Source organism: Lygodium microphyllum, chromosome 19 (genome assembly GCF_053477565.2).
Source record: "Lygodium microphyllum isolate KBCC chromosome 19, Lygodium_microphyllum_v1.1.10, whole genome shotgun sequence".
NCBI classification, from domain to species: Eukaryota; Viridiplantae; Streptophyta; class Polypodiopsida; order Schizaeales; family Lygodiaceae; genus Lygodium; species Lygodium microphyllum.
Window position 1 is genome coordinate 78835610 of NC_141153.1, and position 144179 is coordinate 78979788.

Consider the following 144179-nt stretch of genomic DNA (forward strand, 5'->3'; position numbering starts at 1 on the left):
TCTTTAATATTCTTATTACTTTTAGCCATCTCTATTGCCAAATGTCTCTCTAGCTCTACTACACATGATCTTTTTTTTTTTGTAAGTGTCTTTCAAAATCATATTCTCTACTTCCAAATTGTAAACTCACTAGCTTGGGCATTCCTCTCATAAGCTTGGCTCTTAATTTGACTTAAGGGGTGATGCCAAGACCAATGAGAAAGTCTTTGGGTACATCTTGCTATTAGGGCAAGAGCTCAAGTCTAACTCTCACCCTTAGGTGATAGTCTTGCACCCTATGGAGAGATAACAAGAAATCTTAGACTAATGTCATAGCTCATACATGCAAATAGACCCTCATAGAGAAAGAAGGGGGTTTGTGCACTAAAATCGATCCTTACAGAAAAAGGAGGGTCGAAAGAATAGGATGTGATGGAAGTGAAATATACAAAGATTGTGATAGATTTTTGTATGAAAGAAGGTGATGGATTTTTGTATGCAAGTCACTTGTTAAAGACAAACTATGACTAGTAACTAGCTGTGACAAGCTATGACTAGCTAGAGATAGTGGTTGACTATGACATGCAACTATTAGAGATAGGTTGTGACTTGTTCAACGTGAAACATGAGGTGAACCTAGCATCTCAAAACTCAAATACATATAACCTCATAAACTATTAAAAATTGTATAAATCAATATATTAAAATATAAAAGAGAAACAACGCATAATAGGGTCCAACCTCTCCCATGAAAAAAGCATGGTTTGCCATCCTCCATTATAGAACATTGAGTTATATCATTATTTACATCCATATCTCATGTATGTATGAAAAGGGAATATAAATATGAATCAAAATATTAAGTTTTGTTTGTTAGGAGCTATCTTGAAGGTTGATCTAGTAGCTCATTTCTACATCCAAATCATGACATTTGACATCACCATTCCATCCGAAACATGCCAAACCCCCCAAAACAACATTGAAATTTGTGACTTTTGATTCCAGATTAGTAGAAATAACCAAGTTATCTTTTTGCCCTATTTTACAATTTTGCATGTAATCTTGTTGCTTTAAGAAAGAAAGCTAAGAAAGCTTTTTTGAAAATATATTACATAAAGAACATAGCAATGCATTCTATAGAGATAGCTTATTTTGATTTCAAAGTAAATCTTACCTTAAATCTTATTCTCTAATATCATTTCTATTAAAGAGATCACATGAAAGATAAAAGGGTTGTGAATCATGAAAATACATATTTTTAAGAATTTATGGTTTAACATGGCTAGAAAATGCATGTTTAACACAATCTAGTCACTTAAGAAGGCCTAAAGTTGGCAAAAACAAATACTAGAGTCCATAGATACTAAGACAAAGTAATCTAAAGCATAGAGCTTTGTTAGTTTTACTTTTCTTTGGTTTATTGAATTAATCTAAACTCCTAGAAAAAATTTAGGAAAATAGACAAGTGGTATATAAAATCAAAATAGAGATATCTTTATTGAATTAAGTTAAATACAAGGAATATCTCAATTGAGCTTGCTGAAATATAGAAATTTTTGTAATAAAGAGATAATAACTAAGTATAGTTTTCAAAATGTATAAATAAACTAAGCTTAGTCTAAAAGTAATAAATGAAAACTTACTATTATTATTTTGCATTGAAAACTTAACTCACAAATGAATGAAGACAATGTATAAATAAAAATCAAAATGAAAAAATGTTAATATAAATTAAATGATACTCTTATTGAACTAAAGATAATAACATGCAAATAAAATTGTATACATTGCTAAGAAACTTGGTAGAATCTTGAAGTTTTCTTTAATAGTCCTAAATCAAATTTTAAAATAGATTATAAGTGAAATAGATTTGCAAGTAGATAAAATTCAAGGCTATATTAGTAAATAATTCCTACTAATTATATTTTTTACATTATGTGTGTTAAGGCTACAAGTTATTTGCTTCATAAATACTTAGTATCTTTGAATTTATTAGAAATGATTCAATTTCTAGTACGAGATTCATAAGCTAGAAACTAACTAGTCATATAGCATGCATAAAGTCAAAAGCTAGATTAAGAGCATAAAAAGTTTCTTGAGTCTAAATCAAGGTGAAAGGCCTAGTTTTAATACTTATTAAGGATGGCCAAACCAATTAGAAGTCTAAAGATGACTAGAACCTAATACTTTGGTTATTGAGATAAAGATCATGTCTACGGGTATCTTATGATTAAAATGTCCTGAGAGTCATTAATGATTGAGAAAATTTATATCAAATATAACTTCTAGATTTTACAATGCTCTACAAAAGTTAAATCTTTTAATATGCTCTAAAAGAAAATAAAAATTGATCAAATCAATGTTTAAAAAGGATTAACAAGCACATTTATACACAAAAATATAGAATTCAACCAAGAGACTATCTTTAGCTAAAATAAACTTTTTAAAAATGTATTTATTTAAAACCATATCTAATATAAGTTGTAGTTCTTTTATAAGCTATAACTTTGCTTTGTATAGTGAAAAGTGGAGCAGGAGTGAGAGGACAAGCAAAAGTAAGAGCCATGGAGATTCAAGCAAGAAAGAGTAAGACGATAGAACCCTAATAGTCACAATGTGTGGTTTGCCTTTCCCTTATTCTATTGTCATAGAAAGAATAAAGAATAAAAAATAAAGTTACAATGATGGGCAATCGCCACCTACAATGTATAGGTGTGTGGACACTATGTACAAAGTAAATGTAGGCAACTAGGCACACACCGCCTTTAATCCCTAACAATCTCCCACTTAAAGGCTAATGTGCTTGAGTGAGGAGACAACAAGAAAAAAGTGTAGATGGCATCTCATTCTACACCCATCAACTTATTAAGGAAGGCATAACATTCCACTAGGAAACTTTTACTAAGCACATCTATAGGATTCTCATCTGTATCTGCTTGTCCTCAATCACCTCTCTGATGAAGTGATAACAAAGCCCAATGTGCTTGATCTTCGCACAAAAGGCCAAATTATGTGCTAGTCAGATGGTACTCATACTAAATCTTAGTCTTTCACTACTTGAAGTTATTGCCATCAAACTTCTCTATGTCAAAGATAGCACTATCATTGGAAGCAATTGAAACACCTGCAATTATGTCTACCAAAGAGAGTATGTGCTATTATAATAACATTAAATCAGCCCCAAAACCAAGCCAAAAGGTATATAACAAGAGAAAGATTGAGCTGATATACTATTATCCACAAGCAACAAGCAATAGAGTGCAGAATACAAGTGTTTGCTTTCAAAGAAACTGTTCAAAATAAAATTCAACATGATTGCCTATAAAATTGCATTAAATGAGTGTATAATCAAAGACAAAATATCAAAATGCAAAGGTCTCAATGCTAGAGATATTCATGTAGCAACTAGAATATAGAATGTAACTAGGAGTGCAAGATAGAGCATAAATCACCAAGGTACCAAATGTTATCATAGACCCAAAGATGTCAAATACATACATGTAACCTCAAGAAAAATAGTAGCATGTACATAAGAAAACTTTGTATAAGAGATCCCCAAAAGTAGCAAAGATCCACCAAATTGCAATTAACGTAGTACATATGAATAATAAAGCTCAAGTACATAATCAAGCATGCATCCAAAACTAATAAATTCATATGACAGGAGGAGGTATGGAGTAGATAAACCAAAGCTAAATCAGAGCGCCCACAATCATCAATGTCTATGAGAACAGTGTATATCAAAACCAACTACACATATATACATAGACAAGAAACTCCTAATGTCTCCATATAAACGAAGCTCTACAATGAGAAATATCAAGGTACTCCCACAAAAGCAAATCTAGAATGTCCAAGAGCAAAGAAAACCTCAATACATTTCATTCATAACATTGGGGTATCCAAAGACATGAAGCAATACATCCAAGAGCACATACCAATAATAAGCCTTCAAGCCCATAAAAACAAGCATATTTATGCATAATAACCAATGCCAAGCATCAATATATCGATATAGCATCTCAAAGCATATGTAGGCATTCATACATGAGCATTTGTTGTATACGATTGCTCTGCCACAAGGTAGTATAACAAATAGCCCTTCAATAAAAGAGTTATTCAAGCTCTAATAGATCCAAAATCCTTTCTAGAGCATCAATACATCATCTAATCATAACAAACTTGCTCCATATGCATCAGTAGAGCATTAACTAAGCAAATGCTTGCTATCCAAATAGTATACAATAGGTTTATCCTAAACACTAGAGCAATGGCTCCCATCAATCTCTCCAAAAGATGCTTAAGAATAAGCCACAAGTGCTTGGGAGAAAATATCAAGGTGTACCAAGCTCGAGCAATACTTAGAGCTAGAGTGGGACTGAAGATGGCTGAGGAGGGATAGCTAGGACATGCGCAATTGATACTAGCTGTCCTTAGGGTACTGCATGCTTTCTTGAAGCTTAGTGATCACTTGTTGGAGCTTAATTGATCTAAGAGAACACACTAATCACTATTGGAAGGTGTGGAGTTGATCTAAGAAGCAACCGGATTGATGTATACCTCATTGAGTAGCTGCCATGAAAACTGAAAATGAAGCTCTCTTCCCAAACTAAAGTAAATGTTGGTGAAACTCCTCAAATGGCTACTCTAATACCAGTTGAAAGGTGGAGCAAAAATGAGAGCACAAGCAAAAGCAAGAGCTATGGAGGTTCAAGTAAGAGAGAGCAAGACAATATTTATGTGAAAACTCCAATAGCCACAATGTTGACCCACCTTCACCTTATGTTATTATCATAAAAAGAATAAAGAATAAAGTGATAGTGATGGGCAACCACCACCTGCAATTTATATAGGTGTGTGGGCAATGTATACAAAATGTAGATGGCTAGGTAGAGGCAATGTTTAACCCCCAACATATAGTGCATCTAAATTTCAAATAAATTGAAAATTACTTTGTAGAGAGGTTAGGTTTGTATCTAAGTGTGAACTAGAGAGTTTGACCCAAGTCTAGGTTGATTTGAAGGCATACTTTGGCGAAAACTACTTTCTTAAGTCTTTATAATTAGTTTTAACATGATAAAAGTTCTATAAATCATATCTTAATGATGGGTTGTTAATTTGAAGTGTATGATTATCTAAATAGAGCCCAAATTTTACTAAAATACAATTTATAAAACTCATTCTAACAAGAATTATAGATATTCTAAAGGATCAAATCTATGGGTTTCATATGATCCTCAAATTCTAAACTAGTAGAAAGTCAAGGAATGAAAAGATTGCAGGAGTCTTATAATTTTCACTTTTGTAATGTGGACAGTGTGTATGAGCAAACGAGGAGGTTCGGCTCAAGATGGAGTTTAAGCTTGGCTATGTGGATCAGATGGCTCCATTGGTGGAGAAGAGGCTTGTCCTTGCAACGCCATCCTCAATGGAGGAGCTTGAATGTGTGATTAGAGGGATCAAAAAAAGCAAGTCACCAAGTCCTAATGGCCTTCCAACCAAGTTCTACTAGTGCTTGTAACTCCACCATATGTGTGCATACACCTTAAGATAAAGTGCATCATAACAAAATTTAGCCTCCTCCATATAGGGATACAAGGTGAAGTACATTTCAAGCTTATTGATCCACTCCTCTAACTCCATAGGAGATGGGTTATCTCCCTTGAAGTTTGGGATATTGATTCTCTCTTAATACTTCATATCAAAGTGATATGACTGTCCACTATTAGTTTGCTATCCATAAGAGGGTTGCCAAGGTGATTCTTGATTCCATGTGTTTTGCCTATGCATTTGCTATCCAAAATGATTATGACCATTCCCATTGGCTGATGGCTATCCATAAGAGCAGTACTCCATATTTGCTTGACCATGAGATTATATTTTCTCATCATGGCTGTTGTTATGAATGGGTTGATTGTTGCCTTCAACTCTCCCAAGCATGCTTAAGGGCTATAGGTACAAATATGTGAAAAATGGATTGCATCGCATCCATGGTAATTATCATCTTATCTCAAGTTGAAATAAATCCCTTCATGCTAGTCATTATTTCTTGGAGTGAATTAAGCTCTTGCTTTGTACTTGTCTTACATTTGATCTAGCTTATAAGAATCTCTCAACGTTGATGACTCACCTATCTTAAAATTTTGTCCATGATGTTGATTTGGTTGTCTAGGCAAAGTAGGCTCGATTGGGACTAAATGAGAATGAGTAGTGACAGTTGTAGGAGTAAATTTGTCACTAAGAAAAGTGAATGCAACAATTACCTTCTCAAGCTTTGAGTGTATATTGATATTTTGTTGAGCACCTTCATTCGTGTGCTTTATTTCATTTCATAATTATTGTTGATAGTCATTGGAACCATGAGTTACATTATTGCCCTCATCCAAACAAGGAGTATTTTGTACATTAATAACTCCCATATCTTCTTGCTCATGGTTGATGGTATCATTAAAAGGATTTTTCTCATTTTGATAGATATGTACATCATCATTGATAGCATCCATCATCTACAAAATAGTGTAAGCACCTATAGGGACTAGAGGGGCACCTGCTTACATTGATAGGTCCAACAAAGAGACACAAAGTAGAAAATAAAGAGAGATATCCCAATCTCACCTCAACTCCACCTCTCATACTCCAATCCATAGTAGATGAAAAAGAAAAAAAGAACTCCAGGAAAAAGAGAATCCATAAGTTGGTCGCTCTACCCACCTTTTTGGCCTTTAAACGGTCCTCTTTTGTCCAATCTATACATCTTAGGTTAATTGAACCAATCCTATGAAAAGTGAACATGAGTTTAGTGCCTAAAACATCTAGTTTTGTGTATCCCTATCCAACTCTGAGATATTTTATAGATTTCATGGGAGCAAGCCTGAATCTCAAATAGTATTAAACTATAAGAAATAATTGGGATACTTTGTAGTTGCGCATTGCATATGAACATGCCTAAACTAATATAATGTAACCCAAAAACATATTTCTTTTCAAAATGAGTCTAGCATTTTGATTCGTATATCCCTTCGCTATGATCTAACTTGACTTTTGTGTGCTTCTTCCTTTAAGATTACATTACATTCCTCCAAAATGAGTGCTAGTCCCATAGTACTCATTGTCGTAGACAACATACTTGAACTTGCACCAAAGACATGGAATGCATGAAATCCTCAAAAGATAAAACTCTTTAAGAGAAGATATGTAGGGTTAACATCCAAATGGACCTTGATAAGCCCAATGTACTTCTCAAGAACCTCTCAGATGAAGCAATACTTTATCTCAATGTGCTTTATCTTTGTATTGAATAAGATTATATGCTTCATTGTAATACACAATGTATTCGCTTCCTTGCATATTGTAGTTTTTATAAGATTTCTGGCTTGCTAGAATGTCTTACAATTTCAACTAGATTGTCAATAATAAAAGGCTTGACAAGAATAACTACTATCTAAGAAGTTTTAGGATGATGAATTTCTTGAATGAAAAATATATTTGAAACTATGTATTAGGAAAAAATACAATGGTACCTAAAGTTTCTCTAGAAAATGCTACTACATAGCATATAAAGACTAAGATTAAGAGAAAACACGTCAATTGTAGAGTGGGAATTGCAATTTTGATTAACATTTGATGGTGATTATGTAGAGGACCTTGAAAAAGGTTGACACCTTGACTACAAAAGATAAGCATGCTGGCATATTGTCTACCCTTGCTATAATTGTGCCTAAAACAAATGCTACTATGTTTGTACAAGGTTTAGGTATTGTAGGTAATATTGAAATTTAGCATAAGTAGACTCCTCATGTAAATGTATAACATTCGAAAAAAGTGAAAATAAAGTACAGATGTTTTGTTAAAGTCTAGAGTCAATGAGGTACACAAAGTATATGCAACATGTTAATTTGGCAAGTAAGCAAGGTATGCATTTCCATATGAAAAGAATGTATACAAGAAACCACTTGAGTCGATACAATCTGATGGGTGGTGTCCTAAGAAGGATATAACTATGAGTAGATGCAAGTATTATACTCCTTCAAAAGTATGGATTCATCTTATGCATTAAAAAAGTAAGATGTTTACTCACTTTAAAAGCTTTAAAGCTTTGGTTAAGAAAGAGACATGTTTGAAAATGAAGTATCTAAGATTAGATGGAGGGGCAAAATATGTCCTCAATGAGTTTTTTTTATTCGTTATTAAAAAATGATATAAAAATGTAATTTACATGTAGATACACTCCACAACAAAATGTAGTTGTTGAGTGAAAGAAACATGTATATTGCAAACGTGTCTCATGCGTGTGATGCTTAAAATAACCTTTCTTCATTATAATTGGGTCAAAGAGCAATTGCTATATTGTCATTTACATTATGAATAAATTAAAAGCAAAAAATCAAAATGTCATGATTTGGTTCATAGTGATTTATATGGGCCAATTCCTACTATTTCACTGTTTCATAGTGATATCTAGTACTCTTATCACTTTTAAAAAGGATGCCACAAGAAAGATTTGGGGTTATCCCCTTTGCAAGACAGTGATATATTGGATGTATTTCAAAAGTTCTTAGTATTTGCTAAGAATTAGTCATGAGAAAAGAAACTTCAACACTTGAGGACTAATAATAATGGAGAGTACATTTATATGCTTTTACAAACTTTTGTATAATCCATGGTATGAAGAGAGAATTCACAACTCCTGAGAATCTTTCTCAAAATGGTGTGGTTGAGAAGACGAACAAGACTACTTAGGAAAGGATTCATAAAATGCTCTCTATCGTTGGTCCCATTAATGAATTTTGGGTGAAAGTTATAAAGATAGCAGTGCATTTGATCAATAGGTCCCCTAACAAGCCATTGGAAGGAAAGATACTAAATAAGTTATGGTTTGGCAAGAGACCATAACTCCTTTAGGGACAAACGAGTTTTATGTTTTCTCTTGTAAGGCATTCATGCATATACCTAGGCACAAGTAAGCTTGATCCAAGAAATGTATTTTTTCTTGGCTATGGAGAGTCAAGTGTAAAATGGACTATCACTTATGGCATCTTAAATCAAAGAAGATATTATGCAGCCACCACCATGTCATTTTAATGATGATAAAATGCATGAGTAACCCATTAAAATAGTTGAGCTAGGTCATGTGAAGAGGCCAGGACTCGCAGCCTTACCCAGCTATCAGGTTCTGTAGCTGGCACACATTCAATGCAAAAATTTCAGAGTTTATTGGGAACCATAAGGCGGCATCCTTTTAACGACTACCATCAGCTGGTTTTGTAGAGGATAGCACTATGGTACCTTGATAGTGCGCTGGACTTCTATCAACTATTTGCTCAGAGGGTCCCCCATGCTCGTATCATAGCCTGTTCTTCGGATGGCAGGATGATATGTCCAATTGGATCTATGATTTGCTCCTATCCCCACTCCCCTTAGACTGCCCTGAGAAACTTTCGGTGCATTTGATGCAGATCCAGCTATGTCTCTCATTTTTCTGCTGTTAAACCCATCTAAATTCATGTCTTGCTTTGAGTTATTTGGGAACTGTAATTGGCAACACTCTTTTGTGCCACATAAAAAGAAAAACAAAAGATAGGAATAATGTTGCTGAAGCCTGAAGCACCACACTCGTTCACTGCTTTGGCACAAGTGACTATTGACTGGCATTCCCACTAGGTGTACTGATGCTTCTACTGCTCACCAGCACGTTTGAAATGCAAACCAAACTTGCAAAATTCCCGTTTGAAGGACTTATTTGTGTTATGTGTTAAAGACAACAGCACGAGACTCGTCTCACTCTCTTAAAGTATTATATTACAAACATAATACAACCTAAAGAAGGCATACAACAAGTTGACATATTTATGGCAGAATGTCAATGCTCTTTACACGTTACAGGTAAACAGGGAAGCAGAATAAATATGAAACATGGTAGAAACCTTCCAGATCTCCATGCAGAAATTGTGCATCGAGTAACCACGAAATACTTCAGCCAGTCCTTAAGGACCAAAACCTGCAATAAACCCAATTGATAAAATTTCATGGTTTCAAGAGCTATGTAGATGAAACTTTAAATTATGTACCTGACACTGCAGGACTCTCTAGCTTTCATCAAGCTGTAAAAGCTATTATCCGATCAGTGATTGCACTCCGACAAAGTGGACATTCTTTACATGCTGCAGCACAGGGTTTGCACACTGGAACAAGACGATGATTGTGATCCAAAATTTAGAATTCATCTGTGAAATAGGCCCCCCTCCAACAAAGGAAAAAAACAAAACAAAAAAGATAGGTTTAGTTTTAATTCTCACAACAGAAATGTCTACAAGGTAGCAAAACAGCAGCCGTTGGCTCTTCGTAACAGACTTTGCAAATATGCTCATTCATTTCATCATCAAGGACACCCATACTAGTAAGTGCTTCATGTTCCTTCTCTCTTTCTAGCCTGTGTTGCACTTTTGCCTGTAAATGTAATCAGTTCTCAATCAATCTTATGCACAATCCTGCTAATGATATACATAAATCAGGATAGAAATTCTGCAAAAGAAATAGACTCTACATAAGATATGAATTTATGATCTATGTGATGGATGCTGAGAGATGAAGGGGACAAGTTGTTAGCATAGTTTTATTTCAACATGACCAGAACTTCACATAGCGTTTCTCCCCTTAAATTTCTTACAACTCAAGCACCCTCCAAAATCATCATAAATTTAAAATGCAGCTCCTGTGGTGGGCAAATAATGGCTTCAATCTGTCTGTAATGGAGGCAGCAGGGTTGTCCTGGGATCAAGGATGCCTCACCTGGTGTAGGGCTATGGCTCTCTCCAAGGTGACCACTGACTCCTCAGGAAGATGACTTGCCTGGATGTGGAGAGTCCGCAGTGGAGGGACAGGGTGAAGCTCTAGTGCTTACTGACCACATGTGGCAAGGAAGTCCATGAACACCCTCTGTCTCAGTGAGTCTCGAGGTGCTACTCTCCTCTTTCTCAGGAGTGTGTCTCTGTTCCATCTCTGCTCAAGCAAGACCAATCATACTTGCAACTTCTTGACCCTATGTAATGGTCCAAACCCCTCTCAGAAGAGGCAAAGCTTTCTCCCTCTGATCTCATAGTGTATAGTGCAAGTTCTCTCCAAGCTACTGTTAGATTGGATATCATCTTGTATTGTTGATAAATGTAGATACCAAAAATCACACGCATGCCCATTTCATGTGTGTCTTCTAAAAATTATATGGCACAGTGTATAGAATTTGAGCAAGGAATAGAGAGTACACAGCAAATAAAAGAATAGAAACTTCTATAATCCCAAACAAGACAATACAAAGGTGGCTCTATTCACCTCTGTGTGCTTCCATTGTGACGCTTAGAGGGCAATTTAGATAGACGGTAAATGAAGACTAGCGCAAAAAACTCCAACTGGGTGAAATATAGATGAATGATGGCTTAGAGGGATCTCCCTTTATAGCCTACGAAGGTGGTTTGGTCAGCCTATTTGAAATGATGGCTTAGAGGGATCTCCCTTTATAGCCTACGAAGGTGGCTTGGTCAGCCTATTCGACCTACCATATTATGAACCTTCATTAGTCAACCAAGAAATATTCCCTTTACCTTCAGCAAGGGCCACTTCCACAAGCCTAGAACCCCAAAGCATTTAAATGCAGCCAACTGGACAAAAGCTGTCCGACCTGCCACGTAGACTTGCCATGTGGATTGCCTAGTACAGCTGCTGGAAACTGCTTAGATCTGCACTTGCCTGTCCAGGGAATGACAAACTCTAACACCCACTCTCACAGCAAAAGGCTAAGGGATTTGGAGTGCTATCGAAGTAAAGCCTAGGAAGCGCCTTCGTAAACAAGTCTGCAACATTACACTCCGTCTTGTAGTAGACCAAGGAAGTAGTCTCAGCTAGAATCTTCTTCCGAATGAAATGGTACTGGATCTCAATATTCTTCATCTGAGCATGAAACACAAGATTCTTGGCCAAGGCAATGCAACTCTCATTGTTGCATTGAAGAACAGTAGGACCTCTCTGAGGGCAGCCAAGCTCCTCTAAGAGCCTGCCAAGCCACACTATCTCACATGTGGTAGAAGATGCCGCCCAATACTCCATCTCAGCCAAAGATAGGGCAATCGTGGATTGCTTCTTGCTACTCTATGAAACAGCACCGACACCCAAGGTAAAGCAATAACCTATCGTGCACTACCGATGATCCACATTGCCAGCCCAATCTGAATCACTCCATACTATAAGTACTAAGTCTACATCACCTGTACCTGCTAGATAATAGATCCCAAGATTAGGGATCCTCCGAAGAAACCTCAAAATCCGTTGAGCAACCTACCAATTCACCATCTTGGGTTCACCCATGAACCAAGCCAGCACACCTACAACATAACATAAGTCAACACGAGTATTGAGAAGCCAGAGCAAGGAGCCAACCAACTTCCTATAACGGATAACATCCACCAAAGGAGAATCAAAATGAGTTGTAGCCTTCTAATTCATGTCCATAGGAGTCGTAAGAGACTTGCATCGCTCCACCTCACACATAGTCAAAAGTTCCTTTATATACCACTGTTGGGAAATAAAGATCTCCCTTGGATTTGATAGATCTCATGACCTAGGAAAAAGTGAAGTCCCATATCTCTTGTCTCAAACTTCTCATGAAGTGCTACCTTCATCTCCTCAACCATCTGAGTATGGTCACCTGTCACAATCAAATTGTCCACATAAACGACAAACAACACACGATCTCCACCTGAGGTGTAAACATAAAGCTAAAGTCGGCTTTGGAACTCTGATACGCCAATTTCTCTTAGAGAAACGAGTCAAACTTCTCATTCCAAGCACCATGAGCTTGCTTGAGGCCATAGAGAGCCTTTCTCAACCTGCACACCTGACAATCAGAAGATCCGAAGCCTAGAGACTGCTCAACATAGATCTCCTCCTTCAACTCCCCATTCAAAAAGGCAAACTTCACATCCAACTGATAGACCGGCCATCTCCTATGGCTAGCCAAGGCAAGAACGGCACGAATAGTAGCCATACGAGTTGTGGGAGCAAAAGTGTCATGGAAATCAATGCATGGGCATTATGCAAAACCTTTAGCAACAAGGCAGGCCTTGTGCTTGTCCAATGTGCCATCATGTGGTACTTGGTCTTGAAGACCCATTTGACTCCAATGATCTTCTTATGAGGAAGCTTCGCCACAAGATACCAAAAGCCATTCCTCTCAATTGACTCCGGCTCCTGCTCCATCGCTCTCCGCCAATGATCATGCTGTAAAGCCTCCTTCACAAAGGTGAAGTTCCAATCATGCATGATACGAGTCATCAAACATTCATTAGTATACACAAGCTCGGTGTGGTGTGCCTGGTTTCCCTGAGAACGTCGAGGGCCATCCTACGGTTACCCTCCTCAAGGGCCCCCTCAATCCCTGCATCACGAACAGTGTCACGAGCCCAATGACAAGGAGGACAAATCTTGCCTCGTCGCTCACCATCTGCTAAAGTTTTTGGAAGGTCCACCTACGGTTGGGATGCAATCGGTGAGTCCACTGGTGGCAAAGAACGAAACTCCTCATTCGAACAAGAGTCCTCAAGAGGCACAGGCTTCAAAGGAACAGTCGAGGGTGCCCAGCTATCACCGAGATCTCCAAGAACAGGGTGTTGGAAGTCATCAGCTAGAGGAGTGAGCAAGTGAGTGAGAGTGACTTTCGGAAGAGAGCGTGTACGATTCGATTTTTGGGTGTACCAACAATGTGTTGGTACACAAAGAATAAAATGTATTTACACTTAGGAGACGCATTCACATGTACAACTAAATAATACACATGTACTGTATAGGGAGGTGAATAAAGGACCTTTACCCCAACAACCTCCCACTTAAAGATCCGAAGTGAACCTCTAACCAACTCTCACTAGTCGTATGCAATGCTCATACTGAGCCTTGCTTAGACTTTTAGTAAGAACATCTGCAAGGTTGTCCTGTGTTTTGATCTTGGTCAATGTAATTAGACCATCTTCCAAAATCTGTCTTATAAAGTGATATCACACATCTATATGCTTTGTACGTGAATGATACATGGTATTCTTAGCCAAATACACAGTACTCTAACTATCACATCCCAACACTGCAGTACCCATCGACATGTCGAGATCCTCTGCAAGTCTACTTGACCATATAGCTTCCTTAGACATCCCAACACTGCACTACCCATAGACATGCCGAGATCCTCTGCAAGTCTGCTCAACCATATAGCTTCCTTAGAAGCTTTAGTAGCTGCTATGAATTCAGCTTCAGTAGTACTCAGCACTACGGTGTTCTACAACCTGGAACACTAATAAACGGCCTCACCAGCAACTATAGAGACATACCCGCTAGTGGACCTACGAGTGTCCAAGTCACCTACCATGTATGCATCACAATAACCCTGCAAACTAAGTGCACCCTGCCCATAGCAAATACACTTTCTTTGTGTACCCTTTAGATATCGAAGAATACACTTGACAGCTTTCCAATGTGGTTTGCCAGGATTTGACATAAACCTGCTGACAACTCCCACTGCATGATCAATGTCTGGATGAGTAGCAACCATAGCATACATAAGAGAGCCACAAGCTGATACATAAGGGACTCCCTTCATAGCATTGGCTTCCATGTCATCTTTTAGGCTATTGGCTTTACTAAGCTTAAGCCCCAAAAGGCTTAGCTTCAGCCATGTTAAATCTGTCTAGTACATTTTCAATGTACTTTTCTTGAGATAAGAATAACAATTTCTATGTTCTATCCCTACGAATCCTCATGCCCAAAATATGCTCTGCATTCCCCAAATCTTTCATGGAAAAAGCTGATTTCAGCTGATCTTTGAGAGCATCCAAGCTAGTCTTTCTTTTTCCAGCTAGCAACATATCATCCACATACAAAACAAGTATCATGGGGCTGCCATCTGTATCCTTTTCATGTACAAACAATGATCTGCATGGATGCGTGTAAACCCATGAGAGAGCATAAAAGTGTCAAACCTTTTGTACCACTGACGTGGTGCTTGCTTCAGCCCATACAAGCTGCATTTTAGTTTACACACCATCTGCTCTTTTCCAAGAACTACAAAGCCCTCGGGCTGTTTCATGTAGATTTCCTCATCAATGTCACCATGAAGAAAAGCTGTTTTCATATCCATTTGGTACAGCTCTAAGTTCAATACAGCACTGAGAGCAAAAAGCACACGTAGAATGCTCATCTTCACAACAGGTGAAAAGACCTCTTGAAAGTCAATCCCTTCCTTCTGTGCATAATCAGCAAGTCTATCTTGCTGTCCATGACCTCCTTGTGCTTCTATTTGCTGTCCATCATCATCTGGCTCAAAAACAACCAACTGGTCATCAGTTTCAGCCTGTGGTACAGCATCATGAGACTCATCATTTGATATAATAGCTGGCTGCAAATTCTGAAATTTGACCTTTTTCATGTCTTCATTGGAGGCTAAAGTACCTTTCAGCAATTTTGCCTCATTAAACACAACATTACTGCAGCGAATAATTTTCTTAGATTGAGGTAGCCACACTCTGTAGCCAAATTCACCCTCATCACCATAGCCCATTAAAATGCCTTTGGTGGATTTTGGGTCAAGTTTTCTCCTCAGCTCATCTCTAACATGCACAAAAGCATCACAACCGAACATCCGTAAATGGTCATATGAGACCGATTTGCCAGACCAAACCTCCTCAGGGATGCCATTATTTAAGGACCAGTTTGGAGAGCGGTTGCAATTGTGAACCACGGTTTTAAGTGCCTCTCCCCAAAATTCATGAGGGAGATTAGCAATGGACAGCATGCACTGCACTCTTTCACATAAAGTCCTATTATATCTTTCAACCACCCCATTTAAAGAAGGGTTGTAAGGAGCTGTAAGCTCCCTCTTAATTCCATGCAAGTCACAAAAAGACTTAAACTCAATAGATGTGAACTCACCCCCATTATCAATTCTCAAACATTTCAACTTTCTACCTGTTTGAGTGGTCACAAATGCATGAAAAGTTTTAAAAAAAGCAACACTTCACTTTTCTTTTTCAACAAATAAACCCAAATCTTCCTGGAACAATCTTCAATAAACGAGACAAAATATGCAACACTACCTAACGATTTCACGGGCATACTACATATATCAGAATGCACTAAGTCCAAGATATTCGACTCACGAGAGACACTAGAGTAAAATGAATTTTTCATTTGCTTTCCAAACGAACAATCGTTACAAAAGTCAAGTGTAGAGCCTTCTCCATAAACCCTCTTCAAAGAGGTAAGGACATCAAGTCCTTTCTAGCTCATATGGCCTAATCTCTTATGTCAACTCCAAATGACAACCAATTTTAGCAACTGCAAGAAACTTGCCATTCAAAGCTTTACAGTGAAAATAATACAAAGTGTCCTTCTTGGTTCCTTTTGTAATCAGCATGGAACCCTTTTATAATTTCCACAAACTACCACCAAACAATGTAGTGTAACCATGTAAGTCAAGCTGACCAACAGATAGTGAACTCTTCTTGATGCTAGGTACATATCTGACATCTTTTAATACAAGCTCTTGCCCATTATCTAAAGACAAGTGTACAATGCCAATCCCATCAATGCTACAAGTAAAGTTATTTCCAAGGTATACTTTTCCATAACTACCTGCATTGAACATAGCGAAACACTCCAAGCAAGGAGTTATATGGAAAAAGGCACCAAAGTCTACAATCCCAGTCTGAGTGACACTATCATCAACTTACAAAATTGCATCAATCACATCAGCCTTGGTAATTTGCATATCCTCCATGTGACATACAAGGGCATCATAATCAACTGTACATAATACGTCAGCCTCTGTATCCGAGAGCTTCTCTATGACTACACTGGAAGCCACATTGGCCTTTTTTTTGCCTTTGGCTGAGTCAGATACATCTGTCTTATCCTCTTTCTTCTTTTTCTCCTGCATTCTTCTTTCCCTCTTGTGGCCCTTCCAACCACACTGATAATAAGTAATATTACTATTTTCCTTTCCTTTGCTCTTGCTTCTGCTTCTCTGTCCAGCATTTGCATTTTTCTTTTCAGCCTTGCCTCTAACATTATGAGCTGATTTGCTGCCTTCTCCACTAGACTTACGTCTAATTTCTTCATTCAAGATTGAACCCCTCACACCACCATATGAGAGATTGGGGTTATTGCTAAGAGAAACCACCAAGGTCTCCCAAGAATCAAGCATTGTCATGATCAGAAAGATCGCCCTGAACTTATCATCAAAATCCAAATGGGCATGCTTGAGCTGATTTAAAATGCCAGTAAATGCACTCAAGTGCTCAGCTGCAGGCTTGGACTCATCCAGTCGCATATTCACCAACTTGCACATTAAATGCACCTAATTAACAGGTGTGGTGATCTCATAGATAGTTTTCAACTTCTCCCATATTGCATGACCAGTATCCAAGCCCTTCATGTTTGTCAACATGTCATCAGTGACACCCATCTTTATGTAAGCCACAGCCTTTTTGTTGACTCTGGCCCCTGCATCAGACATTTGTGCAGGTTTATCTTCCTGCAAAGCATCCTCACAATTCTTTATGAACAATATCCCTGCATACGATCTTTCCGAAGGTCAAAGCCTTGACCATCAAACCGCTTGATTTCCATCAAACTCTTAATGTTAGAACTAGAAGAAGTTACAACCATTTTATCACGAACACGAGTAAATGAACGGAGCTGCAAGAGAGTAATAAATCTTTGTTGTTTTTACATAAACCAGCCACGACACGGACAAATACTGTAGAAATTTTCCAAATTCTGCACAATATGCCAAAATTCCAAGTCAACAGTGCATAAATGTCTGTCAGTCTCACCCAGCTCAGCAAAACATGAAAAGCCCCAATTTTTTCGGGTCCAATGTCAGGAAATTTTACTTGAATGAACGAAATTCTAACAAATTTGGCAAAATCCCCAATTTAATTGAGGTCAACACACACAATGTCTGCAATTTCTGACCCGAATGTCACTTCCAAGCACAAATGGGATCAAATCTGGGAAAACCCCCAAATTTCCAAGCGAGATTTGCACAGATCTGTAATCTATGCTACCATGCGTAAACCCTCATTAAGGCAAGGGGTTAATTGGAAATTGAAGAAATTTTGGTTTCTTTAATTGGGAAATTAAAGAACTTTTGATTTCTTTTTGAAAGGAACTAACCGCGTGGGGGGAGCGTGCTCCATTAACCTGCCCGTCACATCGCTCACCTGCTCGCATCACGGGCAGGCATCGCTCGCCTGCCCGTGACGTCAGATGGTTGCCGTAGCCATTTCCTGGTCCCCGTTTCACGCCCGCTGGTCGTCACGTCTGGTGCACTTTCTGCCCGCCCACTGGACGTCGTCGCCTAGTTCACGCTAGTCACGATGGTCAGCAGCATGGTCGCCTGACTCCCTTCTGGTCCCAGTGACTAGTTCACGCTGGTCAACAACATGGTCGCCTAACTCCCTGCTGGACACGAACTCCAGCCGCCTGCACACTTGTCACGAGCACCTGCACAACCTTACGGTCTTGAACCGTAATCTCTGATGCCATTTGTTGAGGATGTTATCAGTTGGAGGAGTGAGCAGGTAAGTGAGAGTGACTTTCAAGATAGAGCGAGTGCGATTCGATTTTTGGGTGTACCGACAATGTGTTGGCACACAAAGAATAAAATGTATTTATACTTAGGGCACGTAAGGGTGCATTCACATGTACAAAAATAATACACGTGTACTATACACGGAGGTGAATAAAGGGCCTTTGTCCCAACATTCCTCACCCCCCGTTGAGGTTGGAACTTCCACAAACCGAACATCATGGCTCATATAGACATCTCTCTTAATGGGATCATACAATTGGTAGCCTTGAGACTGCAAGCTATAGCCCACAAACACCTGTCTTTTGAAAGCCACTTCAAATTTGTCATGATGTGTTTTCAGGACATGGGTATCACACCCAAAAACCCAAAAATAAGAAGCATCTAGCTTAGACCCAAAGTAAGCCTCATAAGGGATCAAAGAGGCGCTCCATTGACCCTGCCCGTCGCGTCGCTCGCCTGCTCGTTGCTACAACATCAAACTAATCGCCATAGCCGTCGCGTAGTCCCCATTTCACGCCCGCTGGTCGTCACATCTAGTGCACCTGCTACCCACCCACTGGATGCCATTGCCTAGTTCACGCTGGTCATGATGGTCAGCAACACGGTCACTTGACTCCCTTCTGGTCCCAACGACTAGTTCACGCTGGTCAACAGCGTGGTCGCCTAACTCCCTGCTGGGCACGAACTCCACCGTCTGCACACTTGTCGCGAGCAACTGCACAGCCTGATGGTCTTAAACCGTAATCTCTGATGCCAGTTGTTGTGGATGTTATCAGCTCGAGGAGTGAGTAGGTGAGTAAGAGTGACTTTCAAGATAGAGCGAGTACGATTCGATTTTTGGGTGTACCAACAATGTGTTGGCACACAAATAATAAAATGTATTTATACTTAGGGCACGTAAGGGTATATTCACATGTACAACTAAATAATACAAATGTACTATACACGAAGGTGAATAAAGGGCCTTTATCCCAACATTCCTCACCCCCCTTTGAGGCTGGAACTTCCACAAACCAAACATCATGGCTCATGTAGACATCTCTTTTAATGGGATCATACAATTGGTAGCCTTGAAACTGCAAGCTATAGCCCACAAATACCTGTCTTTTGAAAGCCACTTCAAATTTGTCACGATGTGTTTTCAGGACATAGGTATCACACCCAAAAACCCAAAAATAAGAAACATCTGGCTTAGACCCAAAGTAAGCCTCATAAGGGGTCATACCAACAAAAACAGAAGTAGGGGATCGATTAAGAATGTAAACTACAGTAGCCACAACCTCAGCCCATAGACATTGAGGTGTCTAACGATGCTCCATCATGATACGTGCCATCTCGATCACACTGCAATTCTTCCGCTCCAATATGCCATTCTCCATAGAGGTTTTTTTATAATCAAACTCCTAGTGAATACCATGATGTGCACAAAAATGAGCAAGCTCATTAGAAACAAATTCTCCGCTCTTATCTAATTGTAAAGTCTTTAGTTTCTGGCCCGGTCGGTTCTCCTCAAAGAGCAACCAACCCGTAAAGTGGGAGAAAGCCTCTGACTTCAACTTCAAGAAATAAGCCCATATCATCCTGCTACTGTCTAAGGGACTCCATCCTCATCGGTCCACAAAGATTGGTAGAAAGAACTCCAAGGGTGCTGAAGACCGCCTCAAAGCCTTGCTAGGAATAGCATCATGAGTTTGCTTTTCAGGGATGCAAGATACACAAGGTTGCTAGCTCACCACAATATCCAACAAACCTCAAACAAGTTGTCCCTTAGATGCCTTCTGAAGGTAATCATAGTTGAGGTGGCCAAATTCAGCATGCCAAAGCTTGGATTGACTTTGAGAGGTAAGAAGAAAAGAAGTCAAGACAGAAGAAGACCGCAACTTATAGACTTCATTCTCCTCATAACCTAAAGAAAGAACCTATCTCGATCCACGATCAAGAATCTGAAAAGAATCCACATCAAATTCGACCAAGAGGCCGAGGGCACAAATCTTGTGCACTGAAAGTAGATGGTATCCCAAGGCCGACACATAAAGCACCTCGAATGTATGGGCACCACCTCGCCCATCTAGAATAAGATACATGTCACCACGTCCCTAAATAGGAATAGAAGAACTATCACCAACAAGAATTCGGCAATGCAAAGGCCGCAAATGTGCAACACTTGCAAGAGGAGTCGTCTTCCGTGAGGCACCATTGTCAACAATCCACTCCGGAGTGTATGGGGCTGTCAACATTGCATTAGAGGCCTTTAGATTCAATTCCTCAACCACCTCCAAGTGGAGAAAAGCAACTGATGAGTGAGCAGCCACCGCTCTAGAATCCTTTGAAGATTTCTCCTTCTTCCCCTTGTAGTGGCAATCCTTCTTCCAGTGACCGATCTTGCCACATATGTGACAAGTGGACTCCTTTTCCTTATCCTTCTTTGATTTGTCCTCCTTCTTTGGGTCCTTCCCCCTTCTTTTGAGAGGATTGTCCAACCAAGGCCTCAAATTTAGAAGCATTGATCCCTTTCAGCTGCTCCTCTTAGTCCAAGACCATAGGAACCAACTCCTCCACTGAAGAGTCTCAAACCGCCCTGAAGCAATCAAGGTGGAATAAAAACCACTAAAACAAGGCAATAACTGCAAAATAAGAGTTATCACCATGTCTTCAAAAGTGATTTTTGTACCTGCATTTCAAGCTACCGCGGCTTGTTAATATACTTTTGAATAGTAGATGACTTGTTGACACTCATGGTCCTTATTTGCACTTCCAAAGAAACTCGTTTCATGACAGCCATGCAATTATACAAAGCTCCGGCCTATCTCTCGAGCCACCGTTAAATGCTCAATATAAGAGATAACAACTATAGTGCATGAGAGAAATAGAAACAAGTGAATGCAAGCATTGAGTTTGTCCCAATATGCCTGAGTCTTTGCCAACTCCAACTTATCACTAGAAGAGAGTCGGGACTCGTCATGTGAAGAAGGATCATGAATAGTCTCTGTAACAAGCTCTGCCAAATCATAGGACTCCACAATGGCAAGCATCATAACCCGCCAGATGTGGTAGTTCTCACTATCGAGCTTTTGATCTAATGGAAGAGCCGGTAACACAGGCACCTTTCAGGCCATGATCGCCTAGACACTATCTTGGCCCCAAAAGATATCTTCACCTACAATGCTTGTGCAAAACACAAAAAGCAGCCCCCTTTTACTATATGAAAGCAACCTACTAGGGCTCCTCGCTACTCATCCCGCGCCTTCTTCACCCGCCGAAGACGATGAAAAGGTAAAATCTGCACTTGCAGGCCCAAAACACAACCTTCTTCCTTCTCTAACAACAAAAATCAGCAACACCTTCAACAAATCTTCTCCTTTCTCACACGCCCACCCTCGCCTCAACCTTGTTCTGATGCACAGCCTCTTGCTCGCCCTTGAACGCTGAAAACACAACCCTTGAATGCCAAACTCTAACAACTAGGAGGCATAGTTAATATCAGTTGGGGACGAGGATGACTTGGGACATCAATAGATGATAGCTTTATTGTTTATACTAGATATATGGATATCCATGTCTCTCATGGGATCAAATGTGCTAAACTTCACAATCAAGCCAATCTACACAAGTGGAGAAATTGATAGAAACTCTTTTTTATCTCCGATACATACAAAGCATCTACAAGGGTGACGCTAGTAAACAACTTAGAATAACGACTTTTAGTAGAAATACCAAGGTAGCATAGAAAGCTAACAAAGCAATAGTTTTGATGTTTTTAAGTATAGTAGGACTTGAACCAATGAACACAAATATCAATAAAATATATCTCCAAGGAAAACCTCACGTCAAAGTACTTCTATTAACAATAGCCAACACAATTTTTCCAACTCCTTTGATAGGAAAAGAGAAGTTATTGACACATCACAGTACTACCTTTAGGGGCACTCTAGAGAAATGAGCAAATTGTGTAGAGAAGTAATATGCTTTGTGGCAACATTGTCAAAGTACTGAACATTTGAACCACAATAGACATGCAAGAATCACATAAAAAAGAGTCATAATTGCATTGAGCACTAAATGCCTATTTTGTATCTTACACAACACTTGTAGATTCTGACTTGGAAGGAGAGACGTGTGCAACAAACATACTAGCCTCTTTCTTCTAAGTCTCTTTCATAACCAATTTAGGACAATGCTTAATGACATGATCTTTTGCCTTACAATACCTCAAACATCTAACTCTCTTTTTTATTCTCATCCTTTTCAGGCTTCTTTGTCTGAGCAACATTTGCAAATTTCTACTTACTAGCAGAAGAGAAAGCTTTACCTTACCTTTCCAATTAGCTACAAAAGCTTCGTTTGCAATACACATGATGGATCTATTTTGCCTAGATTATTCTTCTTGAAGCAAAATAGAAACCAACTTATCAAATGACAAAGCATTTGGATTGCCTTTCATAATCAAATGAAGAGTAGATGCAAAATTCTAATAAGAATCAAGAAGACCATTGAGACAATGCATAAGTGAACTGTTAGGCAAAATCGGATCTACAGCAAACAACTGTTTCTTAAGATCTTTGGTCTTTCTCAAAAAAGTGTCAATGGAGTCACCTTCATCCATATGTTCACTCTCTAACTACTTAAGCAAGCAAGAAACATGGGTCTCATTTCTTCCTTAATACAAACATGCGAGAGTATCCCAAGCATCCTTATATGTCTTATATAAGTGAATATGTGGAATCGTGATACATTTAATAGATAATAAAATCAAAGCATGAGCCTTTGCATCTTTGTCATCCCAATGAATCTGCTTAGGAGTAGGTGGTGGTGGTGCTCTAGCATTCATTCAAACAAAACTGAAACCTACAACATCCTTAACAGTATATGCTTCTGTTGCCTTCACTTGCACTTGCAACTAGTGAAATACCACTAGGTCGTCTTTTAATTCCATGTACAATGTCCAAAGCCCCTTTGTAAGTAATACATGATACATTACATAAGCCCACAAGGGATAGTTGATTCCATCCAACTTGCCCTGAACAACTAACATAAGAAATATATCGTGGTTTCCAACCATGGCCATTGACTGTACTTGATGCAAAAGTTGCCTATGTAAAGGAAAATATACAAAAACCAACTTGTGCTATGTAGCTCATTATGAAGGAGACTGTAAGGGCTCTTACCTACAAAAGTGTTTGATGTTGGAAATTCTGCACAATAAGAAAAAAATAGCCTACCAGCACTAGTAGTAGTGCAAATGGAGGCCAAAATGTACCTAAATAAAAGATCTAATGATGCCAAGCCCTCAAGGCTCCCCTATAATATTTATCCATATGTGAATGCTCCTCTAATCTCATCCCCATATGAGAAAATCAAATAGATTTAGGGTTGTAGAAACACAGGTACACAACTTGGACAAGAATAAGCTTGAGAGTGTTAAGTTATGGTTCAGCAACACACAATGACATACTTTACTTTTTGACCCTTTATGAACAAAGCCAAGAGGTTGAGTGACATAAATCTCCTCACAAAGATCACCATTTAGAAAATCAGTCTTCACATCCAACTCATGTATATGCCAATCATAATGAGCAACCAAAGTAATAACACTGCGAATGGTGGTCATACGTGAAGCACATACAAACGTCTCATCATGACACTGCAAATGGTGGCCATACGTGAAGTGCGTGCAAACATCTCATCATAATGAACAGCCAAAGCAATAACACTGCGCATGGTGGACATACGTGAAGTGTGTCCAAACATCTCATCATGGTCATACGTGAAGTGTGTGCAAACATCTCATCACACTGAGAATGGTGGTCATACGTAAAGTGCATACAAACGTCTCATCATGGTGGTCATATGTGAAGTACATGCAAAAGTCTCATCATAATGAGCAACCAAAGCAATAGCACTATGAATGGTAGTCATACATGAAGTGCTGTCGAGCGTACCCTTTGGCAACAAGATATGCCTTGTAGTGATCAATGTTACCTTTAGATCTACGTTTTAATTTGTAGAGTTAGTGCCTATAGCACACTTGCTACCAGGTAAGTCACATAGCTCCCATGTGCCATTTTTATCAATATAGTCCATTTCTGATTGCATAGCCACCATCCAATGTTCACTTTCTAAAGCATCATGTAAAGAAACAAGTTTTTCATTGCATGCAGTAGCTACAAGTGCCTGCGCAATCAAGTTACCCTATGCATGGTGAGTGACTACTCTAGTTCTGCTAGCAAGAGGAACGGGCTGTTTGTTGTCCTGTAATGTACCTAACAACCATCTAGGGACTGTTTTAGCTTCTTGAATAGCAGCCCTCTCATTGGCCACTTCATAATTAGCAATGCCTTGATCAATGGGCTAAAAATCAAGCTGTTGTTTAGCATGTGTCTACTGCTGATTTTGCTGTTCTAAACCCTCAATAGGTTGCTGAAATTGACCAAAATCAGGTGCACTTTGCTGAAATAAAGGCAATGAATTGTCAAACGTGTCCATAGGCAAACCAACATGTTCAACAAATACTATATCTCTACTAACAAAAATCTTGTTGGTGGAGGGTTGGTACAAGCGGTACCCTTTACTTTCTACTGAAATTGACCAAAATCAGGTGCACTTTGCTGAAATAAAGGTAACGAATTGTCAAACATGTCCATAGGCAGAGCAACATGTTCAGCAAATACCACATCTCTACTAACAAAAATCTTGCCACTGTGAGGTTATGGTTCAGCAACACACACACACACACACACACACACACACACACACACACTCACAGTGAACAAGTAAATAGCAAGAGAGAAGAGTGTGCTGGAAGATCACATCTGCTATGTGAGGATGAATGGAAGCACAATCCCTAAGGTACTAAGTACCACATCCACTGACAAGCATTCACACCGAGAAAAAAACCCTTCTGAGAGCACAACACAAAGTGTATTGAGAGCTATCAATAGAGAAGATTTACACAACTAAGTATGCCCTAAAAGTAAATAGACATATATACAAGGTTGGGAAAAAAGAATCTCCTAAAGAGAGAAAAAAGTGCCCCGATGGTCCTAAGTGTGCTTATACACATCACTACCAAAATATGGCAACTAATCATACTAATCCTTAACTACTCTAGTATAAATAGTTGATTCCTGATGCCAATCACAAACTAGCTCTATGGAAATCACATCATGACCTCCCTACCTTTGGCCGAACCACCAAAGATGCCCTCTCATGTTAGAACACACTCGGAGCAAAATATTGATAGATGAGGCTTGCATACCCAACCTCCTGTTAGCATGTTAGCAGAGTATTTGTCAGCTCATGTGTGAGTCTGAGCTTGATCTGGGCTGGGCATTTTTTTATTAGGTATTTTAGGTATTTTTCTGGTGTGGCATTTTATGCCAGTGGAGCATTTTATGCACCAGTCGGCCAGCTTTAATGCTGTCCGACCAGCATTATTGCTCCCCACTTTTTCAGCCTATTTACACTCAGTGGCTCCTCCTCAGTCAGTCACATCATCTTCACCATCTGCAGACTCTGTGGAGAGAGGAGCCAGTGCCAGTGCCCACGCAGCCAGTGACTTACTGTTGTATGCGACTGTCTCGTGTTCAGATATATGGATTCCATTTCCCGTGCATACATCTGAGTTCTCATCTGTATCGTGTTCTTTTCTTTTCTCTTTTTGTCTTGTGTTTCAGCAGTTTATTTCAGCACATGTTTATGCTTCCACCGCTGCTCCACTTCTGACATGGTATCAGTTTTCAGGATTTGTGTTTCTGCTGTGTTTTCTTGCTGATTTCAGGACTGTTTTGTACCCCTGCTGATCAGACGACTGCTGTCGCAGCCAGGCGACCTGTTTTGGGGCTGTTTTCAGCCTGCGTTTTTTGCAGTTTTGCCATCGCCTGCTGCCTCCGCACCCTCTGCTGCCTACGCACCCTCTGCTGCCTGCGTTTTTCATCTGCAGCTGCTGGCGACAGTTTTCTACCTGTTTTTCTCCAGTTTACAGCCTACGTTTTGCTGATTCAGCATCTCTCGTAGCTGGGTGACTGTTACTTCAGGCCGTTTTCTCTGTTTTTGGCAGTTTTTGACTGATTTTTTGACTTTCTGCAGCAGATTTTGTCTTCTATTGATCAGATTTTGGGTTCTATTGCATGTGAACTCTCATTTTCTGCAGTCTGTGCTTGTGTTTTGGCTGTGTTTCCTCTCTAAATTCCATCTCTAAATTCTACTTCTCTTCTTATCCTCTCCATATGGCTCCTCCGTGCACTTCCACTGATGATAAGTTACATGGACCTGATTATCTCACATGGAGTGCTGTCATGAAAGCTTGGTTTGTGCAGAAGCGGCTATGGTACATCGTCTGTCGAGCTATTGCTCGACCTCTCCGTCGTTTTCCTCTTCCTAACGACTTTGATGAGGACAACCATGAGGAAGCGGTGCTCACATGGGAGTCGGACGATGCCCGTGCTTCCTCGGCGTTGCTTCGCTGTATTTCTAAAGCGGTCTTACCGGCGGTTACCTCCTGTAGGACGTCTCCTGAAGTATGGCAGAAGTTGCAGCAGATGTACGAGGCACCTTCCACCATGCGGGCCGTCACACTTTATGGCCAGCTCCAGCAGATGAAGTTTGAGCCGACAGATACTATTCAATCTTTTCTTCTTCGTGTTACGCAGGTACAGGACCAGCTTCAACACATGCAATCTGCTCTTCCCGAGGTGCATCTTGTCGGGACGGTTCTCTACAAGCTCCCCCCGGAGTTTGATGGAGTGGCCAATGCTTTGCGGGCGCAGACATCATCGACTCCTGTCAGTTTTACACATATGACCTCGATGCTTCTTGAGCATGAGATATCCTTGAGATTACAGGGGCGGCTTCCGGCACATTATGGAGGCGAGGCTTATGTAGCTTCAGAGAGGGGTGACGGGAAGAAGAAGTCGAAGGCCCAGTGTTACCACTGTGGCAAGAAGGGACATTTGCGGAAGGACTGCAAGAAGTTAGCGGCTTCCAGGAAGAAGGAGCAGAAGACGAAGCGGGATGCTGACTCTACCGATGAGTCCTCTCCTTCATCAGACTCCGACTCCGATCCTCCGTCCAAGGTGAAGTCCAAGGCGCGGAAGGGATCCTCTTCTTCGGATCGCGGAAAGGGCTTGGTAGCCCCTTCCTCGGCTGCTTTCTAGTGGTGGTGATGAGGTCATCCCTCACGACTCTCTTGTGCCAAAGAGGGAGTGTGAGCAGGTGTTCAGATGGGGCAGCCGCGCCTCATCTATATTTTTATACAGGTGCACAGGTTCCAGAGAGGGACATCCCTGACGCATCGACTTCAGTCTGGCGGAATCAAATCCTGGAGCTGGGATTGACATCCAGGTTCATGATGAGCTGGTTATCTGACAGAGAGCGGGAGGCTTTCGTCTGGAGCTCACATGAGGGGACACTTTGGCGGTCTGGCCAAAGGCGGAAATCCATGGTCACATATGTTCAGAGGCATTTTTGACAGGATGGTCTTGTATGCTCCTGCGAGACATTGATGATGGACACAGAGACATGCTATGATCTTCTCTATTTTCGGGTATTTGGTACGATCGACATCGACATCAGGTTCTCTCCGAGGCACCTTGGTGGTGGCTTGATCACCCACTGCTTGGGTATCCATGGTTCTACTTGGTGGTTCTATGTTGTATAGTTTCTGATCTCTTTTCATTGTATTGTATCAGATCACTCATGATCTGAGAGAGGGTGTTAGCAGAGTATTTGTCAGCTCATGTGTGAGTCTGAGCTTGATCTGGGCTGGGCATTTTTTTATTAGGTATTTTAGGTATTTTTCTGGTGTGGCATTTTATGCCAGTGGAGCATTTTATGCACCAGTCGGCCAGCTTTAATGCTGTCCGACCAGCATTATTGCTCCCCACTTTTTCAGCCTATTTATACTCAGTGGCTCCTCCTCAGTCAATCACATCATCTTCACCATCTGCAGACTCTGTGGAGAGAGGAGCCAGTGCCAGTGCCCACGCAGCCAGTGACTTACTGTTGTATGCGACTGTCTCGTGTTCAGATATATGGATTCCATTTCCCGTGCATACATCTGAGTTCTCATCTGTATCGTGTTCTTTTCTTTTCTCTTTTTGTCTTGTGTTTCAGCAGTTTATTTCAGCACATGTTTATGCTTCCACCGTTGCTCCACTTCTGACACCTCCACCACTGTCTCACACTTCCTCTCTAGCCTAGTGAAAGTCATTGCCCTTCTCCTTTTTCCACAAAGTTGCTATCTTCTTGTAGTGCTTGTAGAGATGCCCCTTCTTGCCACACAAGTAGATCATTGCCCCTCCTTTTTCTTTGTGTCACATTATCCGAAGTAGCCAGTGCATGATCATGGATGCTGCTAGAATGAGATGGCAGCATCCCCTATAACCAAAGTGCAGACTTATGCTCCAATAACATAGATGTCATAAGCTGAAAAATTAGTAGTGTTGGCGACATTTGAGCTCATGAGGTAGTTCGCCACACCATCGGACTCGAGAGGGAGCTGGTGGAGGATGGTCCCAATCTAAAGAGCTTTGGGTAGTGTTGACAACATGTTGTGAAGCTAGCCTTGGAATCCGGTCACTCCAAGGGTGAATGGCTGAATGTTGTTGGTAGACTTGAAACAATGGTCTAAAGCTAACCATGGAGGGTGACATCCCACATGGCCAATGGAGCCTTGTACATTGGTTGGAGTTTCACCTGCACAATGGAAGGACTTCCTTCAAGATACGTAGAAGAAGCACCAAATATGATTTGTCATCATTTGTATCTAAGTCAAGGATTGCTTCCTCAAAAATGTCCTCCCAATTATTGTAGAGGAGATGGTCACTAAGGACGAGGAGTTAATCCCAAAACCAAGGTTTGCAATCGCTTTTGCATGAAAAGCAAACTTTCATACCTCGAGTCCAAGTTAGATAGTTAGGGTCTTAGAGCTTATCATCAATCTTGAAACATGGAGGAGCCATTGAATGGTGAAATGAAGATAGAAGTTCAACCGTTCAAACACGAAGTTGAAAACACATAGAAGTGATAGGATTGAAGTGAAGAGCATGTAGTGATTAAACACAACGGACACATGAACCCTATCTTAAGTGAGAATATGATCAGATTTACCACCAGCTAGAAAACACAAGTCAATCAAAGTTAATGGCAATGAGGTGACAACTGTAGGAATCGAAATGCGAAGGTCGATGGGGCTGGGAAAAAGGTAGATGATTGTAGTAGAAGTCAAAGTGAAGGCAGTGTTTGCAAAGACAAATGGTGTGGTACTGGAAACACAGAGATGATAGCATTCACAGGATGAGAAAACAAGTCGACAGGCTGAGAAACAGATTGTCCAGCAAAGATATTATTGCCCAGCACACAGGATGATCTGCAGCAGTAAACACAACATTCACAGCAGCCCCTGGACCAGTAAATGCAGCCCGATAGATCTGAAACAATAGTGACAACAACAGAAAGATTTGCACCCAGACCAGGGACTTGCTCGTTTGATACCATGTGAGTATGAGATATGCAAGCAGAAGTGATAGAAACAACTGCTGAACACTAAATAAGATGAAGAATAAAGCAAGAAAAGTCAAAATCAATGAATGGAAAAACGGGCCATGGAATCCCTAAACCAAGGTATGAGAAGATGAGTACAAACCACATGGAACATGGCTTATCACTAGAGTGCCTCCAGTCTCCCTCTCCAGAAGATGTAGGCATGCAATGAAATGACACTCGAGAGTGGAGAGGAGGCACCTATATATAGGCCAAGTAATGAGGCCGAGACAACGAAGCTGGCCAAATAGGCTGCTCAGCTGCCCACTTAGGTGCCCTCCCAAATGCCCAATTCAAGCTCCTAAAGCCTATGAAATTTACAAAACTGATAGCCAACAGTGTAGAAGCATAGAAAGTGGAAGACAATTGCACATGTGGTTGCACAAAACTTGCTAGTTTGGGTTTGCCAAAAACCCAATCTTGCAGGTGCATGCTTCTCCCAACAATGACATTCTAGACACATGACAGCAAAGACCATATACGTACTGCCAAGACAAAAACTTGTAGCTATGGGTCTCTTCTGTTTAGTGTAGAAAAAGCATGAGCCATTGGAAATGTGGCTATGCAAGCCCAATTGAGGGAAGGGGTACCAAGCATTCAATCATGCAATTTGTGATTCATGTCGCCATGTGGAAAATATACTATTTCTTCCAGTGTCCGCTGCTTTCAGTTTTCAACAGGAGCGTGGTAATCTCTAACATTGAGGGCAGTGTTTATAGCTGTCTTGTGATCCTGCAGTTCTTTCTTAATCTGTATTTCTATTGCATTGATGCATCCTTCAAAATCATTGACCTTGAGCTTCAGACATAGATGTAACTTTAGGCCTTTTCATGGGTGGGTGAAAGCTGGATAGGAGGCTGCAGAATTGGGGATGGTAAGATGAGACAAGGGAACCATCACAGTAGAGAAGAGAAAGCATGCATGGTTCTGGAGGGAAGGACTGAATGGTCGATGCATAGAGATGAGCAAAACATGTAGAGTGCAGCTAGATGTGCCTTTTGGAGTACAGTCTCATGCAGTTCCTTGTGGACAGACACACAGGGAAAGCATGGGTACTAGGTGCACCCTGCACCTTTTAGCTGCATGTATCAACTAGGTACACCCATTGGGAGCTTGTATCAACAACTAATTCTCATCAAAGGCAGCATACTCAAAATGATACAATGCTGAAACAGTGGCTACCCTTGAGCAAGTGGAGGAAAGGTGGCCAAATTGTATGCAGAAAAAGAACTTAGTTCTTCTTCTTTTAGGAGCACCCTTTCAGACCTTGTATCAACTAATTCTTACTGACTTCTCAAAGAGAGTATAATCAAAATGCAAGGGTGCTGATACAGTGACTAACCTTAACCAAGTGGAGGAAGGATGCCCAAAGTGTATGCAGAACAGAGAACGTTGATTGTTTAATTTTGGTTTTATGAGACTCATACAGCTGTCCCTTATGTGTAATAACATGGTACGGAACAGTCACGTCTTTAAGTCTACAGGCACTCCAAATTGCCAATCTTCTGGACCCCTAAAAGCTTCAGTTTGATGCTAGCTGTGGGTAGCAAACACATCATCTGTGCGAATATTAGAGCCGGTGACCACCAGTAGCCTATTAAGAGAGTGTAGCTATGTAGGCAAAAGTGGAATGGAAGGTTATGAAAACATGAGATCACAATCGTCTGGTTCTACCATGTAAGAAGCCCCATACTACATAAAAATATGTATATCTCTCTTTTCATGAGAGTCATTAAGTATGTTCTGCCATGATCCATCTTGGCAATATATCAATACCAATACTAGAGAATACATACCTTTGCTTGACAAAGTTTAGTTAATGCTTCCACATGAAGGTTCTGAAGACCATCCAGCACAGCAACATTCAAACCCTCTAGTTCTTCACTCTGAGAAAGAAAACATGGTGATCAGAGACATTTTCTGAGGTGTTGACTAATATAGAATATTCTCTTTTTCGAAGGAAAAATAAAGTGATCAGAAAGTTGCCTGGAGCATAAACATCCATTTAATGAAAGAATAAAGTGATCAAACACCACTCAAAATTTCCCGGAGAAACAATAAAGTTTTACAGACATTTTTTATATAAAGCAGGAATTCCTTAAAGAAAAGAGAGGCAACATGTAAAGATGGAATGTAAGTAATGCCTTGAAGGTAATTCGGTGAGGTTTCTGAATGCTCTTTTAGCTTGTAGAAAACCAAGTGAAACATAGAGGATAACTCAGAGCATTGGTTCCACTGAAAATATAACAAAAGCAACAATAAATCATATCACCTCACATTGATTATTCCGCAACTCTTTTCATGAGTATGACATGTTGCAACTCACCAAGAATGGTTTTCAAAGTTTGAAACTTTAGAAGAGAAGCTGTATAACCGGTAGGGAATATCTAGAACCAGTACTGAGTAGAAATACCATGGTGCAAAACTGTCTCCACCAGATTACAAATGAAGTATACCTCATGAGCTGAATAGTTATCAGAAGGATATTTCTTTATCTAAGAAATATAAAGATGGACATTCTAAGAGGACATCGCATGTGGATTTGTGTTGATTTAGAAAGGAGTCTTTCAAAGTAATGCACTAAGGATGTAGTGAAAATTGGTAAATTCAGTTGATTCGAACGAGAGAAAAAACTAGTTTAAAAAAAGGTTGGAGTTCCGGTTCCTTGATTCCCTTATACAGGAGCAGATGTTAAGATTGTGTCAGCTGACTGACTGCTCTCCAAGTGTTAAACACGCAACCCTCCATGAGATAATCTAGAAACTGGACCTAAAACTAATTCGCTTCAAGTGGCTTTGATATGGCATTAGAGCATTTGCTCCTCATCCCTTTTCTACAAATTACATCTCGGATAAACAACCACAGATTAAGAAAAAAAAAAAGGAAAAGTCATGTGAAGGACTGCTAAGTACATCATTAATACAATGGTTGAGTGAACAACCAATTTTGTGGGCTGTAATGCCAAACCATGATAAAGAGCTGGCAATATAGATACCACGACATGTCTAAAACCACCACTGATCTAATCTGATTAAAGGCCTGAGGCAGCTACAGGAAGCACAGCACCTTGATGATTGCAAAGAAGATGAGGATGACAAAATAGCGGAAGCTAATCAGGATCGCCATGGAATAACTTCACCTTGACAAGTCAAAGCAACATAATTCAAGCATATATAAGTAATCTCTTCATTAATCAATGTATCTTAAATAGGCCAAGTATGATTTGATTAGGGTATGTTAGGATATATCAAAGGGCAACCCTAGATTCTGGATACCTTTCACAAAACAAGTGGAATCTCTCTTTGAATCACTCCACCTCCCTAGCCCTTCATACTTCTGATCAGACTTGTGCTCTTTCACCTTACATCAACCGTTACATCAAAGTATCTTATCTAGCAACCATGCTTGAGACTCAATTTTCAAATACATTCAATCATGGATCCTAATGCTAATACACCCTTGTTGAGCTTTAAAAAACGAGCATTTCTCATTCAACCTTCATTGGCTTATTAAAACAGCTACGAAACTCAAAAATTACCAAAGTTTGTATGTCCCATAAGCAAACACCCAAACTTTGGGATGATCCACATCTATAAATAGGAAGCTGCCCAGCCACTTGCTTCATCCCTTGTTTTGCAGTTTATCCAAATCTATCCCCAGTTCATCATGTCAAGTGGTTGCTAGCTCCTCCCGCTACTACTGCCAACTCATTCCTCATCATCTCCAGCTGCTTTCATGATTATCCAAAGGCTGCCCACACCTGTGTTTGGTTCCAACTGCTATCACCATCAATCACTCCAGCCCTCTATTCGGCTACTGCAGCCCCTGTTCAGGTACTCCCAGCTGCTGCCCTGAACATTAGGACTTTCTCCACTGCTGCATTTTCATCCCTATAGGCTGTCTTGCTTTTGTTCGTTGCATGGAAACATTTTCAGCATCGGCCTGATCTGCATTTGCATCTACAGCAGCTCGTTTAGGCATGCTCCGCACTTTCTTCATCAGCCTTTGCACAGACTAGTATTTACTGCATTCGGGATCCGCCTTCAGTGGACAACACACATCAATACCTCCCTCAGCCTGCTCCCTCAGGATCCATCTCCTGTGGACAACACACATCAACACTCAGACTGCTCCCATGAGAGCCATTGACTGTTGGACAGCTCTACTATTCTGCACTCTATATGCGTCCATTCATTATTCGTTCCTTAATCAATTATCTCCATTTTGCATTTCTGCTTTGATGTTTGCGTTCACTATGTTTCAATCGTGATCATATACTCTATGTTTTCTTTTGCAAACACTCACATATCTCCACATGGTATTAGAGTTGGTGCTCTTCTAAAGAGGTACTAGAGGCTATAGTGGATTGTTGGTTTGTTCTTGATTACACTATATGTCACATGTTGATTCACAATGGCTCAAACCACTCCATCTCAGGATCCTCTGGTGCTTTCTCAAGCTAGTCCTTCAATGGAGGCAATGTTGAGGCATTATGGTCTTAATTTGGAGAACCACCCCACATCTACTAATCTTTCTTCTAGGGACCACTTATAGAAACCCAACTCTTCTTCATTTTATATTCCTTCCCACGGTGCATTTTTGTTGTAGCAATCCACTAACAAAACTGATCATCTCTCAGTCCAAGAAAGACTATCCACTTGGGACACAACGAAAGGTTCAAATTCTTCATATTCAAGCCCGGTAGCAAGTTTATGCAATCCATTTTTGTGTGGATCTAATTATGTCTATACTACTCCTTCAAGGTAATCCTTTATCTTTTATTTCATTTGCCTTCACATTTCTCGCCCTTCCCTCCCACTTTCATGTATATTTAGATTCATCTACCTTAAATCTAAAACCCTACTTTATACCTACCATAGGTTATCCAGTTTTAGCTCACATTGTCTTTGATGTACATTTTGGTTTTCGGCCATCATTAGACACTCCTAGGTGCACCACTTGCACCCTAGTGCTTTGTTGCCGAGAATGCCACACATGTACTATGCACCTTTCCCATATCCACAAGTGCATTACTCTTTGTCCTCTAGTCTGGTTGTACAGGAAATCCCTCTCTTGCACACTATACCACCCTCCCCGGTTGCTCAAATGCACAAACCCCCTTCTTGTGCTGATGAGTCCCTCCTCCATTGAAGGTAATAGGAAATGGAAAGCAAGTACTTATACATTTAGACCCAATCCCACCCTCCTCCATTGATCCTACATATGGACCATGTTTTGATACCGATGCTCAATCTCCTTCCTTGAAGGAAAAAGGGACTGGTAAAGTCAAAACATCACAAAGACCTTTTTGGCAATACTTGCCTAAAAAGAATAGGCATTTTACCTTTTGACAAAAACCCGAACATCTAGATGGCGACTCACTCGAAGGCCAAGGATATTAGACCCACTCTGAAAATCACACCATCCACAGCTCCAAGTATTCTAACCACACCAAAATTGAATCCAATCCTAATTCCCAAGCCAACCTCAACCCCTTTCAGCGGTGCTAGTACCACATAAAGGAGGTTGAGAGAGGGTCTTTCCTAGGGAGGTAGCTTAATTGCTCCACCCCTAGCATACATGTTCATAAATGGCTCGTTAATGATACATTGGATCATGGATCTGCCCCTCAAAGATGTCTTATGCCATGCAAATCACAAAAATTGGCAATCAAGATCAAAAGGTAGGTATACAAGCAACAAGATGATATATTGCACAAATTTGAATACTTGGATGGTGGCTTGTTTGAAAACAATGTATGCCAATGGTCTTTTGGCTTTGGAGGGCCAATGGTAGCAAACTCAAGAAGTAATTGTCTATATTCAGCTAACTTCACGTCAAGTGTTGATCTTGCCAAACCTCCAAAAAACTCTTGCCTATATTTAACTAACTTCACATACAATTTCTTCAACCTTCATGCTATGCAAAATAAAGGGAATTTCAATTAGGCTGCAAATGGAGAAAAAAGATGAAGTATCGATCTTGCCAAATATTTGAAAAGCTTTAGTCATCAAGTGTAATGCATGTGAAAAGAACATTGGCATAATTCTCATGCAAGATGGATGTGTAGTAGCCTATAAGAGTAGAGTTTTATAGGACGGCCGAAAAGCATTTGAAGGTCTATGAAAAAGAGTTGTTCGGTATCTTTCTTCGTGCAAGGTTGGCTACATGTGTTGTGGGAGAGGAATCCTAAACAACACCTACAACTACATCAAAAGTAACCCCAAATGGTCACAAGCAAGCACTTTAAAACAATCGCACACTTTCCATTGGATGTGTCGTACTTGACAGGACAGATCGGACAAATCGATCCATCCATCAAACATGGATAACTAGGTCTTCGTGGCAACACTATCTACTAGGGGCTGATTTTATTGTTCAAACAAATCATCAAACTTTTGAGTTATTTCTCAATCAAACTAAGTTGTCTAAGAAGCATATACAATTTCTTCAACATTCATGCTATGCAAAATAAAGGGAATTTCAATTAGGCTGCAAATGGAGAAAAAAGATGAAGTATCGATCTTGCCAAATATTTGAAAAGCTTTAGTCATCAAGTGTAATGCATGTGAAAAGAACATTGGCATAATTCTCATGCAAGATGGATGTGTAGTAGCCTATAAGAGTAGAGTTTTATAGGACCGCCGAAAAGCATTTGAAGGTCTATGAAAAAGAGTTGTTCGGTATCTTTCTTCGTGCAAGGTTGGCTACATGTGTTGTGGGAGAAGAATCCTAAACAACACCTACAACCACATCAAAAGTAACCCCAAATGGTCACAAGCAAGCACTTTAAAACAATCGCACACTTTCCATTAGATGTGTCGTACTTGACAGGACAGATCGGACAAATCGATCCATCCATCAAACATGGATAACTAGGTCTTCGTGGCAACACTATCTACTAGGGGCTGATTTTATTGTTCAAACAAATCATCAAACTTTTGAGTTATTTCTCAATCAAACTAAGTTGTCTAAGAAGCATATGAGATGAGCCAATTTTTTATCCATGTACATTGTATGCAGAACATCAAGTTTGATTGTCAAAAGACACTAGGTTCATTGCCTCCTTTGTCTATTATGAATAGATCATGGGACAATATTGTTATGGGTTTTATCTTTGAGCTTCCTAGGACACATGTAGGGAATGATGGCATCTGTATGCAAGTTCAAAAGTATATCCATTTCATTCCAATGAGAAAAAAGATGACAACAAATCAAATGGAAAATTTACTCATGTACGACATCTTTAAATACCATGGTGTGCCTTAGTCTATCAAGAATGACAAAGATCCACATATGACAATTTTTTTTGGAAAATATGGTCACTACTTATAAATTTTCATCTCCATTTCATCAATACTCAAATGGGCAAATGGAAGAGACTAACTCCACTATTCTAGATGTTTTGAATCTATGTATCAAAGCACAAGACAAAATGAGAAAAAGATTTGCCACTGGTGGAGTCTGCTCATAGCAACACTATGCATATTCAACTAGCAAGGCGCCACTTGCGATAGTAGAAAGGGGGATGAAAATCCCAACCATTCTACATATATAAGATAAGCTCTTTGATGGCAACACGTATGTCAAGACCATTGGAGAACCTTACAAGAAAGTAAAGCTAGCTCTCCAAAGGACTTAGGTAAAGCACAAGAAAGCCACTAACAATCACTACTATGCATTAGAGTTTATAGAGTAAGATTGGGTTCTTTTACATTTTGAAAAGGCAAGGCTTAAGAAAATGAAGCTGAAAGACCGCTTGTTCCCTATGTTGAGTATGAAATATTATGGGACTTTTCAAGTTTTGCACATGATCGTCGGTGAGGTGACTTACAAGTTGAAGCTACCTAATCATTGGAGGATTCACAATGCATTCCACGTTAGTCTTCTTGGGCCTTTCTATGGAGATGTGCCAAGGATATGGTTCATAAGGTATAGTCAAAGGTTGACGAACTTAATGAGATCTTGGTTTGAAAATAGATATTGGCACATAAGAAAAGTTAGGGGTAAAGTTTCCTATTAGTGTGCGATGAATAATAAATATGAAGTGGATGGAGAAGGGTGACTAGGCTAATTCACCTTGATTATTTCAACTTCACCTAAATACACTTCAAATGTAACAGAATTTGGTTGTGCCCAATTGACCTCAACAAAGCACTTGGAGCATTACCTAATGCTTGAGATGGGGGTAAGCAACTTCACTCCCTTGGTACAAACAAGCTCAAATATCTAGAGGTCACTTTGTGACACTATAGGTTGTGAAGATATGCTAAGGTTTGCGAGGAGAAAAAACAAAATATATGAACACAACTAAAACACAATAACTCAAACAAATACGCAAAAACACAAATTGAGAAGAAAGATAACTTTAAAGTGAGAGAATACTCTAAATGAAGGAAAGAGTATACAAGATGCTCAAAGACAAAGTTGTCTAACAACCGATGACTCTTGTGGGAGTGGGCTGAAGGAGTAGTCGGAGAGTGACATCCACCGAAGATGGATCTTGAGGGTTGTTGTAACCACTGGTTGGAGCACTAAACAAGTCACCAAATGTTGATGTAGACGTGGTAGTCGTCACAAGGAATAGCAGCCATTGATGGTGTGGGCTAATGGCTGGAACTTGCGACACAAGGATGAACAAAGCCGCTAGACAACCTCCTATTTGTAGATGTGGACCCTCCCAAACTCAAGGTTTTGTCTTATTGGACACAAAAACTTTGGTAATTTGTGATTTTGGGGCTATTTTAAGAGCTAATAAAGATTTAATATGCAATGCATCTTTTTTAGCTTAACACCCCCTCAAGCCCAAAACTCGAACCAAAAAAGGGATTGCAAGCATAGTTCACCCCGTGTTTTTATCCCAAGATGTCCCACCTCAAAGCAACCAGGGCATCGGTCAATGGGTGCATGTGGGCTGCCTAAGAACCTACCAAGACTACAAAGGCGATGGTTATCTTACCTCAAGAGTCCAAAGGGTCATCCAAAGAGGCCAAGGCATTAGACAAAGGGTGGTTGTCAACTACCCAGTGGCCTACAAAGACTTCCAAAGGCAATGTTAAACTACTTTGAACAAAGGAAAAGAATATTGAAGAGATATGGAGATATGATGGTGAGAGAGCCACCAATGGAAACAACTCAAGATCCACTCAAGGTGCTCTACATAGATGAATGCTACGTGATGAGAATGCGCGTGCATCAAGGTGCCACTTGGACAGTGTCCCTCACGGAAAAATCGTTCACTTTCCCAAGCACTATTTTACAAAGATAATGATGATCATGCAATGCAAAGGGTAGGAACCCCCATCTCAACCATGGAGTCAATGCCAAAGATAATGATGATCATGCAATACAAAGGGTAGGAACCCCCATCTCAACCATGGATGTCAATGCCAAAGGAGGATGAGGAACCAAATGTTGATCTTCATGTGGTGCTAAGAACCATGAAGAAGAAAGAAGTTAAAGTACCCTAGCTAGAGGAGCTAGGGGGAAGTAGCCACTGTGGTAGTATCAAGAGATGTCACAAGAACCACCTCGAGAGGATTAGCCTCCATACTGCGGAGAAGTAGCCGCCGTGATAGCATCAAGAGATGTCACAAGATCCACCACAAGAGGGGTAGCCTCTATGCTTGTAGAAGAGCAAGTCTCCAAGGAGGATGAAACCACAAAGGAATAATGAGTAACCCATTTCACCAACCTAAGGAGAACCGATGCTGACTTACATGCTAGTCCTAGACTGAAATACAAACCCTTGCAAATGAGATTGAAATCTACAACCTAGAGTCTCATATAATGAGATGCTTAATGCTTTAAAAAACCAAAGTAAAGCTAAGATAAACGAGTCACAAAGTAATGAAGGATGTGAAGGTGTGAATGCAATAGAAGAGATGAAGGAGAATCCTAGAGAAAAGTAACCTAAGGACGGATTAGCTTATGGGCCTCACTCATTAGCCTAAGAAACTAGGAGTACTAAGTAATACTATACTACCTTAGAGCACCCTAAGATGCTAGCCCAAATGTATGGCCACCATTGTGCACGTCCACATCAATAATTCTTTGCCAGTGAAAATCATGGCAAGGTGGGGAAGTGGTCCTAGGTGAGGGTATAGGAGGAGACCTTGGAGTGGTAGCAAAAAGTGCTAATGGTAAGTAATCTAATGGAGTGGAGTTAGCAAACCACTCATCCAATCCTTCAGGATACCTATAAGGCTATAAAAGAGGGGATTTTCCATATGCCACATGCCAAGCACATGTCACTAAGGTGGCTATATACCAAAAAGAGCAGGAGTAGTCGGTGCAACAACTAGAGGGGTAGCCCTACTAACTCTCTAAGGGAGTATAGCCTGTAGATGCAGTCACAGCTTGTCGTTTCTTAGCTAGAAAACCCTATAGTTCCTTTGGTCTCTTTGGTTCCATCTCTGGAAGGAGTCTCCCATTATTTTGGGTTGTCTTCATGTCTTGAGAGTTATTGCCATCTCCAAATTTCTCTTTTAAGAGGTAGTTACTGGATCTCCTTTTGAAAGTGAAAATGAAGAAGAGGACTCCTTGTGGAGTTGATCATGCAACCTCGCCTAGTGGAAAAACTAATATTTGAACTCAAAGAAGGTTCGCAATCGGGTTTGTACTATAAAGTAAAAGTATTTAAAAGGCAACTTATTAAGAAGAATGTAACATGATCGTCATCTGACTTTGGTGAGCTACTAGTGGCGAACTTGGCGCATAACTACCTATACTTGACCAACTTGACTTTCAAATGATCCCCTGCTTTGATAGAAAACTCATACAACTCATAAGTGAGATTGATACAATGTTCAATCTCTCGCCACATAGCGGTCAAGTTGTAAGGGGAAAGTGCTATGATTAGTTGTGAAACTCACAAAGTAACCCCTGCATTTACTCAACATTTGCTATAGCATTGCAGTTCTCCATTGAAAATATATGGTCAAGATGGGCCAGCAGAGAATCCAGCATAGGCTCTAAACCAAACCAAGTGGTGGAATTCCACGTAATAAAACGAGCCTTATCCACAAAGGCATTCTTGCTTGTAACAATTGAAGTGTTATTGCTACATAAGTAATAGGATGGGTGGGTTCGAAAAAAGTACCCATGGGGATTCACCATGCATGCGGAATGTGTGCACAATGGATCCATAAGAGAATGTGGACTGACTAGCATGGATATGGTAGTTGCATAAGTATGTTGAGATGTCGAGCTCCACATGAGCTAGTATCCACTACATGCCTTGGCGATGTGGCACAACTTTACTTAGTGGCACATTAGGTGACTAACATGGAGGATATGCCAGTGATTTCACAATTGAACTACACCCGTGTAGTTCACTCTTGGTTATGGCACATTCACTGTGCCACCTCATCTATCCTTAGCAAGTTCACACTTAGTGACCACATGTGCATCTGTTTTAGTCATTTCATATTAGTCTCTTATCATGTTGTCAAGATTGTCTTCGTACGTAGTACGAACGTATCCGTACGGTACGGTAAAATACATATCCATACAATTTAGTACAAAAAAGCACTTTTTGGCCACTCTCCTTCAAGCCTACAACTTTCTTTTTTTCTTTCTCCTTTCTTTTTTTCCCTTCTTATTTCTCTCTCCCCCAAGTCTCTCTCTCTCTCTCTCTCTCTCTCTCTCTCTAGATTGGCACAGACTATGGGAACTTCCACGCCATAGATACTATAGATTGGCACTAACCTCATCTAGACAACTAGCAACAGGAGGCGAGAAGAACTATTGGTTTTCACAGATGGCTATTTGGATGAGCCTACATGGTTTGGATATTGACCGTCTTCCACCTTTGGATTATAGCCTTGACTGCCCTACACTTTCTCCCATACGATCAGAGTTGAACCAGGTGATCAGAGCTGATATCTTCAGGACTGAGACAACAAGGACATGGATCCACCCACCACTCCCTCTAGGATCGAGGATGGAGTTCTACAGGAGTCATTTCTTGTGCCTCTCTGATGATGGTTTCACTATTCGGCCAGCATATGTGGACACCCATCTCTCCCATAGCGTATGGGTTGCTATTGGACAAATTCGCACCTCCTCACATAGGCTCCAGATGGAGACACGCAGATGGATTAATACCCTAGCAGAGGATAGGACTTGCCAGCTTTGTGGTCGAGAGCCTGAGACAGAGGAGCACTACATATGCAGATGCACAGTATACTATGACATACGAGGACGATACCACTGCCTCTTCCGGGATGGATTTGGATCCCTTCGTCGCATCATGGAGTACGAGGACCAAAGATGCCTAGGTCTCTTCCTCCTGGAGCTCGAGAGGCGCCGAATTGCACTACTGCGAAACAGGAGGCCAGCTCACCCAGAGGGACACACACAGAGAGCAGTGATAGACTTCTTCTACATAGCCGACCCTACTGACACTACCAGCCTAGCAGAGACAGAACTACCCTGCCAGACACCTTATAGGCCACACCGTGGAGTCACATTGGATAGAGCCATTTCCTTTCATCGAGCACGATGACCCCATCTACCAGGACCACGTCTGAGGAGGCCACACCACAGTCGGATTAGAGCCATTATCACGAGACGCCACAGACTCACCACCAGGTATATCAGCGAAGCAGCTAGGGACCGCATCATAGTTGAGATCTGTTAGCAGAGCATTTGTCAGCTCATGTGTGAGTCTGAGCTTGATCTGGGCTGGGCATTTTTATTAGGTATTTTAGGTATTTTTCTGGTGTGGCATTTTATGCCAGTGGAGCATTTTATGCACCAGTCGGCCAGCATTAATGCTGGCCGACCAGCATTTATTGCTCCCCACTTTTCAGCCTATTTATACTCAGTGGCTCCTCCTCAGTCATCATCACCTTCACCATCTGCAGACTCTGTGGAGAGAGGAGCCAGTGCCAGTGCCAGTGCCCACGCACCCAGTGACTCACTGTTGTATGCGACTGTCTCGTGTTCAGATATTTGGATTCCATTTCCTGTGTATACATCTGAGTTCTCATCTGTATCGTGTTCTTTTCTTTTCTCTTTTTGTCTTGTGTTTCAGCAGTTTATTTCAGCACATGTTTATGCTTCCACCGCTGCTCCACTTCTCACATGGTATCAGATTTCACGATCTGTGCTCCTCCTATGTTTTCTTGCTGATTTCAGGACTGTTTTGTACCCCTGCTGATCAAGTGATTGCTGTAGCAGCCAGGCGTCCTGTTTTGGGGCTGTTTCAGCCTGCGTTTTTTGCAGTTTTGTCATCGCCTGCTGCCTCCGCACCCTCTGCTGCCTGCGTTTTTCATCTGCAGCTGCTGGCGACAGTTTTCTACCTGTTTTTCTCCAGTCTACAGCCTGCATTTTGCTGATTCAGCGTCTCTCGTGGCTGGGTGACTGTTACTTCAGGCCGTTTTTGCTGTTTTTGGCAGTTTTTGACTGATTTTTTTGACTTTCTGCAATAGATTTTGTCTTCTATTGATCAGACTTTGGGTTATATTGCATGTGCACTCTCATTTTCTGCAGTCTGTGCTTGTGTTTTGGCTGTGTTTCCTCTCTCAATTCCATCTCTTCTCTACTTCTCTTCTTATCCTCTCCATATGGCTCCTCCGTGCACTTCCACTGATGATAAGTTACATGGACCTGATTATCTCACATGGAGTGCTGTCATGAAAGCTTGGTTTGTGCAGAAGCGGTTATGGTACATCGTCTGTGGAGCTATTCCTCGACCTCTCCGTCCTTTTCCTCTTCCTAACGACTTTGATGAGGACAACCATGAGGAAGCGGTGCTCACATGGGACTCGGACGATGCCCGTGCTTACTCGGCATTGCTTCGGTGTATTTCTAAAGCGGTCTTACCGGCGGTTACCTCTTGTAGGACATCTCCTGAAGTATGGCAGAAGTTGCAGCAGATGTACGAGGCACCTTCCACCATGCGGGCAGTCACACTTTATGGCCAGCTCCAGCAGATGAAGTTTGAGCCGAAAGATACTATTCAGTCTTTTCTTCTTCGTGTTACGCAGGTACAGGACCAGCTTCGGCACATGCAATCTGCTCTTCCCGAGGCGCGTCTCGTCGGGACGGTCCTCTACAAGCTCCCCCCGGAGTTTGATGGAGTGGCCAATGCTTTGCGGGCGCAGACATCATCGACTGTCAGTTTTACACATATGACCTCGATGCTTCTTGAGCATGAGATATCCTTGAGATTACAGGGGCAGCTTCCGGCACATTACGGAGGTGAAGCTTATGTAGCTTTAGAGAGGGGTGCCAGGAAAAAGAAGTCGAAGGCCCAGTGTTACCACTGTGGCAAGAAGGGACATTTGCGGAAGGACTGCAAGACGTTAGTGGCTTCCAGGAAGAAGGAGCAGAAGACGAAGCGGGATATTGACTCTACCGATGAGTCCTCTCCTTCATCAGACTCCGACTCAAATCCTTCGACCAAGGTGAAGTCCAAGGCGCGGAAGGGATCCTCTTCTTCGGATCGCGGGAAGGGCTTGGTGGCCCCTTCCTTGGCTGCTTTCTAGTGGTGGTGATGAGATCATCCCTCACGCCTCTCTTGTGCCAGAGAGGGAGTGTGAGCGGGTGTTCAGATGGGGTAGCCGCGCCTCATCTATACTTTTATACAGGTGCACAGGTTCCAGAGAGGGACGTCCCTGACGCATCGACTTCAGTCTGGCGGAATCAAATCCTGGAGCTGGGATTGACATCCAGGTTCATGATGAGCTGGTTATCTGACAGAGAGCGGGCGGCTTTCGTCTGGAGCTCACATGAGGGGACACTTTGGCAGTCTGGCCAAAGGCGGGGAATCCATGGTCACCTATGTTCAGGGGCATTTTTGACAGGATGGTCTTGTATGCTCCTGCGAGACATTGATGAAGGACACAGAGACATGCTATGATCTTCTATATTTTCAGGTGTTTGGTACGATTGACATCGACATCACGTTCTCTCCGAGGCACCTTGGTGGTGGCTTGATCACCCACTGCTTGGGTATCCATGGTTCTACTTGGTGGTTCTATGTTGTATAGTTTCTGATCCCTTTTTCATTGTACTATTGTATTGTATGAGATCACTCATGATCTGAGAGAGGATGTTAGCAAAGCATTTGTCAGCTCATGTGTGAGTCTGAGCTTGATCTGGCCTGGGCATTTTTATTAGGTATTTTAGGTATTTTTCTGGTGTGGCATTTTAAGCCAGTGGAGCATTTTATGCACCAGTCGGCCAACATTAATGCTGGCCGACCAGCATTTATTGCTCCCCACTTTTCAGCCTATTTATACTCAGTGGCTCCTCCTCAATCATCATCACCTTCACCATCTGCAGACTCTGTGGAGAGAGGAGCCAGTGCCAGTGCCAGTGCCCACGCAACCAATGACTCACTGTTGTATGCGACTGTCTCGTGTTCAGATATTTGGATTCCATTTCCCGTGCATACATCTGAGTTCTCATCTGTATCATGTTCTTTTCTTTTCTCTTTTTGTCTTGTGTTTCAGCAGTTTATTTCAGCACATGTTTATGCTTCCACCGCTGCTCCACTTCTGACAAGATCATGTGTAGATCTTGAGACCACCTACAGCCCATAGTCTCCACCACACTTTTGTACATGGCTAAATCAGATCTGGTTCTCCTTTCCTTTCCTTTCCTTTTCTATCAATGGAACAACACTACACATGGTTCAACCCTGGTATAGCCCCATCGTATAGATATTTCCAGTATTGTTTCATAGGCCGCCCACTTACTTGTAATGTTATCTTTACCTTACTGATGAGATGACATTAGACATGGATGTAATCTGGATTTTGTCTCATAGGCCACATTGGCCTTATGTAGACGTTAATCTCTCTCTCTCTCTCTCTCTTTTTTTTTTCGTAAAAGGTAATTGTATTAATTACGAAGAAAGTACAAGATTACATGATTACACGAGTACAAGAGGCACGAGGGCCATAGGCCAACGTGCGGGAAATCCCCGGACTAGGGTACTAAAAAGTTACACCAATCATGGCAAGGACCCAGAGGCAATTGCCAAATGCCAGGAATACAAATCCTCCCGAGGGAGCAAGTCAGAGTGCCTGATGAGATCTAGCTGCCAATGCAAGAGCCCTTTAAGCCTTGCAATATGTCGCGGTACATTAGAAGCCGAATCAAAGAGAAAAGCATTTCGGGTGGTCCAAATGTGCCAGCATCCCCAGTATCTGAAAAAATGGAATAAGATCTTCATATGTAACGGTGGTGGTGTGGGATACTTCGGGCGCACAAAAACCCAATCGAAGGGAGTCAGTGAAGACCCCACCACCGCGTGCCAGATTCGTGACAAGAGTGACCAGATATTCTTGGCGAGCGGGCAAGAAAGAAAACGATGTCGGGCCGATTCCGCCGAAGTGGTGCAGAAGAAGCAAGTGCCATTCGAGATTCGACGCTTGGAAAGGGCCGAGGCAAGAGGAAGACCACCAATCATTACCCGCCACAGAAAGACCTTGCATTTGAAAGGTGTCTTGTTCTGCCATCCCTCCATCAGCGCTGCCTGCCACCATGACAGTGATTTCCGCAGGCCCCAAACAGCATTAACTTTCACGCCCAACCATTGGTGATCTTTAATGAGAAGATGATACACCTGATTAGTAGAGGCATTTTCCAGACTCAACCGGCCTGCAAGGTCCCAGTCCTGCCAAGGGCGATCCATAGCCAGGGCAGGAAAGGGTTGCCTACCCTGAAGTTCCGAGGAAAGCTTCCCCCACAAATCACGGTATCCGCGCGGGATCCTGAAAAGTCTCCTAGCAGTCCGAAATGATGCAAGGACATTGCGAGTGGCAAGGGTAGCATCCGCAATCGAAGTCACACCCAAACGGGCCATGCGGTTAAATCTTGGTCTGAGCTGATGTTTATCTTCCCATGAAAGTAATGTGGATACCGCCAACAATTCCAGCTGAAAAGAATTTGTCTGCACGCGGTCCCCTACAGGATGCCAACGGGCCTTTTGGAGCACCACTTTCCAAGAGCCGACCAAATGCACTAACAAAGAGGAAGAGGGACTGGAGAAACGAGCGTCAGCATTAAGGACATGCCACCATGAGGCTCGAAGCTGTGTGTTACCCTGGCGGAGGCCGCTGTCCTCAAGAAAATAACGGGCTATGATGGTCCACGGGTGATGATCCACACACATGGCACGAAACAGAGACCAACGAAGAGCCAGCATATGAGTTTCTGCATCCAAAATAGCTCCACCACCCATGCGCTTAGGGGTACATGCATGTGACCATGAAATCCAGGAAATGCCTGCCTGCAGTGAATCTTTCTTCCATAGCATGAAACGAATGGGATGAGTAAGAGCCTTCAAAGTACTGGGCGTCCATGGCAGTAATGGCAGGAAATACGTCAGCATTGGTAGCATAATTGTCTGAGCCACCTTGAGGCGGACATGGAACGGCCAGGCTTGCGACTTCCAATACATAAACTTCACGGCCAGTTTGCGTGAAATCCACTCCAGCAGGGCCTTTGGCCGTACATCCACCCCCAATGGGTATCCAAGATGCCTGACAATCGCGCCACGAGAAACCACCTGGCCCTGCCAGCCTAATGACTCTAAATCAGGCTCCGTGCAACTGAGAATGGCTGACTTGAAGGCATTGATGCGAAGACCAGAAGCTTGACCAAAGAGCGTCCAAACATCTAATGCCTTGCGAATGTTATCCCTGTCCGCCTGCAAAATCATAAAGGAGTCATCAGCCAAGGATTGGCTAATGAAGTGCTGCCCCAAAGGAAGAGATAACCCTGCCAGCTGGGCAAAAGCCGCCATGGAGGATAACATTGAAAGGACCGGGTGAGTTGCCAAGGCAAAGAAGAGAGGACTCAAAGGGCAGCCTTGTCTGAGCGAGCGTGCAAGGAGAAATGGCTCGGTGACCCCACCATTAAGCATAACTCTTGAAGAAGCCTCAGTACTAATGGTGTAGATCAATCGGGACATGCGGATCCCAAAGCCCATAGCAGACATAAGCTCTGCAAGGAAAGACCAGTCCACACAGTCAAACGCCTTTTCCAGGTCCAGTTGAATCAAGACCACTTGCTGATTGGAGTGCCTCGCATAATCAATAGCCATTTGCACATTCAAGATATTGTGCAAAATGTTGCGTCCCTTAATGAAACCATATTGGAGGGGGTGCACAAGAGCTGGAAGGTGCTTGTGAAGCCGATTTGCCAGCACTTTGGAAAAGATTTTATACATCACGCCCATCAACGAAATTGGTCTCCAGTGTTGCAGCTTTGACGGCGAAGGGACCTTGGGGATCAGTTTGATGAGGCCTTCTTTCCATGAAGAAGGCATGACCCCTGTTTCCCAAACCTGTTGGAACATGACCACCAAAGGCTTTACCAACTGCGTGGCTGAGTGCTCAAAAAATTCACTAGTGAGACCATCCCAACCAGGACTTTTATCCTTAGGCAGGTGCAACAACACATCCATAACCTCATCTTCGCAAATATCCGCCTCCAAAGAGGCTTGCATATCAAGCGGAACCTGCTGGTGGACCAGCTGATAGAAGACCGAGCGGGCATGCGTAACCTGGCTAGACAGCAAGGATGAAGAACCAAAAAGATCCATAAAATAATTTCTGCACATATTGATAATGGTCTGCGGATCAGTGACCATGCGACCTTCCGAGTCCTGAAGTCGAGTCATATTTTCGCGAGCCGGAGAAGCATGCAAGGCGCGAAAGAACTTATGAGACTGGCAGGCATTATCTTGCAATGTGTCAGTCAAGTTATGCAGCTTGGCCTGCTGATAAGATTTCAAGCTAAAGACTTGAATAAGATGGGCCAAACGCCGCTCCAGTGACAGCAGAAAATCATCATCTGGGGAATCCAGGAGCAAGGAACGGACCAAGGCCAATAAGTCCTCTGCTGCAAGTCGACGGCGGCGACAAAGAGAGGCAGTGTGAATCCCATACTGCCGAGCAACCCGCTGCACATTAGAGAGCAGGCGTGCAAACGAAGCCAAGCCCTCAGAGGCGAAGTCCAATAAGAACCTCTCAATCAGTTGCTGCATATAATCCTGAAAAATTGGATGCTTCAAATAAGAGGAGTTGAAGCGTAAAGGGAGCTTATCCAGGAACTGCATAAAAGGTGCAACAGATTGTGCCCGCATCTCAAGCTGGAGGGGAAAATGATCCGACAACGCATATTGCTGCAAGACCTTCATCTCCAGCATCTCGGGAAGAAAATCATCCCCCTGCATGATATACATTCTGTCCAATCGCGACCAAGTGGTTGCATATTGCGCAGAATGAAAAGTAAAACCTGAAACAGAAGGGTGAAGCCACGACCAAAGATCTTGCTTAAGTATGTGCAAAGCAAAGGAGTTCCACACCCGGCTTTCTGGCGTGTCCATTACCGAATGCCCTGAGGTGGACTGCGAAGAGTCAACACACATATTGAAATCTCCCATCAAAAACCCTCTGCGGCCAAGTGCCATGGAGCCCTGCAAAGTCAACCATAGATCCCGTCGGGATGTGGGATCATTGGGAGCATAAAGTCCCAGCAGCCATAAAATCTCACCTTCAAATAGGACCTCGATTACCAGAAAGCGGCCGTGCACATCATTTTTAACAAGAATAGGCTGGTATTTCTCATGAACAATCATCAACACGCCCGAATAATGCTTAGCATGTGTCCCTGCATAAAACAGACGAAATCCACGACAATCCACAACCTTTCCTGCCTCACCATGACTTTTGTGCTCCACTGCACATAATACATCCCACTGATTTTCGTGCAAGACAGACCACATGGTATGCTGCTTATGGCGAGAGCAAATGCCTCGCACGTTCCACGTGGCAATCTTCATATATTTTCAAACAAAGGAAGTCAGGAACGAGGCGCCTGTTGCCTCGATTGCATCTTTTCCGCGAGGGCATCCAGGACACCCTCATCCAGAAAATCAGCCAATACTGCAAATGAATTCGGGCGACCTGCTTTAGAGGTAGAAGGGAAATCCACTACCTTGGGAGCAGGGCGGGGATAACGCCTATCCCAAGGAGTAATCACGTTGCCTTTCGCATCAAACGCCAGCTTAGCAGGTGGGCCCTTGGGGCCCTCGGAATAGACTTTCCTTGAAGACGGATTGCGGGGGGCTGACGGGGCCATGGTACGCACAACCTGCTGTGGGGTGATCATGTCTTTCCTGCGCGTGTACGTGCGCACGGAATCCGGGGAAACATGAGGCCCAGGATCTGCCAGGCCTGCGTCCAACTTTTTACCTTTTTTTTGTCGTGCCTCAATCCAATCAGAGCTAGGAGAATCCAAAGCTCGGACCTGTTGTTTACCTTTTTCCATGACAGTAGGGGGCTGAAGAGTCTCCTGTGTCTGGGCATCAAGCACCATGTCATCCTTGGGCTGCACAACCTGCGCCTCCTCAGAAGACAGTTGCCGTTCCGGGCATTCAGCTACAAAATGCCCTAATTTACCACATGAAAAGCAGTGTCCGGCAAAATTGCCCCATTTCAGGCGAAAATGCAAAGGATGCATGCCAGCGCAATTGAGGCGAAGCCACGCAGGCCGTTTCCTGGCCGTATCCCATAACATGCATAGACGGTTTCGGTTCATAGCCCTGAGGCTGGGGGGAACCAGCACTGTGCCCACAACCGCCATCGCGTCTTTCAACAATGGCCAATATACCGCTGGACAATTTTCCACTTCCACCCACACCGGGCATTCGCGTTGAAGCAGACGCTGGAAGTCAGCCATAGGGCGCCATGGTACCACATGGACCAAGCGGCGGTCAAAGAATAGTGGCAACTTGGACAGTAGCTCAGCTCGATGCGATTCAGATTTCAACAGCACCTCATAAAAGCCGCGAGGGCCAAGGAAGATCTCCTCAACATACTCCCCTTGCAATAAGTGGTGCATCCACTGGCGAATATGTGAGAGCACTGGGATCTTGCCGGTGAAAAAAAGTATAACTGCACGGTCATAGAACACCGAGAAGGACCGCAAGACTGATTTTGGGTCCACTGTCGCTTCCAGCACATCATCCGCAGCCGCAGCAGAGAAAGTTTCATTATTATGCTGGACATAATCGCCAAGCAGAGTATTGGCAAAGTCCAGCAAATGCTCCCAATCTATTTCCTGCGAATCCACAGGTTCGGAGGCAACCTGCGCATAGGAACGGTCCTGAGGACCCATTGGCTCGTCTGAAGTGTGCTTAGAGCGTTTGCCTGCCGGCGGCAGTTCAGAACCCGGAGGCGGCTCCTCCGTGCATGGCACCTCTCTCTCTCTCTCTCTCTCTCTCTCTCTCTCTCTCTCTCTCTCTCTCTCTCTCTCTCTCTCTCTCTCTCTCTCTCTCTCTGTGGATGCTCTGACGGGGTGATGACACCAGATGCCTGACGGGATGCTCTGACGCCTGACAGGATGTTGTGACGCGAATGACGCTTGACGCGACTAATGTGGACTTCGTGGACGTTACTCCAAGACCAAAGTGGACGTTACTCTCTCTTGCCCGACTGGACGCTGGCGTGACGATGCTGACGTGACAACTGCCTGACTGGATGCAGGCGTGAGACAGGTGCTGATGTGCAGTGCGGGAGCTCTGACAACACTGACGTGAGTGCTGACACGAAGGCGTTGCTCTGCAAGGGCACATCTCTGCGCAGAGAAATAGTCACTGTCCTACAGAGTCCCATCTCTGCATAGGAAGACTCTGGCTGCCCTGGAAGTCATTGTGTATTGAATGTTGTCTAAGAAGGGTCTGCAGGGTCAATGCAAGCACACTGAGTGGCTGCCCTAAACTGCGAGATGGCAAAGACTACTGACAAAGAAACCAGTGGACATGAGACCGAACTTGATACACAACCAATCGGGCCAACCATAGGAGGGACTGCATCAGAAGGGCAGTACAAGACCCCCACTAAGGACGAAAAGTTATACTATAGAAAAAACAGGAGAGCTCGTGAAAATGCCACTCCCACAAGTGCCAAGCGATGGACAAAGATGCAAAGGCTGACTGCAACAAATGGTTTGGATGACATGAAAGCCCTCATAAGAGCTGAGATTGCAGCAATATGGATGCCAATGTTTGACAAGGTGACAAGTGACATGAATGCAATGCATGAAACATGGGGAAAGGAATTGAATGCTGAAATGGATACAAACCTGAAAGCGTGCATGGCGGTGTGTGGCAACATGCAGCAAAAGTCATGAATGATATGGACACAAAGCAAAAAGACGTATATGGAAAATTGCAAGAGACATTCAAGGAAGAACTAAGTGATGTTGTAGAAGCAAACAAGAAATCATGCTCTAATGGCTGGGATGATGCAAAATATAAAGAAATCAAGGTTGACTTGCAAATGGATATGATAGATAACTTGAACACGGTAAGAGACGCTTGGAAAGCAAATATGGATGCGTTGAAATCCGATACAAATGCACGCATAGCAGCCAAGGACATGGAGATTGGTGAACTCAAAAGGCAGTTAGAGTCATGTAAGAATGAATTAGTGACATACAAGTCAATGATGGATGCACCAATGCCAGATGCACCAAAATTAAAGAAAGAGGTGGAAAGTTTAAAAAAAGACATGCACACATGGGTGAATGTGGTAGAGAGAGCTCGAAAGAAAGTAGAAAATGTTCAGCAAACAGTGAATGAAAATGCACAATGGATTGAGGTAGTCAGAAGAAACAAAGGGTGCCTCAGAACAAAGTAGAAATGATGAATGCAACACTAGAGGAGGAAGCAAAGAGGAAACTCCATGCATTGCGTGTACATGTGGTGGGATGGACTAAAAAAGGAAACCCCCAACAGGACACTAAAACACTTTGTGCTAAGATGGGTGCAGACGAGACATGCATTATGGATGCTTGGAGAATAGGTGATCCAAATGGCCAAAGAGGTCAGATCCTCATGCTGAAATTTGGGGACATGGATAGCAAAAGGGCCTTCTTATCAAAAAGAAAGGCTTTGAAGGGTGAAAAGATTTGCCTCGATGAGGATCTCACATCCGCACAGCTAGAGCATAGAAGGGCTTGCATGCCAAAAGTGCTGGAGGCACGTAAAGAAGGCAAGTATGCTGTGTATAGAGATGGCAGAGTAATCATAGCAAAACGGAGGTCACAATGACAGTACAAGGCCTATGAGACGTTGAAGATGTCCCTTTGGAATTGTAATGTTTCAATGAGACTCGATGAAGGTTATTTTGAGGACACCTTTCATGGGATAGATATGGCTATGTATACAGGGACACATCAATGTACAAATTCTAGATTACCGGATGTTGTGGGATACAAGTGGGAGAGCGCATACAAACCTCAACCCTGTAGACCAGGAGGAACCAAGGGGTCAAGAGGGGTGGCTATTCTTTATCGTGAGAGCCTCCAAGACATGATTCACATGGTGTCACGAGATGTGCATGCTAGATACATGTGGGTAAGGCTAAGGATAGGGCACCCAAGGGATCTATATGTTACTGTATGCTACTTCCCACCTGCCTCTTCAACATTTGCTATTGGGGAGGGATCACCATTTGAAGTACTACATGAAGATATTACGAGATATGCAAGTATTGGGGACATACTACTAGTGGGAGACTTTAATGCTCGAACAGGAAATGAGCAATCTGCCTTTTATGATATTGAACATGAAATGTTTAAGGAATTGGCTTTGGATGAACTAGGGCTTGCCAGTACATCTCAAGATAAGGCATTGACAACATATGGATCCCATCTACTAGCTTTGGGAAGTGCTCATGGATTGGCTATATTCAATGGCTTGTTAAGATGGCCGGGAGTGGATACTTTCACTTGTTGGAACAGCAAAAAAGGGGCCAGTGTGGTGGACTATGTAATGGGCTCGCCAGCGTTAATTCCAAAAATTAAGGATTTCAAGATATCTGATAAGCTTATCAGTATAGCGGCTGACCATGCAATCTTGAAATTTACTCTAGCATGTAGTCAGAGACAAGAAACATGCACACAGTCACACGCATTCCTGCATTATGAATTTCTAGAGCAAACGTCGCACATCTATAGTGATGCAGTACGAGATGGCTTAAGTTAGCTAGACCAACATGAACCATTGGAAGATGCCACTAGATCTCTAGCGAAGGTTTTACATGCTGCAGCTTCAGAGGCATTCCCATATAAGATGGGCCCTACTGCAATACGCAATGGTACTGCCCCTCAAAATGCTTGGTATGATGATGAGTGCAGACAGACTAGGACCCGCCTACAAAGAGATATTACATTAGGGACATGCATACATAAGCAAGCACCGAATGTCTTGCGTCGTCTTGTGCGAAAAAAAAAGAGAGATTATTTAGCCAAACTAGAGTCAGAGATGTATCAGCTCTTTCTGAGCAAGGATAGCAAGAGGGCATGGAGGAAATTTCACAGGAGACAATCCCCAATCCAGTTGACATCACCTATGGTTTGGCATGAACATGCTAAGGCACTATACGATGTTCCATCACAAGAGTAAATACCCTATCCATCAAACTCTAGGCCAACGCAGTATGGTTTCTTTACCGAAAAGATGGTGAGATATGCCATTTGGAGGTTGAAGAATGGGAGGGCACATGATCAAGATGGCCTTGTGGCAAAGCATTTTGCACATGCATGTTATGCACTGGCCCCTATCTTGGCGAATCTCTTCAATAGAGCCGTATGTGAGGGGTTTCCAATAAGTTGATATGACCACACAAAAGTGCCGATTTTTAAGAATGGAGATCCACTGGTCGCTAACAACTACCGCACTATTATGATTGGCCATATGCTAGCAAAGATATACGCCTCTATTGTGGAGTATGAGTTGAGTTGGTGGGCTGAAACAAAGAGAATACGGTCTACAAGACAAGCCGGTTTCCACCAGGGATACAATATGCTAGACAATATATTCACGCTAAGGGCCTTGATTGAGGAGGGACAATCATGGAGGCAAAGAATCTATTGTTGTTTTGTGCACCTCCATAAAGCCTTTGATACTGTGCCACGTGCAAGACTCATGCAAAGGTTGCGAGCCATTGGGGTCCCAGAGGTTATGCGGTGGTGTATTTATGCATTGTATGAAACTGTGACGCGGAGAATACGAGTGCCTTGAGGGCACAACAGACAGTCTCTAGTACGGTGGGCGTAAAGCAAGGCTGTCCCCTCTCTCCTTTGCTGTTTGGACTATACATTGATGAGATCTCCAATCATATGCAGAGATGGGGTAGTACGGGAGCCAGCTTGGTTGGGGTACAGATACCAATTTTGTTATATGCTAATGATATGGTGCTTATCTCCAATTCACCAGAGGGACTACAACGGCATGTAGATGCATTGCATGTGTTTTGTGAAGAGAAAAGTCTCAAGGTTAATCTCGGAAAGACTAAAATCATGGTCTTTAACACCTCAACAGCTTGGATGACACGCTCAGAGCATTACTTTATGTATGTATGACGGCCAACCTATGGAAATGGTTAGACAATATGTATACCTCGGGGTCACTTTCCAGGGGCCACAGTTTTCATGGAAGGAGACTTCAGAGGCTAGGCTTGCACGGGCATGTGTAGCTTTGGGTACTCTAGAGCGGCAGTGTGCACACATACAGTTTCAAGAGCCTCCTACCAAATTGTGGCTTTTTAACACTTTAGTTAAGCCCACACTACTCTATGGGGCAGCCATTTGGGGCCCAAGCCTTTATCATACTAGACAGATGCCACTTATGGACTGTGATGGACCGGAAGCACAACATTATGATGGCTGGGAACACATGGAAAGACCGCTATGGTAGTTGAGGCATTATTCTAAGCAATTACTTTCCTTCAAAGGATATGGCAGCTCCCTAAAGACCGATATCCTAGACTAGCGGTGGAGTCTTCAAGACAGCTTGCAGCAGAGGGAGATAGACAGTGTTGGTATGCACACATGAGCACGTGGCTGAATTTGCATGGCATGAGTACAGATAGACTACCACCGTTTGATTACAGCCTCAACTGCCCTACTTTGAGCCTTAGTTGTGCAGAGCTGAATAGTGTGATCAGGGCAGACATCACTAAAGTGGAGATAGAAAGGACTTGGTCCAAGCCCTTGTTGAGAAACCCTTCACCTGCAGTTTGCGTATTTTCGCGTTTAGGGTTTGCAGTCCCAAAAAGGGGTGCCATCCTAGACTGACTATGCTTATTTATAGGCCACTCTCTCATTCATTCCTTACAGCTGATTCATTCAGTCTGTCACCTCTTCTCTCCAACCTCTCCACAACCCTCACACCCCTTCAGGAGGACATTGCGGTTCGTGATGCATGGCTGTCATCATCATCTTCCTTGTGCTACGGCACCCTTATTTCCTTGTATCACATTCACTCCATGATTCAAAACTTTATCATTCCATTCATCAAAGTTTCATCTCTCTTCTCTTCTCTTCTCCATGTTTGCCGAGTTCACTCCGTGTTCCTCCACGCAAACCCTACTGTCTCGCTGGTGCATCATCTATTGACATGGTATTAGAGCTGCATCTACTCAAACAGTGGCAAAAATCCTCCACTCCAATGAAGGCAAAGACCGGTGGTGGGTTCGGCATCCACTTCTCTTCTTCTTCCACTGCATCAAAATCTCGTTTTTGCAGATTTCAGGTGTTTCAGCTTGCTGGTCATACCCCGTTCGCAGAGGACATCTCAGCCGAAGCTGTCCATTGCTGTCTCCATCGGTTGGCGCCTGATTTCCGGTCCTCTTCACGTAGTTTGGAGCTGATTCCAGTCAAGCAACTATTGTTCCAGTGCAGACCTGCTGCCGTACAACCTACCACCTCATCACAGTCCTGCTACCTGCGTTTTTAGTCTTTCTCTCTCCTACAAGCTGTTCTACCTGCGTTTTTAGTCTTTCTCTCTCCTATTGCCTGCGTTTTTAGTCTTTCTCTCACCTGTTGCCTGCGTTTTTAGTCTTTCTCTCTCCTCACTTGCGTTTTTCTACTAGTTGCAACCTCTTATTGCTGGCCGCATCCTCCTCCCACTGGCAGCTCACTTCCATCCCTTCCATTACCCTCCCACCCCTTGAGGCGGACATTGCGGTTCGCGGTTCATGGTGACTCACCTCTTTCTTCTTCAGCAAGGCACACTAGTATCCATGGCTTCTTTACCAGTAGATGACCAAACTACTGGCTGCTCCTACTGTTGCATCACCGGACACACCACCAATGCTTGCCAACTTTGACCCTTGCTCCCCACCCCTCTGGAGTATATGCGTCTTCCACCAGACACTCCTTGTGCCACCTTGCCTTTTTGGGCCATAGAAAACATTCTGCATCAGCTATCAGAGTACTATGCTCAAGGCAATAAGACGCATCCAATGCACACTAAGTCCTTTCGAGCACATGGAGGATCAATTGGCACTACTACCTCCTGGAGATCGTCGCAATGCCACCGGCAATCTTCTCCCACCTATTTTCAAGTACAGTGGCTTCCACGACCTACAGATCTACAATCCACTCCATCGAGAGACTGTGATTGTTTGATACCGTCTCCTCGTAAGTTTGCTCCTTCAAGAGACAATGCCTACTCGGCTCCTTCCTCATCTTGCGCTACCCAGTCCGCTCCATTGACAGACAGCGACTGTTGCCCACCTCTTGCTCATTCTGAGCCCTACCCTTCCCCACCCTCGACTACACAGGTTTGAGAGGCTACCTCTGGGAGCTCTTTGGCACCCCAGATACCTTCTTTGGCACGACCGGTGGTACTTCCTTCGTCATCAAACATTTCGGAGTCCGTGATCCATGAGTTTTTGGATTCCCTATCTACTTCAAAGGGGGATGTTATTTCTTTTCCCTCAAAGGAGGCATCTACTTCTTCTTCGACTTCAACGGGGGCCCCTCCACCTCCCACCTTAGAGGGAAAACCTACTCCACATGAAGTTCTTCACCCATCCTCTACCTTCTTGGGGTGGCTGTCTTCGACCAGACATCTCTTCTACTGATACCCAGGATCTTCAAGTACCACCTAGATCGGGACCTCAAAGGTTAAGCCGCAACTTAGTAACGAGGCCTTCGTATTCCTTCCAGCATGGATGCACGGAGCTAGTGGCTTCTCTCCCGAGGTTGTGTTTTGGGTTCTCTAGTTCACTCTGTCTACTGGTCTTTACTGCAAGTTCCCTTTCCAGTGGAAATCTTGGATCTTCGGGATCCTCTACATCTTCTTCCTCCTCTTTTTCTTGCCTTCGTCCCTTGGTCAGCATGGAGCCACCTCCTGAGATCGAGTGCAGGCATATCCTTATGGTTCTCGGCACCACACAAAGTTCGATATTCCTCCTATGCATTGCATGTTTTCATCATCTTTGTACTAGGGCGCTTGGGCAAGTGAACAATTTTTCCACGAGAGACACTGTCCAAGTGGCACCTGCTGCATGAACATTCTTAAGCATGTAGCATTGCATCTCCACCTCACTCTTCTCTTGTTCCCCTTTTTGGGCTTGAGAGGGGGTGTTGAAAAACCCTTCACCCACAGTTTGCGTTTTTTCGTGTTTAGGGTTTGCAGCCCCAAAAAGGGGCACCATCCTAGACTGACTATGCCTATTTATAGGCCACTCTCTCATGCATTCTTTACAGCTGATTCATTTAGTCCGTCACCTCTTCTCTCCAGCCTCTCCACTACCCTCACACCCCTTTAAGAGGACATTGCGGTTCGTGGTGCGTGGTTGTCATCATCATCTTCCTTGTGCTACGGCACCCTTGTTCCCTTGTATCACATTCACTCCATGATTCAGAACTTCATCATTCCATTCATCAGAGTCTCATCTCTCTTCTCTTCTCTTCTCCATGTTTGCCGAGTTCACTCCGTGTTCCTCCCCGCAAACCCTACTATCTTGCCGGTACGTCATCTTTTGACAACCCCCTTTCCCATTAGGCACGAAAACGGCACAAAACCAAAGCCACTTCTTGCAGCTTTCTCATGACGGTTTCATAGTGAGGTCTAGATACATGGATGCTCAACTGTCTCGCGGACTTCGAGTTGCTATTGGTCAAATCCGCACCTCATCGCATCAACTGATGATTGAGACAGGTCGATGGAGCCATATTGCAACTGATGAGAGGATGTGCCAACTTTGTGGATGGGAGCCAGAGACGGAGGAGCACTACATTTGTAGATGTACTGTATACTATGATATCCAAGGCCGCTATCATTGCCTCTTTAAGGAGGGATTTGGACCATTAAGATGGGTGATGGACTATGAGGACCAAAGATGTTTGGGCCTTTTCTTGCTGGAGCTGCAATGACGCAGAGCATTATTATTATAGGATAGGAGGCGACCCCAACATCATTAACCCCTCTAGAGAGCAGTTACAGAGTACTTCAGTGTAGCTGAACCCCCAGCCGCGACCACCCCAGACACTACATCTCCTACTAATAGGCATTACCGAGATACAACATCAGACATCATAGTTGACAGAGCTACAACGCTATGCAGAGCACGACGCCCTGGAGTACCTGCACGGCAACATAGGCGTGCCCACATGTGCCCCATTCGCATCGCACTAGCTCGGTACAGAGGCAGACTGGCGCGATGACTCAATCGAAGGTAGCTTGCAGAGTCTTGGTGGATTCCATAGACTGAGGGGGAGATACCCTACACTCTTGATCTTTTTAAACTTAGGTCTTTTTCCAACTTCTTCAGTTTTTTCAGTTTCTATACATCTCATTCCAATATACCATGTAAACTTACACATAAATTTTATCTCTTCTTATCTCTGAGAGATGATGATATCAGTTGTATTGGTTATGGTCTCATAGGCCACTCTGGCCTTTTAGAGACGTTAATCTCTCTCTCTCTCTCTCTCTCTCTCTCTCTCTCTCTCTCTCTCTCTTTGTGGCGTGAGGGACTTGGCGTGAGCAGTCGTGGCGTAAGAGACTTGGAGTAAGGTGATGTACCTGGTGTGATGGAATGCAGCCTTGAGCAGGTCTCTCTCGCTCAGTCATGAGCAATCGTGATCAACTGAAAACTGAAATGCTGAAAGTGGTAGATGCCTACAAATCTGAAATCTTAGAACTGGGGGAGGAATTGAATACATTTAAGAAAAAAGAAATGAACATGCAAGAAGACTACAAAAAGAGAAAGAGGGTTTGAAGGCATGTGAAAGGGAGGTTCACTCATGGGCAGAAGTGGCAAAGACAACACAGAAGCAGATAGAAGCCGCCAACCCATGGATTGAGGTAGTAAAAAAGAATAGGGGAACATCAGTGAACAAGACTGAAGTAATGAATGCTACCTTAAAAGAAGAGGCTAGGAGACAAGCTAGGGTTTTACATATACGGGTAGTAGGATGGGAGGAGAAGAGCAGTCCACAAGAAGATGCTAAGACACTTGCTGACAATATTGGGGCTTCAGACGTACCTATCGTCAATGCTTGGAGAGTGGGGAAAGAGGACTCTTGAGTCCAAGGCCCTAATTCTTCGCTTTGGAGACATAGAGAAAAAAAAGGCCTTCCTCTCCAAGAGGAGAACCCTCAAGGGTGAGAAGATTTATTTGGATGAGGATATTAACCCAACACAAATAGCGCATCGCAAAGAACACATGCCCAAGGTATTGGAGGCTCACAAAGAGGGAAAGTGGGCTATTTATAGGGATGGACGAGTCATCATCACTGACAAAAGGACTCCATGACGGTATGAGGCCTATGAGACACTTCGGATGTCAATATAAAATTATAATGGATCCCTACACTTGGATGCTGGTTACTTTGAAGATAGCTTCTGAAACATAGATATAGCAATGTACACAGAAACACACCAATGTAAAGGTAGCCGACTACCAAACATGCGGGAATACAGGTGGGAAAGTGCATTTCGTCTAACAGCTAGAAAACCAGGAAGCACTAGGGGTTCTGGAGGTGTGGCCATACTATACCAAGAAGACCTCAAAGGGATAGTGCAAGTAATGAAAAGTGATGATGATGCACAATATTTATGGATTAGGATACATGCAGAAAGACCACAGGATATATTCATCGCAATATGCTACTTTCCTCCTGCAAATTCTACCTATGCCACACAAGATGGATCCCCCGTTGATGTACTTTATGAGGATATCATGAGATATGCTAGCATTGGGGACATATTATTAGTAGGAGATTTCAATGCACGCACTGGAGATAGACAAAGTGACTTTTATATGCATGATAATGCCATGTTCAAAGAGATCGACATAGATGAAATGGGTCTACGCAGGAGAGCCCAAGATAAAGAAGTGAGTACCTATGGAACACACATATTGACTTTGGGAAGTGCACATAGACTAGCCATCTTTAATGGTCTACCACAATGGCCAGGATCTAACAATTTGACATATTGGAATCACAAAGGAGAGACAAGTACTATGGACTACTTGATAGGCTCACCAGTATTGATACCACACATCCAAAACTTTAAGATATCTAAGAGACCAATTGGCATAGCAGCAAATCATGCTATTTTGACATCCATGCTCTCTTATGTACATATGAAACATGAAATACCATGCCTCCCTAAACATCCCAAATACTACGTAGGCTACCTCCTTGGCATTCAATGGCGGATTAGAAAGTACAAAGTGGGTTTGCTTGGAAAAATAGTCTACCACTACAAAAATGCTGGTATAACCATGGGATTCTAGGAGTTCCACAATAAAATCCATGCTATTGATGTCCCATGGCCAGCTAGGTATTGGAATTAGTTGAAGTAATCCTGTTGGCTTGGAGCATGGTGCCTTCTCTAGTTGGTAAGTAGGACAAGTCTTTACATAGTCTATGACTTCTTCCTTCATATTTGTCCAAAAGAACTATTTTTTGGAGTGCTTCAAGTATCTTGCTTTGTCCCTTATGCCCCCTTAATTTCCCATCATACACTTTATGTAGTATGACCTTTAGCTCCACACTGTTGGGGATTTAATATCTCTAGCGTACAAGTAGATCCCTCCTTTAGGGATATACATGCCATGAGAGGCATCCTAGAAGACACCTTACACATCTACAATGTTTCTCTGCAAACGAGTTTACATACATTGGACTTGCGTAGATCGTTGGAAGAATGTACAAGGGATTTAGCAAAGGCCATACATGGATCAGCCATGTATGCATTCCCACACACCTTGCCCCAATGTAGATCCACACGATCTATTGCTCCCCAAAATAGTTGGTATGATGATGAGTGTAGAGTCACCCGAGCTCACGTACAGAGAGAAGTGGAGCTAGGCACTCAGACACATCGCCAAGCAAAGGCGTTCTTCAAACACCTTGTGCGGAAGAAGAAACGAGACTACTTAGCGAAAGCAGAAGCAGAGATATATCAGCTATTTTTCGGGCGAGATAGCAAGAGCGCATGGAAGATGTTTCATGAAAGACAGCCCTCCATACAGATTACATCACCAGATGCCTTGGCTTGACTATGGGAGACAGTTGTATGACCTGCCAAGACAGCCACCTATGCAGCCCCCACAAGCTTGTAGACCAACACAATGATCTTTCTTCACATGGAAAATGGTTAGGGATGCAATTTATAGATTACAAAATGGGAGGGCACAGGATGAGGATGGACCAGTAGCAGAACATTTCTCACATGCTTGTAACATATTAGCACCCATATTAGCACATATGTTCAATAGAACAGTATGTGAAGGTTTCCCTATGAGTTGGTCACACAACACTACCATTCCACTATTTAAAAGTGATGATTCCTTGATTCCTAGCAACTACAGGACTATCATGATCGGTCAGACTTTGGCCAAGATATATGGATCTATATTGGAGCATGAACTCAGTGAGAGGGCTGAAATGCAAGGCAAGAGAGCACAAGGACAGGCAGGTTTCAGACGAGGATATACCACAGTGGAGCATATTCTCACACTTAGAGCCATTATTGAGGAGGGTCGAGCCCGAGACAAGAGGATCTATTGTTGCTTTATAGACTTTCGCAAAGCTTTTGATACAGTGCCTTGTACACGCATCATGGAGAGTTTTCAAGACATTGGAGTACCAGAGGGTATATGATGGAGTGTCTATGCATTATATGAGGCAGTGAGAGGTCATGTACGGGCACCTAGGGGGCTATCAGAGAGGATTGACAGTACCATAGGAGTGAAACAAGGATGTCCACTTTCACCCACATTGTTTGTTCTATACATAGATGAAGTGTCTGATTACATAGACCGAGAAGGAGGAGCTAGAGCCAGCCTGACAGGGGTGCTGATACCGATATTACTGTATGCAGATGATATTGTTCTCATTTCAGATTCACCAGAGGGATTGCAGTGCCATCTAGATGCTTTGCACATCTTCTGTAGAGATAAAGACCTCACAGAGAACCTTGGGAAGACCAAAACCATGGTTTTCAATACTTCAACAGCATGGGTGACTAGATCTATGTACCAGTTCAAATTTGGGGGAGACATACTGGAGCATATGAGAGAATATGTCTATTTGGGAGCCACCTTCTTGGGCCCACGTTTTTCGTTGAGAGGGGCATCAGAGGCACGTCTAGCACATGGATATGCAGCACTAGGGGCACTCGAGAGTCAATGTGCTCACATATAGTTCCAGGAGCCCTGCACCAAACTATGGTTGTTTGATACCCTAGTCACACCTACATTACCATATGGACCAGAGGTATGGGGTTGCAACTTGTACCACAAGCGTCTTAGGCCACTCACTGATCAGATTGGAGTAGAGAGGGATTATTATGATGGTTGGGATAGTAGCATGGAAAGGCGATTGATCATGATGATAGCACACATGATTAGGAGTAAGCCCTCCACCCCATATCCCATTGTCAAAGTAGAGCTAGGGGCAATCCCTATAGTTACGGAGGCACTCTTCAGGGTAGTGACCTTTTGGCACAGACTATGGAAACTTCCACGCCATAGATACTCTAGATTGGCACTAACCTCATCTAGACAACTAGCAGCAAGAGGCGAGAAGAACTGTTGGTTTTCACAAATGGCTATTTGGATGAGCCTACATGGTTCGGATATTGACCGTCTTCCACCTCTGGATTATAGCCTTGACTGCCCTACACTTTCTCTCGGCCAATCAAAGTTGAATCAAGTGATTAGAGCTGATATCTTGAGGATTGAAACAGCAAGGACATGGATCCATCCACCACTCCCTCTAGGATCGAGGATGGAGTTCTACAGGAGTCATTTCTTGTGTCTCTCTACTGATGGTTTCACTATTCGGCCAGCATATATGGACACCCATCTCTCCCATAGTTTACGGATTGCTATTGGACAGATTCGCACCTCCTCACATAGGCTTCAGATGGAGGCAAGCAGATGGACAAATACCCTAGCAGAGAATAGGACTTGCTAGCTTTGTGGTCAAGAGCCTGAGATGGAAGAGCACTAGATATGTAGATGCACAGTATACTATGACTTACAACGACAGTACCACTGCCTCTTCCGTGATGGATTTGGACTCCTTCGTCACGTCATGGAGTACAAGGACCAAAGATGCCTAGGTATTTTCCTCCCGGAGCTCAAGAGGCGCCGAACTGCACTACTGTGAGACAGGAGGCCAGCTCACCCAAAGAGACACACACAGAGAGTAGTGACAAACTTATTCTACATAGCCAACCCTACTGATACTACCAGCCTAGTAGAGACAGAGCCACCCCGCCAAACACCTTAGAGGCCACACCGTGGAGTCACATTCGATAGAGCCATTTCCCTTCGTCGAGCATGACAACCCCGTCTACCAGGACCGCGTTCGAGGAGGCCACACCATAGTCGGATCATATACAAATCTTGAGACTAGCTACATCCCATAGTCTCCACCACACTTTTGTACATGGTTCTATCAGATCTGGTTCTCCTTTCCTTTCCTTTTCTTTTCTATCGACGGAACAACACTACACATGGTTCAACCCTATTATAGTCCCATTGTATAGTTATTTTCAGTATTGTTTCATAGGCCGCCGACTTATTTGTAATGTTATCATTACCTTACTGATGAGATGGCATTAGACATGGATGTACTCTGGATTTTGTCTCATAGGCCACATTGGCCTTATGTAGATGTTAATCTCTCTCTCTCTCTCTCTCTCTCTCTCTCTCTCTAGCCTCTCCCTCTCTGTCAAGTTCCATAGTTACACTAGTACCACATAGGAAAGGTTTCATGCTTACCATACTTTAGGAACCGTACCTTATGTATTAGTACCATAAGGTACCAACTTAATGGATACATCTTTTCTCGTTCGAACTGCACTTTGGGATGAACTAAATGCTCCTTATACTAATATGATTCTCCCATGAGATTAGGTTATTTGAGATTCAAACAATTTCTCTCAACCTTCTCTCTCTCAAGCTCACACTTCTCTTATTTGTATGATCATTCATGTATGATATATCCACTCCCATCTATGTAGTTGTAAGTTGTAGGTACCAGTAGCGCATGTTGCGCATGCAGCATCAGTTTTGGCATGTTACCCTTAAGTATTTATCTTATATACTCTATTAGCATTGCTATTTGGACTTGAAACATCTATTCTATTATCTTTAGTCCAAAACAATCAAATTGAATTTTATTTTTTGTACTGATATTGTACCGTACCTTGTAGAATCTTAAGGTACCATTTAGTATTGTATCTTTTGTATCTGACAAACTATGCATGTTGTAGACTAAATTCTTTTATGTAAAAAAAAGAAAAAAGAAGGTTTCAACCCTACTTCTCTGTGCGCTCAAGTCTCCATTGTGTGTATGTGTTCTTGGTTGCTTCATACCTCTCTCTTGTCTATCTTCATGGTATCACAACAATTCCATGGTTGTGAAAGCTCAATCAAAGACTGAAGTGAAGGCGATAAAGCATGAAGGTAAGAAAGCAATCAACGAATAAGAAGCTCTTCCATCTTGTTCAATTAACCTTGGGAATAACCACAAGAGGCTCTTAAGGCTGGCATGGTTGCAATTTGAAGGAATCGATTATGCACGGAGATCGAGGCAGACAGTCATTACGCGCAGTGAGAGAGACAAGGAGAGTGCAAGAGAGCAGAGTATAGAGTGAACACGTTTTTAGGTACAATGACGAGTGTACCACTTTAGGTTTTAGATAGATATATGTATAAAAGTACAATGTGCTAAGGGTGTGTTCACACCCGTGCACATATAAAAGGCACGATGGCCCTTTATTCCCAACAACCTTCCAGCTAAAGGCAATGTGCCTTAAGAGGAGAAAAGAATCAGCTAAGTCTAAGTATGTACAAAGCTGAAATAAATATATCTATCCAACTCCCATCATCTGTCGGCAATGAGCAAACCGCTCTACTGGAAGACCCTTCGTGAAAAGGTCTGCAGGATTATCATCTATATGCACTTTGATAAGCTCAATGCTCTTGTTGTCAAGTACATCTCTAACGAAGTGATACTTCACCTATATATATCTATCCAACTCCCATCATCTGTCGGCAATGAGCAAACCGCTCTGCTGGAAGACCCTTCGTGAGAAGGTCGGCAATGTATAAAGCTGAAATAAATATATCTATCCAACTCCCATCATCTGTCGGCAATGAGCAAACCGCTCTGCTGGAAGACCCTTCGTGAGAAGGTCTGTAGGATTATCATCTATATGCACTTTGATAAGCTCAATGCTCTTGTTGTCAAGTACATCTCTAACGAAGTGATACTTCACCTGTATGTGCTTTGTCTTTGCATGAAAGACAAGATTCCGTGCTAGCATGATAGCACTCTGAATATCACAATGGAGAACAGGTAACTCTATGATGCCAAGCTCTCCCACCAGACGTGAAAGCCATAAAGCCTCCTTGCATGCCTCAGTGGCAGCTACATACTCTGCCTTTGTAGTAGACAATGCAACACAATTTTGTAGCCTGGAGATCCAAGAGACCGCTCCTCCTGTGAAAGTAAACACATACCCAGAAGTGAACTTCCTACAGTCCGCGTGACCAGCAAAGTCTACATCCGTAAAGCCAACAACAGATGCTTTCTGCTTTCCAAAGCAGATGCACAACTCCTTCGTGCCTTTGAGGTATCTCGTAATACCTTTCACTGCATCCCAATGCTTCTTGCCAGGGGTTGCCATGTATCTACTAACTACTCCCACTGCAAAAGCAATGTCAGGACGTGTAGCAACCATAGCATACATCAAACTGCCAACAGCTGAAGCATATGGTATCTTGGCCATTTCAGCCTTCTCATCATCAGATGTAGGGCTGTCCTCTGCACTGAGTTTCACATATGGAGGCAATGGAACCCCAATTTTTTTCCCCCCCTCCATATTGAAACGCTGCAAAACTTTGGAGATATACTCCTGTTGAGATAGATAGAGTAAACATTTAGATCTATCTCTGAGTATTCGCATGCCAAGAATGTGATTTGCATGATCCTTCATGTCAAAGCTGCCATGAAGACTTTGCTTCAATGAATCCAAGGCATGAGTATCCCTGGCAGCAATCAACATGTCATCAACATACAAAACCAAGATAATCAGGCTGCCATCTGCTACCTTCTTGGTGTACAAGCAGTGATCCACTTGATTTCTATGAAAGCCTTGGGACTGCATGAATGTATCAAACTTATGATACCATTCTCTTGGTGCTTGTTTCAGCCCATACAAACTTCTTTTGAGTTTACATACCATTTGTTCTTTCCCTTGTTTAACAAACCCTTCAAGCTGCTACATATATATGTCTTCACGCAGATCACCATGTAACAACACAGTCTTTACATCCATCTGTATGAGCTCCATATCCTCAACTGCAACCAAGCCCAAAATGGTTCTCAATGTAATCATCTTGACTACAGGAGAGAAAATCTCATCAAAGTCAATTCCGTACTCCTGCTTGTACCCCTTTGCAACCAATCTTGCTTTGTACTTCGGTGAGGAACCAGAAGTGACCTTCATTTTGTAAACCCATTTGCATGAAAGGGTTTTCTGCCCTTTAGGCAACTGCACCAAGTCCCAAGTGCCATTTTTTTCAAGAGATTCCATCTCTAACAGCATGGCTTTATACCATTTCTTGCTGTCCTGTCTGGCCATTGCTTCCTTAAAGCAAGACAGTTTACCACAGTCTGTCAACATGACATACTCAATCACATTAATTGCACCAGGAACAAATCTGTTAGGTTGTCTAGTAGCCCTAGACGATCTCCTAACCCAATGGTCATTGTTTGCTGGCTGTTCCTGCAAATTTTCATTTTCAGCATGTTGTCCTAGCATTTCAGCCTGCAAATCAGCATTAACAGCTTGCTGTCCTGGCTGTTCCTGCACATGTAATGGCTCATTTTCATGGGCGATAGCTGGCTAATCATTTCCACATCATCTCCTGCATTTACAGGTTCATTTACAGCAGGTATTTGCTGCTGTACAGCGGACACATTTTGCTGTCCAAAAGGTATTTCTTCCCAGAATACAACCCTACGAACCTCCTCAGTCTTTTCGGGTTGTTTGTGCATGCAATCTTCCCGAAAGATAACGTCATTGCTGGCACTATTTTCCTTTTCTCGGGATCCCACAATTTATACCCCATTTCATCCTCATCACCATATCCTAGGAAAATGCATTTACAGGACTTTGGCCCAAGTTTGCTACGTTTTTCTTTACGAATGTGCACAAAAGCCTCGCAGCCAAACACTTTCAAATGAGCATATGACCGGTGGCTTGCCTGACCACGCTTCTTGGGGAATCCCCCCCCCCCCCCCCTCCAAAAACCTATCTTGGGGAATCCCCGCCCCCCCCCTCCAAAAACCTATTTGGTGACCAATTAATCAAGCGAACGGCTGTCATAACAGCCTCTGCCCAAAAACCATGGGGTAATGCAACATGAGACAGCATCGTACGGACCTTATCATGTATGGTCCGATTCATACGCTCTGCAACTCCATTTTGGGGTGGATTATGAGGGGCAATGAGCTCCCTCTTTATCCCTTTGCTGTCACAAAATGCCTGAAAGGCTTTGGACACATATTCCCCACCATTGTCAGAGCGAAGACACTTAAGTGCCTTATCTGTCTAATTTTCAGCCAATGCCAAGAATTTTTTAAACTTGTCAAACACTTCATCCTTGCTACGAATAGGGTAAACCCATACTTTCCATGTAGCATCATCAACAAAGGTGACAAAATATTTCTTTCTCCCTAAAGATAATCCTGGCATTTGACATATATCTGAATGTACTAACTCTAGAGGAGAAGATTTCAAAGAAAGAGACTTTTTGTGAGAAGTCTATGCATGTTTGCCATAAATACAATGATCACAGTGATCAAAATCAGCATAACGAAGACAAGGCAAGTAACCCAAACAAGAAAGCACTTTCATTCCTGTTTGACTCATGTGTCCCAACCGGCCATGCCACAAAGAAACACTTGGCTGCTCAGTCACAACAACAACATGGTCACGCACACTAGATACATGGAGTGGATACAACGTATCACTCTTGCAATCTCTGGCAATAACCCTAGATCCCTTACAAATCTTCCATTTTCCATCACCAAAGGTGGTATGAAAACCATCATCATCTAGCTACCCTGTGCTGATCAAGCTCTTCTTGAGCTGAGGTACATGCTGTACATGTTGAAGTGTAAAGACAGAGCCATATTGAAACTGTAATGGCATACTGCCAATACCTATAATCTCACATGCATAGTTGTCCCCAAGATGGACAACACCATGTCAACCCCCTGTATATGCAGAAAACCACTCACGATGAGGGGTGACATGAAAAGAAGCACCTGAATTAAGAATCCAAATATGCATGTCATCGTCTGTATCTACAAGTAGAGCATGTGCACCAAAATGTGAAGAGACAAAGAGTACATCACTCCCACTGTCACTGTCATTGTCATGAGTGACTACATTCACCTCTTCAATTTTTACACTGTTTTTCTAAGGCTGACTGTCCTTCTTCTCTTCCTTGCAATCATCTGTCTTCTTGCCTTTTCCTTTCTCTTTCTTCCATTTGTAGCAGTCACGTTTAAAGTGACCCTTCTTGCCACAATGATGGCATTCAACATCTTTGCCACGTGATTTACTGCGTCCCTTGCCATCATATTTGCCCTTTTGTTGTGATCTGCCCCTAGTATGCAAAGCACTGGAAGACTTGCTGGATGCATTGTTCTGCCGATTCATCTCTTCCATAAGTAGAGCACTCTCTACATCAGCATACAAAAGGATCACATTAGAATTGCTCATAGCAGTCCTGAATGTATCCCAACTTTCTGGTAGAGTGCAAAGCAAGAAAATAGCCTTAAATTCCTCATCAATCATAAATTTCAAGGCAACCAGCTGGCTGAAAATGGAGTTAAACTCAGTCAAGTGAGTAGACATTGTTGTACCTTCTTTCATACTCAAATCAATAAGCTTTTTCAACCAATACACTTTACTTGCAGCGCTCTTCTGTGCATACAGTTCTTCCAGTCTAGTCCATATAGCATATACAAAATCCAAACCTTCAACGTTGAAGAGCAAGGCATCAGAAACGGATAGCTCTATGGTTGAGCATGCAAGCTTATTCAACTCATCCCAATCGTCCTGATCCATGTCCACAGGCTTTGCCCCTTTAGTTTTGATCGTCTTTGCCTACTTCTTTTGTAACAGGATATTGTAGCACTGTTTTTGCCACACTGCAAAATTATGTGCACCTTCAAGCTTCTTTATATGCATCAAATTACTGTTGTCATTGCTGCCAGCCATGGTTTTCAGCTCAAAAGTGACCCAAAAAAAAAAACCAGTAAATGCAAGCCCAAATTGTCACCCAAGTGACCAAGGTACAAACAAGTACCAATCAGCAATAAATGACCACGCAGAAGTACAGATTTCAGATCTGTAATTCAGTTTTCAGAAGCACCAAACCAAGTGCTACAGCATTATCCAACTGATTACAGCTGTTCCAAAGGGCATGTGCATCACATTACATGAGAAATCCCAAAATTTCAGCTGCAATTTCTGTTGTACGCGTACCCACGGGCATAAAATTTGAACGAACGGTCAAAAGCCCCAAAATTTGGTGCTTGAAATCGTCAAACACACATCTGCATTTCCTCTGTCATGCATAGGACTGTCTAATTTTGCCAAAATAAAGCAATTTCAGCAAAACCCCCAAATTTTACCAAGTGTTGATGTCCAAATTGCGCGGAATTCAACCTGCATGTACATAAAATGACCAAATGTTGCACAAATTTTGCCCAGATTGCACCGGGTCCAATGTGCCTCAATGTCAAGAAATTGGGTCAATTTCAGCCCAATTTGTGCATGTACATGAAAAGCCCCAAATGTCGGGGACGAAATGTCACAAATTCCTGCAATTTCTAAGACAAATATCACTGTTGCATCTTGCGCGCATGAAATCTGGACAAATCCCCAATTTTTCCAAGTCCTGCATGTACTAATTTCAGTGAAATTGAAAGAATTTCACTAAAAATGTGAAAAGCCCCAAAATTCTGGGCCTAAATCCGTCCAAAATCCTGACAGTGCTTACACACGCAAACGCTTGTCAATGAGCAAAGGGCTTGTTTGCAGGGAACCTTTGAAAAAAAAAAATGTAAAGAAAATTTGCAAAGGAAAATGACGAATGTGCTCCCGTTGACCAGCCGCCTGCCGTCGTGACCTGTCGCCTTGCAGAAACTGCCACCTGATGCCACGGGAGATGTCGCCTGCACGTCGGAAGCTATCGCTAGTTTGTCGCTGACCTATCGCATTCCTGAAGACTGTCGCCAGCAGCCCGTTTCATCAGACCTGGTCTCGTCGTTGTCACCAGGCTGTAGCGCTGGACACAAAGTCCAGTTGTCTGCGACTGCTGCCCATCATACGTGCTGCTGCCCTCTGGTCCACGCTAGACCAGCTGTCACTAGCTGGACCTGCCATCTGCTGGCCAGTTTGAAGTGACCGTTTCCACTCTCCTGTCTGCCGACAGACAAACACCCACCTACTGTACGTGAGCTGCCTCTGATCTCAGGGAGCGTGCACTCTGCGCTCTGATACCAGTTTGAAGGAATCGATTAGGCATGGAGATCGAGGCTAACAGTCATTGCGCGCAGTGAGAGAGACAGGGAGAGTGCGAGAGAGCAGACTATAGAGTGAACACGTTTTTAGGTACAATGACGAGTGTACCACTTTAGGTTTTAGATAGATATATGTATGAAAGAACAATGTGCTAAGGGTGTGTTCACACCCGTGCACATATAAAAGGCACGATGGCCCTTTATTCCCAACACAATCTCCAATTGCAATGAAACTTAGTGAACACAAGGAGCAATGTGGTTTTCAACTTTGTTCTAGCCCTATAAGTTGATCAAAAGTAGTTTCTAGGCATATTGCAAATTCGATTGCGCTTGCCATTTACAAGTACACATGTTGCAAATTCTGAATTTATAAGGTTTTAGATGTTTTCTAGGTCGCAAACACAAAGGGCATAGATGCAATCTTCGATTACAATGAAACTTGGTGAGCACAAAGGGCAATGTAGTTTCCACCTTTGTTCTGGCCCTATACGTTTATTGAGAGTAGTTTCTAGGTATATTACAGATTCGATTGTGCTTGCCATTTACAACTGCACATGTTACAAATTCTGAACTTGTAAGGTTTTAGATGTTTTCTAGGTTGCAGACACAGAGGGCATCTATAACAAATTGCAGAATGTTATTACTGTTGTGCAATCAATAATAAAAAGGCTACATGTTTTTATTGTAGTGCACCTGGTGTTGGCTTATTTATAGATTGCACGTTTTACAAGGTTACTTGTCTTGTCAAAATGTCACACAATTTCAACCAGATTGCCAATGAGAACCTTGACAAAAATAATTATTATGCATGAAAGTTCAAGATGACAAATTTCTGGAAGAGTAACAGTGTTTAGAACAACATGGAAGGAGACATGCAATGGCACCAAAATCCCTCAGCAACATGCTACTACAAAGCAGAAAAAGGCTAAGAAGGTTTGGAAGCAAACATAGAGCAAAGTGATGTATTGGCTATCTATGAGTGTCAAGATTTCTATGATGGGAATGTTGCACCTCAAGTCATAGCTAAATCGAGTTAAAAGATGGAGTCTGTCCATCAATGACTATGCACTAAAGATCAAGAGTATTGTGGAAGCTCTTGGATCTATCAATGTAGCAATTCATGATGATAATGTGTAAGTACACACCTCACTTTTCTCATGCATAAAACAAACCAATACTTTTCCAATATGATCATCAATGAATGAGACATAATACTTGCAACCACTCACAGTTGCAATCTTTGTAGGACCCCACACATCAGAATGTATCAACTCAAGTGGCTTTTTGCATACATGCTTTTCATGTGCAAATGCATGCCTTGCTTGCTTTTCAAATTGACAAGTTGTATATACTTTATGCATCCCATTAACTCCAAACTTTGGTAAGCCATTCACAAGTTGTTTTGACTATATATTTTTCAAACCCTACACATTTAGGTGGCTCGAGCATTGATGTTTGAAAGAGACCTGCCAAATTACAATCGCACTAAAGCAGTTGCTACTATTGTATACATTATAAACAGGACACCCCACAACTATTGTACATGATATGACACCTGAGGAGAAGTTATCAAAAGTGGTGCAGCAATGGAAACATAGACAAGTGTTGAAATGAACTATTAAACACAACATAGAAGAGAAAGAAAACAAAAGAATACTACAAAAGAAGAGAACTCAAAGATATGCTCGGGAAATGGAATCCATATACCAAACACGAGAATGACGCATATAGCAGTGAGTCGTCGGTTGTGCAGGCACCAGCATTGGCTCCTCTCTCCAATAGGAAAACCACCAAAAGAATGATGATGATGAATGGAAGGAAAAGGAGCCACATAATAAATAGGCTGGCTGACTAGCATAAAATGCCACAAATGCCACATAAAAAATCACTAAAATAATGCCTAAAATACGGACTAAAATGCCCGGCTTATCTAGCATATGCAGACTCACACATGAACTGATAATCCTACTAACACTCTCTCAGATCATGGGTGATCTAATACAATACAATAATACAATGATAAAGGTTAATCATAGTCCATACAACAAAGAACCACCACAGTAGAACTATGGATATCTAAGCAGTGGATGACCAAGCCACCACCAAGGTGCCTCGGAGTGAAACTAATGCCGATGTCAATCGTATCAATTTTCGAAAATAGATAAGAGTCCTAACAAATCTCCGTGTCCATCAACAATGTCTCACAATAACATACAAGATCATCCTGTCAAAAATGCCTCTAAACATACGTGACCATGGATTCCCCACCTTTAGCCAAGACCACCATAGTGTCACCTCTTGTGAGCTCGCATGAGAAGCTAATCCCACTCTCTGTCAAAGAAACAGCCCATCATGAACCTAGATGTCAAGCCCAACTCCAAGATTTGAACCTGTCAAACTTTGATCGATGCGTCAGGGACATCCCTCTCTAGAACTTCTACACCTATATACCTATATAGATGAGGCTTGATAACCCATCTCACCACCCTCTCACACTCACTCTCTAGCACTGGAGAGTTGTGAGGGATGACCACATCACCTAGATTAGAAAGCAGCAAAGGAAGGGGCAATCAAGCCCTTCCCTCGATCTAAAGAAGTGGATCCCTGCCACGGACTTCCCTTTGGCCAAAGGATCAGAGTCGGAGTCTGAAGAAGATGACTTGTCAAAGGAATCTGCATCCCGCTTCTTCTTCTTCTCCTTCTTCCGTGAGGCTGCTAACTCCTTGCAATCCTTCAACAACAAGTGGTCCTTCTTACCACAATGATAATATTGGGCCTTCAACTTCTTCCTGACACCCTTCTCTAAAGCAGTAAATGCCTCACTGGAACCTCCACAATGAGACAGGCCTTCCCTGTAAATGCAAAGATGCCTCATGCTCAAGCAGCATTGAAGACATATGTGGAAAGCTCACACGTGTAGATGATGTCTGTGCCTGCAAGGCATTCACCACTCCATCAAACTTCGAGGAGAGCTTGTAGAGTACCGTTCCTGCCAAATGTGCCTCTAAAAGGGCTAACGGCATGTATTGAAGCTAGTCTTGTATCTTTGTAACACGGAGCAAAAATGACTAAACGGTGTCCTTCGCCTCAAATTTCATCTACTAAAGCTATCCATAAAGAGTCACAACACGCATGGGGAAAGGTGCGTCGTACAACATTTGAAGCTTCAACCATATTTCCGGTGATGTCCTCCAAGAGGTAATCACCTATAAAACTTCTTTGGAAATACACTGAATCATTGCAGAATACGCACAGGCATTGTCCAAATCCCATGTAAGTACATCAAATCTTCGCAAAGAGGAAAAGGAATCTTCGCAAAGAGGAAAAGGATGCTGAGGCCAAGACATAGCTCCACATGAGTCACTGGCTACGTGGGCACCGGCACTAGCTCCTCTCTTCAAGAGAAAGACCACCTGAAGAATGATAATGACTAAATGGGAGGAGGAGCCATAGAATAAATAGACCCATCTAAAAGTATACTAATAAACAGCCAATTTTGTCCCATCTAAAAGTATTAGGATGTATTATTTATATACATATTCCTAATGAGCTACATAGTAAATTGGATCCCAAAGCAAAAAAATGTGTATTTGTGGGATATTCTATTGAGCAAAAGGGATACAAATGCTATACCCCTATTACACATGAGTTGAGAGTTAATAGGGATGTTGTCTTTGATGAAATGAGCAACTAGTATAGTAATGTACATGATACAATTGGAGTTAATGAGCATGAGAGTGTGGCTGTGCAGAAAACAAGTCAATTATCACACACATTGAGTGGGCATGGGACAATTAGTCTTCAAAATATATCAACAGTACCAACTCTCCTTGAATCCCTTTAATGCCCATTTTGGGTTAAATATGGCATCATTTTGGGCCATGTGGTATCTAGAAACGCGGCATAGCAATGAATATTGCTAAGATCAAGGTAATAATGAACCTCCCACCACCCACTCATCACAAGGGTATTCAATGTTTCCTTGGATATACCTAATATTACTATTGCTTTATGGTGAACTACACTTCCATAGTGTGACCACTTTAGAAGTTGCTGGTTATCTTGGAATGGATGCATGAATGCCAATCTTCATATAAAGCACTAAAAAAGGCTCTAATGACTACATCGATTTTATAAGACTACCTTGGAGATAATCTTTCACGCGAATGTCAATGCTTCTAAATTTGCAATTAGAGTTGTCTTGTGCCAACCCAGTGAGCATAATATGGACTTCCCTATAAGCTTTACTAGTAGTAAACAGCTCACTCAAGCAAAAATGAGCTATTCAATGATGGAATGGGAAGAATTAGTAATGGTATACACCGTCAAGAAGTTTCGTTACTACTTGTTGGCTACCAATTTTTTATAGACCATCAAGTGCTCCTCTATTTGGTCAACAAACCTTGCACTATAGACCGCATTGCTAGACGGCTTCTACTTCTACTAGAGCTTGACTTTTCTATGGTCATATGCAAAGAAAAGCAACAATTTATTTTCAATCATATGTCTCGAATCAATAGCATTGAGGAAGCAATTAGGATTGAGGATAACCTCCCCAATACCCATTTATTCTACATTCAACAAGAAGCCCAATTCTTTAAGGCTGGCCTTATGACGAATGATATGCATATCTTTAAAAATAGCCTACCATAGAGAACGTTTGAAAAGATGCAACTCACCCACCCCTTGATCAAAAGCCAACACCATCAAATGATTGCCGGTCAACTCTCTCGGCTAGGGAAAACGGTCTTCTTCGAAAATGCATATGTGAGCATAAAATCAAGGGTAAGCTAAAAGAAGCACATGGAGGGATTGCAAAAGGACACTTTGATGCAAATGTCACAGCAAGAAAGATTCTACACTCCCGCTTACGCTAGCCTACTCTTTTCAAGGACACAGCCATTTCATCAAACATTATGACGAGTGCCAACAAACCAAACTTCCAATCATAAAGAATAAAATGAAACTCTCCCCTGTAATGGCCCACCAAACCTTTGAGAAGTGAAGAATAGACTTTATGGGATGCATCCACCATGCTATCCAATACTCCCAAGTACACTACATTATCGTGACTACTGACTACATGACTAAATGGTAGAGGCTCGGACCACAAGGAAAAATAATACAACCACGGTAAAATTCTTATGAGAGCAAGTCATCTCACACTTTGGCTACCCCATTGTGATTGTCAGCAAGCAAGGGACTCATTTCTTGAACATTCCTTATCCTGCATCCCATGTCTAGTCCTTTCTACCCTCCAACGAACGGCCAAGCAAAAGTAACTAATAAGAGGCTTGTTAGCGTCCTAACGAAGAGTGTCTCAACCTCCAGATCAGACTGGGATAATAAGCTCATGGCTACATTGTGGGCTTATCGTATGGCTTACACAATAGCCATGAGCCACAAACACCCTTCAAGCTAACTTAAGGGATTGACGCAATTATGCTAGTCAAGTTTCTTATCCCTAGTCTTTGCATCAAAGCACAAGAATGTTGGGAAGGCACTACTTGGACCGAAAGCCTTATGGAACTAGAACCCCTTATTGAAACATGATTACTCATATCTCACGTCCTGTTTGCAGAGAAAATTCAACAAAAGGTCTAGTTCAATAAACATATTAAGCAATAATCCTTTGAGAAAGGTGACCTAGTGTTGTTGTACCCAATCAATGGCCATAAATAGAAACTTTAACTTTTTAGGCCTCAGACCCTGAGCTTCCATGTCATCAAGAGGACACGCATAGAGTTAGAAACCTTGGACGGGCAAAGTATTGGCCACTTTAATGGCAATCATATCAAACACTACAACTCTCCAAGGCACTACTTACATGAGCCACCTATGAAGAATCTCGATGTTCCTATATGATCCATCATGGCGATCGAAGAAATGTGGTACGAACAAATGGAGTAACATCTACAGCACGACAATCAACCTTTAACCAATTTTCTCTCAAGAAACATTAACGTTGGAGGAGAGACTGACAGTAAACTAAGATCAAAGAATGACCTCATAGTTGTGCACGCTTACCTCCACATCTAGTTGACCGCAACCAAGGACGTGACCGTTGATACACTCATTGATGAAGGTGTTGACTTTAACTCCCTTCCTTACAACTATTGGCAAGAATTGGGTCAACCACTACAAACACTGACCGACACTAAATTGCATCCCTATAGAGGTCAACCATATTCATTGGTGGATAGGTGCAAAGTAAAATAATAGAGACTAAAGCCATTTAAATTTTCTTCTATATTCTACCAAATAGAGAAGGAGTTGGAACCAAAATCTTGTTGGGCCATCCTTTCAAATTCCTCACATACTGCAATGCTAACTACGTTGACAAACTCATCCACTTGAAATTTCCTGGTCCGAGGGTTATCTCGGTATTTTGTCCCAGGGATCTAACTCTACAACCCATGCCAATCATTACTCCTACCCTACCACCCCAATATACTATTCCCATGATTGACACAACTCTTCTCTCATAGCACCACTCAAGCTCAAAATCACGACGTCTTGTGAGCACCAATACCCCGCTATCTCAAATCCATTGGAGACCCAAGTCCCAATCTCATGCAAGATCCAACCCACTCGGATCATTGCTAATTCTTGCCAGAAACACCATCTTAACGATCGCATGCCACATACAACACCTCAATGGATGACGAAGGCTCTCCTACATAAGATAAACCAATGATTTAGACTTAAAAAGATAGATCGGGTGAAAACATGTCATCCTAACATAGTCAAAAGCTTAGTCATTTTAGTGGCACCTTGCTACATGCACGTTCTCATGATGTAGCATTCATCTATGGATCTCATTGTGTAGAGCACCCTTTAGTAGATCCTGAGCTATCTCCACCAGTGGTTCTATTACCACCATCCCTCCCTCTCACTTCAATCCCTTACTTTGTCATAAATACCCTGGATGGGCAATTGAGATAGTCTTTTGTTTTGTGATGTTAAATCTGATCATTTCTTTATTTCCCCCCATGGACACAATTACTCCATTTTTTTTTAAAAGAAAAAAAAGTTCAAAATGCTTCAATCTCACCTTTGCAAGTCTTGATAGCCATTGGGTAGCCAACAAGCACCTTTGTCCAATGCCTTAGCCTCTCTTGAGCAGCCCTTTGGACTCCCAAGATAAGATAACCATCGCCTTTGTAGTCTTGGTAAGTTCTTGGGCAGCCAATGTGCACCCATTAACAGATACCCTAGCTGCTTTGGGGTGGGACAGCTTGGGATAAACATAGGGTGAGCTACACTTCTAGACCCTTTCTGGTTCTAGTTTTGGACCTAAAAGGGGATATTAAGCTAAAAGAGGAGCATTTCTTTGGGAGAATCCATCTCTATAAATAGAAGGCTTCCCAGCCACTTGCTTCATCGTTTGTTTTGCACGTATCCATGCCTATCCCCAATTCATCATCATATGGCTGCTAATTCCTCCTCCTATTGCTGCCCACTCATTCTCATCATCTCCAACTACTGTCATGATCATCTAAAGGCTGCTAATTCCTCCTCCTGTTGCTGTCCACTCATTCCTCATCATCTCCAACTACTGTCGTGATCATCTAAAGGCTGCCCGCATATGTTTTTGGTTCCAACTATTGTCACTACACTCCAGCCCTATATTCGATTGCTGCAGCCCCTATTCGAGTGTTCCCAGCTGCTGCCCTGATCATTAGGACTTGGTGGACTGCTACATTTTCATCCCTACAGACTGCCTTGCTGTTGTTCATCATCTAGAACACTTTCAGCATCAGCTGACCTGCTTTGCATCTCCAACAAGTCATTTTTGTGCTTTCAACACTTTTGGGCATCAGCCTCTGCTCCAACTGGTGGCTTACTACACTCAAGATGCATCTCTGGTGGACAACACACATCGACATCTCCCTCCGCCTACTCCCATGAGAGTCACCAGCTATTGGACAGCTCTGCCATTTACTCTAGACACTTCCATTCATTATTCATTCATAATAAATATCTCCATTTTGCATTTTTGTGCTTTTGTGTTTGTCTTTGAGTTCGCTGTGTTTCAGTTGTAGCTGTACACTCTGTGTTTTTCCTTTGCAAACCCTAGCATACCTCCACAAATCTGCCCTTGCTTCGCAAAACCACCCTCAAGGATAGATTGTGCAAAGTACAAATTACATCGATAGAGAAATACCCCTTCTCCCCCTTATACAATCTTATTAGCTATAGGTTTCTTTTTTCCCGAGAAGAGAGATTTCTCTTAATCACACCAAAGAGGAACCCCCCTGATCAAAGAAAGGAGCAGAAAAGGTAGGTTACCTTCAGCTGAGATATGAACAATTCCATGGCTTTATTTTTTCTGCGCTCCACATCAAGTCCAGATTTCAGTTCTTTAATAGAGTTCTGGCTTTCAGGATCAGTCACTTGAATCTTGTATGCATATTCTTTCAAATCCTTTTCTGCAACTAAAACATCTTCGGCACCATACTTGAGAACATCAATTTTTTCAGTTTCATGTTGTTCATCGAAAGATTCCCGGACTTTCTTTAGCTTGGCAGCAAGTTTCCACATTCCTGCTAAATCACTTTCAAGCTCTGCCTCTTTTTGTTTTGCTTCTCCAAGTTTTCTGTGAAGCTCCGCTTCCATATTCTCTTTATCAGCAAGACCTGCTTCTTCATCTGTTTTTGATAGTACATGTCTATGGTACTCTTGAAAATCAGGGTTCCAAAAAGTATACACAACAGAGGTGAGGCTATGAATGTAAATACATCAAAGAAGTACTTTCAAATAATAAAAGGAATTATGAGAGCCATTACCTGTGGTAGAACTATGCATAACATATCTCATATGTGCCTCAGCCAGAGCCAAGTCTTTCCTAAGCTTGGCATTCTGGAAAGAGAGACTGGTAACTTCTTCAGCAAGCTTTTTAAGCTCTACAGCAGCAGCTGTTGCTAAACTCTTCGCATATGAGGCCTCTTCAGCTAGTTTCTGGGCATAGATTTGTAAGGCTCCCTTCTCTTCCACCATTTTTATGTTCTCCTCTTTCAGTTTCTCCATCTCCACAGCCTAACTTTCAAAAGACCTTCAAATTTACATTTATCATCTGATAGGAAGAATTACACTGAAAACAATATGTATACCTTCAGAAGTGGATGAGGTAAATAGTTATGATCGCCTTGCACTTGTTCTCCCAACAGACCATTGGATCTTGGCCATCTGTTGTTCCCTTCATCCTTCAGAACCTCAAGTGCTCTACGTTGAGTGTAGATACGAATATCCCTCTCCATTTTGCTAGCAGCACCACCATCTCTCCAAGAGTTCATCAATCCTTGAAGTTGATAGTTCTCAGCTATCTGGAAATGTCCAAATTATTTTCCTTACCATTCCCTCAGTAACTTACATGTAAGACATTTATATCCTCAAGAGAATCTTTGAAAAACTTGTGGTTGAGCAAAGAAAATACCTTGGCTTGAAGCTGCTCTTGGAGAACTCTATTGTCTGCAGTCCTAATCTGGGAACATAATATAAACCTGAGTTAAAATTTTGCATTAAGTTTCCATCAGATGAGAGGGGATATTATTTTTAGAACCAACAAAGCTCTAAGTAGTGACTTCACACTTGCATACAATCCCAGTAATACAGATTTGTTGCACCCACAATCAAACAATAAAAGTTAAACCACATTCCCCAATTCTGTGCCTGGGAACATAAAAAGGCCTACTTAGGGATCATTTCAGATGTTTCTGATGTTTTATAATGCATAAACGCCTTGTTCTTTTCCAGATATGGATAGACACCATTGAGGGTGCAGTCTGTGGTGGATGTGTCTGCCAGCCAAAAGGCGCCAAGCATGGCAAGTAGAAGCCAAGTATCCAGGTTGTTCTAGAAGGTAAAGCAGTAAGACATTTAATTTGAGGCATATCAACAATTTTCTTGATGTACAGTTGTCCTAGACATCCTGGCACCTTTTTTCTACGGTCTTTTGAATCCTTTTTTGACTATCTTGATTTACATGGTTTCAGATATTTGGAAAGCCTGGAATCATTTGGTGCTCCATGCTGACAGATTGGAGATATTCTGTGTGCAAAGCTTTAAACAAGCAATCTTTAGTCTTTCTACAGTTTGAACAACTACCTTGCTTTTCCTAGACATGAACTCCCTCTGTTTAGCCTTGAACTTTAGTCATGGCTTATCACATCAAAGGATTTCACCTCTGAATTCATGAAAATGCTAAGGATAGTAATTTATGAGAAGAATTGCGTGCATGGGCATGAAAAGAAAAAGAAAACCCAATTGGGCATTGTTATCTTTCTTACATTGTATAGCTAGAAATTGCCATAAGATCAACTTGCCACATATAGATTGAGCATACCTCCAACTCGAAAGTCAATTCATTGACTTGACTAGTTAGTGTTGCTATGGCCTGTCAAAAAGTCGAGACAAATGTAAGAGTCAGTAGACAGGTTGCAGTCAATTGACCAGAAGGCAAGTGTATCAAGCCAGAACAAAAAGGTAAGCATGACAACACAAACACCTGTGCCATTTCTGATGGAGTAGCAATGTGTAACATAGTCTCACCAGTCCCCAAAATGCGCTTTTCAAGTATGCACATCTGTCTTTTCTTATCCTGAATCTCTTCTTTCACCTCTTGAATTCGAGCCTTGAAAGTTACCAATGTGACATACTTATCAATTGCTCGAAAGCATCAAATATTCTTCAAGTAAACATTCTCTCAAAATATTCAGAAAGTAAACGTTTTCTCAAAACACCTGGATTCTATCCCTACATGTTAGATTATTTGCCCTGCCGTAATCACCGAAACATTCTCACATTCTTCTTTGACTCAAGAATAACATTTAGAACCCTAGAAAAGCACTATAAGCAATTAGTTTTTGCTCAGAAAAGTACTTGCAAAATGTCATTGCCAGGGTTTGTTGCTGCCTTTTCTAACATCCTTTTAAGTGAGCTGGTGCAAAAGGCAACTTCACCAGCAAGCATTTTTATCTGCTCTCTAAGTAAGTCCACCTGATCTGCCATAGTATCTTCCACCTACATAGCAAGACAGAGCACAGATGAACTTCTTTTCTAGCATGCAATAGGACCCTTATCAGATCACTTTGTTTATGCATGTAAAATTCCAACTTGAATAAGGACTCACAGGAGGCCGCCTGTGGCACTGCTTACAAACAATGGGAAGCTCACCAGGTTGACTGGACTTCGATAAAGCTACTGTCATGGTCAGATTATCTGAGAGTGAAGACTGGTGTCTCTTTTCTGCCACTGATTGACGTTGCTGACCTGATGTGATAATTAATTCAGAGAGAGTATTCACCACAGGACCTAATTGCATGCTTGTAGCACGGCTCAATGACTTTGTTTCGACCTTCCCAATACTCTGTAGACATAATATTTGTTTGAGTCTTTTTACAACACCTCTACTAGATATATTGTTCTGGACAGAATACAATTCATTTACTTAAAAATCCTCATGCTATTTGAATATTTTGCTACCATTACCATGTTAGTGTAATCTGGAACTTTTCAGATTTCAAGGTAGCAGACATTTCTAACCAATCAAATGTTTCTTTGTTTTCATTTTCCCATAAAGGAAAGTATCTGGACCCATACTGGTTGCAATTAAGCTTCACGAAGTCAAACAAATGGGACAGTCTTACTAGCTCCATCGTTCTGAGTCCATCCAAATCAACCTACAATAGAAAAGTGAAGGTACTGCAAGGATTTGTTAGTGCTGCTCAAGCAACTGTTGCAGCCTCCACTGCTTGGCTATCCCTTCGCTTCTCACTGCAGCCATATATTCTGCCATCACTTCCATTCTCACCTAGGAGTTTCCAGCCCTCTTCTGTCCTGTCATCTTGTCTCTCGTACTCCCTTCATTGCTCTCACTTCCTTTCTTCTATTCCCTTCACTGCCTCACCTCCTTGCCTTGCTCCTGCCCAATGAATTCCTTTCCTACTTGAAAGGCTTTTTGCTTTACTTGTTGCATGTCCTCTGCTGCACCTACTTTGTTACACCCTTGGACTCACCTCCTTGTCTCTTCCTTAGCTATCTCCTGGCCAATGCCTGCCTTTCCTGCTTGAAAGACTTTTGCTTTACTTGTTGCATGTCCTCCTCCACGTCTACTTTGTTACACCTCCTTGGACATCCACGATAAGCACCTGCAGCTTTGGTCACAGTCTTGGGTCACTTTCTGACTGGGTGTGAATCAGCCCTTAGGCTAGGGTGATTGAGTCCTATAAAAGGACATAAGGGCTCATTTGTGCAACATCTTGTGTGATCACCACACATGGACTCTAAGCCCATTGGTTGAAACTTGACATGTTCTCACGCTAAGATGGTGCAGGCTGGTGGTATGGAAAGTCAACCCTTGTGATTTGAGTCCAGTGATTTATGCTGCTGCTCCCAACCTCGATGGGTGAGCCAAGTCAAAATCTTGAGTCAGTTTCTAACTAGGTGTAAATGTGCCCTTGGGCAAAGCAATTAAGAAATACTACAAAAAGGACACAAGAGCTCATTCTTCTATCTTGTGTGATCACCACACATGGACTCTTAAGCCCATTTGTGCAACAACTTATGTGATAACCACACATGGACTCTAGGTCACTTTCTAACTAGGTGTGAATGCGCCCTTAGGGTAGGTTGATTGAGGAATCCTACAAAAAGGAGCTCATTTGTGCAGCACCTTATGTGTCCACCTATGGGCTGTAGGCTCATAGGCTGACACGTCTTCACACCGAGATGGTGTGGGATAGACTATAGTGGTATGGAACATCAACCCTTGTGCCTTGAGGGTGTCAAGGTGAACCGATCTTGCTCTATGGTTGGGTGGTGAGTGCAATGTCCATTCTCTTATGGTTGATGCATTCTACATGAGTACGGATTGTGTTGTATCTCATGTACACATTGGATCTTAGGTGGATGCCACATACTCTCCCAGTCATCCAAGGATATCCTCGTTACAAGGGCCTATCAGCTTGTGTGGCCAACCCTCCTGTAGACTTATCCATAAAGGCTATCTTGTAGCCTCATCCTCAACCTGAACACTTCAGCTTGTGAAGACAATCTTGTAATGAGTCACCAATAAGGCATGTATCAACAGAGAGTTATCATGCATTAATGCATAATTTTCTCCAATTGAAACAGGCCCCAAAAAACAATTATTCATTAAACAGGCTTTATTTTGGACAATAGGACAAATGTCCAAAAGTCCCCTATAAAAGGACATGTTGTGGACATACATCCTCCATGCCAACACTCTTGCCTTTTCCAATCATTAGTGCACACCAGCCAGCTATATCCATCACCCTCTCCAGCTGCCCATACCCCATCCATGAACTGCTATCCTGCTTACCAAGCAATCGTCATCTATAGGCTGCTCCCTTGCTGATGGAGGTCATCGCCAACTACCTAGAGGAGAAGCTGCTGGAGGCTGCATTTTCGCTACAACGAGCCTGCCCAAACTATTGCCTTGCATTGCAATCGCCCAACCTCCAGCCCACTTTACCAGCCCCGAAGGTAAGGTGCCACCCAGCCTGTCACCATCAGCAGCCCATGTCATCATCATTGCTACTGCTTCACTTCTACATCGAGGAGCCATCGCTCAGCCTCCAACCCAATTCACCAGCCCCTAGAAGATAAGGTACCACACAGACTATCGCCATCATCTGCCCCTGTCATCATCACTGCTACTGCTGAGTTTTGCAGTTTCATCCTCCATTTCTGCATCTAAGAGACCAAACTGTTGTTGTCACCATCTGCCCCATCATCAACTGTCCTTGGAGCTGCTTGAGCCCACGTAAGGCCCTGGAGCAATGGGCCCCAATATGCCAAGAGGAGATTGATAGACAACCAATCATCTAAAGCCCATAGATCTGAGATCATGATAAGATGCAGCTTGGGGGGATGCACTCACATCCAATGAGCTGGCTCAAAGGCTGGCCCTACCCGAGCTGTCACATATTGAGAGATATCTACAAAGATGCAGATATGGAGGCCTTACAACAAGCAACAGGATGTCAGAGAGGGGGCAAAGGCCAAGAGGCAAGAGATTCATGTAGCAATACCCTAGGATTGGCTAGTCCCCCCCCCCCCACCCTACAGAGAACCAGTGCAGCAAGGAGAGGGGTGCACAGCACAGTTTTTGCCAATGGGCATCCCATTGTACCTAGCACGCAAAGTCAACAGTCTGTCCCAAGGCACTTTCTCTCTATACACGAGGATGGCTTGCAAGCTCTAGATAGAGGACAACAAGATCCAAACTTCACCAAGTCATAGGTCTCCAAGCCAAGACATGGCGGCTTGGTCAAACATCCAAGAGTGGTGCCTCTAGATATGGGAGTGATGGCCTTTGGATGCATTAGATTGGGATCCAAGAGAGTGGCTTTGACCAACCTAAGAAGCGACAGTTTCTTTGCCAACCTAAGAAATTGCCTAAAAGTTGCCCTGAAGCAACTGAGTTTCTTTGCTTATACGGCCTGGATTGGCAAGCACTTCTTGATGCAGGCTGATATGGACTAGGCCCCCTCACGCAGTAAACACTATGCAAAGCAAAGCATTATGGATGTCTTCCGTTGGACCTTCTAACGACACCTTTGGAATTGCTAGTGGCCCAGAAAAATGTCCTACATCATATGGCTTATAGCACATGGGGGCCTTGCAATCAGGAGTTGGTTGGCCCAAATGCAACAGGACAAAGTTTGTAACCGTTGCTTATAAAATATCTTTGAGAAAAGAAGATAAACATGAGTGTATAAGAAAACACAATGATAAACAATAGAACTCAGAGGTGAAGAGTAACTCAAAATGAAAGAAGAATGAATGCTAAAAACACACAACGCAAGACTGAATACGAAACCTTGAACCTCTATGTCTCAAAACGAACCAAGGCAAAGATGAAGTAGAGTGTACCATACTCTGAACCGATCCCGAATCACAGCAGCAGACAGCCTCTAGATGTAATCAGCTGCCACAAATGTGGATCCAAGTGAAGAAACTGTTCGGATTGGGATGATCAATGGTAGAGCAGCACAATGGCCTGCACAAAAGGAAAAATAGCAGTTGGCAGCTGAAAACATTGACTGGGCAGGTCCAAAAGACGGGCAACAAGCTCATGATGGTGAGCTGTTGAGAAACCCTTCACCCGCATTTTGCGTTGTTACGTTTCTGCGTTTTGCATTTAGGGTTTGCAGCCCCAAAAAGGGGCGCCATCCTAGACTGACTTTACCTATTTATAGGCCACTCTCTCATTCATTCCTTACAGCTGATTCATTCAGTCCGTCACCTCTTCTCTCCAACCTCTCCACTATCCTCACACCCCTTCAGGAGGACATTGCGATTTGTGGTACATGGCTGTCTTCATCATCTTCCTTGTGCTACGGCACCCTTGTTCCCTTGTATCACATTCACTCCATGATTCAGAACTTCATCATTCCATTCATCAAAGTTTCTTGTCTCTTCTCTTTTCTTCTCCATGTTTGCTGAGTTCACTCTGTATTCCTCCCCGCCAACCCTACTATCTCGCTGGTACGTCATCTTTTGACATGGTATCAGAGCTGGATTTGCTCACCTAGCAGCGAAGATCCTCCACTCTAGTGAAGGCAAAGACCGGTGGCAGATTCGGCATCCACTTCTCTTCTTCTTCCGCTACATCAAAATCTCGTTTTTGCAGGTTTCAGGTGTTTTCAGCTTGCTGCCCACACCCCTTTCGCCGAGGACATCGCAGTCTCAGTTGTCCATTACTGTATACAACAATCTGGTGCCTGTTTCCACCCTACCACACACTATTCGGAGCTGATTTCAGCATATTGACTATTGCTACTGGTTTTTCTTGCGTTTTCAGTCTTTCTCTCTCTTGCAGGCTGTCTTGCCTGCGTTTTTAGTCTTTCTCTCACGTGCTGCCTACGTTTTTAGTCTTTCTCTCTCCTGCAAGCTGTAATGCCTGCGTTTTTAGTCTTTCTCTCTCCTCACCTACGTTTTTCTACTGGTTGCAATCTCTTACTGCTGGTCACATCCTCCTTCCACTGGCAGCTCACTTCCAGCCCTTCCACTACCCTCCCACCCCTTGAGGCGGACATTGCGGTTCGTGCTTCACACTGCCCTCACACCCCTTGAGGCGAAACTTGCGGTTCGTGGTTCATGGTGGCTGACCTGTTCCTTCTTCAGCAAGGCACACTCGTATCCATGGCTTCTTTACCAACCGATGGCCAGACTACTGGGTGCTCCTATTGTGGCATCACCAAACACACCACCGATGCTTGCCGACTTCGACCTTTGCTCCCCACCCCCCGGAGTATACGCGTCTTCCACCAGGCACTCCTTGTGCCACCTCACCTTTCTGGGCCACACAGATCCTTCTGTATCAGCTATTAGAGTACTATGCTCAAGGCAATAAGATACATCCAATGCACATTAAGTCCTTTTGAGCACATGGAGGATCACTTGGCGCTACGACCTCCTGGAGATCGTCACAATGCCAACGGCAATCTTCTCCCACTTATTTCAGGTACAATGGCTTCCACGACCTACAGATCTACAATCCGCTCCATCGAGAGATAGTGATTGTCTGATACTGTCTCCTCATCAGTCCGCTCCTTCGAGAGAGGGTGGTTGCTCGACTCCTTCCTCTTCTTCGGCTACCCAGTCCGCTCCACTGAGAGACAGCGACTATTGCCCACCTCTTGCTCATTCTGAACCCCACCCTTCCCCACCCTCGACTACTCAGGTTCGAGAGGCTACCTCTGGGAGCTCTTCGGCACCTCAGATACCTTCTTCGGCATGACCGGCGGCACTTCCTTCGTCATCAGACATTTCAAAGTCCGTGATCTATGAGTTTTTGGATTCCCTATCTACTTCAGAGGGGGATGTTATTTCTTTGCCCTCAGAGGGGGCATCTACTTCTTTGACTTCAGCGGGGGCCCCTCCACCTCCCACCTTAGAGGGGGAACCTACTCCACATGAAGTTCTTCACCCATCCTCTACTTTCTTGGGGTGGCTGTCTTCAACCAGTCATCTCTTCTACTGATACCCAAGATCTTCAAGTACCACCTAGATCGGGACCTCAAAGGTTCGGCCGCGACTTGATGACGAGGCCTTCGTATTCCTTCCAGCATGGATGCACGGAGCTAGTGACTTCTCTCCCGACGTTGAGTTTCGGGTTCTCCAATTCACTCTATCTACTGTTCTTTACTGCAAGTTCCCTTTCCGGTGGAAATCTTGGATCTTCGGAATCCTCTACATCTTCGTCCTCCTTTTCTTCTTGGCTTCGTCACTTGGTCAGCATGGAGCCACCTCCCGAGATCGAGTACGGGCATCTCCTTATGGTTCTCGGCACCACACAAAGTCTGACATTCCTCCTCTGCATTGCATGATTTCATCATCTATGTACTAGGGCGCTTGGGCAAGTGAACAATTCCCCCACGAGGGACACTGTCCAAGTGGCACCTGCTGCATGAGCATTCTTTAGCATGTAGCATTGCATCTCCACCTCACTCTTCTCTTGTTCTCCTTTTTGGGCCTGAGAGGAGGTGTTGAGAAACCCTTCACCCGCACTTTGCGTTTTTGCATTTCTGCATTTTACGTTGAGGATTTGCAGCCCCAAAAAGGGGCACCTCCTAGACTGACTATGCCTATTTATAGGCCACTCTCTCATTCATTCCTTACGGCTGATTCACTTAGTTCGTCACCTCTTCTCTCCAGCCTCTCCACTACCCTCACACCCCTTCAGGAGGACATTGCGATTCGTGGTACGTGGCTGTCTTCATCATCTTCCTTGTGCTACGGCACCCTTGTTCCCTCGTATCACATTCTCTCCATGATTCAGAACTTCATCATTCAATTCATCAGAGTTTCTTCTCTCTTCTCTTCTCTTCTCTTCTCCAAGTTTGCGGAGTTTACTTCGTGTTCCTCCCCGCCAACCCTACTGTCTCGCCGGTACGTCATCTTTTGACACAGGATGATCCAAACGGCTGCAGGAAGATAAAAAGGTAGCCTCCTCCTGCCTTTGTAGATGGTGAAGGCAGCTGCCCGAGAGACCCTGCAAAGGACCATGACAACTGCAAACTGCTATCACGGTGGCTGCAACAAACGCAACATGCACAAGTCTCAAGGCAGGTAGACTAGAGCAAGAAGATGACCGGTAGCACTACGAACTGATGTATCCGTCAGTGGAGGGGTGTAGACAACAATGGATGTAGGCGCTACCAAGCAAAGAATCACCGAAACAGGGATTCACAAGTGGTTAGGCAGCCTTTCTATTTGTAGATGTGGATCCTCCCAAATATTTGGGTGTTTGCTTATGGGACACAGCAATTTTGGTATAAAAGCAGTTTAGGGGCTGTTTTAAAAGAGCTAATGAAGGTCTAACCAGTAATTCACATTGTTTAACTAACAATGGACCTTTTTTAGTTTAACATTGCCCAACAATGCTAGGAGACTCCAAAACATTGACTATGGTCATGCAAGGCAATATAGCTAGAGTAGAGAAAAGTGATAGGGGTATGTGAGTGAATACATGTATGGATGACTAGTGAAAGGATAGGAGAGAAATGTGTTGGAAACATATGTCAAACAAGTGTTGATGTAACTATAGGATACAATAGGTGACAAGCTAAGAGAGCAATTGAGCAAAAGATGCAAACAAGTTGGAGAATTGGCTTGGGCATGTGCCAACAATAGTCTGGGTTGGAGGGTATGGGATGCAAAAGCAAACTTGATGACACCTCAGATTAGGTGGGCTAGAGAAGTTATACTATGGAGCTCCAACTTCTCTCTATCATAATTGCCAAGAGTTTCGAAAACGAGGGAACATGGGGGCTGATGGCTCAAAACCTATAAAACAAGGATGAGCAGAATGGCTGGGCAGCGTCCTATTTATAGATCTCAATCCTCCCAAAACTAGAATTTTGGCTCACGGGACACAAAAACTTTGGTAATCTTTGAGTTTTGGGGCTGTATGAATGAGCTAATGAAGATTTAATAAGTAATGCATCTTTTTTAGTTTAACAAGTTCAACTTAGTTGTAAGTACTCTTGGTCCCATAACAGTATCCTACAAAAATCGATAGCTCCAATGTGGAAGAGCTTAGCCCGCTTTTCTTTTTTTTGGGCGGGGATAGGGGGGGGGGAATGACCTTCGATGATTTGCAAGCATTGGAGCTCTCTCTCAATGTTGATAATCAAGCTAGCCTACGACACCACTTGGTCAGCATTGGAGTCATCTCTCGAGATGCAGTAAAGGCATGTTTCACATGTCTATATGGTCGTTCTCCTTTAGTTCTTCAAGCTAGGGGATATCAAGTCTACCTTCATTATCAAACCCAATCATTCTCATCTTGGTTCTCAGCACCACACAAAGTTTAAACATCAAATCCTTCTCCACCTTTGATATCGACATATCCATAGTTGAGAGGGGTTTCTACCCTTTCATATGGTACCTATAGATCTCGATGTTGCCTTCAACATCGGCCTTTGCATTACATGATCATCATCATCTTTGTAAAAGAGCGCTTTGGCAAGTGAACAGTTTACCCCATGAGGGACACGAAACCTGCATACATAATCAAGATAATTGTCGTCCACATAACCAGGTAGCTGCTCAACATAAACTTTTTCTTGCAATAGCTCATTTTTAATATCCATCTAATGCATGATCCAACCCTTTGATGCAACCATTGCTATAACAACCCTCACACGAGCCATTTTAGCCACTAGAGCAAAAGTCTTCTCATAATCAATGCCATGAGGCTGTGCATACCCTTTGGCAACCAGCCTTGCCTTATAACGCTCAATAGATCCATAAACTTATGCTTCACCTTATAAACTCATTTGCAACCAATAGCTTTCTTGCCTTCTAATGAAGGCACCAAATCCCATGTGTCATTTGATTTAAATGCAAACATTTCTTCATCCATAGCATTATCCCAATGCTCATTATCCATTGCATCCTCAAAACTAGTGTGCTCTACATCCTGCACAACCTTAGCCATGTATGAATAGTGATGAGCTACATAGCTATCATACGTCAATTCTTGCATGGGCTTTCTTACTTTAGTTGGCAAGAAACAGAAGAGGGAGGAATGGGAGGGAATTGTAAATGAGCGCTATCAAATCCATGCTCGGCTGAAACAAGTGTACTTATGGAAGTATATCTAATCAAGCCTTTCATGATCTGAATCTTGCATACTAGAAAAAGAAACCAAAGCTATTGAAAGCAGATGAAAGAAAATCTAAGTTGTTGTAAGCAGATGAAAGATCTAACTGAGAAACAGAAGAGGGAGGAATGGGAGGGAATTGTAAATGAGCACTCTCAAATCCATGCTCGGCTGAAACAAGTGTACTTGTGAAAGTATGTCTAATCAAGCCTTTCGTGATCAGAATCTTGCATGCTAGAAAAAGAAACAAGGAAGGATTTTATTTCATAGGACTCAAACAAGTGATATGAATCTAACATCAAGCCTGGCTAAGATGAAGAAGATGAATCGCCAATCATCCCAAATGCAACTTGTCCTCCCTATGTGCAAAAATGGCCAATCTCACCAAGTGGTCCTAATGGATACACAAGGCTCCAAGGAGTGTCTCAAGAGTGGTAGGAATATTTGATACACAAGAATTCATTGAACTATGCTTCCATAGTGAGCCCTACATTTAACCAAGAACAAGAAGAGATGATGTGTTATCCTCCTCATTGAGGCCATAATGTCTCCTCAAGGCCTCTAGTGTGATGGAGAAACTAGAGAAGGCATCGTCGCTTCCGCAGATGGAGTCTAAGACATTGTGAATTAGTTACATGTTGATGGAAATAAACCAAGCCTCCACGATAGCTACAAGATACTCTTTAGAAAACCACCGACATTGATACCATGTAAAGATATGCTAGGGTTTGCACAAAGAAAACACAAAGAAAGTAAATGGGGAAAACATCCATAGATCATTGTGGTTGTCTTCAAGAGAGCTTATTGCCTCATGTGATCTTAGAGTCTTCTCACAACAGCTTAGTGCACGTAGTATATGTCTTATTTGCTTTGAGCATAAAACTCTAATAGCCAATGCAAAACAATCTATATCACCCAAACCAGCAAGGTGACATGAGCGGGGTGGAGGGTAGCAATATAAAACATTGTGCTTCTCTCCCTCCATAGAGTAGCTCTTTTCCTTGTTGTCGGCATCTTTGTCCAAAGGATTGCATTTCGCTCCCTTCACAATGTTGATCCCTTCCACATGTTGCTGCCTATTAGCCAAGACAATGGTCAACTCCAAGCTTAGCTCCATTGTATCAACATGATTCATTTAGCATGTTTTAATATTCATCATCCTTCACAATTCTTTTGTGTGTTTTCATTGTTACAGTGTTTGCATACACTTTTGTGTTTCTCCTTGCAAACCCTATCATTTCTCAACATGGTATCAAAGTAGAGGTACTCTAAGAGCTAAAGATCCTTGTTCTCTATTAAGGTGAAGAAAGGATGCAGGATCGGCAATATTCAAATTGTAGACTCTTATTTATTTCCATTGCACCATTGGAGGGGATACCATTATCTTCGCCCTCCTATAATTCCTTTAGAGGTTTAATACAAAGGTGTTTTTGGCTTCTCCAAAAGCAGAAGCACAAACCATTGGTTGCTCGTATTGTGGCAAGAAGGATAACTCCACCAAAGATTGTTGTGATCAACCTTTGCTCCCTACACCATTGGACTAGAGAGAGAGAGAGAGAGAGGCTTGGGGGAGAGAGAAATAAGAAAGAAATAAGAAAAAAAAAAGAACGGAGAAAGAAGAAAAGAAAGTTGTAGGCTTGAAGGAGAGTGGCAAAAGAAGTGCTTATTTTTTCGTACTAAGTCGTACAAATATGTACCATACTGTACCGTATGAATCAATCCATACTACGTTCGGAGACAACCCTACTCCAAGATGATGGCTGTTGTCAAGGTGACTATTTGGCAATCAACTGGAGAGGAAAACACAAGAATGTCCAATGAAGATCTCTCAATGTAAGGGGGTGCAAATGAGCGACTATTGGGCAGTCCTTTAGAAAAGGAGAAAATGCAAAAACGCAAGTATCTAATGTAGGGCTAATAAAGAAGATGTAGCATGTTGTAGACAGCCCGAATCTGCTGCAAACGCAGCCTCCAAAAGATAGCTAATGGCTGGAAACTGTTGTCTGGGTCCTGGGGTGGCAGTAAGAGCTGGAAACGCAGAATAATGATGAAGACAATCTACCGTACCACTCCAAGAAGGTGTGGAACCAACAAACACAGTAATGGAGATGATAAAGAACAGGCCACCAGGTTGTGTGGACTCAAAATGCAGCAATCTGGAGTGTCTAGAGCTGATGGCAATGTGAAAAAGACCTCCAAAATGAAGTTGCCAAAGCTGGTATGGTGTCACGATCAGCCAGACACCACCGCACCATGAACTGAGATATCCACCGGGATAGGGGTGTGGACAGCAATGGTAGAGGGCTGAGGCTGAAAGCATGATGGAGTGAATGAACTGATTAAGAATGAATACGATGGAGTGAGGATAGATGTACAGTCAATAGTGCCCATGCCCTATTTATAGGCACATAAGTCACTGAACTATCTGGGATGGCTCTCAGGTTGTCTTGGGTGGCACCCAAACACTAATAAATAATACAAACGAAGCCTTTTTGGAGACATAAATGGAGACCAAAATAGAACTTAATGTAATACAATGCACTTTATGTCTTTGGTTGCTCAACATTGCAACAATAGCAAATGTTGCTTGGGTCATTTGTATCACATGTATTTTGTTTTCAGTATGCCTCTTGAATACTTTAGGAATGCAATCAAGGTGGTTTGCCATTTTTCAAGAGAAGAGTATGTCACAAGCATGATTATGCTGCAGAGGAGAAGAGGTTGCCTTATATAAGCTGCTAGAACAGTCCAATATGTCTTGCTATATGTCCAACCACTTCAACCAGCTCACCCACTGACTGTCTGACTGTCTGATGGTGATCTGGCAAGTCCCAATTACCCATCAAGAGGTGCGTACCTGGCCCTGGACTTGGACCTACCTGAGGGATGACAAGCTCACCTGAATCTATTCCAAAACCATCAACTGATAATCAACCCGGAAAACTTTATGCAATTCACTTATGCACTTAAAACCTGACCCCACCCAAAAAAAAACAAACAAACAAACTCAAGATTGGACTGAAAGCATTTATATTGCCAAGATTACCTTGCATGTAGATGATCATGTAGGCATGTGTTCCTTGATATGATTATATACCTAGGGGAACAGTGGCTTGGTTTAGAGATATTGGGCCAGCACTTGGATACGTGCATCATGTTCCTAAAAGGTGTGGTCTTCCATGATTGATAAGACTGAATAACTACCATTTGCACACTGTCTCACCGTATCCTTTTTCTAACCAATTCCTGATCATTAAACTCTAGATTAATTCGGATGTATGTATACATAGAAAGCGATGACCATGCACAATTATTACATAACATTGTTTCGAAACTGCCTCCATGGTGCCCAATTTACAAGACTCTGCCTTGATTACCACCAGCCCGGGAGGGTGTCCTACCTCCTGATTTATTGCATCTTTTATTGAGAAAAATAAGGTCCTATAAATACAAAATAATCACCTCACTCAATAAAACTGAGGTTAACATGCAATTGTATTGCATATATTTTGATTGATTTTGTTGTATTTTCTTTAAAGTGGCTCACAGTAGAGGTGGATTTGAAAGGAACTTCTTTTCCTGAGAAAATGATAAACTGCTTCTGCTGGGTCCCCGATAAGAACAATTTAAAAGAATGGGTCGAGGCTCTAAACCTAGGCAATGGGATTTTTCTTGACTCTGACCCACTGATAAGCTGTATGGCATGCATATTTTATGCAAGAAAACAGAACTCAGGTGCTTTGCAAAGGAAGCGACACCTTCAATAACAGAATTTATAGATAGAAACTGTCTTAAATTTAGGCTACCCATTGTCAAAATATGTAATATGTAATATCGCCGAGCTACGCATTTCAAAATGCACTAGCCTCCCATCCATAAAAACACCAATAAGACTTGTCTCCCTAAAATTACTCACCCTTCCCTTCATCATAAGATTTTGTGATCAGTGCTGTGCAATGTTGCTAGTTGGAAAACCAACAATATGGTAGCCACTGAACAAAGAACTCCAATTTCACTACATTGTTTTCAAGGAAATCACTCATCCTTTGTAGAAACAATACCAACCACCACAAAAATATGGAATGAGGTTTGAAAACGGTGTATTTTTAAAGGTAATGCAACACAATTGAAAGAGAGCACACACATAAAATAGGATCATCCTTCTCCTTTCCAGTTCAGATAGATGGAGCATGTTCACTTAAGGTCCAAAAATATACCTCGCCTCCTCCAAATGAATGCCTCCTCCTATGGCCCAGCTGTGCTTCTACACTGCTGGTAATGCTGTTTTTAGTTGACACAAGAATAAGCTTTGTCAACCTTTGTATCCTGCCTAGCAACACTTCTTTTGCTTGCTCTTCTTCTTGCAACCTTGACTGTAACTTAACCTGGCCTGCTTCCAGCTGCATATATGTCATAAAACATATCTTAAACACATCAATGTGCATAAAAAAGTAAAAAGTACCTGAGTCTGTAAACTATCGTAAAGCGCATGACTACATCAAGAATAACAGTATTGTTTTATTATTTTAGAGAAAGTACTCACTTGCTGGCGAAGGTTCAAGATATCTGCTGGACCATCAGCACCAAAGTGGTGACATTTTTCCACAATTCGACCTCTCTTGATCCGATCTAACTCCTCCTTCAAAGCACTTATTTGCTTTTGATACCGCTTTATCAAAGATTTCTCATCTACAACCTACAAAAGGACATTTATTAGAAAGTCCCCCTCCCTCCTGATGTAAAATCAAATATAGAAGTATTAACTGTCATGCAAATATGCCAGAAGCCCAATCAGTGAAAGGACATCTGATGCAACTCCCAATAAGACCCATGAAAGCCTACAAATCAAAATACCACTGTCTCACACACATAGAGAACTCGTACTCTTTGCAATGCTCTTGTTTTAAGAAAGAGGAGGGATTGGTTTTTGTGCAGAGTAAACTGGTTCTATGTATTAACCAGTTCTATGTAGATGAATAGGCAATAGACAGAGGTGATTCTAAAGAAACTATGCCCCATGCACTAGCAAAAGTGGCCAGTCCCTTGTTGCGCTTTAGAGATCATGTGGAAAAACATTTGCAGGATCACATTCTTGGGTTCCTATAGAAGGGTGCATTTTTCATGTGTCAGGCACTTCGGATTTGAAGCTCGGTATTTGCAAACACCCCCTGAAAGAGGATAGCTACCACTCCGGATGACAGCAATGTCTGTGTCTGATAAGACATTGGTCATGAGAAAATGATGACTGAATAGAGAGAGGACCATTGTAGGCAAATTGTAGCTTTGAAACGGAAACTTTACCCGCATCGTTATAGTCCATGGGACACAAATTTTTGTGGTAGTTAAGATAGAGCTTCAAGTTATTGTGCAGCAGATAATGACCACATAGTTTGTTGATAAGTTTACATGGCAAGCAATTCAACCACATACTGTGACATATATACATGTTTCACCAGAGATTTGCAGTCTGCTGATGGTAATTTTAGCAAAGGAACGTGTACAAAGAGCTGTGAAGAACTATTCCTCATCTGATTGCTCAGGAATGTGTGCAGTCTTAGATCACTAGCACACCATCCCTACCTGCAAAGTTCAAGACCCATCAACCCCAAGCATACTGCAAAACTGTATATGATATCCATGACATGCAGGGAAATGCTTGAATTAAAATCAGTGCACTTAACAAAACCCTTATAACTTAGAGGTGTGGACAGGCTGGATTCTGTGAGACAACAAGGCTTTGCACTGGATCTCATATCACTATACTTGAACACATTATAGAGGTGTGGACAGGCTGGATTCTGTGAGACAACAAGGCTTTGCACTGGATCTCGTATCACTATACTTGAACACATTATAGAATAGCGAAAAAAGCAGGTACTGCGCATCATCCAACTTGCATTTAAGAAAAAAACAATGCAAAAACCAGAAAGAAGTTCTCTAAGTTATCCCGATTTATACACGTTGGTAAGAAAAGTGCCTTTTTACTAAAAAAGAAAATGTCACTTCATAGAAGTTGTAAAACAATAGTAGCTGAATCTGCAGTCTCATAAGTAGCATACCCTGTTAGAAGTTGCATGAATCTCGATTCGCTTAGCTCTATGGGCAAATTTGAGTGTATTGTGGGTTTCTTCGAAATAACTTGATGCTGGAGTGATTGTGCATATCAGCTGCACAAACATGTTGACACCTTCAGTATTCCGAGAGAGCTTTTCTATAACATAGCTCTAATTAACAGAATCTGAAACTAATGTCATTGAAAGTACCGAAACACGACCATGACCACTCAATGGCCACTGCAATAAACGTGTTAGCTTTGAATCACGAAAAGGGACATGCGACGGTTTTCCATCACTTAATTTCCCTATTACCTGCAGAATGCATCATGTGTCAATTCCAAATCCTGGATATGTTACAAAGTACTACAGGTTGGTCAACTAAGGTTCAGGAGCAAATATGAGAGGATAATGTGCATAATAAACATAAGAGGTTGAAGCTCACAGTTCCCAATGTCAACAAGCTCTTATTTATATATGATCCTTCTTTTCTTCTTAGCCCAGTGGTGTCAGTCTTAGAGCTCTCTGATCCAGCAAGGTCAATCAGACTCTGTGATGTAGAAATGTTCAGTATAATAATAAGGTCAATCGTGCAAGTTTTTAGTATGAGAGCATGGTCAGTCTCGGACATAATAGTGACTTAAACCTACCAAATGTGACAAGGCTACATCATCATCACTAGCTGAGGTTGAGCTGCTCTCAATTGTCTGTAAGCAAATATCATGATACAAGCTACTTTTATTAGCAATTCTAGTCCAACAACCAAATAGATGAACTAAGAGACAGAGAGCATACCAATGTAAAGATGGTATGACTTCTACTGCTAAATACATTGAAATTGTTAGATCCCACATGCCGATGTCCTGGTGTGATAAATAGCTGAATTGAGTATAAAGAAGAACAGTGCTAGCTTAACAATGATAATAAGTACAAGCAGTATCATTGATACTCAGAATGTAGACAGAAGTGTTGAAAATGCACCTATAAGAAGCCCAGTATATTCTTATTCTTATAAAAGCACACTATTAAGCAGGTCAAACTCCATTTTCCCATTCCCAGTTTTGGGAGACAAAAGCACAGCTCTCATAAGTCCACTTGTAAGAGGTTAAATGTGTCATAATTACTTCCTGAAGGCAGACCTAATAAATAGTAGAGTCATGCTTCCAGAGAGGCAAAAGGCAACAAGAAGTAGATAACAGTCACCTAGGATGTCACGTTTTTTTAACAATGACAACTAAGACCCAGCTATGAAGCAATACAAAGTACAGAAAGAGAGCTGAAATCTGAATTCTGAACGTTTCATGCACACACATACAAAGTTAAGCTGAGAGCCTGACAAACCTAGAAGAGCTAGAGATAAGAGACTTCTGACCTAGAAAAGAATGGCATGTTAAACAAATGAGAGCATGGCTTTAAACTGTCACTAACTGCTAGAAACTCCAATCGTTCACTACCTTATCAAATCCCAATCCATCTCCATCTATGGCCAATACTGAAGTCCAAGACTTTGTCCAATTATCATTTCTATTGCCTGGAAACACCCTGGGCAAATTTCCAGCCCAACCTGAGGCCTAAACTAGTGTATCTTCTTGCAGTGCTCCATTAATGTGCCAATCTCAGTGGCTACAAGACATCATCATTGCCCAGTCTCCACAGGACCTCAAACACACAATCCTGGGAAGGGTTAGGAGGAATATCGGTGTAATTTATGGTCATTACAATGGTCCAGATTTTGCCAAATATAAACATGTGGGCTGGAACTTTCTGGCAAGGTTCTAGGTGCATCTGAGGCCTGAATCTGTCTATCTTTGGCTAGTGATCCAACTAGGGACCCTGAATGAATCTGACCCTAGAAAACACACTACATCTGAGAGAACCTTCTTCATGTATTGTCCAGGCTTAAAAAAGGAATTCATGTCCATCCTTGTAATAAGAAAAAAAAAGATATATCATTCTTTTACTTGATTGTGAAGCAAAGTAAAGATGGCAAACTTCAAAAATGCACAAAAGATGATCAATCAAAATATACACTAGAAAAGAGGTCCCCCTGGTCACCCTAAATTATCTACTCTATCGGCCAGCAAGGTTATATAGGCAAAAGTGGTAGGTAATGGCAGGTGATCTATCTCGAGGCCTCTTGCAGGGAAAAGGGTCCTGACCAGCACGGAAATCTAACTTGTGTCTACTTAATAGCCATTTTGAATAGGATTCAAGCAGTATTAATGCATGTACGAGTCATGTTGGACCATGTGTGAAAGAGTAAAAGAGACTCAGATGATGCAGCTCACTTGCATTGCAAGTGAATCATCCACTGCATCAAAGCCATGGAACCTATTGCTCTCGCACCCACTCTGGACTCAAGTGAAGGGTCAAATTGCCCTTGGAATCCCTTATCAGATTCTATCTGCTAGTCAGCTCGTTTGGTATATTTGAACAATATAGAGTCTCTCAGACTAGGGCCAAGGCTGCCCTACCAAAAAATTCCTGCAATTGGGCTGAGTCAGGCAAGGGCCAATAAGTTTGCAAAGCACTTGAGGCACTCTACAAAGCCAGAAGCCTATTGCTCTGGCACTCTGGACTCAAGCTCAGGGTCAAATTGCCATTGGCATCCCTTATAGTATTCTATCTGGTAGTCAACATGTTTGGTATGTTTGCACAATACAGAGAATCTCAGACTAGGGCCAAGGCTGCCCTACAAAAAATTTCCTGTAATTGGGCTGAGTTGGGCAAGGGGCAATAAGTTTGCAAAGCACTTGAGGCACTCTATGCTTGAACGCATTCAGAGACCAGTTGTTTCACCCGTGAGAGGTGGAGAGGATGTGGATCCAACCAAATCAACTGATGAAGCTCTACAATGAAAACCGAGATTAGTATGCCTCCTAATGTGTGATCAAGGCAGGAAGTGGGACACAACAGAAAAACATGGTACAGGCAAATCACTGAACTATCCTTCTTCAACTACCTGAGCACAATGATTAGAAAATAGTGTCAATGGCAACAATGTACACTACCACAATCAAGATTGTGATTCAATGCAAGCATACAGGAATAATCCAATTCACAACTAAGCGTATACTGCTTACAATAGACATAATTAATCAATCAATTGTCAGGGGACACTCTCCTGCAATATACACCCTGGTGTTCTCAACCCTCATTGACATGGCTTTACAAGCCTTCTTTAAAGATTCCAACCTTCCATTAATTACCTTCTCCCACTGCAATTAATGACAATGCATGAGCAGGAGACAAGATGACTTCTTCCTTGATGCCTTCGACATATGTTCCCTGGACAAACAGACAATAACATAGCAACAATATAAGATTCGTTTACTCTTGATGTGTAGCACAACAGTGATGGCAAAGAGCAGAGAGACGTGGGGAGTTATAACTTTCAGATATTCTTGTACATTCACTGGTAACCAGAAATGCAGCTCAAAACAGAGTTTTGTGCAAGTTAAAGTGTATCAAACTACACCAGATAATTTAGTGCCAAGAAAAACTCAAAGACTGGAACCTGAGTGTCTTCGCGAAGCCTCAAATTTGTTCCAGATGGATTAAGCAGGTCGTTTATCACCTGCACAAGAGCAAACTTTAAATCTTCCTCTTGAGACTGTCTGTAACCAGCAGAGAAAATTGAGAGAGAGAACTGTGGTCTAGATTTAAAGAGAAATGTCACCTCATTATAAATCTCTATGTAAGATACACGAAGAAGAAATTCTCGACCTGGAGTCTGCAGAATTCGATCATGATGCATGGCAATCAGCAACTATTTTAACTGTAAAGATGACATGCAATGCCTGGGTCATTCCAACTTTAGACATGCAACAACAGGACATCTTCCTCAAATTTGAACATAGGGTAAGAGTATTACATTCTGTATGGTATTGAATACATCCTTCACTGCCAACGAGATTATGCCTGGAGATTTTTGATCGCCCTAGAGTTCATGTAAAAATTTTGCAAGCTTAGCACATCAAAACAGATGTCAATGCAGCTCCAAGAATCTATTTATATCAATGGGCTTTTATAAGAAATCAGGACAATCATTCAGGGCTTTTGCATGCCAATAAAACTTGCCCCAAAGGGGCAGACAGCTTAACTAAACTATTAGTCACTAGGGATGCAAGCAAAAACTTGACCTCGTATTTCATCCATAAATACAACAAAACATATCAGAAAATGAAGCTACCTAAACAACTTCAACTAGAAAGAAACAAAGGTGAGGTAATACAAAGCAAGAAACTAGAGCAAATAAATCTTAATCACATATCCAATTTCAGCATTGTTTCTCAAAGCTTTGTGATCTTCCATTTCCACTTTAGTGTTTGATTGTTCGTCCAACTTAGCCTTGGACTATCATGTAGCACTTACATGCATAGTGTGCGTTTTCCCGCTACTCGTAACTCCATAAGCAAACACAATACCTGCCAGACAGCATTGTGGAGGTGTCTATTACTCTTTGAGCAGAGATGCCATGCCATTTAAGTAAGGACTTTGAAATGAATCCCCTTCTGATTCATGATGACACCATAGTGATACCCTCAATGACACCTTTTGTGACATACATGACAGGGCAGGCAATCAACATTTCCCTCCCTGCTGATGTGGCAGAACCTTTGACATTCATCTAGTGATGCAATTTATCACTCAATTTATAACTGTAAAGCAGGTGACTGGTAAAAATAAAGGACTCTGTGTTGACCTCAACAACAAATTCACTGCTACTGAACCCCAAATACATGCAAAAAGTTGAAACATGTACCATCCACACCATCCATTGCGCCGCGTATAACATGCTCGGCAGCTACATCATAGACAGCTTTTGTGGTTGTTGCAGGACCAAAGACGGTGTCTGTGACACAGCAAAGTGGCAATTTATAAAACAAGAAGATGCTTGCAGCATTATTATCAAAACTTTCTTTTTAGAATGTCTCAGAGATCCTGAATTATACATTGCAAGCTGTACCCCCAATCTTCATCTCATTGCAGGAACATTTCTAAACTTTAAAGGCAACATGTTTTTGAAGAATTTAATCTGGAGCTCCAATCGCTATCATCTGCTGATGTTCAGTTTTATTGAGCTGATTGAGATTGATCAATATCTCAAGTTGATCTTTTATTGAGAACCATTTGAATTCGTGCACTTTTAATAGTGCAGGCCTCAAACAATTAGCTCTGATAGCCCATTGTACTTCAAAATGCTTGCAGTATTGAAGATTGATAGAAGTGAGTAAATCTGCACCACATTTTATTTATTAAAGAGCTGTGAAAACACATTTTGAAACTTTCCTTGATCTCCATAACATAATTATATCACAACTTTGCAGAACTCCACACTTTGAAAGCTGAAATAGGAATAGCATGCACTAAAATTTACAAAACGTTGAGAAAATTTGTTCAGCTTGTAAGATAAGTAGAACAAAAGTTCAATGTCAAGCATGCAGCATTACATGCTCGAAGTTTTGCAAAGCATCTGAGAAACATGAAATATGAGTCTCATTACCATTCATTCATTCAGTAACAATTACAAAAGCAGCATAAGGTTAAACTTTATATCAGAAGTTTGTTGAAATGTTTTCATCCAGATTAATCAAGGAAAGATCACAATGTTTGAGGATGTTACTTTGTTCTTCATGAATAGGTACACCAATATCCAAGGTCAAGAAGCAAAGTGCAGCACCTGCTCAATTTTGGGGAACTGCAGCTCATAATGGACTACTCACCATACGCATATGCTGTCTGTTGATTGTACTCGCATCTGACAATAGTATCACCATCCGGATACCAAGCAATTTCATCTCCTCTCTCATTCTCTAGTGCACTGCACAAACAAGAGAGCAAGATAATCAATTGCAGTATTATGGTCAAACAATATAAATGGTCACACCAAACCAAGCACTTCTTCTACAAATAAGCCACAGATTTGCTCAATATCCACAGCTTCTCATTGGAAGAACTGAATCAGTTTCATATTTTATCCAATGTTTGCTTTGCTCCTATGGTGATGCCACTTCTTCTGGAAACCTTATAAAAATAGCAACCACATAACAACACCATCACTTTCAATTCTCTTAAAATTCAGGATAATGAACAGTGTGCAATAGTCGGGAGCACCCAGTTATCTGCATGTTTCCAGTATGTGGATCAATAGCTCCGAATTTAGCCAGAAACACAATGCTGCTTGTACATTTTAAGGGGTCTAGTGCTTTCCAAAATGTGGATGGATTCCTTGAACTTCTCTCAAAATTTCTAGACGTTTGCTGCATTGATGCAAGACATGTAGGAAGCCCTCCAAGGCCATGACACCAGCAGGTAGCTTGGAGCAGCCATGGGCTAGGCTGCCTGCATTGCATTGCATGTACTAGAAATATGCAGATAACCAAGTGCTCCCAGCTACCTCCTGAAATTTTATGAAGATAGCAACTACACGGCACTGCCATCACTTTCAATACTCTGAAATTCAGGATAGTAAGCATTCAGAGTAGTGAACAACGTGCAGTAGCCAGGAGCACTTGGTTAACTGCATGTTTCGAGTACGTCGATCCATAGCTCCAGATGTTATCCAGAAACACAATATTGCTCGTACGTTTTAAAGAATGTGCTTTCCAAAATGCGGATCCATGCCTTGAACTTCTCTCAAAAATTTCTAAATGTTTCCAGCAATGATGCAAGACGTGTAGGGAGGCCTGAAAAGCTGCCGCACCAGCGGGTAGCTTGGACCAGCGGCCATGGGCTAGGCCGCCTGCCTTGCCTTGCACAAGAGGCCTATGAAATGAATCTTCTTGTTTGAATTCCCCGTATGAATCATGCCTTTAACTTGATGAAATGCATGCCATCTGAATACCTTAATGGTCTGAATCGAATAGTGACAGCCACGCATTCTTTCGATTTTGCAGACTCCATCCGACTGTGATCGGCTGCTTGCGGAACGGCAGCCAAGGAGGTCGCGGACGAGCTACTTCTACAGAAGCGAGACGCAGGAGAAGCCGACCGAGCCTTGGCACTGCTCTTGACGGAATGCGGCCTTCCACCAAGCTGGTCATGGCCCAAATGTGAGTGCGACAAGGCCTGTGAGCACGAAGCAGATGATGAAGGAGAGGAGCACAACGACAACGGGGACGGCGATGGCGATGGCGCTGCCGACAAAGATCGGGAGGAAGCGGACGGAGACTGGAAAAACCTGAAAGGCGAGCTTGATCGCGGCTTGTTAGATGAAGAAGAAGAAGAGGAAGGAGCTGCCATGGCTCCAGATAGCAATAAAATGAGCACAGGTGAAAGAATGGGACGTGGTAGTGCTAATGAAAAATGCCATGGCCAGCCATAGCTTGAAGCTTGAGTATACGCATTGAAGCCCCGAGAGAGAGAGAGAGAGAGAGAGCGAGAGAGAGAGAATGAAAGGCCATGCACGAGCTCTTGTAGATTGTCGTGTTTCGTTGGGAGAAATATTACCTGCCTTTTTATTACGTTTTACACACAGGAATTTTTTTCCTTTACTTGCTGTTCTCCCTGTCTATTGACCATTGCTCCTTTGATGGCCTGCACACATCATTTCCTGAAGGTGCGTTCACAAGGGCTGTTCATGCATTTTTATACAACAAGCAGGCTGCTCTTAGGCTCTTCACTCTATAGTTAAGGTAGAGGAGATATTTTTTCTATATTTTCAAAACTTGATTTTGATGAGTGCAATGTCCCTACTTCTTCAAAAATATTTATGGAGTTACAAACATTTGTGCCACAGAGGAAGTGCAACCGCAGCGCAAGGTTTAAACTTATGCACCCATGGAACTCAACCCACACTCAAACCAACTAAGCAACGACCACATTGGCTTATGCAAACTTTTTTTATCGAATAATTGTAGGAGCTTGTGTGCGATCTTGAAAATCCTCCTAGGGCAATATAAAAGTCATAATTATGCCAATATTGTGGCAACTTCATTCCAACTTGATGATCTATGACAACTTGACCCATCAACAAATTAGTTGCTAAGGCTAGACAAAAATAACACAAGGTTTGGGGGGCACATGCCTCTTGATTGTAATGTGCCCCTTTATTGGCAAAAGTACCCTAACAATACACCACATTCCCATTTTAGGCCTTTTAGTTTAGAGTGAGGTGGAGGAGATCAACCAAAAACATGATGTTGTGCAAGTATACATACACTAGTCTTTGTAAAAACATACCTCAAGGCCAATCCATCCATAGCACCATTGATAACAAAATTAGCTTCGTAAGTTGAAGGCTTGATTAAGCCCTTTAGTTCAACTTGTAATGAATTCACCAAAATATACCATTTAAGAGGTGATCATTTCTATATTACATGATGAAACAAGGGTTATGTAGTGGATGCTAGGATAAAAAGAGCCTAATGTCCAACTAAGGAAGTACATAACACAAGGAAAATTGGTTCATCAAATGAGACATTAAGCAAAATAATAAGTAATTTATCATATAAACCATCAACCAAAAATCAAAAGGGTTACAAGGTAATGTTTAAGAGATGACAAATCAAGTTGGGATCACACACATGTATGCACCTAACCTAGCATCACAAGTGTTGAGTAAGCATTTAAAAACAAGGTATATAGTGATGCTTAAGCCATGACTGATTTCCCCATCATCTAGCCTCCAAGGAAACAACAATAGAACCTTAAAGGCACTTCCCACACTTTAGGCTAACCTTACAAGGACCCCAAAGTAAAAAGAACTCCACCAATATCATATTAGGGAAGCAATTTTACTATAGTATTTGTAAAATCATGTTCTCCTCAAGGTTGGGGAGGAGCTCTTCTCATATTGAAGACACTATTAATTGTGCATGTAAAAAGCCTCAATTTAATAATTGTTCAGCTAAAATCCTTGATTTTTTACTACTTTAGGGTTATGAGCCTTATGCTTGGTTACAATAATTTTTGCTAAAAAAGCATTTAAACTCCAAGTAACCATCATCTCATGGCATTCAAGGAGCACAATTATTATTGATTTTGCCCATGTGGTTGTTTGTAAGGTGCCACATGTAAAATCACTTCTTTCAACACATTGAATGTTGTGCATTTCATTTAAAGGTGTGACCAAAATGAATGGTGCTCCACACATTGTCTTCCTCGTTGCAAGCAGTATGGTTGTGTAGGAACATGCCCTTTGACATTGGAATGCAATAAGTTGACTTCTATTTTATACTTGACACACACTCATGGAGATGGTGAAGGTATGGCTACTTATTTTATTCATAAAGAAGTTAAGCACACTCTTAATTAGGTATCTACAAAAGGCATATAGAGTTGTTTTTTCTTTTCTTTATTTTGGGAGCGAGAGGGGTACAATGCCATTTATGTGGGGTATGTGGTGCTCATAAAAAGCTAGGCTTAATATAAAATAAATGGAGAATTTTCAAGAAAAAATATAAATGTTTAGAGAATAAGGTTTACAACCTTTAGATTTACAAAATATTTGTTATAAAAATGGCAACTAAATGAAATCTAATCCAAAAATCCCTCCAAAATTCTCGAGCTAAAGGCTTTTGTATCTTGCCACCCACAATGTTTCTTCTTGGGCATTGGGGGCGCGATAGTTTTACAAAGTACTCTTTAGACAAAATATCTACTCCCCCCATAAAGCTTTCAAATGATAACCTATAAAAGGGGTGAAGAATGGGCATGCACCATGGCCCTTCTTTTGATTGGATACAAAATGACCGACATCATTATGGTGACCTTGATGTGCTTTTTGGGAATGCACAAATGCATTAACTCGCCCTCTTAATGAGCATCTTTGGAAAAAGGGAATATGAGAAGGTGATACCTAGTATGACTACATACTCCACCTTTTTCACATTAACAAATCATTGTTGCCCATTGAAGTATAGAATAAGCCACACAAGGTGGAGCATATCCCAAGCCTCCAAAGGTGTACATACCTTACCATTACAAAGCTTGACTTGTATGCATTTTCAAAGAATTGTACTTAAGTCTTATGCCAAAATGTACAAGAAAATGTGAGGACTTTAGATAAACAAGAGAATGTAACTTACAATTCATTTTGTACATGGTATGGTTGCTTTTCTAACAACACCCAAAAAAAAAAACTTGAATTGTTTAATAAGGGGCTCGCATAATGACATTGATCAATACAATGATGTTTATGTTATTGGCATTTGCCTTGTGTATAGAATAACATTTTGAATCAAGATGCAAGTGAGATAAATATGGTGTGACAAGGAAAAAAGTACACAATGGACATATTATTACTAAATGTTGAGAATCTCATTAATTTACTTGACATACTTAACACACATTGGTTATCGTAATGTAAAATAGACACTTAAAGCATACATAAGCATCCCCAATAATTCACTCGTATCGTGCACGTAGTCAAAGCGGGTTATAACTTCAAGGAGTTTGTCCAAATGGTTTGCTTGGTGTTGCACTTGAGCAATTCATTTCAAGACTTTGATAAAGACTCTTTCATTCATAAGACTCTTGGATCATAGTTTATTCTACACTTTATCACCAATTTACAAATGTACCTTTACTTGTCGTGATTTGGATTCTTAGCATAACATTTGAAATTTTCCATTTTTGAAGTTATCTAGCTTTTACCTATTTGATAAATCAACACTAGATCAAGAAGAGAATGAACCAACAATTGTTATAACATCTTTAACATTGGTGCTTTAATTGGAAGCGGGATTTGATAGCGCCAAATCTTATTTGTGTTATGTTTAATAGACGCAAACTTGCTCAGCAAGCTTGCAACTCTTTCATCTATTCCCAATTCCTACCCACCATTATCATCCCACCACACTTTTCACATACTATTGTCTCTCCCATGTGGTTTTTGCATTGGCATTCCTCCCTTGTAGTTAATCTTTAATGCCTACCAAAATAAGTGAGTGGCTACCTTGGATAGATGTAAATTACACTTTGTCAATGTGTGTGTGTGTGTGTGTGTGTGTGTGTGTGTGTGTGTGTGTGTGTGTGTGTGTGTGTGTGGGTGGCACACGCATGCGCCCATGTGTGCCCATGTATCTATGTATGTAGGCATGCTTGCATGTGTTCAAAATAGATCCACCCACTTTAACCCAAAATTAAAAATGGGATGGACTACATGCAAACTCTAAGAACTACTCAATCGATTGGCATTATACCTCACATCTAAGCACAATTCTACACTAGGTGAGAAATACTAAAGAACATAAGGGGTGTTGTCTCTTTACAAATAAATAGTACCTAAAATAGAATCAATAACTCAAATCCAACCATGAATAAAAGGTTTTCAACGAGAAGGTAGCCTACACCCTCAAACAAGGATTCCACACTAGCAAATTTCATGAAAGAAGGATCAAAGATTACAATGGACATTGTCTCTTCACACAAATGATCACAAATATAAAGAATAAAGCTTCTTCATATTTCTTTCTTAGATTGTAGTTATAACTTGAGATATTCAACTTCCTAGGTAGATAGGTAGGTCCACTCTTATTTTCTTGCACTTATCAACCAACCATAATGCAATTTAGATTTCTGGGGATCTAAGCTAAATCCTATCAATCCCAATGGTCAACTTATAGATCACTTTTTATGAGGGACCTTTTGTCTTCTTAGATCAAATAATTTTAATGGTTAGATCATGAGATATTAACCCTGCAAATTTCCTTCTCAAAAGATAACTGTTTGAAATTTCTACTCAAATGTAGGAGAATCTTTTGGCAAATTGACTATTGCTCTTTTTTACTTTTCCAATAAAGTACACATGATTTTTATTATAATGGAATATATATTTTCATATCATGTCATCTTCATAGTATCATCCTCAAAGTTATCCTCATCAAGAATGTTCATTTGTATACTAATTATTGCTAATTAGCAATCCTATCTACTAATAAGATGCATTTATTGAGACAGGGAGCCTTCCCTTACTCCTAATTCATCTTTCCCTTAAGGGCAACTCCTTCATTCCAATATGAGCTCCATATTTGATGAAGAGTTATCCACCTAAGGGCTTGGTAAAGATATTAACTACATTCTCATTTGTATTACAATGTTATAATACAATTGCTCCACCATGTATCTTCTCCCTAATGAAATACTCTCTGACATCAATGTTATAATACAATTGCTCCACCATGTATCTTCTCCCTAATGAAATACTCTCTGACATCAATATGCTTTGTTTTTTGATGATAAACTGGATTCCTTGCAAGAGTCTCTTCTGAGGTATTGTTAAACGAGATAGGGGTACCTATAAAGTTATCACAAAATCCAACCTCAAGTAGAAATATTCTCAACCAAATAGCCTGTGCTTTATATTCAGTCTCTGTTGAAGAAAGACTTAGAGTTCGCTTCTTAGAGCCCATGAAATTGCTCCATTACTAAATAAGAAATCATACCTTGTAATACATTTGTAATCATCCAAATTTGAGGCATAATTAGAATCTAAAAATCCATGCAAAGATGCACTATTTCAAGCATATTGAATTCCACAATGCCTTGTACCATTCAAGTACCTAAGCATATTTTAGCTACACCCCAATGAGACATTTTAAGAGCTTGCATAAATAGAGCAGAGTTGTTTCTTGCATAATATATATCCTACCTAGTAATAGTTAGATAAATCAACATACCAATCAAATATATATACTTTGAAGCATCAAAATCAACTCCTTTTTCATCCTTAGCTTCATATTGTATTCCATCTGAGTTTTAGCAAGATGACAATTAGACATGCTAAGTTTGTCTTAAATTTCAGCAACATACTTCTATTGGGAGATAAAGATTGCTTCTTTGTACTTGTAAACTTTAGTGCCAACAACGTAATGCAGGATTCCCAAATATTTCATGTGAAATGCTAAAGAAAGTTGAGATATTAGTTCAACAATCATACTTTCAATGCTCCCTATAATCAACAAATCATGCACATATAAAAGCACTGACATAATGTCACCTTTGCATACCTTGTAGTAGAGTGTACTATCTACATTACTCATACTAAAGCTAGCAAGCTTATCTTTAGCATGCAAACCAAGTTTTCTTACCATGCTTTTGCATAACCAAGTGCCTAAGCCATAAATACGTCTTCTTTTAGTGTTCCCTTTAAGAAAGCATTGCATACATCCATTTGATATATATTCCATTTTTTTATGGTTGCAAGAGAAATGAGAAGTTAGATTGAGTTAATTTTGGCAGAGTTGGAGCATATGTTTCATCATAATCTACCCCATTTTTTTGAGAGAATCCTTTCACAACTAGCCTTGCTTTATGCCTTTCAATCTTTCCTTCTTTGTTATACTTGATCCTATAAACCCATTTAGAGCCACTTGATTTCTTTTCTTTGGGAACTTAATAGCTTCTCTTGTTTGATCCTCATCAAGGAGAATCTGTTAAAGCTCACCCAAAGAAGGCTTTTCTTTTTTGATGATCAAGCCTTGCACAAGGCTGTCATTATTCTTCACCAAGTCCATTTGTAATCACTGTGGTAATCTCATTATTTGTCATCTTATTTCCAATAACGACTAGCTTGTCATGGAGCTCTTTGACCCTCAAGACATATGACGTAGCAGTTTGACCTTTGCTATAATGGCTACTTGTGCATAAGTTCCCATTTAGGCATTGAGTTTACAAACATAGGTTCTTTAAATTCAATCATGGTTTCTAGGTTTCTTGGTAGGTTAACTCACTTTTGGGCAGCATTGATACATCTCTTCAATCATTGAGGGTTTATCTCTAGATGATTGATCAATCCTTGTGCTTTAGCCTTAGCGAAATACTTGCTAACATCTACAATGATGAAGTTAGGCTAATATCATCCTTAATACCTTCTATGAGGGAGCTAGGTTTAGATTTAAATATCTTACAATGAATTATCTAAACCAATAGTTCATCACTAGTATGAAAATATCCAATTTATTTAAGGATTTTCTATACAAGGAGTCAAGGACTAGGTGCTATTAGGGGAGGATAATATTAGTTGAATTTCTTCTCGAGCATCTATAGTATTTTGTCCTTCTATGTAAAGGATGGAAAATAGGGCACATATGGTGTAGGTATAAAAGGTGGAAGTACCAATGATTTTGTACTAGTTTTGATATAGTAAAAGTCTTTTCTTGAATCATCTCTCTCCTCATAGCTTTCATGGTTGTCATCTTCTTTATGTTTCTCTCTCTTCTTCTAGTGTTTCTCATAACACTTCCTTCTTTCTCTCTCTTCTTGTAGCCTTTCTCTCTCCTTTATTAGTCTTTCTCTCTCCTATCTCTCTCTTTCCTAGTTCATTTCATGACAAGTGGTATCAAAGCATTGGTCTTTGATCAATTTTCTCCTCTTTTTCTTCATATTTAGTCTCAATTTTCATCATAAAGACCTATTTCAGACAAGTACTGTATAGGTATAGGACATGGGTTGTGACTTCTAGGTTTGCTACAGCTAGAAGAGACCATGGTTAGAGACATTCATAGGAGTTGATGACAATAATGGTGGCCTCCATGCTATTTTAGTAGGTGGTGGTCAAGTTTCATGCCATTTTGAAGGCAACTTGGTCAAAAGAGGGTTAATTGGACATTAGTTGAGTGTCTAACCATGGTTAGTTTTGAGAAAGAGCTTCTTCTCCTTCATTCCTCAGATTTCCATGGAAGTTTCATCCTATTTTTCTCACTCTACTACATGGTTCTCACTTGTCTTCAATAATGGATTGCATAAAGAGTTTCTCTTGCTCAAAAGCTTCAAGTTGTATACTATCTTGATGGTGGGAAGTGAAGTAAGACTCATCTATATACAACTAAATATCAACACAATCTATGTTGTTCAAGACAGCACCTTGGCAACCACGTCAGCTCCATTCTTCATTCTCTTAAGCTTTGTTACTACTAACTAAAGCCTTAATCAAATGCTACCATCTATTAAGGGAAGCTTTAATTTTCAAGAGTTGTGCTTTCATGAAACCCTATTCAAGTAGGGAATGGAAAACCATTCAAATTTGGTAAGGAATTTTCAAATTTAAGGGGATTTTGTCTTCTTTCATCTGTAGACTGTCTCTATTGCAAGATTCTTTCATATCTTGGCAAGTTTTCAAGTTTAGTGGCATTATTTGAGTCTATAAACTTGCATTGGAGAAGAGCTTTCCGATTCTTTATCAAGTAAGAGTGTTCTTTGTTTTTGTAGCATAAAGAAAACTAAAGCCCTTTCATTACAAGGTTTTTATATGGTTTGCTTTTTCATTGCTAACACTAGAGCTCATACATTGAAGATTAAAGGTTAGACTTCTTCCAATGTTGATATTTCTATGGTGGCAGTGGGCTCATAGCTATATCTATGCTTATGATGCAATGTCTTGCTTAGGTTGGTAGTGGTGGTGAGATGATGCTCATGTGAGTAATATTTCCCTTAGCTCTATTAGTGAGACTACAGGGTTAAACACGGTCAAAGTTGGATCTATAGATCTCTTGCAAGTTCATTTAGATAGAGCTGGTTATGGACAGTTTCAATAAGCCAACTTTGGGCTGTTCTTTCTTTTTCTATCCTTTAAAAAATTTTATTGTTAAGTTTTTTTTAAGAGAGCGACTTTAGCTTCAATTTGAATCAAGAAGTTTCTTGATCCGAGATTTCAATCAAAAGTTATGGTTAATTTAGTGACTATAGGTACTATAGGATGATTGGCTCTCCACAAGTAGGAAAATGGAGTATTATGAGTTTTATTAGAGAGATTGGTTCTAGTAGGATGGATGCTCCTTTGTAGACATAGTTCACTTATTCTAGCCTTAGATGTACCTAGCTCCACCTCCACTTTCACTTCTACCACCACCATCGTCGCCGCCATTAGCTCTACCACCACCACCACCTTCACTCAGTCACTCACTCACACACGCTCTCTCACTCTCTCTTAGCTCATTCTCTCTGTCTGTCTCTCTCTTTCTCTCCTCTCACACAACACACAATCTCTCTCTCTCTCTCTCTCTCTCTCTCTCTCTCTCTCTCTCTCTCTCTCTCTCTCTCTCTCTCTCTCTCTCTCTCTCTCTCTCTCTCCCAAAAATAATTTGTGCTAGCACTCTGAATTGATAGAATCTGTATTAAGGTGTTTCAACAAATAGTTCTCTCTCTCTCTATCTCTCTCTCTCTCTCTCTCTCTCATGTTTTCAATGCGTTGCAACAAATAGTTCACTATTTACTTGTAAATAGTTCACACACACACATACACACACACACACATTTGTAATACAAAAGTATTTGTGCAAGTACTCTAGGTTTAACATAACTTATTTTACATTGGATCATGATATGTGTTGCAACAAATAGTTCACTATTTACTTGTAAATAGTTCACACACACACACACACACACACACACACACACACACACACATTTACAATACAAAATAAAATTTGCAAGTAATCCGGATCTAGATTTGTATTACATTGACATTTAGCAAGTGTACTATTGTTCCACAAACTAACTGACAATGTTAGCAAAAGATTATCATAAATTTGATCATAGCTAACCAAGTGAGGTATGTTTATATTTTCTCAATAAAATAAAATACATTTTCTCTAAGAATTAGTAGAGCCTTTGCTTTGCTAGTCACATTATGGCGACATTGGAAAAGTTCTTCCCTTTCCATATATGAGATGTAAGTTCTCTTGGGTAAGCATGGGTTGGTGTATAAACACGTCTACATTTGCATCCATTCCAAATACTCACTAAACATTTTTCTTTATACATGGCTTTAGCAACCTCATTAAATATTGGTTAAAAAATAAAAGCTCATTATTAAAGCTTGCATATTTGTGGATTATTTATTGTGGTGGCAAAAAGAGATATTAATTTGTGAAAATAAGTATAAATTCAATGCTTAATAAATATGCTTAATGGGAGAGAGAGAGAGAGAGAGAGAGAGAGAGAGAGAGAGAGAGAGCATCATCTTGATCTCTCATTGTGCATGTCTTTACTAATTTGATATCATGTTATTGTAGTATTAATATTCATAAGCTATAAAATATAGTTTTACTTCTTTGAACTAATCATATGTGTGTAGATGTGTGTGTGCGCACGTTAAAACTTTCAATATATACACATAAATACATGCACACATACATATGTATATATATCAATGAGAGAGAGAGAGAGAGAGAGAGAGAGAGAGAGAGAGAGAGAGAGAGTTTTAGTGACAATAGTTTTTGAATATGAGAGAGATATAGAAACAAGTTCTTAATGAGGTGCACACACACATACACATAGAGAGACAAATCTAAAATATATTCTGGATACTTTAAATGTAAAGAATCTCAATTGGAAGGGTATGAGGACTCAATGGAGAGGGAGAGGGAGAGAGAGGAGATAAAAACAATTATTGATGAGAGATAAGAAAGAGACGTCTTTTAAAGAACCATTGATAATAAGAGAGAAGAGAAAGAAAAGTATTTGGACAAAGAGGGACCTATTTCGAATTAATGTAGAAGAGGCCCAAAAGTAGCGTTGTAGTACCTTCTTATCAATTTCTAGCACTCCTATAATACTACCTTAGCACCCCCTTCTTTGGCTTCACAAATTTCTAGCACTCTCTTCTATAATACTACCACTCTCTCCTATAATACTACCTTGGACCCTCTCTTACATTAATTGCCTTGGATATTTATACACGCACACACACACACACACACACACACTCTCTCTCTCTCTCTCTCTCTCTCTCTCTCTCTCTCTCTCTCTCTCTCTCTCTCTCAATACTACAATATTATATTTGGGCCTTTCTTACACATTAATAGCTTTGAATTTTTATCCACACACACACACACACACTCTCTCTCTCTCTCTGTAGCTTTAAAAATTTCTTGTAACTCTCTCCTATAATACCACAATACTACCTTTGGACTTCTCCTATATTAATAGCTTTCAACCTTTATTAAAACACACATACACACACACACATACACATTCTATATATGTATGTGTGTGTGTGTGTGCATGTATGTGTATGTGTGTGGCTTTAAAGAATTCTTTTAACTTTCTCTTACAATATTACATTTGGACCTTTCCTACACATTAACAGCTTTAGATCTTTATCAAAACACATATAAACACACACACACACACACACTCTCTCTCTCTCTATATATATATATATGATGGTCCTCAAAGACCCGCTCGGGACCCCTGGGACCCCGTCTAGGCCCCGGGGCAGCACTAGACCCATTCCACAAGTTTGCCATTTCGACCCCTCAACACGTCACGGGGCACCCCAACACATCACGGAACGCGACACGGCACATAACATGGCACATGATTTTCCCAAGGGCCCATCTTGAGGGCTTCACGTCATATTCATAGATAGAAAGCATTTACATGATCACCGGGGCTCAGCAAGGGACTATGTCACGGTGGGTGGGTGGAGCTATCAACGCGCTACGACACGACGCCACAACCGTGGGTGAGGGAGCTACATTCTCTCTCTCTCTCTCTCTCTCTCTCTCTCTCTCTCTCTCTCTCTCTCTCTCTCTCTCTCCAAATTGAGATTAAGTTCCTCTATTTAAAAGTTTTTGGCCCAAGTACAATTAGACTAAAAAGTCACATTTTGATTATAATTTCAATAGTATAAAACTTTTAAAATCTTTGATAGATTTTTATTTTTCCAAATACACAATGCAAAAGACAATAGCCATTATATGTTATGTTAATTATTAGTTTTCTATGTTAAGAGAAAGAAATGTCCCAAAAGAGAGGACTGCTTTTTGTTCATAAGGTCCAAACATTTCAACATACTTCATTCAAAAAGTCTAAACCTACTATGTCTCATATTAAAACATATCATAAATATACACATAATTTGATCTTCTTAGATAGTAATTATTTTTTATCTCTTTTCTCACATCAAACATTATTTTAAAACTTCCCTCTCCTCTTCTCTCTCATTAAAAAATATTACACACACACACACACACACACACACGCACGCACACACACACACACACACACACACACACACATTCTCTCTTTCTCTATTAACTCTATTGAGTCCTAATGACTAGAGAGAGAGAGAGAGAGAGAGAGAGAGAGAGAGAGAGAGAGAGAGAGAGAGAGAGAGAGAGAGAGAGAGAGAGAGAGAGAGAGAGAGAGAGAGAGAGAGAGAGAGAGAGAGAGAGAGATGCACGCACACACATAGAGTTGCAAGAGACACACAGCAAGAAATGAAGATAAGGGCCATGCACAAATATATACATATATACACATACATAGAGAGAGAGGCACATATACACTTGCATTACTTAATTTATTGCTTAATTAATAACCTAAGTATTAATTATTTTTTAATTAATTACTAAATAAAAATAAAAAAGAGAGGGGGAGAGAGAGACAGAGTCGAATGAGAGAAGGAGAAAGTGAAGTAAATGAGAGAGAGAGAGAGAGAGAGAGAGAGAGAGAGAGAGAGAGAGAGAGAGAGAGAGAGAGAGAGAGAGATTATGTGACTTGGTTTGACTTTTTTTTTGTCGAGAAGAGGATTGCTAGCCACTTGTCAAGAAGAGGGTTATTAATTAAGCAATAAATTAAGTAATGCATACAAGTTAGCAACACGGAAACTTCTCTACATGCATAACTTAGTATCCTTCTATACAAGTATATTTACAAGTCTCAGAAGTCATACAAGTTAGCAACACGGAAACTTCTCTACATGCATAACTTAGTATCCTTCTATACAAGTATATTTACAATGATATCTTGTTGAGGTCTTCTCTATATGTAATAGAACTATGAATGGTAGGTTCATGTGTGGGCAATTAGAGAAGAGGATGTTGCAAACTTTACCAGGGAAATGCACAGATTAGGTGCACTTAAAGGAGGAGTAGCTCATATATAAGGATCACTAGATTGAGCAACAATGGAATGAGGAGGTGTGCCGAAGATGTTCTATCTTCCTTGACTACCTAAAGGTGAATTCCCCTCCAACAAGAATGCATTATACCAAAAATACTCGAAGAAAAAAAGGTGCAAGTGACATAAGGATCCAAAATTTTGGTAAGTAATTTCACATATATTCTTTAGAATATATTACACTTTTATGTGAGTTTGATGATGACTCTAAAATGGCAAAAGAGGTGGTAGATATGATTTTGATTGAGCAAGTACTTATCTACCAATTAAAACCTCATGCTTCTCAGTTGGTTCAATAAGGTGTTATGCAAGCTCTTATCAATGTTTATGATAACAATGTTTTACAAATATGTATATGTAATGTGGAAGCAAGTTGGCATCATTAAAGTATTTTTGCAGTAGTGGAACTACTCTAGTACTTCTTCCCATAAAGCTTTTTCAAATAGGAGGTGGTGTTGAAGCTTAAGAGGGGAGCCTAGGTTTATAGCCAAGATTATGATATATTCAAGAAAAGTGTTTGTACAATATGTTGGGTTATATTCAATTATCTTGATAGCTCATAATTGCTTATATTGACAACGAGATAGTTGTAGATGCAAGCAATCTTGGTCCAATTCTTATACCACTCTTAAAAAAAGGGGCTCCTTTATTTTAGACTCATCTAGAAGTTTCATGATGGGTACATATGGTGGAATAATGTCAAAGAGTTGGAGTTTCTTGCTTGGTCAGCGTCTTCAAAAATCGTTCCTTTTAATAACCATGCTTTTCAAGAAGATGTGCTTGTGGTCCTCGTAAGTGTTCTTCCAATACGATATATCCTTAAGAACATCCTAATCGGTAATGCCTATATCAACAATTTTGTATGCTCTTACAAGAGTTCCCAATGCAATGTCAAGCTAGGCAAAGCGCTCGGTCATAGTAAGATCAATACTTTTTGCAAGTTTTTTTGCCAACTTAGAAATTGAGTGTCTAGTATAACTTGGTTTGAAGCTAGTTAGGGGCTATGGCTTCGATGTACACACTTGATGTTGGTCCTTATTCCTCACCTCTAAATATTTATCAAGGTTCTTCTTTTAATGGCCATTTTTGTTTCCTTTGATTGCCTGACATCCTTTGTGTTAGGACTAATAACATTTTATTGCTATTTTTATTATATGGGTCCATAGGATTTTGAGTAATGTTGTTGTTGGATGCTAGTGGCTCAAGATTGCTTGTTGGAATAGTCCTAGCAGCAACAACAAGTGAGGTTGTTGTTGTTGTTGTGGATTCTAGGTCACAGAGTGGAGGAGTACTAGGTGTTGTATCTTGCAAAGCTAGGATTGCCTTTGATGCTCGATGGTAGAAGATTCTTGTTGGATGAGTAGTGAGTTTGTCCTATAGTATTTTCCTGAGGAGATGAGGGCCATGTGTGAGGCCACCAATGTCGATGGTTCTTTGTTAAGGTATTTGATGGCACCTACAATAGGTACACTCCCTAGGGGTGTGACTAGCTTTTGTGCAGTGGTATGTGCATTGTGCAAGTGTAATCAGGAGATGCATCAAACCCTAGGCAAGCTATTATCCCACACTCAAGAGCCCAATTGCTGGGTGGTTAACTATGTGATGTTTTTTCTAAGTGATAAATCAACCCAAAAGCTCAAGGTCTTGCCCTTGATGTATCTTGAGGTTGTGTTGTGGGGAAAAGGTGTGGCTAAGGTTGCAAGCTATATATGCAATGTGGGTGCTTCTATTTTTTTCTCATGCTCTTATGATTCAAGGAGGGGCTACAATGTCCTTAGTAAGCACCCTTTGCTTGGCAAGTACCCTTTAAAAAACATTCACAAGTTAACAGAGGATTCTAGGAAGAATGGACGAGGGCATTTCTTGACCATATCTTCTAGGATGCCAATACAATAAGATGGCAATATTAGTTCTCTAAGGTATAATCACACCATGGCAAGGCAATCAACCTTTTTGTTCATAATGTTACTCAAATGGCATGGGTGTCTACAATAGAAGTTTCATTAGCAGACATAAGTAGTTATAGATAGTGGTGAACATTGAGTCTAGGTAGTTATTGAATTTCTTCACAAAAATGTTGAATGATGGAATTTGATCCCTAGGCTGGAATATGTAAATCTTTTGACACTTGATTGACTATGCATTAGGGGTTGGGAAGCCATGAATTCCATGAGTTTATGCATCATAGCTACTCCTACATGTTTGGATTTGGACAACGAAAGGCGATGAATAGCAAAAGGCAAACCAATACTGCTCATCTAATTTAAGGATTGAGTACTTCCACTCTCGTTGGCCTAGCCAAGCTTACTTAGGCTTTAGTTCGAGACATGTATTGCAATTACCTCAAGCCTGCATAGATTGTGGAAGCCTTCTACATCTTGTTAATTGAGCCATTTCTTAGGAATTCTTCCCCCTTATTCTAATAAGTACATGCACTATATTCAAGGGTAGAGGTTTCCTAGATTTAGGCTCTTCATAGACCTTGAAATCAAAGGTTAGAACAATGTTTTCCCTCTATTCTTTCTAATATTGGCACAACTAAAATTTTTAATGGGGGTTCCATCACTTCTTTTGTTTTGGGCTCATAAGATTTAGATGATTTTGCCATAGGCTTCTTGATTCTTAGGAGCCCTCTCCATTGTTTATTTGAGCCATGGGATTCCTTTTTTGGTCTATCAAGATGACCCTATCATAGGCTCCTTGGTTCTTAGGAGCCCTCTCCGCAGTTTATCGTGAGCCATGGGATTCCTTTTTTAATCTATTTAGAGGCACATCAAAATCAAAGGTTTCCACTATTTCTATAATGGATGTCAAAATTGTTTTGACTCTATAACTATTTCTATTGGTGGTTGGTGGGCATCACTAGGTAGTCAGTACCATGTGGTAGATTTCTTGTTGAAGTGAAATGAAGCGTTTCTACACGATCCTGGAGGGGTTTGTAGTCTAGCGCAACTAATTGATTCTGCTTGGTCATAGAAATGGAATCAACATTGTTGAGGTGCACATGCACTCAATGATGCGACACGAGTGAACTAATTATTATTTCAAAAGTTCAACTAACCTAAGCACACCATCTCTCACCTAATCACTCACTTCCCTACTCAAAACCATTAGACTAACTTCTCACCATGACCATATAAAAGCAAACCCAATGATAATGAGATTGTAGCAGACACACCTTGGATCTACTTGTTTTGTAGTCTTCATTCAAAGTGGGGAGGTGGCCTCATGATCCATGTTGTAGCCTCCTTAGGCTACAACCATCGTTCCATACTCTTGAACTCCCCACCAAACAAGCTTTGTATACTTGTCACAAGAATGAAAAGAGAAGGAAGAAAGAGAAGAGGATAAATCTTGGCTCTTCACGCTTGTCTTTTAACTTGCAACCCGCGCTATATAGAAGAGAAGATAGCTACATATTTCACTGATGAGAAATTTTACAATTTGCATGGATGAACTTAGCTCTTCCATAATTATTTACAACCACATTGCTAATTCCAAGGATTTCTAAATTGTACATTGGATGGATAATGGCTATGATGGTTCTTTATTTCTAATCTTCTAAGAATCTTCTAGTTATTGGCTTCTCCTTGAGATTAACCTTTTCCCTAGAGGATTTCCTTCACAACATCTTCTTGTTTTGGCATAACATATAAGAGCATGGGGATTCTAAACATGAGTTTACATTTGCCTATTAGCAAGATATAAGGAGTGCCATTGTAGGGATCCAAGATTGTTGAAATTTATATTTTTATTATGGCTTTTGATTGAATACATGGGCACCAAGTAAACTCCCTTGTAATACTTTTATTTGAGAACTCCATGCCAATTAGGGATTCTAGTTTAGTTAGGCTAGGAAAAAGGCCTAATTTAACATATTTGAATATGTCCTTTTCTCAATTAAGCATTCTAGTTTAGTTAGGCTAGAAACGAGGCCTACATTAACATGTTTGAATATGGCCATTTGATTGAGTATAGGGGCATGAGGCCAATGTTTCTTCATTGCACATGTTTGATTAATACATGTATCTCAATTAAGTTGCTAGTTTGCTAGTTTGATAAGCCAATTGTCCCAAACTTTGATGCATTTCCACCACCATGGCACAACTTGATGCTAGGAGGCATATTTCACGTTGGATTCCGTGCCACGGTGGATTTCGTAAACTTTGATGACCGGGGCTCATACACAAAGTGGATTCTTTGTGCGAGAAGTTGATGGGGACGCCTGTCCTTTTCGAGCGTTTCATTAATTTAGTGTGTACATGGGTGATTCCATAGCGGATGATTCCGCAAAATGCATATTAAATTAATAAACGTTTATGAGTTTAGAGTGCGCACTCGTAATAAATTAAGGTTAGGATTTATTTCTAACCAGTTGATTTATTTATGTAGCTGAAGACTGCTAGGTATTCACTTTTGTCAGTTTAATTGTATTATTTTACTAACGATTGTGAATGCTTCAGTTGATGTGTGGAGATAGCAGCGGTGGCGGAGGAAAGCATTGAAGGATAGCGAGTATTCGATTTATGGATTATATTTTGATGGGCGCATACCTTAGGCATGGCGCTTATATTTTGTCACGCCTATTTATTAAGGCGTCGGATATTTATTATTATTTTGTATGCGCATGGGCGCACGATTATCTTATTTCTACTTGGACATTGTATTGGGCATGCCAGACTCTTTGGGCACCATCCATTAGCTTTATTCCTATTTTGTGTTAAAGCAAACTCAAAAGCTAAAAGCTTGCTATTTTGTAATTTGGGCTATTATTTGAGCTTGAAGATGAATAATACATAAAATACATGCTTTGTGGAGCGCTCACACAAGGCATGGGGGGAGATTGCACCCAATTGGTCTCTTGCTCTTGTCGTTCATGCTTTTTACCTTGTAATTTGTGCAAAAAGTAGAGTTCTATTGTTCTTGGGGACCTTCCGGCATTCACTACGCGAGTATACATCATCCGATCTGTGCACCAGTGGTATCAGAGCGAAGCTGAGATCAAGAGCTTCCAATCGCTACCCATCTTGTGCGAAGGCGGAGCTCCTGGAACGATCGGGCTCTACGATCAATCTCGTCGCGAACGGTCGATACAGGCAGATTCCTGGCGATCAAGAACCCTTGTTTCCATCATCGGATTGCGAAGGACCGGTCTGCAGAGGCGGAGGACCACTCCTACATCTTCTTCATCAAGTCGTGAAGAACAGAGAGATAAGTCACAATTTTCATATCTTCCAAGCTTTAAAATTAAAGCTTAGAAAGCTTTAAAAAGCTTAAAAGCTTCAAATCCTCATCACATGGTAACAGAGGGGACCTCCGATTTTTGCGCCGCTGGCTGAAAAACGGCCCCCCCCCACGATTTTCGCCGTTGACAGATTGATTAAGCTACCAAGCTTAATCACTTAAGCTCTAATCAGCCAAGTCATAACAAACTTCAAGTCACACACAATCAATCAGGTTCAGCAAGTCTATCAAGTTGAAGTACTGCAAGTTCCATAAAGCAAGCAAGTTCTGCACTACAAGGATTTGGGCCATTAGCGACACTGATTAGCGACGGCGGATAGCGGCATCGCTATTGGTGTCGCTAATAGCATCGCTATTTGCGACGCAAATAGCAACGCCAATAGCGACGGGCCACAGGGAAAAAACGCGGCCGAAACCCGAGCACTGTTTTTATTTCTTTTGCTTCGAGTTTTGAGAGCGAGAGTGAGGGAGAGAGCGACCGTCGTGAGAGAAGAAGAGGAAGAAGACTTGCCGCCGCCGCCACCGCCGTTGTTCGCGAAGGAGAGGAGGAGCCTTCATCGCAAAGAGAAGCCGCCCCACGCTCACCATATCTCATTGGTGAGTCTCCCTCTCTCTTTCTTTTGCTTGTTCAAGGTTTAAATCGCTCTCTTTTGCTTGTTTAGGAGAGGAAATGAAAGAGAAAGAGAGAGGAAATGAAAGAGAAAGAGAGAGGGAGAGGGAGAGGGAGAGGGAGAGGGGGAGGGGGAGGGGGAGGGGGAGGGGGAGGGGGAGGGGGAGGGGGAGGGGGAGGGGGAGAGGGAGACTCTCTCCCTCTCCCTTTTGCTTGTTTAATGTCTAAATCACTTTCTTTTTTGCTTGTTTAGGAGAAGAAATGAGAGAGTAAGAGAGAAAGAGAGGGAGAGGGAGAGGGAGAGGGTGGGGGAGGAAATGAGAGAGGGAGAGAAAGAGAAAGAGAGGGAGAGGGAGGGAGAGTGCATTCTCTCTCTCCCTCTCCCTTTTGCTTGTTTAATGTTTAAATCACTTTCTTTTTTGCTTGTTTAGGAGAGGAAATGAGAGAGAAAGAGAGGGAGAGGGAGAGGGAGGGGAAGGAAATGAGAGAGGGAGAGAAAGAAAAAGAGAGGGAGAGTGCATTGTCTCTCTCCCTCTCCCTTTTGTTTGTTTAATGTTTAAATCACTTTATTTTTTGCTTGTTTAGGAAATGAGAGAGAAAGAGAGATAGAGAGGGAGAGGGAGAGAAAGAGAGGGAGAGGGAGAGGGAGAGGGAGAGGGAGAGAAAGAGAGGGAGAGTGCATTCTCTCTCTCCCTCTCCCTTTTGCTTGTTTAATGTTTAAATCACTTTCTTTTTTGCTTGTTTAGGAGAGAAAACGAGAGAGTAAGAGAGGGAGAGGGAGAGGGAGAGGGAGAGGGAGAGGGAGAGAAAGAGAGGGAGAGGGAGAGGGAGGGGGAGGAAATGAGAGAGGGAGAGAAAGAGAAAGAGAGGGAGAAGGAGGGAGAGTGCATTCTCTCTCTCCCTCTCCCTTTTGCTTGTTTAATGTTTAAATCACTTTATTTTTTGCTTGTTTAGGAGAGGAAATGAGAGAGAAAGAGAGGGAGAGGGAGAGGGAGGGGAAGGAAATGAGAGAGGGATAGAAAGAGAAAGAGAGGGAGAGTGCATTGTCTCTCTCCCTCTCCCTTTTGCTTGGAGGATGTTTAAATCACTTTATTTTTTGCTTGTTTAGGAAATGAGAGAGAAAGAGAGATAGAGAGGGAGAGGGAGAGAAAGAGAAAGAGAGGGAGATAGAGAGGGAGGAGAAGGAAATTTAAGATAATAGACTTATCGATAATGGTATGCAATGTGCTTTGCCATGGGCCACGTACATTGGTGACTCTTCAAGATGGCTTAAAAATGGTCAATTCCTTCATAATGTCCAAGTAGGGGATCTAATTGTGATATGCATAATTCATTGTTTTTGTATTAACTTTATAGGCATAACAAATTAGAAATCATGCCAACTAGTCAACGGAAGGACTAAAAGAAAATGATACCCTAGCTAATGGTCATTACGGTACTTCATCATAATGAACCCAAAAGTATTGTTATAGAAGAAGAAACCCTTAAATTGAGTATATGATATTTTCTCTCAGGTCTTATGACTATGAGTAGAATTGATTGAAATAAATTTTATTACTATAGTTATTAAATTTCATAGATGGCGCGCATTACTTTTAATACGCGATCTTAGGACAAAAAAATCACATTTCTAAGATGCTTTTTGTTGAGACTGATTTATTATTAGACTAAGAGATCCTCAATGATGCTCAAAATGGATTACTTATACTCAAAGCCGAGATATAACAAATAATTATCTACCGGGACAAACAAATCCTTGAGCACGATATAAGGCCGAGATATAACATCGGAAAATCTCTCAACTACTATGTACAATGCAAGATTTATAGTCAACTTGCAACTTGACGTACATCTCCATAAAGCTATCAATTTAAGCCTCGTTTGCTGTAATGTAGATAAGATGGAAAACGAAGAAGGTCTTATTGTTCAAGACCGCGAGACGTATCTTAATCAGCGTGTCCCATGTCCTTGCTCTCAATGCAAGTTGGCAATTAGACGAAAACGCCGATTGACTATAGAACACGTACGACGATTTGGTGAGTTTCAATCTGAGATCATTGATAAGGTGATTGCAAATTTTCAGCAAACGGTAATTTGAAGTTAATATTAATCATGCATTGTACTCTCAAGCTAATTGAAAACCATACACAATAAGATTGGGTCTTGTTGGCAAATTTTCTATCCAGGGGGGTGATGTCTTGACCCAAGGGGGAGTGCACCCTTTGCGGCCAATTAGAAGAGTTTGTGGACGTGCGATGGATGGATTGCAGGAGCCAATTGACCACTTGCAAGGCCCATCTATACCGTCAATGCCAGAGGAGACAGACAACCTTCCCGACCTACCTACAATCTTGGAGCCTGAGATGGAGGCAATGATCGATGCATTGATTCCCATGGATGTTGAGAAATCTGACCCGCTTAGAGAGGAAGCATCCATACCATTATATGATGGGTGCCGAGTATCTCGGTTGAAGACATTGCTTGCACTCTTAAGTGTGCAAGCAAAATACGGTTGGAGCGATAGGAGTGTGACTGAGTTATTCAGGTACCTTGCACATAGGCTTCATTGATTTTTTTTAAAACAGTATTATTGCAAACATTTGTGTTTTTTCAAGGTGTTTAATGATTTTTTTCAGGTTATTGAAATATCTTATATTACTACCTGCAAATACCATGCCTGAGTCTCGTGATGATGCACGACATGTTTTATGGAAGCTTGGCATGGACTACAATAACATCCATGCATGTATCAACAATTGCATATTGTTTCGAGATGAATACGAGACTATGGAGACATGTCCAAAGTGTGGTGCTCACAGGTGTCGATAGGACTTGCAAGGGGAAACCATCCCTCACAAAGTTCTCAGATACTAAACCACATGTTTCGCACGTCTGCCATGACAAGCTTGACAACGTGGCATGTGCAGAATAGGTCCACGGATGGAGTTCAACGAATATCAGCGGATTCGCGCGCATGGAGCCACATTGACTCTACCTTCCCAGGCTTTGCGCGAGAGCCAAGGAATCTTCGGCTCGGTCTCGCCATGGATGGTGTGAACCCATTCGGTCTGCGCTCGACTTCTTACAGTGTGTGGCCTATAGTGCTTGTCAACTACAACATCCCTCCATGGCTTTCTACGAAGAAAGGACATCTCATCCTTAGCTTGCTCATCCCGGGCCGCTACAAAGTAAATAATATGGACATGTATCTTCGTCCATTAGTCGATGAGCTTAAGATTTTGTGGGAGGAGGGGGTCACTGTGCAAGATATGAGCAGGCGCGATGGTCGGCGGTCAGCCAACATTCGAGCCATTCTCATGTGGACGATGCATGACTTTCCGGGATTGGGAGAGTGCTCAGGTGAGCAGACCTTTGTTCTTGCTGATAATATCTATATTTTATTTCATTCAATCAAGTATTCACTAGGTCGTGGCTCGCCTTACAGGTCTGGTTACCTCAGGTTATCATGCATGTCCATTGTGTAAGGGTCACGAACCATGAAGAAGATGGTATATCAAGGACATGCCGCTTTCTTGCCGGAGGATCATGAACTCAGGGAAGGTTTTCTTGGACAACCTCCAGCACGTATGAACGCTGCAAGCTGGTATGAGCTGAAAATGGTAAACCCGAAATCACATCCAAATGGAATGCGACGGTTCTAAGTTTTCTATGAGTTGCCATATTGGACCCACTTACAGGTCAACCACTTGTTGGATCCCATGCATATTTTCAAGAATGTGGGCAGCTTGCTATGGGACCACATCACAGGAAAGAGAGACACTATAGGGTCATGAATGGATTTAAAGGAGGTAGGTAAGATGGAGGCGCTTTGGCCGCAGTCGAGTGCTGAAGGGGGAGTGCAGCTTCCTCGCGCTCCCTGGGTTTTGTCTACCAAAGAAGAGCGCATTGTGAAGCAAGTAATCAAGTCTATCCGCACTCCGACGGGTATGATGCGTTCTCTCAGGTCCGCATTTTCTAAAGATGACCAAATGTCTGGGCTAAAATCCCATGATTGGCATAAGATATGTCAGGTTTGTGAACAGAATGGATTTTAATTAGTGTGGACATTTTGCAATTTGAAAAGTGGCCATTATTCATAATGCTTTCTCATTTGTGGCAGTTTGTCCTACCGATCGCGATCGCAGGATGCCTTACTCTAGAAATTCGCGGGGCTATTTACAAGTTGTCGACTTTGGTGCAATGGATCTCACAGAAAGAGATTAAGACGTCCTCTATTGAATCCGCAAGGCGGGGAGTAGTTGAGACGGTCTGTCTCTTTGAGAAATACCTGCCCACTAGCATGCTCACGATACAAGTTCACCTTCTTGTGCATCTTGTGGACGAAGTGGAGATTGCTGGACGTGTCCATACGCGATGGATATTCTTCCTGGAGCGCTTCATGAAAACCATGAAAGGCTTTGTGTGACAACGAGCTCGTCCAGAAGGTAGCATGGTGGAAGGTTGGTTGGTGTCAGAGGCGTTAGTGTATATCTCACAATGGCTACCAACGGCGGTGGAACCAGACAATGAAATGCTATGGACGCTGAAGGACGATGATAGGCTGACTGGAGATGTGGTGGTTGAAAATGGGGTAGAAAAAAGAATGGATGCCTCAATGGAAGAGAAGGTGAATTGCTTTTGTATGTTACACCATGCCTCCATGGAGACGTGGCTCACCAAGTACCAGATTGCAAGGCAAGATCGTGAGGAAGCACGAGCTGAATTCCGATGCAGTACGCGTCACCGACCGATTCGATATCCCGAAGGCATGGAGGAGATGTCGCGGTTTATGTCAACACGATGGTTGCATGAAGCCTTGACCGTAGCATCTAGCGAAGGGACAGAGGTCTCAATGGAAGAGTGGGAGTTTTCGAGGGGATGTAGTCCAAAGGTAATGAGGGGTTTAGAATGGGTCGTATCTAAATTTGCTTGCTACATCTAATTTGAGTGTTTCAATGTACAGTACAAAATATATAGTGCAACGTGGTTGCGCGGACGGCATTTTCGGGTGGAGCGTATTGACAAAATGCGCTCCACAATGGACTATGGTGTCATGGCAAGGTTTGAGCAAGAGAGCCGATGACGAGCAACGGATCTGAACACGGTTGTGGATGAGATGGAGTATTTTGGGAACTTGCAAAGTATTATTACGGTGGATTACTGTAGCTTCTCCATGATACTATTCGATGTGCAGTGGCTCAAAGTGGTACTTGGAGGAGCTGGAGCAACAGTTCGACGAGGTCCATCTGGATTTCTCGAAATAGATTCCGAAAAAAAATGGACGGATTTGCGCGACACCTTTGTGTTGCCGGCCCATTGTGAACAGGTGCAAATAGTCATTTGCTTGCTAATTGTAATACGACATGGTTTATGTCACAATGGTTTGAACTCGCTTTGTAAGTGTTTGTGAACAGGTAATCTTCTATCCAAACCCCTGACAACCTCGATGGTGGTATGTTATACCTTCAACTCCTCGGGGTGCGAGAGTATATGATCAAAGCGATGTTCCAGGCATAGATGAAGAAAATATGCAAATAAAGGGGTCGATATTACAAGGGGTGGAGGCCACCGCAAGCTTGGAGCCCGCATCGGCTAACAATGATGGAAATACAGAAGTCGTAGAATTTTTTGAGAACGAGGCAAACTCGTTCTTTTGTGGTGACATGTCTATCGACCTTCCAGTGTATGCAGAGTTGTGTCAGGAGATTAACATGGGACCATAGAATACTTCATTCTTGGAGAATTGTATTACTCAATTCGTTATTTAGATCTTCCATCAAGGTATATAAGATATGCATTTTAAGAGGGATTTTTCAAAAATGATTTATATTACTGTGCTTTGTATAGTTTAAATTGATTATTCTAACATCATTTTTTATCTGTGCAGGTGACATTTTCAGGATGAGTCGAGGGATGAGCGATGAGGAGTTTCAGGATATGATGGCACGGATGTCTCTAGATCAGCTCGCGAGATTCAGAGAGATGGCAGACTAGGAGCTGTCTCGTTCTTCGTCAGGGCGCTCTGCTAGATCTGCTTCAGCGCGATCAGATGCTTCAGCTTCGAGCAGATGATCTCGATGCTCACGACTTAGGCCAGAGGGAGGGACTGCAAGAAGATCAGGGGGGTGCTATTGTGGAGACATGGACGTGGTGTCTCCGTCTCGTCGTTCAGCTGGAGCTGCGTCACCTCCAGGATTTGTCACACCTGTGGGGACGTCTACTCTAGTTACTCCGGCTTTTGTGCAGCCGTCGGCAGGTGGCACGCCTTTTGGTGGCACTCCTTTTGGTGGCACCCCCTTTGGTGGCACCCCTTTGAGTGGCACTCCGGGAGAGGGTACCCCCGTCGGTACACCGGATGTACAGGGGTCTCCTGGATATGCCCAGGAGCATGGACAGAGATGGGAGAGGGCCCATTTTAGGCAGACTCCTAGGGGTTATGGATACCTAGTGGATAGTAGGTCAGGAGCCATCATCATGAATGATGAGGAGAGGAGGGTGATGGCTCGCATAAGGGAGTTGTGCCAACAAGTTTTTCGGCACAACGTCCTGGATCATTGGAGGAACATACCGGAGGGGAGCAAGGACTACATAGTAGCATCCTTGCACGAGGAGTTTCCGGTGCCAGTCGCAGTAGATAGATTCTCTACGGGCTGGATGATGGATTGCATGCGTGCATACATGTCACATAGACGATCCGACGCACGCAAGGCAATCAAGAGTGGGGCTCCAAAGCCCGAGTGGTTAGATGCAAACGACTGGCGCCGACTGAGGGAGGAGGCTACAGATTCGCCAGGACGTTGGAGTCAGCAGCGGGAGGCGGCGAGGGCACGAATCGAGGCCGGAGCGGTGCATCATCTTGGGAGTGGCGGCCACAGGACATATTTGGAGGACTTTGTAAGTTTCTCTTTTGTTTTGCTTATTTGTTTTTTTGAAATATTCTTTGTACTGACAATCATGTTTCTAACAGTTAGCATTTTGTTTTCTTTGCAGCACTCCATTACAAATCGCGATCCGCAAGGCCTTGAGACTCGATATGCAGAGAGGCACGGTCTCAGGGCATTGATCGACCGATTGTATAGACGCGGCGGCCCTGTAAGTCACTCATCTTTCTTGTCCGTAGTTACCATGAGATATTTGAATGCATTATTGTATGGTGGATTGATATGTTGTTTCTTTTTCTGCAGAATCCGTTTGATGCTCCTTTGCGGTGGGATGAGCTTTCGGGGGACGAGGATTTGTAGCTCGCCCTTGGATCCTTAGAGCTCACACACCTTTAGTTTTTAGTCGCCTGATCTATGTAGACCTTTTCTATATATTAGTGATATCGTTTCATGATTGTACCAATCGTATTTTATGCGATCATGTATTTATTTCATGTATCAGTTTTATGATTTCAGTATACATTCTTTTTGTTTGCAAGCGCTTTGTATGCAGCAGTGCAGAAACTATTTTGTATGGCTCTCATACAGCACACAGTGCTATATGTGGCAGCCACAATTTTTTTTTTCTCTGTTACCGTCGCTATTTGCGTCGCAAATTTACTGCTCGCGTCGCTATTGGCGTCGCTATGAGCGTCGCAAATTTATTGGTTGCATCGCTATATGCATCGCTATTTGCGCAGATAGCGACACATATAGCGACGATTCTATGGCGTCGTCAATAATGACGCTTTTTGCGACGACGGGGGCAAATTTTGTTGTTTGTATTTTTGTCGCTTTAAACGTCGGTATAAGGTCTATATCTTATAGTGCTGCAAGTCTACAAACTCTGCAAGTCACATTAGTATGGTACTCTGCAAGTCAGACAAGTCAACTGGAGTCAAAACTGACTTCTGTCCAAAACTCATAGAAGGGTTGTTCCTGCATAGAAACTCCGAATTGCAAAGTTGTTCATTAGAAGGTACTCTACCCATACGCAGGTTTGCTGAAGCATTTTCAGCATACGAAGAAGGATAAAATGCAGATTTTTCGAAGATTGTGAAAGCCACACCCAAAAATACATAAGCCTTGTATTCCCGAACTTGAGCTACGCTCATCCCGCTAACTTGATTTTAAGTGAGAAAGGTCTTTTGAGTTTTGCAGGATGACGGAACCACATATGGACGATTTAATGGCTGAAGGCGACCTACCTGAACCTACGATGGAGCAAAAGCTGGACTTAATTATGATGCAATTGGATGAAGAACGAAGGGCTAGGCAAGCATTGCAAATTAAATTGGCAAATTTACAAAGATCGTCTACCGACAAAGAAGAACCTCAATCTCAAGATCTTATCCGACGTACCATCGACACGACTCTCGAAGCTCAAACTATCTGCAAGGAATCAAAGATAAGTAAAAGAAATTTCAAATTTCGTACTTTCAATGGCACTCGAGAGGGAAAAATTGTTCTTGGATTCATTAGTCAATTTGACGACTACTTTCATGAGGAAACCTATGCAGAAAAAGATAAAATCAAGTGTGTCACTAATCATTTAGTGGATAGAGCATCTATTTGGTGGACTGTAGTACACAAGAGTATAGATTGTCCCACTACCTGGGAGAATTTCAAGAAGAAGTTTATGCAGAATTTCCTTCCTTCACAATTTCATGAGAAAGCTATAAAGGAATGGGATCTTCTTCAGCAACGGGAATGTGAGCCTATTCCTCAGTATACAGAGCATTTTTGGAATGCACTACTCCAGTTACGCATGCTTGAAGACATACCTGAAGCGACACACAAGCGCAAGTATATGTCTAGACTCCTTGGGTATTACTACGCTGAAGTTAACATGTTCAAGCCTCCTACTCTAGAAGACGCAATTTCATTAGCTCACGACAGTGAAGACAAGCTGCGAGGTAGAGACAGACGTCCACAGCAATTCCAAGCCAATGGTAACTATGGATCTAAACAATTCAACTCAAAATTTAGAAGATTTAATCAAGGTCGTTTCACTTCATCATCTTTCCGTAAGAATTGGGCAAAACCACCTGCTTTACCATCCAATGCCAATCAAAACCCCACGCCTATTCCACAGCCAAATCCTAACGTCCCTAGACTTCCTGCCATTGCAAACAATGTAACCAAAGCCAAGCCTATAGTGTTTTATAAATGTCACTAGCCTGGACATCTAGCAGCAAATTGCCATTCGAAGAAGCCACCTGCTCATATCAACTACCTTGGAGCAATGGAGGATGAAGAACATGAAGATATGCCTGATTTCACAGAAGATGAGGGCGATACTACTACTCCTTCAGATACTTTACCTGGTATGCCAACTCCACATTCTTTATTGACTATGAAATGTTTAGTGCATGGAAAGGAAAATATTATTTTGCATGATGACGGCAGTACTCATGATTTTATTTCAGCAAAGTTAGTAAAGGAATTGAAGTTACATACTGTACCTACTCATTATCTCATCAAAGCAGCATTCTTAGGCATTAGGTATAATGGTACACAAGAAGTGCATGACTTAGAAATTCAAATTGGTCAATACACTGAAAGAATAAATTTTCTAGTTGTTCCATTACAGTCGAATGATTATTTTAGGTATGCCTTGGCGTCATCAGCATAACCCAGATATAGACTATTCCACACATTCAATGAATATTAATTTTCAAGGAAAACCTATTACATTGTATGGTATGCATGCATCTAATGTTTTTCCACTGCTTTCGCATACTCAAGCTAAACATGCATTACGCAAGAGTAGTAAATCTTATCTCATTTGGGTGAATGAACTGCAAGTAAAAGAAAATCATATGCACCCTAGGCATAAAGAATTTCTTGCACATTTCAAGGACTGTTTTGCCGAAGACCTACCACCTGGTTTACCTCCTTCACGTCCAGAAGACCATAAAATCGATTTGATTCCTGGTACACAACCACGTTGCAAAGCACCATATAGGCATAACCAGATAGAGCAAAAAGAAATTCAAAGTCAAGTTGAGGAATTACTAAATAGAGGATTGATTAGACCTAGTAGTTCTCCATTCGGTGCACTTGTTCTGTTAGTCAAGAAAAAGAATAATACCTATCATATGTGCATTGACTATCGAGCTTTAAATAAGATCACTGTAAAGAATAGGTATCCAATTCCTAGAGTTGATGACCTTATGGACAAACTGCAAGGATCTGCTATATTTAGTAAAATAGACCTTAAGTTTGGTTATCATCAGGTGAGACTAGATAAGTCAGACGTATTCAAGACTGCATTTAGGACACAGTTTGGTCATTACGAATTTTTAGTGATGCCATTTGGATTGACTAATGCACCTGTTACATTTAGTAGAATGATGAACCGTATATTTTTGAAATATCAGTATTGTATAATTTTCTTCTTTGATGATATTTTGGTGTTTAGTCAAAATGAGAAAGAACATTATGACCATTTGTCATTGGTTTTCCAGTTACTAAAAGATAATCAACTGTATGCAAATCCTGAAAAGAGTGAATTCTTTAAAACAGAAATTGAGTATTTAGGTCATATTGTATCATCTGATGGAATTAAAGTTGACCCTAAGAAAATAGATGCAATATTGAATTGGCCTATACCTAAAAATGTGCATGAATTACGCTCATTCCTTGGTCTTGCTAGTTTCTATAGGAAGTTTGTACGTAATTTTTCATTACTTGCTTTACCACTGACTAAACTTCTGAAGAAAGGTATTGTCTATCATTGGTCCGAAAATCAACAGAAATCCTTTGACTTATTGAAACATGCATTAACCCATGCCCCTGTCCTACAGTTGCCTGACTTTAATAGACCATTCTTTCTAGTAGTGACTGATGCTAGTGGATCAGGAATAGGAGCTGTACTTATGTAGGATAATCATCCTATAGCCTATTCTAGTTGTAAGCTGAAACCCTCTGAACTGAAATATTCCACATATGACAAAGAATTATTAGCTGTTGTACAAGCATTAAGACAGTGGAAACACTACTTAATGGGTTCAGAATTTATGATTAAGACCGATCAGCAAAGTATAAGACATTTACTTAGTCAACCCCAAATCTCTGACCGACATATCAAATGGGTATCCTTTATCCAGAGTTTTCATCCTATCATTCAATATCAACCCGGTAAAGAAAATGTAGTGGCTGATGCATTAAGTAGAAGACCTGCCATTCATAATATTTCTGTTATATCTTTTGATTCTTTGATTGCTATGAAAGATACTTATCATCAGGATATTACTTTTCATGCTGATTGGAATTAAAAAAATTAGTTCAAAATAACTTGATTCCTATTGATTCACTGTCATATAATGATGGATTTATGTTTTATGAAAAGAGATTGTGTGTTACAGTTCCATTCTGATCTTTTGTTTTGAATGAGATTCATTGTCCCCCATGTTAAGGTCATAGAGGTATCATATCTACTTTACGTACATTAACTGAAGATTTTTATTGGCCGCATATGGACACTGATGTATCTAACTTTGTTTTTGAATGTTTGATTTGTCAAAGAGTTAAGAGACATCATGGTAAACAGTATGGATTACTTATGCCTTTGTCTATTCCATCTAGACCATGGGAACAAATTTCTATGGATTTTATTACTGGTTTACCTAATACTAAATCTAACCATGATATGATTTGGACAGTAGTAGATAGATTTAGTAAACAAACATATTTCATTCCATGTAAGAAAACTTTAACAGCATCATAGGCAGCACAATTGTTTTTGAAAACTGTTTTCACTAACCATGGATTGCCAAAAGTTATTATTTCAGATCGTGATTCTAGATTTTGTAACAACTTTTGGATTACTCTGTTTGCTAACCTAGGCACAAAGATTGATTTCTCATCTGCATTTCATCCTGAAACTAATGGACAAACAGAAGCCACTAATAGCACTATCCTAGATCTTTTACGTGCTTATACTATGTCTAAACCTCAGACATGGGATACACATTTGCATTTATTACAGTTTGCATATAACAATACACCACACACATCTACAAAGAAAGCACCGTTTGAAGTGATTTATGGTTATAGATTATCTACACATGTTGCATCTTTGTCAAATAGAATTCAGAGTGCTGATGATATTGCTAGTATGCATAATACTATTTTTGATGAGGTTAAAGACATGATTGCCAAAGCCCAGCAATCATATACCAAACACTTAGTTGTGAAATTAGCCCCTAGATTTTATGGACCATTTAGGATCATTCATAAAATTAATGACAATGCATTCAAGTTAGAATTACCACCTCACTGGAAAATTCACAACACATTTCACATTAGTTTATTAAGACCATTTAGAGGCCAATTACATGTACACCCTGTTTATGAAAACCCACCTTTGTTAGAGGAAGAGACTGAAATACTTGAACCAGAAGCTATCATAGATACTGACTTTATGACCACTAGAACTGGCCGTAGATATTCTAGATATTTAGTTAAATTTAAGAACCATCCTGTAGAGGAAGCACAATGGATGCACGCTAGAGACTTAAATGCTTTCCCCACTCTGTTAGCTCCACATTGAGCTAATAGCAATTGAGGTCAATTGCTATCCCACCCGGGGGGTATGATGCCAAGAGGCATATTTCACGGTGGATTCCGTGCCACGGTGGATTCCGTGAGGTTTTACGGTGGATTTCGTAAACTTTGATGATCGGGGCTCATACACAAAGTGGATTCTTTGTGCGAGAAGTTGATGGGGACGCCTATCCTTTTCGGGCGTTTCATTAATTTAGTGTATACATGGGTGATTCCATAGCGGGTGATTCCGCAAAATGCATATTAAATTAATAAACGTTTATGAGTTTAGAGTGTGCACTCGTAATAAATTAAGGTTAGGATTTATTTCTAACCAGTTGATTTATTTATGTAGCTAAAGACTGCTAGGTATTCACTTTTGTCAGTTTAATTGTATTATTTTACTAACGATTGTGAATGCTTCAGTTGATGTGTAGAGATAGCAGCAGTGGCGGAGGAAAGCATTGAAGGATAGCGAGTATTCGATTTATGGATTATATTTTGATGGGCGCATACCTTAGACATGGCGCCTATATTTTGTCACGCCTATTTATTAAGGCGTCGGATATTTATTATTATTTTGTATGCGCATGGGCGCACGATTATGTTATTTCTACTTGGACATTGTATTGGGCGTGCCAGACTCTTTGGGCACCATCCATTAGCTTTATTCCTATTTTGTCTTAAAGCAAACTCAAAAGCTAAAAGCTTGCTATTTTGTAATTTGGGCTATTATTTGAGCTTGAAGATGAATAATACATAAAATACATGCTTTGTGGAGCGCTCACACAAGGCATGGGGGGAGATTGCACCCAATTGGTCTCTTGCTCTTGTCGTTCATGCTTTTTACCTTGTAATTTGTGCAAAAAGTAGAGTTCTATTGTTATTGGGGACCTTCCGGCATTCACTACACGAGCGTACAGCATCCGATCTGTGCACCACAACTATTCTCAAGCGGTGGATAAAAAACTCCACGTGCATGATAGGCCCATGATTCTATAATGAGCTTATTGTTCCAAATTATTGAGGCTTTCACAAGCTCAACTGTCGGACTTGACAAAACACTTATTGTTTCAAGCCTTCATTCGATTTAGTAATGGCTACCTCTCATATAGCTAATACATGCCTCATACTCATCAAATTCACTTGTCACCCCAAGAAGGGGAAGAAGAGAAGAGTGCATGCAATGAAGAAGCTTCACCTCTCAAGTCACTCACTCTCTCCCTGTCCATCTTGCTCACTCTCCCTCATGCTCAAGATAGAGCACAACTAGATAGGATAGAAGGAAGAAGAAGAAGCATCTCTCAAGTTTGCACACAACAAGAATGAGCTTATCCATTTTCCATTCACTTTCTAGTTTTTATAGATGAGTTTTGAGTTTGGGATTTCACTTTAGTTGGGGGTGCATGCCTCTCCTATTTGACTCTTGGATGGTCTTCCTGAGTTTATGCATACATATTTGGATTATATTACTACAAGATAAAGGCCTCATACCGATGTTCAAAGCAAGGAAAATATTAATAAAATTTTTTGCCCTTGTCGTTGCAAAAAACATCCCTATTAGCGATGCCATAGAACCCTCTCTATAGGTGTTATTATTTGCGTGGACGCAATAGCAATGCCTATAGCGACGATTTGCGATGCTAACTGCAATGGTAATAGCGAAGCGTGCAGTAAATTTGCGATGCTAATAGCGACGATTATAGGGGATTTTTTTTTTTGGTGGTGGCAGGGCAGTAAGCCCCAAATAACACTATGTGCTTTATTTGGGCCATACAAAAGAGTTACAGTAAAGTGTACAATGCTCGTCAAAATGAAGGTAAAGTGTACTTGAATCCATAGTACTGATACATAAAATAAATACAAGATCACGTAATGAAAGCGACGGTAGAATCATGGCAAGATACAAATGATGATAATAACATAATATATAGAAAATGCCTACATAAATCATATGACCAAAAAAGAAGAGGATGTGCGCTTCACGCATCCCAAGGGCGAGCTATAGATCCTTGCCATTCAAAAGCTCGTCCTGCCGCCGCAAAGGAGTATCGAACACTCTGCAAAAAAAAAAACTACACATCAGTCCACCATACAATAATGCATTTTAATTAAAATTAGTAACTACGGTTGTCAATACAAGGGATATTGTAAAAAAATAAGCAAGCAGAACAAAAGAAAAACTTACAAATTCCTCCAGATAAGTCTTGTGACGGCCACTCCCAAGATGATGGACCACTCTTGCCTCCAGTCGTGCCCTCGCTGCTTCACGATGCTTGTCTTCAACGTCCTGGAGAATTTGTAGCCTCCTCCCTGAGTTCGTGCTAGTCATCTATGTCTAGTCACTTGGGCTTTGAGACCCCACTCTTAAGTGCCTTGTGTGCGTTCGATTGTTAGTGTGACATGTATGCACACATGCACTTCATCATCCAGCTAGTGAAAAACCTATCTGTTGCGGCGGGTACCGGAAATTCCTCATGCAAGGATTCTACTATGTAGTCCTTGCTCCCCTCCAATATATTCTTCCAATGATCCAAGACGTTGTGTCGAAAAACATATTGCCACAACTCTCTCATATGAGCCATCACCCTCCTCCCCTCATCATTCATGATGACGCCTCATGTCTTATCATCTACAAGGTATCCATACCCCTTTGGGATATGCTTAAGATGTGTCCCCTTCCACATCTGTGACCATGTTCCTAGACATATCCAGGAGACCCTCATACATCTGGTGTACCTACGAGAGTAGTATCTCTCGAAGTAGCACCCATAGGAGTGCCACCTGCGGACGGCTGGGCAAAAGCTGGAGCGACTAGAGTAGACGTCCCTATAGGTGTGACAAATCTTGTAGGTAACGCAACTCCAATAGAACAACGAGATGGAGACACTGCGTTGGTACCTCCACAACAACCACCTGAGCCACACTCTCTCGAACCTACACGAGAGCGAGAAGTAGCACATGTATCCGGAGTTGACCATGATCTCATTGTATCCACGTCTCTACAGCATCCCCTAGAATCACTCCCTCCGTCCGGCCCAAGTTTGAAGCATTGATCTCGTCTACTGGAAACCGAAGTATCAAAGCGCACAGAAGTAGATTTAATAGAACAGCTTGATGGTGTCCGAGACAGCTCTTGGTCCGCCATATCTCTAAATTGAGCCATCTAATCTGGAGACATACGTGTGAAGATCTCCTGTAGCTCCTCATCGCTCATCCCTTGACTCATCGCGTGGATCCAAATATCCACACAGGTCACCTACACAGACAAAAATTGATGTTACATAATCAATATAAATCAAGCAAAGCATGGTAATATAAATCTTAAAAAAATGATCTTACTTAAAACACATATCTTATATACCCTTATAAGTGATTCATCAATGAATTGAGTAGGTGAATGCTCCAAGTATGAAGTACCCTATGGTCCCATGTAAATCTCTTGACACAATTTCGCATACACTCGAAGGTCGATAGACAAGTCACCACAAAAGGATGAGTCCATCTCATTCTCAAAGAATTCTTGAACTCCTATATTTCCATCATTGTTACCCGATTCTCGCTCCTCTATATGCTCCAAGCTTTCAGCGGTCTCCACCCCTTCCAATACTGATCCCTCTATTTACATATTGCCCTCATCTACGCTAGGAACATTGCTTTCATCATATACTCTCACACTTCGGGGAGCTGAAGGTACAACATACCACCATCGAGGTTGTCGGGGGTTTGGATAATAAAAAATTACATGTTCAAAATCATGTACAAGAGAGATTTAACTTTTGTGACATGTACCATGTCGTAATAAAATTTTAAAAAACATGAGTTCATGCACCTGTTAACAATGGGATGGCAATACAAATGTGTTGCGAAAATCTGTCCATCTTTTTTCAGAATCTATTTCAAGAAATCTAGATGGACCTTATTGACCTGTTGCCCCAGCTCCTTCAAGTGCTACATTGCACCACTGCATATTGAATAGGATCATGGAGAAGCTACACTAATCCACTGTGATAATACTTTGCAAGTTTCCAAAATACTCCATCTCATATATAACGATGTTTGGATCCATTGCTCGTCGTCGGCTCTCTTGCTCAAACTTTGCCATGATACCACAATTTGTTGTGGAGCGCATTTTGTTGATACGCTCTACACGGAAATGCCGTCCGCATGACCATGATGCACTATATATTTTTTAATATACGTTGAAACAATTAATTAGTTGTCACATATAAAATCTAGATATGACAAACCCTAAACACATCATCACCTTTGGACTACATCCCCTCGAGAATTTCCACTCCTCAGTTGAGACCTTTGCCTCTACGCGAGATGCTGCGGTCAAAGCTCCATGCAACCATTGTGTTGACATAAACGGTGCCATCTCCTCCATGCTTTTGGGATATCGAATCGGTCGATGATGCATACTACGTCGAAATTCAGATTGCGCTTCTTCCCCATCGTTTCTGGCTTGCTTGTACTTAGCGAGCCATGTCTCCATGGAGCAATGGTCCAAAATACAAAAATGATTCACTTTCTCCTCCATTGCAGCATCCATCCTTTTTTCTACCCCATTTCCATCCAACACATTTTTGGTCAATCTATCATCGTCCTTCAATGACCATAGCATACTATTGTCTAAATCCACTATTGGTAGCCACTCTGAAATGCACTAATGCCTCAGATACCAACCAACCTTCAGCCATACTACCTTCTGACCGAGCTCATTGTCACACAAAGCTTTTCAAGATTTTCATAAAGAGCTCCAAGAAGAATATCCATTGCATATGGATAGGTCTCGCAATCTACATTTCCTCTACAAGATGCACCAGGAGGTGGGTTTGTATCGCGAGCATGCTGGTGGGTAAGTACTTCTCAAAGAGACAGATAATCTCCACTACTCCCCATCTTGCGGATTCAATAGAGGATGTCTTTATCTCCTGTGAGATTCATTGCACTAAATTTGACAATCTGTAAATCGCCCCACGTATTTCTGGAATAAGACATCCTGCGATTGTGATTGATAGTACAAACTGTCATAAATGAAGAAGCATTACGAACAATGACTAGAATCCAAATAGCAAAATACGTAGGCCACTTACAATCCATTCATAGTACAAACATGACATATCTTATGCCAATCATGGGATTTTAGCCCAAATAATTGGTCATCTTTAGAAAACGCGGACCTGAGAGAACGCATCATACTCGTTGGAGTGTGGATAAACTTGATAATTTACTTCACAATGCACTCTTCTTTAGTGGACAAAACCCAAGGAGCGCGAGGTAGCTGCAAGTGACCATCAACACTCGACTATGGCCAAAGCACCTCTAAGTTGCCCACATTCTTGAAAATATGCACGGGATCCAACAAGTAGTTGATCTGTAAGTGGGTCCAATACAGCAACTCGTAGAAAACTGAGAACTGTTGCATTCCATTTGGATGTGACTCTGTGTGGACCATTTTCAGCTCGTACCAGCTTTGGGCATTCATTTGTGTTGAAGGTCGTCCAAGAAAACCTTCGCTTAGTTCATGACCCTCCAACAAGAAAGCGGCATGTCCTTGATATACCATCTTCTTCATGGTTCGTGACCTTCGAGAGTCTAACTGTGGCCTACACAATGGACATGCATGATAATATGAGGTAACCAGACCTGTCTCAACACCTCTATTCAGTGAATACAAACTTGAATGAGCTATGATAGATATTACCAACGAGAACGAAAGCCTACTTACCTGAGCACTCCATGAATTCTGGAAAATCATGCATGGTCTACATGAGAATGGCTCATATATTGGCGGACTATCGACCATCTGCTTGCTCATATCTTCCATGGTGACTCCCTCCTCCCACAAAATCTTAAGCTCATCGACTAATGGACGAAGATACACCTCCATATTCTTGACTTTGTAGCGGCGAGGAACGAGCAAGCTAAGGATGAGGTGTCTTTTCTTCATAGAAAGCCATGGAGCGATGTTGTAGTTAACAAGGACTACAGGCCATACACTGTAAGAAGTTGAGTGCAGACCGAATGGATTCACGCCATCCATAGCAAGATCGAGCCGAAGATTCCTTGGCTCTTAGGCAAAGCTTGGAAAGGTAGAGTCAATGTGGCTCTATGCCGTGAATCCACAGATATTTGTTGGACTCCATCTGTGGATCTATTCTATGTATGCCACATTGTCAAGCTCGCCATGCCGCACGTACGAAACATGTGATGTATACAGGGGATAAGCAGAAAGTGTCTAAGAACTTTTTGAGGGATGGTTTGCCCTTGCAAGTCTTGTCGATACCTGTGAGTACCACACTTTGGACATGTCTCCATAGTCTTGTATTCTCCTCGAAACAGTACGTAATCGTTGATACATGTATGGATGCTGTTGTAGTCCATGCCAAGCTTTCGTAAAACCTGTCGTGCATCATCATGAGACTCAGGCATGGTATTTGCAAGTGGTAATATATGATACTTTAGTAACATGAAAAGAAATCATAAAACACATTGAAAAAGCACGATTGTTTTTTATGATTGTGCTGAAAAGAAATTAATGAAGCGTACGTAGAAGGTACCTGAACAACTCGATCACACTCGCATCGCTCCACCCGTACTTTGCTTGCACGCTTAGAAGTGCAAGCACTGTCTTCACGCGAGATAATCGGCATCCATCATATAATGGTATGGATGCTTCCTCTCTAAACGGATCAGATGTCTCGACATCCATGGGCATCAATCATTGCCTTCATCTCAGGGTCCAAGTCTGGAAGCCTGCCTGTCTCCTCTGGTATTGACGGTATAGATTGGGTAGTGCCTTCCAAGTGGTGGATTGGCTCATGCATTCCATCCATTGCATGCCCATGAACTCTTCTAACTGGCCGCAAAGGGTGCACTCCTCCTTGGGAGGATGAGACGTCACCTCCCTGTAATAAATTTTACAGTCACATCCAATGTTTTTGTATATGATATTCAATTAGTTTGCAAATACAATGCATGATTGATATACACTTTTCTTATCGTTTGCTCAAAATTTGAGATTGCCTGATCAATGATCTCTGATTGAAACTCGTCGAAGCGTCGTACGTATTCTAAAGACAATCAACGTTTTCGTCTAATTGCCAACTTACATTGAGAGCGAGGACATGAGATACGCTGATTAAGATATGCTTCGTGATCTTGAACATCACGGCCTTCATTGTTTTCCATTTGGTCTACGTTACGATAAATAATTTGTTTTTGTTATCATTATTTTTTTCTTTCTTAAATTGTTTGAGAAGGGATTTCTTCTCTTGTAACTCAACAAAATTAACGTATGTAAAGTCTCCACCCACCTAAGAACGAGCCTACAGTATGTAAAGTCTAATATGCTATGCATGGGAGCGAGGGACTAGCTACCCTATGTCGGAGTGTTCCTCGTCCCGTGGTATTGCATCGGACCTTGCTACCCTTTTTCCTTTATGTGTGACTCAAAATGCAAAGTGTAGGAGGATGTAGTGCAAAGCATATCAATAAAACCATCAGTTCACCTCCAAGTCCAATCTCTTTGGCTTTATCGGGCTTGGAGACACAGGCCTTCCGCGCCTTTCCGAAGCGTCAAACACGCCTAAGATACACCCTTAACAATATATATATATATCTACTACTACTACTACTACTACAAACAAGAAAAAAAGAAATTAAAGAACAAGATCTTACCCTCCCTTTGTTTTTTATCTATTCCTTCTTCTCTCTCCCTGCCTCCCTCTCTCTTTGTTTTTTATCCACTCCTCTCTCCCTCTCT

The 144179-nt window shown here is 41.6% G+C and overlaps 1 protein-coding gene across 3 annotated transcripts; it reads right to left on the reverse strand.

The window, feature by feature from the left end:
- Window positions 1-9512: 9512 nt before the first annotated feature.
- LOC148020071 (kinesin-like protein KIN-7K, chloroplastic) lies at window positions 9513-105645 on the reverse strand. Of its 3 annotated transcripts, XM_087700348.1 has the most exons (27): window positions 105081-105645; window positions 103960-104057; window positions 102999-103088; window positions 102608-102660; window positions 102108-102173; window positions 101913-101966; window positions 101751-101810; window positions 101443-101521; window positions 99029-99096; window positions 98884-98940; window positions 98679-98783; window positions 98444-98548; window positions 98240-98347; window positions 96724-96876; window positions 96398-96580; window positions 83175-83411; window positions 82925-83065; window positions 82551-82676; window positions 82389-82439; window positions 81480-81527; window positions 81157-81369; window positions 80833-81082; window positions 80336-80724; window positions 31939-32028; window positions 10275-10425; window positions 10047-10160; window positions 9515-9976 (listed from the first exon to the last, which is right to left on the reverse strand). In XM_087700348.1, the coding sequence occupies exons 1-26, from the start codon at window positions 105476-105478 to the stop codon at window positions 10075-10077; spliced, it is 3459 nt and encodes a 1152-aa protein (XP_087556474.1). In that variant the 5' UTR covers window positions 105479-105645; the 3' UTR covers window positions 9515-9976; window positions 10047-10074. The 3 variants fall into 3 exon arrangements, with proteins under 3 accessions (XP_087556475.1, XP_087556474.1, XP_087556476.1); XM_087700349.1 differs by lacking the exon at window positions 10275-10425 and having other exon boundaries at window positions 9513-9976; window positions 10047-10202; XM_087700350.1 differs by lacking the exons at window positions 102999-103088; window positions 103960-104057; window positions 105081-105645 and having other exon boundaries at window positions 101913-102011; window positions 102608-102656.
- Window positions 105646-144179: the final 38534 nt, after the last annotated feature.

Excerpts from the sequence above, each read along its gene's own strand:
- LOC148020071 (XM_087700348.1), bottom strand. The coding sequence starts at position 105,478 with ATGGCAGCTCCTTCCTCTTCTTCTTCTTCATCTAACAAGCCGCGATCA. Across the intron at positions 98,549-98,678 it reads GCTTGTTGACATTGGGAACT|GTAATAGGGAAATTAAGTGA; the intron begins GTGAGCTTCAAC and ends TGCATTCTGCAG. Across the intron at positions 96,581-96,723 it reads TCTTGAACCTTCGCCAGCAA|CTGGAAGCAGGCCAGGTTAA; the intron begins GTGAGTACTTTC and ends ACATATATGCAG.